The 144,179-nt window shown below is 38.4% G+C and overlaps 2 protein-coding genes across 2 annotated transcripts; one reads left to right on the top strand and one right to left on the bottom strand.

Annotated features, from left to right (window-relative positions):
- Nucleotides 1–10,708: 10,708 nt before the first annotated feature.
- Nucleotides 10,709–11,707, bottom strand: NEUROD4 (neuronal differentiation 4; the record flags this gene model as incomplete). The annotated part of the gene is made up of 1 exon (XM_081310335.1): nt 10,709–11,707. Exon 1 carries the CDS (start codon nt 11,702–11,704, stop codon nt 10,709–10,711), a length of 996 nt encoding a protein of 331 aa, XP_081166461.1. The 5' UTR covers nt 11,705–11,707.
- A 35,349-nt stretch (nt 11,708–47,056) lies between these two features.
- TESPA1 (thymocyte expressed, positive selection associated 1) lies at nt 47,057–87,364 on the top strand. The gene is made up of 12 exons (XM_081309375.1): nt 47,057–47,197; nt 49,416–49,471; nt 58,383–58,590; nt 59,403–59,445; nt 65,383–65,432; nt 66,001–66,054; nt 66,796–66,832; nt 67,095–67,193; nt 68,759–68,967; nt 69,467–70,272; nt 71,332–71,431; nt 86,664–87,364. The coding sequence occupies exons 3-12, from the start codon at nt 58,428–58,430 to the stop codon at nt 86,855–86,857; spliced, it is 1,755 nt and encodes a 584-aa protein (XP_081165501.1). The 5' UTR covers nt 47,057–47,197; nt 49,416–49,471; nt 58,383–58,427; the 3' UTR covers nt 86,858–87,364.
- The last annotated feature ends 56,815 nt before the right edge of the window (nt 87,365–144,179 follow it).

The raw sequence follows: 144,179 nt of genomic DNA, 5'->3' as shown, positions 1-144,179 counted from the left end.
TAAATTACTTGAATTATTGAATTATTACATTACTTGAATAAGATGGCTTCTGTGAGGGGGTCCCTTTCCCTCTGATGCCTGAACCTTGTAATTGTCTTAGAGGTTTCCATCTGGAATCCAGAGGGGGCATTGACAGCCTGGAGTGACTGACTGCCTCTGGACTGACAAATTCTGAGGAATGGCCGTGCTCAGCCGGCACAAGAGTCATGCTTGATAGTGATGTTTGCGTGGACAGGCAAAAGGAACTTGGTGCCATCGTCTCAAATTTCCATCCCTGAAAATAATCCTACAATTCCCAGGTGGAAAAAAAATTAACAGAAGTCCATAGAGGTAAGGAGATCCATCTTGGGGGAGGCAGTTAAAGCTGTTCTGTCCATTGTGTGGCTCCCAACTATATGAGGCTATCTGAATTTAAATTAATTATAATTAAATAAAATTAAATATTTGGTTCCTCCATTGCACTAGCCAAATTTCAAGCACTCAGTATGATAGAACATTTCTGCCATTGCAGAAAGTTCTATTGGACAACTCTATTTGAGAGTAATGGATAAAAATACAGGCTCAGCCTCACCCCAGTTAGAATGGTTATTATCAAAAAGACAAAAAACAATAACAAATGGAGAATGCAGAGAAAGGAGAATTCTCAGATATTGTTGATGGAAATGTAAATTAGTATAGCTATTATGGAAAATGGTATTGGAGGTTCCTCAAAAAACTGAAAATAGAACTACCATATGATTCAGCAATCCTACTACTGAGTATACATCCGGTATGTCAGAGACACAGGCACTCCCATGTTTATTGCAACACTATTCACAATAACCAAGATGCCATCAACCAAGGTGTCTACTGACAGATGAATGAAGATGTGGTGCATAGACACAATGGAATACTATTCAATCCTAATAATGAATAAAATTCTGTCATTTTGTAGCAACATGGATGAAACAGGAGGACATTATGTTAAATAAAATGAGTCAGGTACAGAAAGACAACTCAAATATGGAGGTTGTAAACTTGATCTCATAGAATAGTAGAAAATGATTACTGAAGACTGGAAAGGGTCGGGAAGAGTAGAAGGTAGACAGAGGACAGTTAATGGGCAGAGCAGCTGGACAGAAGGAATCACTTCTAATATTCTAATGCCACAATTGGCAACTGGTTGACAACAACTAACTGTATGTTTCAAAATAGCTAGTAGAGATGTTTTGGATGCTGCCCATCCACAGAAATGCATTGTATATATGTTGTGTTGAAACATTACACTGCACACCAGAAAAACATAAAATTATTATGAATCAATTAAAAATTTTTAAACATGTTACAAAAAAAATTGTAGGCTCCAGAGCCATAGTTCTAAGGTTAAATCTCAGCTCTGAGACTTGGTAACCTGGTGGGACTGCTTTACCTCCTGTGCCTCAAGATTCCCATGTATAAAATGTAGAGAATATTAATGCCGATCTTATAACATAGCAGTAAGAACTATATTGCTTCATTTATATAAAAGATTAAGAATATTCCCTGGTACCTTGTTAGCACTTGATTAGTATAAGCTGTTATGATAATTATCTGCTCACGTTTACACAGGAGTGTAAGGACATAAATGGCTAGAAAGGTCCCAATCCCCAGTCTTGCTCTTTCTATGGATCCATCAGCCCACTTTCCATACTGGGCATCATTTCACATTCACAACACCCTACTCATCTTGCTCAGTTCCCTCATTTCTGTGCAGTGGAATCTCCCATTCTGGGAACCCAGGCCCTTAGCCCGAGCTTGCCTCTCCCTCCTTTTTGCTCTGCCTGATGCCCACTTTCCCTGGGAATCCAGGCTTCTAAGAACAGCTGCAGCTGCTAGCCCTGCTTGCAGCTGCTGCTCAAAAACAGGGCAACATGGTTCAGCGGTGCTCCCTCTCAGGACTGATTTTTTTTTTCCATCTATCCTTGAAAATCTTGTTGGACTGTGCCAACTGTGGGCACAGTATCAGCTGCCCCCTGTCTGTCCCCAGTGCTTCTGCTTAGGGACCTTTTGTACTCAGGCTCCAGCTGAGTCACACACTCCAGAATGCAACCAAGTAATTCCTTCTGATGGTTTTAGTCACTATCCAGTACCGCATGTATCCCCATGGGTCACCTTTTCTCATTGCTCTGCCTCTGCCTTAGTCTCTCTTTCCACCAGCCCAACGTGATGTAGATCTCAGTTGCATAGGAGGAGATGCTGATGATGATGAAGGTGATGATGATGATGATGAAGGTGATAATGACTATCGATTATCAAAAATTAATATGGCAGGCCTACTTCTATGTGTATTATTTCAATTATGTTTACTATCACGAAAATCTTGCAAGATATTATTGTCATCATTTTGCAGATAAAATTGTCGAAGTTCTAGGAGATTATGAAACTTGTCTGGAGTTAGTGAGAGGATGTGGCAAACCTGGCATTTACAAAGCGCTTGTAAATGCCCTGAGATTTCAATGGCTGTGGGAGATAGATAAATTTATTAATCCACATGATCAGTAAATAATGTTCTGTTTGCTGTGCTGTCTCATTTAAAGATATATCCAGGACCAAATGGAAACCTTCATGTTGTAACACATCTCTTGGTGAATGGGATAGTTGAGAAGCCTCGAGTCTCTGTTGCTTTCCAAAAGGAGTCTCTTGTGATTTTCTGTTGTTCTCAAGACAGATAGCCAGGGACAGCTCTCCAGGAGCCTTGGTGCTGAGCATGGTGGTGCCCAGGGTTTGTATAGACGGCATCAAAGACACATGGCTCTTACCTGAGACATACAGCCAGCAACTGCCTGTCGCTTTTTTTTTTCCTTTGTACTAGGGATTGGACCCAGGTGCTTTACCACTGAGTTACATCCCCAGCACTTTTTATTTTAAGGCAGGGTCTCACTAAAGCTGCTGAGGGTCTCACTTTCTGGACCTCTAATTCTCTCTGTTTCTCAGTGTCTGACTGTGACTTTCTCTTCTTTGTGGAAACCCAGACACGGAGGGTCAGGGCCCTTTCTCAGCAGGGAAGCAGTTAGGGGTAGGTACAGGTTCTTTCTTCCAAGGATTCTATTCAGGTGAGAAAACAGTTTACCTTGCAGTTGGTTGGAGGAAAGATTTCAGGACCTCCTTTTAAGTCTGGCCTATTTCTTGCAGACTTGTCTCCTTTGCCCCTACAATAATGAACAGTTCTGAATCCCCATGGTCCTCCATCTGTCTGCATGTGTCCTAGATCTCCCTGGGCAGGGATTAGATAATTGTGCCATTCCCATCAGCATGCCCAGGGGTCTGGCAGGAGGGAAGCTGCCGGCTGGCAGCAGTGGGGTGGGCAGGAGCCAGGGGATAGTCTGCTCCAGGAGTCCCCGAGCAGCTTGCGGCTGTGCCTGGCCCTCAGTGGGCCAGCCACGTGCCTGCCTGCCCTGGATCTGCCTCAGCTCAGAGGCCAGAGAAGGAGAGAGCATAGGTTTAGACAAGGAAGGATGTCTACCATTATCAGGTGGCCCCCTCTGGCCCAGACCAATGGGAAAAATTAGAACCCTTTCCCACTTCCCACCTCCCTGCCTCCTCCTCTCCCAGCGCCTCAACTTCTAGTTTGGTTATTAACATTGAGTTGATAAAGGGAAAACCTCTGACTATAGACTTGCCAAAAGTTAGATGATCCAAAAAGCATTTCCATTTGACTTTAGAGTTCATTTAAACATGATTTGTATATGTTCAATATATACCAAAAATGTATGTGTTCAGATATACCTATCTTCAAATATATTCACGCACACAGAAACACGAATACACATATATACCTTCATATATATTTATTCAAATCTTCATAGACTAATGTATGTCTACACACAAAAATATAGAAACTTATCAACTGACATGGAGAAACAAGCTTCTTATGAAATAATTTTCACTGCTAATCATCAGCATAAATTATTCATTTGGATAACAGAGAACTTACTGTATTTGCAATCAAGTAAACAATGTAGTCAATATCTTCCTGTTCTTTCCCACGGAGGGAAGAAAAGGGGCAGCTGCACAATTGTTGGAATTGTTTAATTTTTTCATTGAGCTTCAATAAGTTTATTTTAGCAAAACGTATATCATAGATCTTCAATTTGCCAAATGTGTGGCAGTCTTTATCATCACAAAATATGCTCATTGCCTAGAAAATTACCTTCTAAACTGGTGACAAATTAAAAACAGCCCACTTACTTAGGAGAGCTGATCATCAATTGTAAAAACACACAGGCATCCAAATACCACCTTGATTTTAATGTTGCAAAGTCCATTTATGCATCGCCTACCAGCTTTTACTCATTCATTCTTTTTTTCCCCCAAAACATTTGTGATTGTTGTTCTGCCAGAGAGAAAATGGACATTAGCCACTCATAGAACCAAATATCAAGATAAGAGAAACGTCAGGTGTTTAATGGCACGAGCATCTTAGAAAACATCTTAGAAAGCATCTTAGGAAACATCCGAGAAAACAGAAGCTTGAAGGGTTTGCATAACTTTTCATGCTCCCATATTTGTTTGTCTACATAGGTTTCTACAATATCTGCATCCCACTTCAATAGCTTCTTATAAAGATGAACTCAATACGGAGAACCTAACTTAGTGACTTACACATGGTAAGGCACCCAATGGACAGCAATTTCCCCTTTCTTTATGTTTTTGTTTTTTGTTTTAGCTATTGTTTTCTAAAACTTTCTTCAGTTCACATTTAATAAGTTAATACATTTATTTATAGATGTATGAAATATTGAACAAATATCTATACTGTCATGTACATTATGACAACCCTAATAGGGTGATTTTATGATCAGCTCTCTGACTACTATGGTTACAGTTTTCTTTGTTCTATTTAACATTTGTAGTATTTTATTTTAGCAATTTTAGCAAAACAACTGATGCTCTGCAAGTTTAATTTTCCAGGATTATTTCATCTCAAAGTTATTAAAAAATGTCCTAATAATCCCAGCCTCATCCCAGAAAACGTGTTTTCCTTAACTACAAAATAAAGCAAGAATTTACTTATCACAAACAAAAAAATTAGAATCACATAATCTATGTCATAACTCCAAGCTAATTGCTTGACATGAAAATCATAAATGTCTCTATCAATTTCCTGCTCTGTCAAATAGTGTGTATGATACTTGGTTTACTTGCCTCACATCGCTGCCAATTTTGAATAATAAGTGTGTAAAAGTGCTTTGTTAGTTTATACTCTGACTATAAATCTGCAGTGCACATTCGTGTACTCATTTCTGTACTCCCAACACTTGGCATGGTGCCTGACATGGATGACATGCTCAATAACTTAATAAAATTGAATGAAAATCAAGTATTTGAAGTAAGAGTATTCTTTTTCTATATAATCTTAGGCCAGATGACAACAAAAAACTACCACAATGTTCCTCTTAGCTCTGTTCCAATTTCTAGAAAAGAAAGCAAAATTTAATGTTCCTATTTCCCAGATTCAGGAGGTTTGCGTTTGAGGATTTCTGTTTAAGAAGAGACAATGAGTTGGAAAATAGAATATACCAGGGTTTGGTCAAAAGGCTTGAATTTTGATGTTGGCCTTAGCCAATGATTTACTGCACAAATTCAAAGCATTTGCTCTCCTCTCATTCTCAATTACCTCATCTGTTCTCACCCTACCCCTAATGACAACAGCAACAGCAATAATAATCATAATTACAGTGAAATACCTCCCTTCTACCAGAACCTGATTGAAACACTTTGTTGGCATCATCATTTTTAATTCTCATATAACTCTGTGGCCTTGGTAGTATTGTATCCTTTTTATATGAAGGAAATTGAGACAAGGATGTTAAATGACCTGCCCAGAACTACAGAGCCAGTCAGCTTCAAATCCAAGTTCTGTCTGGCTCAACCTCTTTAACTAAAGAACTCTATGGACTTAGGCCAGGTAATCCCAGCAGCTCTGGAGGCTGAAGCAGGAGGGTCATGAGTTCAAAGTCAGCCTTAGCAACTTAGCAAGGCCTAAGCAACTCAGTGAGACCCTGTCTCTAAATAAAATACCAAAAAGGGGTGGGGATGTTGCTCAGTAGTTAAGCACCCCTGGGTTCAATCCCTGGTACCAGAAAAAAAGAACTCTATGGACACCCTAAGACTACAGCAGTTGCCATCAGCACTCCCCCAGCCATCTGTAGAAGGCAAAAAGAAAAGTTAAGGGAATAAAAGAATAATGAATAGCAACATGGATGACAATAACTATCACTTATTAAATATTTTCTTAGTGCTTCAGATGCATTATCTTAATTAATTCATCATCATAATCCTATGAAGAAGGCATTTCTATTGATGCTATTTTAAATTTGAGGAAACCGATGTTTTCTAGGGCTAATCAATTGAACAAAGATCATTCAACCAGCAAGTTGTAGTGAGAAAATGTTAGTTATTTGATTCTAAATCTGATGCTGTAAGTACTGTACCAAACTATTCTACAAAGTTATATAAATATCAAAATAGTAAACTTAATCCAAAAATAGGATGTTTTTGTGTGAATAAAATATTTTTTATTTTCAATCTGTAATTCCTATTAAAACATTTTTATTGAACTCTAAAGTTATGTAAAGTGAAAACATGAAATGTATTTAAGCCTCTGAAAGAAGAGCACTTTTAAGCTGTAAGGCACTGATCTGGGCTCTGCCTACATCTACATCATCTACATAGGCAAAAGCCAATAGGAAGTTGAGCTTGTCACAGGGAAATCTTCTCTCAGGTTCCACTGTAGGGCCTGGGAATGAATCAGACTGGATCAGAGATGCAGCAGGGTACCATATGTAGAGGATAAGTTTAGGGGTGCCAAACAGCCACTCCACTTTCACCAACTCTAACATTGGGCAAATATGACATTCTCTGTACCTACCAAGCAAACAAGCACTGGAAACACTTCAAATTTGGGGGGTAAACCAACTAGTTCAAATTCTGGCTTATTTACTAGCACAACAATTTGAAAAAGTCACTCTGCCTTAGCTTCCTATTCTGTAGAATGGGAATAATATAGTGACTACCTTCTAAGGATTGTAATTGTAATTGTACTTTGTGGCTGACTGAATTCATACAAGTACATCATTTAGAAAAGTGACATTATGAGGTAAGCATCCAGAAACTCAGAGATGGAATTGTATTTATCTGTCAGTTTATCCTTTGTTTCTTTGGAATATTTTTTGCAAAGTAAAGACTCTCTTGAGAGGCAAATGACATATGTACAAATCACTCATTCAGTATTGCAAAAGATTAAAAAAATCTAAATTATGCAATTTAACTTCATGAATTATACCATTTTAATGTGGAACATTGGCCAATTATAACAAAAAAATTACAAAAATTTTATTAAATATGAAAATACCCTAAGATGTGTGCTTGAAATTTTATAAAGCAATATGCAGAAAAATATTATTCTATTATTATTTGTAGAAAAAGTAACAGGATAATATACCTTATTATTTGTGTCTAATATAACTAATATTTGTTTGTATGTACATAAAAGATCTCTATTAACTAATAAATGTTTTTAAAGTAGTTTCTAATTGAGGAACAGGGTCTAGCAGGTGAAAGATGAGAGGGGAGAATTTATTTTCATTCTATATTTTTTGTTTCTAAGTATTTTAAGCAAATTTCCTTCTTTTGTTAACCAACTTTATTTATATTTTTATCATTATTATTATTTCTTTATAATCAGCATTATATACATGTAAGAATTGACCCTCAAACAGTTTAGCTAGAAAAAACTGAAAGAAAAAAAAATCAAGAGATATTAAAAGGCAATTGCCCAAAAAAAAAAAAAAACTACTTCATAATTTTTTGGAAAGTTGATGGGCTCACTTAGGTTGTAGATAATAGTCCATCTTCCCATGATCCACCTCTAGACTACCAATAGCTTAGACTACCAATAGCCCTAAAGATTTCTGTAAACTGTAAGCTTCTTCTTTTCTCAAATACAGACTGTATATTTTATTGTATGAGCAGCAGAGACTAGTGCTTCCAGACTTCTAGCCACTTAATTTAGAACTTTCAAATCTTTGGCAAGATAACTGAAATATGAAATAAAAATACCAAAGTATCCTGCATTCTGCTTGCTTCTTTCAAAACAGAGAGCCCAAGAAAATAAACAGAGGAGAATGAAGAAAGTTCTTAAGACAAACAACACAACACAATGTCTAATAAGACTCACAGCTTTATTTCTGCTAGAAGAAAGGGAAAAAACAGTCATTTTTTTAAAAAAACAAAAGATTTAAACAATTGCTTTGCTTTATCCAAAAAAGAATATCCAGAATAATGAGACAAGACTGAGTTAGAGAATAGGTTCTTTCCAAGCTTACTGCATTTCTAAACTTTAATCCCTCTGCACAGTCCCCAGGAGGCCTTGTTCATGAGGACTATACTCTCCAAAGGCATAAACAATAGGTTCCCAGAAAAGAACTCTGGCCCATCTTACACTGAAGGGGGAAAAAATCTAAAAACCATAACTTTCAAAGCCATTCAAATTATTGCTAGTTTTTAATAAAATAATTATGAACTAACTTCCTCCTTTCCCTTTACTCCAAAACTCAGAACTGTCTAGCAAATTGATGAGTTTCTGTCCAAATGAAGTCTCAGGGAGGGTTTGCAAGCACATCTATGGGGCCCAAAGAATTTGCATAAAAGGAAGGGAGAAATAAATTAAATAAATAATTTCTAATAAATAATTCAGACAACATTCATTATCTACAAACATAAATGCCAGAAAATGCTAACTTTAAGGATAGATCCTCTCACACCCCTTCACGAAGGTAAGTACCAGATATACTTGGAAAGCACATAGGGTTGCTTTAGAAATCACTTTACTTGCCTATTCCCACTAGGACAGATCATGATGAGGGGGGCCACTTTGGTGGCTGGTAGATCTCTCTACAAAGCTACTTTTCAAATGGATTTACAAACCAAGGGTGCAAAATAAAGCAGAGTAAGTGCTACAAGATAAATGGAAATGAAATAACTTAACCCACAGAGAATAAATAAGAAAGGTAAAAAGATAAGATATACATAAAGTTTGGCAGATGTTAGGGAGCGGTTGAGCTGTAGAAAATGACGCACTAATCTGTCATATCGATTTTATACATCAGCCCCTATCAGTGAACCCTGCATCACTAAACTTATCGTCTGTGGCAGGAGCAGGACTTGATCCAATATCAAATAAGCCATATATACTCTTGGTTTGTTAAATAATTGTCCTAGCAGATTCAACAGGATAGTAAAATTTCTCAGATCTCATTTCTCTGATAAGGTAAACTTGACAGAGTTAGTGTTAATATAAAGGAAAAAGAATTTACATAAATAGAAATCTACATCCTGCTGATTGGACTAACCCTGTGATGAAGCTGCGGACTGATAAAAGTATTCACTGACCTTAGATTTCGCTTCTGAATTCATATGTCTTGTCACTTGAAATGTTATGTGTAATACGTAATAGCATATTATATCTTAGAAATAAGGAAAGGGTAACAATTAGTGAGAGGGAGAGAAGCAATTGCATTTATATTGGAAAAAAATCAAACTTGGTCAATAAATTGAATAGTGTTTGTGCTTCTGAAAAATATATAAGTGTGGATAGAGGTCAGTGTTTTTAATCATATTTACTTTAACCAAATGAAATTCATCTTCCTAGGGAAAGATTTAGTGGTTTTCTTATGGGAAAGTATGAGCTACAGAGAGTCCCTGAACGATGGTAGTTGGTATAGCCAAGAGTTATTTTATTGCTCTATAACGTGTGTTGTGTGCTGATTCCAATAGCAGAACCTGAACATGGTCAGAATTTCGAGTTCCCTGGTCATGCAGGCCATGAAATTATCTAGGTGACTTCTCTATGTTCTCTTGGTCATAGAAGTCTGAGATTTCAAAGAATCTCTTGCTCTACCTCTAGTACTGAAAAAGTGCTTTTGAAATATTATCAAGAATGAAGTTAGCATGAGGCCTCTATTATGGTTCTCAAATCACTAAGGAAGATATGGTCAACTTTCAGTCCAATGAGAAATGGAGCTAACCTCTTCAAGAACATACTTTGTTATTCACAGTTACAACCAAGTTAGAATGTTAGCCTCTGGAAGCTATTTTTAGATAGATACAAAGTTGTGTCATCAAGTTCAGACGAACTGCATTCTGTGAGTCAACAGATATGCACCTTGGGGTCCCTTTGGCAACTCCATTTGATCATCCCATATATACTATCCATTTCCTATTATTGCTTTATTTTTCTTTTTTCAGTTTTACGAAATTTCTGAGAGTGATCACTGAAGTTATGTAATTCCAGAACTGTGAAAGTCATTAAAATCATCAGGACTTAGAATTGCTTCATATTATTAGTAAATAAACAAACCCCAGAAATGTTTGAAAATTAATTAGCATAGGTTATTCAATGAGTTCTTGGCACCGTGATCCTAGGGCCTAAGTCCTCACTCAGTTCAGCCTCTTACATGTTGTAAGTCACCAAAAAATTCACTTGAAGACCTTAAATAAAGGAATCAATAAAATGTGAAAAGCAGATGAGCAAAGAGGGGGACAGATGTAGGAGACCCTAAATGATCTAGCCCTATTGTGTTTGATGAATATCCATAGGGTTTCTTTAAAGTCTTTGAATCTTTAGCTCAACCACTTGAATTATGGGAAATATCTCCACATCATTCTCTGAAATGCTGGTCTTACTGCCCTAATCAGTGAATATTGTATTGAGTTGGGTCCCAATACTGTGGTGGGGGTAGGAATCATAGGACATGTCTATGGGAATGTCATAGCGAGAAGTACCAGCCTGAAAGGGAGTTGAATGCACATGCCCTGAGCTGAGGTTGGCAGAGGGGTAATGTGACATGAAGCTGTAGGATTTTTCCAGGTCAGGAGAGCCATCTTGCTTCAAGGAGAAGTTCCCACTGATGCTCAGGGGTGGAGTGAGTGGGCCCTCATAAGGAGGTGTACTACAGTCAGGTGGATGGCTCCCAAAGGATGATTCTCCCAAACTCTTAAATACTTGAGGCTTGAGATGAAGAAGATGTGTTTCCATATGGCCGTAAGGAGGACTGGGGAGCCCCGGAGACTGGTAGTTAAAATTATGGACAGAGATGGTAGAGTCACAAATAGGAGATTTCTCCTCATGCTTCTCCAGGAGGACCGACTGAGGGCCCAGTTGAAGGCATCCAGCCACGAGGTTGCTTGTGGGCTGAGAGAGTCCTTTACAGAGCATCTCCACAAAGCCCTTTCCTTCAGGTGTCTGGCCAGTCTCTAAGACTTCAGACAAAGCCCAAATATAGTTCCTGGCCAGTCTAAGAGTCTCTATCTTGGAAAGCTTTTGGGTTTTAGAGTAGCATGGCATGACTCTTCTGAGGTTATCCAGAGCATCATTCAGACCATGCATTCGGGTTCGTTCTCTAGCATTGGCCTTGACCCTTCGAGCCCTGAATCTCTCAAGGCGAGCTTTGGTCATCTTCTTTTTTTTGGGACCTCTTCTCTTAGATTTCTCCCCATCTTCTTCCTCCTCTTCTTCTTCTTCAATACTGTCATGCTCTTCAGTTAAGCTGCCAAGCACCCCATAAGTACCCGATCTTCTCTCCTCCTCCTTCATCTCATTTTGAGAGCACAGACCTTTGTCCATCCAGGATGGTGTGTTGACCAGCTCCCCCATCTCCTTGGACTTCACAAAAGTTTTTGCCATTTCCAGATTCTAGAAAATGGAGACAGAGAAAGTTAATTCCTGTGAATACCTGATTTGATTCTAAACTAAACGTTCTTATTATCTTTTGGGCATAGAGTCCGGAATTTGCTTTGGGATTCAATTCATAATTATCATGTCAAAGTTCCTCCACTTTAAATGAATAATAATCCACGCTCAAAGAAATGTGCAGAACACTTATCTAGTTATAATATATATATATATATATATATATATATATATATATATATATATCCAACTATATTTAAAGAAAATGAACCTTAACATGGAAATGTTCATGCCTATTTTCAGTTTCTTTATCTCATGGATATTTTAAACAAAAATAAATGGTATACAAGTTCAAACATACAGTTTTCTTTCTTCCCAAAATTCATAACACAAAGGGAAAAGGGCATACAAATCATCCAAACAGAGAAATTTCTGAAAATGAAATACAGGGCTAAAATAATTATAATTATATGCAATATATATAAAATTATTGTTGCAAAATAAAATGCATATTAAACAGTTAAATAAACTTTCATAAGGTAAACAAAAAAAACTGCAGCAAGATCTTCAGACTACTTTGCATGTATTTTAGAAAGGACTGTCAATCTCTGTTTAGAGGTGTTTCATGGACTTTGTGATATCCCATGGCACTGCCAACTGGTGGCTTTAGGCATCTCCTAGGAAATGGTCATGTCACAACTGGCTGATGTGCCACATGACCATCAAACATTTATCTCACCTCTACCAGAAGAGCATTCTGTTTCTTAATAAGCACCTTGTGTTCTGTCTAGTGTTAGAGGTGTTAGTGACATGATGTCTTGAAAGGATCATGGAAACAAAGGAGGGTTATCACTGTTCATCCATCAACTTTGCCCATATGTTGAAGTGAGAACTCTTTTCATTGCACTTAAAACTCACACCATCAGACAAGACCATGGCAACCTACAAGTACAATCTGGTGATCTACCAAACCCATATAAGAAATCTTAGTGCAACTATTATGAAAATACTTTATTAAAGTAAAAAAAAATTGAAAACAAATACTAAACGAAACATAATAGAGTGACGGAGAACATGAGAGGACTATTTCAGATAAACACAGAAAGAGCCTGACTACTTTAATTCACTTGCCTGATGGATACTGTTTAATCAGAATTTTCTATGCAAAATTTGCTATTTGAAAAACAGAACAGACTGGTGGTTAGTAAGTATTTTGCATTCAGTTCTGGAAGAGTTTGAATTGTTTTGAAATGTGTTAGCAATTGGTAGGCATATAGTTTACCAAATAAAAGGATCTGATAAGCTACATTGGGGCATCCCGGTTTACCAGCTAGTCTTTGAAACATTAAACCCTCCATCACCTTTGATTATGAGAAAGAAGAGAACACGATAAATGTTTTTTGATCCTTGAAGCTTGAGCCTCAAATCAATGAATGTGGGGATTAGTACATAGCTTTTAAAAATATAAATATATGATTTGATTTGTTTCTGGTAATTGGAGCTTGTTTTCCTTGTAACCTCATTTACCTCCTATAAATAATTAATGTTACTGCATTGCGAAAACAGCCTAGGTTTCATGTTAATCAGCACGGAAATCATGTCAGCTTGACTTACTCACTTAATAAGGCTTCCTGGGTAAGCAGCTTTATTGAAAACACACATTGGAACCTATTGGTCAACTGGCTGCCCAGGCCAAGTCAGAAAATCCCACTTTTAATATGGATGATGGAGCTTGTGTGCTGAGCTGCACTTCTAACTCGGGCAGATATCCAGAGGGAGGGTGAAGGACCTAATTAACTTTCTGTTAAAGTAACACAGATCTTCCAAGGGCAGGTGCACTCTGAGGCCAAAAAGGGTGAAGTGGGCTTGGGAAACCTAATGCTCCCCCTGCCATTTAACTATAATAATATTTGTACAACATTTTAAAGTTTACAGAGCACTTTTGCATCTATTAATTTGTATGTTTCTTAGAGCAAACTTTGGAGGGAGAGAGGGATCGTCAAGCTTACTTTATAGTCAGAGTCACTGTAGGTCAGGCCATCTTAGGGATGGCAATATAAGGACATAGAGACAGTGGAGCAAGACAGGAAATCAGTTCTGATTTCAAATCCTGTGCTCTATATTTTTTCTTTTTTCTTCTTCCCTTACAGCTACAGGAAGATATTCGCTTCAACTTTAGCAGTTGGAGAAGGATGGAACTAACTCAACAGGAGCAACCATGACCCAAAGGGAGGCTGCCTTAGGTGTTCTCCAAGACACAGTTTTAACTCTTATATCCCAGGATTCCTTCCTCTTCCAAATGTGTTCTTTGTTGCTTTCATCTACTTGTTCTCTCTTCTTCTCTTCCATTCCCTCCTCCTCCTCTTTCTCTCACCTGCATTATCATCATTATGGTCATACTTATTATGCATGGAGAAGAGAGAAGGAAGGTAAGAGACAGGAGAGTCTCCTTACTCGCCCCTGAATACCACTCTAGCTTGGGCATTTGCCATTCTTCACCATCCCCATCTCTGCACCTCTGGACTTTCTGAAATCTGTCAATAGTCACCCCCATCAGGAACTGGGATTAAGAGAATAGAATAGACCATCCTTAGCCTTTAACATGTTTAACAGTTTCTGTAAGAGTCAAGGAATTGCTTTAAAATTAGGTTGTTGGTAGTTATGTAGGAGAAGAAGCAAGTGGCTTTGTCTAAACCAATGAAAAGAGCAACAAATTTTCTACTGACTCTGGGAAGAACAGAGCTGGGTTCTAGTTTAAATTCCTTGGTACCCATCAGTACTGGTCCATTAGTTTGAGAGAATCCATTAAAGTATAGTGTGGTTTCAAAAGCATGGAAGCTGGAATAATAGAGATATAAACCCTAGTCTCAATTCTTCTAATTCCTCATGGTTGATCTCAGACACATTACATGAAGCTCTAAGTTCTTTCATTTTCTCTTTGAAAAAATAGTGATAAAATGTATTTTATATTATTCTTTTAAGAAAAATAAAAATAACCTTGCACAGTGGTACCTACCTATAATCCCCAAGACTTGGCAGGCTGAGAAAGGAAGATCATAAGTTCAAGGCCAGCCTCTCAGCAGTTTAGTGAGGTCCTAAGCAACTTAGTGACACTCTGTCTCAAAATATAAAATAAAAATGGCTGGGGTTATCTCACTGATACAGAGCCCTGGGTTCAATCCCCAGTACCAAAAAAAAAAAAAAAAAGAAAGAGAAAAAATATAAGAAAGTAGCTTGTCATTTTAAATGTTATGATTTATTATCATTATCAATATATTTATTTTGCATTTATTCTTGGGTTTTTAAAATCTTATACACTTCCATACATTTGCTTATTAAAAATAAAAATCATTTCCCACAAATGAGTAAAGAAAATAGACTACATTAACTAATGCATCTCATTACCTGAATATTACCTCATCTGATTGGCACAGAAGTTCATCTGACAGTTTCTCAATGGGACTAGACAGCACAAACTCTGAAGCCAGATTTTCTGGGTTCAAATTTCAGCTGTACAACTAACTAGATATGTGACCTTAGGCAAATTTTATGACTTTTATCTGCTTCAGTCTCATCTTCTTTAAAATAAGAATAATAATAGTTCTGACTCATGGCATAAAATGAGTTAATATATTTAAAGCACTTTAAATAGTGCTAAACAACATAAATCCCGTGTAAGTACTATTATTCCTTAACTTCACCATGATTTTCCTGGCCACTTGGACAAAAAAAATAGTTATAATATGTGCTTAATGTTGATTTCATGATAATAAAAGCTAATGGCTCCATTTCAACACTCATTAAAAAAAAAGTCCTGATATCCCCACTCTTCCCACCACCTAATGAAATTAAATATCATATTCTGAGTTTTCTGTGAAAACTCCAAACTCTTATCGGCCACCTCCAGGATCGACTAGACCTCCCCCATTGCATTCAGGAAGGCCAGCTTCCTTACTTTCATTTTGTTTTATAACAGAGATGAAAAATTTGGCTGGACAATTCCTCTTAGTCATGTAAACTTCTAGGTTCATGAAGCTTCTGGTTGACTACAGACAACCCTGGACACTTAGATACTGTTACCTTTGGTTATGAATATAGGGACTATGATTCTTCCACAAAAACCAAATAGCAGAGCTCTAGGGAGAAGATGAAGTTTCTCACAGATAGAAGTAACAGCTAAAACTTTTCAAAAGTAAAGAAAAACTTCCTCTATTGTCATATCGATATTTTGAAGGCATCAAAAGACTGGCAGGGGGAAAAAAGACTAACACCCAGTTCCAAATCTGAGTGTTGAAAATGTGGCAGAGTTCTGAGTTTTGATGAAAGGAACTATTCTCTTCAGAATAGTCACCTAAATATAATGTCATTTTTAGCTTATTAATGAACCACCTCCAGGATATACTGAGAAAAAAATCATGAACACTAAGACCCTCTCCTTTCACTCAATTATTAAACAGGCACAAGAAAAGTATTATAATTCTTTTACCCTGAAGGGAAAAATGTAAATAATATGTTTACCTTTCCTACCTGATTAAGAAGTTTTATTTTGTGAAGTTGTTTTGCAAATGTTCAAGCTGGCAATTGTTCTACAGAACCTGTAGAAAAGGAAAGTCTCTAGCACTATCTCAGATTGTATCATGATAAGTCACTTAAAGGCTTTCTCAATTCCTAGGCAAAAAAAAATAGCACTCAAAATATACAGGAAGCCGACTCCAATATGACAAAAACCAATGAATATTCATGCTGGGAGCAGAACCAGCAACTAGCCCCTTCACCCAACACATGCAAACATATTCCTTTTTTTTTTTTTTTTTTTTTGGTAGTGGTATAGGGAGTTGAACCCAGGACCTCACATGCTAGGCAAGGGCTCTACTGCTGAGTTACATCCCCAACCCCAGCGCTTTTTTATTTATTTTTGAGACAAAGTCTTGCTAAGTTGCCCAAGCTGTCCTCAAACTTAAAATCCTGCTTCAGCCTCACCAGTAGCTGGAATTATAGCCATTGCATTCTGATCTTATAAAGCCCATTTTAATCTTTGATCTTGGCATTTGGATTTCCTTATGTACCTATACAATATATACAAACTTTTCTCTTTCTTTGGGATCCTGCAATGAAGTTTCACATTTAATCTGTTCTCCCAATTTTTTTTTCATTTTTAACCCTTTCTAGCAAATTGTTTGCTCATAATCAAGGATTGTGACACCTAATATTTTCTACCTTGTGACCAAGGTCATTGTGCTTTACTACCATGCAGAGCAGCCATGGAATGCTTTCTACACTTGAACTAATTTTTGTTTTGGAGAAGCTTCAACTGGTGAATAAATGAATACAAGGTGATAACATGTGAGTTTGTGGTGGTTGGACAGTGTCTTTCACCTTAAAAGCTGACAGCAGTCTTTACCTCCTGGTCCTAGGACTCTAAATACAATAGGAAGGGGAATATCCAACCCAGTTACTACAAAATTTAAAGGTCTGGTAGACTAAATGTTTTGCCCATAGATGCAGAATCCAAAAGAAAAAGACAGAGTACAAACCAGGGTGCTCACAAGTAACACTGCTTGGAAATATTAGGCTCTTTTGGGCTTTTCTTTTCCACCCTTTTATACTCTCTACTTCCCCTTTGATTAATAACTGTGCAGATGTGCACACACATTTTATCCAGCAAAACCATGGCATACTTCAAAACTTATTAGTGAAATGTGTTAACAGAAGTTACTCATTCCTTGAATTTCCCCTCCATGTTCTTCAATATTTCATCTGTCAAAAAAATGAGGGGGTCATTTTACATTTATTAGTATTTTCTAAATACACTTTTGGGTGAGCAAATGGTGGATGTAAGACAGAAAGAGGGGGAAATATACTTGGACAACTTTCTTTTCTGATTTCCCTTCTGAAAGGGCAGGGGGGAAGAAATTTCCTCCACTACTTATCCAAGAATTTTTAGCACACCAACTGAGGAAGCGGTGAGAATCCACTCCCATAGCCGGCAAGATCTTTTCCCATTGCTTTATTTTCATTCCCTTCCTCCCACTTTATTCCCTGCACTCTAAAGTGCTGTGAGCACAAGAGGCGGATTGGGTCACTTCTTTTATCCTGCTTCCTATCCACCTTGGAAAAGCAGTCAAACTTTTGGATGTTTTTCAGAATTAGTAAAATCAAAGTGTAGGTTTGATAGCAATGGAGGGGAAATCTGAAATCTCTGCTTTATAGAAATGTTTCATGCCTGGTATGGGGGCACACACCTGTAATTCCAGGTAAGCAGCTTAAGAGACTGAGACAGTAGGATCACAAGTTCGAGACCAGACTCAGCAATTTATCAAGGCCCTAAGCCACTTAGTGAGACCCTGTCTCAAAAAAGAAAAAGGGCTGGGGGTGTGGCTCATGGTTAAGCCCTCCTGGGTTCCATCCCCTGTACCAAAAAAAAAAAAAAATTAAAAATAAAAAGATTTATAGTATCTATGAGTTTTATTCTGGGTGGCAGGTGCTATAAAATTCCATAGTATTGTTTAAAATGTTATATGTACCTCTAAATGTTTTGCTCCCTCTGCTTCTAAATTCAAGTTTCTTAAATCCTACTCCCTCCTCCCTTAGCCAGAAGAGACTTACCTCACTCCAGTAGCTCTTTCACATCTATGGGAACTTCCCACAGAAACTTTAGTAGCCCCCCTCCCCCACCATCTCCTGCCCTGGCTCACCTCAGTAGTGGCAGATCCTGGGGTGAACTCTGCAAAGCTGTGACCTGAAGGACAGTCAGAGAAGCCAAGTTCTCCTGACCATGCAGAGCGTGGGAGAAAGAGGTGCTTTCAGCGATCCATCTTAAACCCTGTGAGTATCTCTTAGAGATTCCTCCGGGTCTGGTTCCCTTTCCTTGGAGTTCTGATGCTTCTCCAGGACACCTTCAGGCTGATGCTTTTGTGAAGCTGGTTTAGTCAGTCTCTTCAGTACCTCTGTCCTTGGTTAGCTCCCGGAGAGGCGCTTTCAGGACCACAGCCTCTGGGCAGCTCCTGCGCTCTGGCCAAAGTGTTCGACTTGCAGCAGTTTTGATTGCTCTCCCAGCTGACCAGGGACAGGGACGCTGCCCACAGTCTAACTCCTCCCCCTCCCCAGCTGAAAGACACGCCCATTTCAAAGGGCTCCTCTAACCAGGAACAACTTTGCCACTGTTTGTTTAAATTGGAATAGGATTCTAGAAGGGGGACTTCGGAGGAAAGTTGCAAAAGTTGAGGGATAAATAAAAAACAGAATTGAAAACCTTTGTGTTAAAGAGCTAAGAAACCAGAGTGCAGCGGGATGAGCTGAATGGGGGAGGGGGGATTGAGAACAGAAGGAGCTAAAGGCTAATGAAACTGCTGGCCCACATCTGAAAAGAATTTTAAAAGAGAAAGATATATGTCGAGGACACCCTATCAGCGGTTGCCACTTTACGCACGCAGGTTGGCATCTTTTTTTTTTTAAGAGTTTTAAAAGTAGAAGGAAGAAATATATGCCTCTTCCTACCCTCCAACATGCTGAACTTATTTCCGTCTAAAACTCTTGTTTTACTTTGTGAATATAAATGAATCTAGAGCTGTATCCAGTATATTTTATACAGTTATCACTATATTTAGTGTACTTAGCTATATAATAGTAGTAATTGTACTATTTTTCAATTTTCTGTTCATTTGAAATTTATTTTTTTAAAAAAAAGCAAGTGAAATTGACTTAAAGGAAATTCCCCCACCTTTTTGATAACTACTTGTTCCACCAATATAACTAGCACATATGTCTAACAGGAATGAGAAAAATAAATGTGTTTTGTGCACAAGATTACAAAGGGTTAAAGCAAAAGATAATCTTTATTTGTTTGTTGGGTCCCTGGGAGTCAAACCCAGGGTCTTGTGCATGCTAGACACACAGTCTATCACTAAGCTACACCTCAAACCCCAAAAGCGTTTTTTTTAATAAAGTTAAGACTATCTTAGGCTTGAAATAGTCAATTTTTAAAAATTCTGATACAAGTGTCCTGTGACTCTTGTCCTTCACACACACACACACACACACACACACAAAAAAAAAAAAAAAACCCAGAGAATAAGATTAATGGTTTTTGTTGTTGTTGTTGTTGTTCAGTTTTCATAGATAGTTATTCATTTTCAGCACATCTTTAGGTTCTTACTAATCTTTTTGTGTCTCTACTCAGGAAATATCTGCTCAGCAAAATAAACATCATTTTCCAAACAATTAAGCAGCACATGATAGGAACAGGAGATTTCTAAAAACCAAATCAAAATTCACTCTTTGGTAAGCGAAAAGTTATCTATGGGGTAATTTGTATCTGGTATAGTGTAGTTATTCAATGAAGCTTAAAAAGCCATGTCCAGTGATATTAAAAAGTTGATGGCACTGGTTGTGTTGGTGTCCAGGGGGAGGGAAGGAATAACAGATTAGCAGAAAGGTGAACATATTGAGACAAAGATGAGGGTGGAGACAGAACATTCTGCAGGGGCTCCGCGCTTCCTCTGACAGATGTAAGGGACTGAACATAATAGGATTAGCCTCCAAAATACATTCAGAGTGTGTGTGTTTGTGTGTGTGTGTGTGTGTGTGTGTGTGTGCGCGCGCGCGCGCGCATACTCGTGCAGCATTGGAGGGAACTGAGGACACTGAATTTTCTTTAAGAGACCCTATTTCATCAGGGTCATTCAGGTCACAACTCCTTGACATTGCACTATTGGCTGTTGAACTCTGAGAAGGCAGGAAGGGACAGGAGGGGTGTGTGCTGTCAGCAAAGGAAAAGGGGTGGTGACTGCCTTAGGAAAAGAGAAAGAAGGCCATTTGCATTCATTCTCCTCCCCCACATGGTTCTTGGGCCAGAGGGCCAATCCCCAGCCCTTTCCTCTTTCTCTGCTGCTTTTTGTAAAGCTCTGAGCTAACCTGTTAGAACCATCTGCTAAGTGGGGAAAATGAGACCAGCACTCAGTTGCTGGCCCACAGGCCTGATGCTGGGAGCCATTGAAGCAGAGAGAAGGGAGGCAACAGGCAGATTTATGGGCAGCAATCTGTTCCCCCCCCAAGGCCCCTCTGCCAGGAGACAGCCTGATAATCCATCAACCCCAGTAATGAATTAATTAGTATTCCCAGTAATCCTGACCCCCAAAGGAGACCTGCCCGTGGGCCCCTAAAGGGGGAGAAGCTGCCTTCTTTGGCCAGACGCTGAAGACCTGGGACCAATGTCTGACATTAGGCCCCAGGGTGCTAAACTGCAAGCCACAAATCCTGTTGCTAATGGTCCCCAGATGTCCCTCCTTCTCACCTTCCCTTGGGAGACCACTCACTTTTGCTGAATTAAAACCAATGCTGCCAAACAAATGGGACCCGGAGATATAAATCAGGAACTATAGATGGTAGAAAAGTGAACTTCCAAGAAAGAAATGATTAGACTACTGTATTATTCATAATAAAACTTAAGCAGATCCTGAAACTGCTCTTCAAAGATTAGGCACTGCGAGTTGGGACAGGGCTGAGTGGAAAGGGTTGGGGGCAAAAATAAAGGAAACACAGTCCTTGCTTCAAGCAGTTCACTACTCCAGTAGCAAGATGATACAGGTTCAAAAGCAATTATTGTGAAACAGGTTAAAACAAAGTGATTTGTGACATGACTCTCCCAAATAAAGACTGGAGGGAAATACAGAGCTACCAGCTGAGTTTCTGAATAGTCTAGAGAATGATGGGGAGATACAGTAACCCTCTCTTACAACTGCAAAGTCCTTCATTCTTTTCAAAAACTTGTGATGCAGCAGTATAGTCAAAGAAAAAAAGAAAGAAAAGGCTTGGAAGTAAGGAAACCTGCATTTGTGATGAGTGGCCTAACTTCTCTAGGCTTCGTGTTCCCCATTAGTCAGGGATCAGGTTGGGCTTTGATCTCTCAGGTTCCTTCCAAATCTAACATTCAGTGATGGTGACACGGCTAAATGTCACAATTACCCTTTGAGAGTAAATAATACTGGTCTTTTCAAAGGTACAAAGACTGAGTCCCAGTTTTGAACAAGGCAATAAAATAAGTTAGTGACAAAAGCAAGTATAGAAACTGGTGATAAATGTGGGTGTCCTCTTTCCACCTAGATTACTGATCCTTGTTGGGGTGGACACTTGATTCAACCTTCTCTCATTCCATTCATTCAAGGTCTGTGCATTTGGGCATTCACAAAGTGTGTAGAGTGACTTACTCCAGCTACACAAAACTACCTGCATTTGTGTATCTGTTGGGAAATTCCTATACCTTTGAAAAGCTCTGTGGCATGTGTCCCATCATCCTTCTCTGCAGTTGCTATACCCAGTTCCTAAGAACAAAGCCACTTAGGAACCAATTAAAACCAAACATTTCCATTTACTAATGCATTATTTTCACAAATTTATTTACAAGTTATTTACCTCTCTGAGCCTCATTTTTATCATCTGTAAGTTGGAGGTAATAACACATAGCCAATAACCTTCTCTAAGGAGTGCATATCAGATAACATATGCAAAGTACTTAGGATAGTGTTTGAAAGTTACCAAATGATCCCTAAGTAGTAGTTATTGTTTACCTCAAATATCTAGATTTGATTTTTTCATTCTTTAGAAATCAAGAAAAAGCTAATATCATATTTCTTTATAGAGATATGGAGATACTATCTTAATCCAAGTATCCTTTTATTATAATAAAGGTCACACTATATTAATTTATCCAAAAATGTGTTGTATATATAAAACCCCAAGCACTATGCAATATTCCAAGAATATAGAGATAAAGAAGACTTCCTATTCTTAACCTTCTTATTCATTTCAATATAGTGGCAGAGGTAAAAAACTAAACATATAAATATAGCCCAAAAAACTTCACTTCTTGTGTCTTTCTAACATAATCCTATGTGTGCCCAAGGAGTCATTATGAAACAGAGGTGTTAAGCAGAGCATTGCTTTTTTTTTCTCCTCCTCCTCCTCCTCCTCCTTTTCTTCTTCTTTTATTTATTTATTTGTTTGTTTATTTATTTATTTAATACTAGGATTGAACTCAGGTGTACTTAACCACTGAACAACATCCCCAGGGCCTTTCTATATTTTATTTTGAGGTCTCACTAAGTCATTCAGAGCTTTGCCAAGTGGCTAAGGCTGGCTTTAAACTTGCAATCCTCCTGCCTCTACCTCCCAAACCACTGGGATGAAAGTTGTGCACCACCATGCCCAGTAGTATTGCTGTTAATAGTGAAAAAAATATTATCAATACCTTAAGTCACCAATGGTCCAGCCAAACAACGAAATACCATTTAATTTGCATGTGTTGTTCTATATATACTAATAAGAAATGTACTAAACATGCTAACATAATATGGGAGAAATGTAAGTCAATTTGTGGAACCATAAGTTCAATATAAGGTACTTAGTTTTTAAACTGTACACATTTATATTAAATAATACATACATTTTATATGTCCATGCACACATATGCAAACTGATAACAATGTGTCTTTATCTCAGGTTATCTCATTTCTGGCATAAAGTAGTTTCAGACTGGGTAATATTCAAAGAAGATTGTTTTCTTTTGTACACATATAATCTGTTCATATATAACTTGTGAGAGTGAAATTGATTTTATAACACAACAAAAGTATGCTATCTTCAACATCCCAACCTCCACTCGTACCCAAATTAGTTTTCAAAAAAAGGATCTCATAGCCACAGCCCACAACACCAAACACTGCAGTATATAAGCCATCTCTCCACCAAATCTTCCCTTCTCTGCTGGCCCCAGAAGCATTTGCCTAATCTTAGGCACAAATTTTAAGCTGAAGTTAAGAGGCTTCAATGCTGTGGTTCTTCAAACCAGAGGAATATCTGGTGTAGGACGGTGGAGATTTCCTGAGAATCCAGACTTCATTTAAAATACAAAAATATTAGGATAAAGATATGAATAAAATCAAGTCCTACACTCAGAGTGCATTCAGTCTTCTGGGAGACCCAAACAGAGCACTGGTAAGGGCACTCGGAGATCAAAATCAAAGCTCTATTGCAATGACTGAAAACTCTGGCATTCTGAGGACAATTGCTTTGAATCTCTGCTGGCTTTAAGTGGTCTGCTCCACCAGGATGCTCATGCTCTGGTCATGTTACTTCTCCTAGGCATTATCAGATGAGTGAGGCAAAAGCCAATGAGAAGAAACTAGTTACTATCTGTGATAATTCCAGCTAATTCTTATAGACCACCTACCAATGTCAAGCAGCATTTTAAATGTTTTGCATACCTTAATTTATTGTATCATGACAACCTTATGAGACAGTTGTTGTTGTTGTTGTTGTTGTTTTACAAGTGAAATAATGAACCACAGATAGGATAAATCATTTGCTACCATCCTGTGTGACAGCGATGGGATTTGGATACAAACAATCCATTGCTACTACACAGTGCTGCCATCCTGAAGCTGGTTGCTGATTGACTCCAAATCCAGAATCTGTTCTCTGGATGCTTGAGGAGGAACAGTGAAAGTAAAATGGTTAATTTTGTCTGTCTGGTGACTCAGTCTGAAGTAGCTAATAAGGCAGAATCCTCTTCTACTGATCCACTGTCCAGGATATGTTCAGAAGAAGCTAATTTTGCTCACAATGCTCACTTACCTGAGATTCAACTTCAGTAAGGTCTTTCTACCACTACAACTGATAAGACAATGTGGGGTGAATGCTAGTACTCTGGTCTCTATAAGTTCTTTCAATATGAAAGTACCCTCCCACCCGTCTGGCCTTCCCAAGACCCACCTTACCCTAAACCTGAAGTTTTAAGAGAGTGTTTTGTGACTATATATAGCATAAAGAATAACATCTCTTCTGAAAATAAAATATGAAGCATTTTAAAATTCCAGCCAAGTAGAGTGTTAAAAGGTCACCATTGTGGGAATAGGCTGCAGAAGCAGGCCAGCTTCTGTTCATCAGCCTGAGGCTCATTCTCCAAGGGGGTTTTCCCATTCTCCCACTAATTTTAAGGAAACAAAAATAGCAAAAGAATATAAGAGCCACCTACTTGCGCCACCTGCCACACTCTGGCATTCTGCATCTCCAATAAGTAACTCCTCAACCACAATTATCTAGTTGAACTTTTTGCCCCTCTCTCTATTCTCCCATTCTCTCAGTTAGAACTACTTTAATTTCTGATGCTGGCTAGGGATCAATGAGGTAAGGTAGGGAGTCAGACAACCAAAGGACACCATGCTGTGCTGCCCTTTGGGGGTGAAAAGGGAGTATTTTAAGGATTAAAATTATAGAAGGCTGAGACCGGAGGATCGCAAGTTCAAAGCCAGCCTCAGCAAAATCGAGGCACTAAGCAACTTAGTGAGACTCTGTCTCTAAATAAGATACAAAATAAGGCTGGGGATGTGGCTCAGTGGCCAAGTGCCCCTGAGTTCAATCCCTGGTACCCACTCCCCCCCCCAAAAAAAATTAGAGAGTAGGGGGAAGGGTAAAGATAAATGAGGACTAACATTTGCCAAATTGTTATTTCATCAGTAATCTGCATGGATCATCTCCTTAAGAAACACATATAGCCAGCATTTTCTGAATTTTTACATTAAGTTGAGAACTTTCCCTGCATTGCTGCAAAAGCTCTTTGGGATGGGTGCTATTAATACCACATTTTTTTTAATGTAGTGCTGGCAATCAAACTCGGGACTTTGCACATGCTAGGCAAGCACTCTGCCACTGAGCCACATCCCCAACCCCTGTCACTTGTTTAATGGATGAGGAAAATAAGGCCCATTAATTTATTCATTCAAGAAATATTTGAGTGCTTCCTATATGCAGTAGGAACTGGGGATATATATCTGTGAGCAAAACAGAAAGATGACTAACCTGTCCAAGATCAAATAGCCAGGGAGTGAATGCTGTGCTTTGAACACCTGCTTATTTTCATGCCCCTTTTGTTTATTTTGATTCTATTCTATTCTTTTTATCCCTGAGCCCTGGAGGATAGAGTCAAATGAAAATGGAGTAAGTAAATAGGCCATTCCAGAATCCCACCTCCTCCAAGAAGTAACTAGTTTGATAAAGGGAAGTAATGGACCTAGGTAGTTACCATAAAGAGGAATTCCCTGTGGCTAGGTTGAGTAGTTTCTGCATCCTACCTGCCCTCCTCCCTAAATAAACTCACACAGACAACACACCAATTTAGTCATGCCTAGGGTAACCTTAGTTTCTGGTTTGCCCCTACAACCACAGTTTGCACCTGTTACAGACCAATTAGTGCCAATTAATTATTTTAGAGCCTCTTTCACCTGGCGTGTTGCACATTGTGTGGTCATCACTGAGGTACCAAAGTTGCCCATTCCTGGACTTTGGGACATCGGCCTTCCCTGGTTCATCCTAGTTTACTCCATTGTTAAAGGAAAAAAGTCTATCTCACCCTCTATGGGCTGGAAAGGATTGTGTTGAAGGGGTTTGGAGGGATGCAGAGATACTGGGGGCTTGGGACCCTTATAAGTGAAAAGTGATTTAAATGAGAACAGAGAAAGACAAGGTGAGAGAGAGGAGGGGAAAAGGCAAAGACATAAACAAAATTTCCCTTGACCTCATCCAGGGACTCAGTGAAAACACATCCACAGAATCAGCCTCTGGCTCTCCATCCCCCATCCATCTCTCTACCTCCACCCAGATGCATCCAGAAGTTAGAGCCCAAATCCCATTTTAAGGGCAAGAGCTGTTCCCCACCACCAACCCCCCCCCCCAGGCTAGAAGGGATTTACCCTCTTTAAAGGCTAAATTAGGGCTCTGAATATTTTCTGTAGGTGCTTGCTGAGACCTGGCTTAAATCCCTGCACTCTCCTCTAGGAACTTCCTACAGGATTCTAGGGGAGATGTTGCCACCTCTTATTAAAGATGCTGGTGGAGTCTCTGCCTGTATTTTGCTCCTCTTCCCCACAGTTATATGTATGGAACACTGAGAATTTGGTCTTGCCCAGACTACTGGGGATGAATGAACACCAGCCAGTCTCCCTGAGGCCTTAGGACGCTGTGGATCTCGGCCCCTCCCTGTCCAACTCTGACCCCCCTCACTCCCCAACTGCTCCAGAAAAGAGTAGGCCTCCCAAGATGGCGCTTCCTTCTCCTCTCCCTAACTCTCTTCCTCTGGTTTTAAGGGGCTCACCACCTCCCTCTCAGCCCCCTCCCTACGGTGTGCCCTCTTCCCCCTCCTTTCTTTCCCCTCCTTTTAGTGCACATGTTCCTCAATTTGATTTACTTCTGTACATTGTGTGGCTTTGCAACAGCCGGTCCTCAGAGAGCCCTCAAAGGGAGCCCTCCATCTGTCAGCCCTTCACCGGCCCCTCCCTGGCCCGCAGCCATTGCCCCTCCCCTTGCCCCTTCCCTGTGGACAGTTTCTAAGGCAGCTGTGGAAGACTTAGGTGAACTTCCCCACTTCACCTCATCTCATCCCTCACTGGAGGCATCTATTTCCCCTGCTCGCCCCCACCCTCACTCAACCTGACTACTGCTATCCTCTCAAGAAAAGTCTTTGAGACATCCAGTCCAGGGAAGTGGCTTTGTGTCCTCTCCCCTCCTGGGATGCCTGATGCTATACAACTAAGACTTACTGATCTGACAGCACCACGTGTCCTGGGTAAACTCAGGATTAGGTACACCGGCAGTAGGGAGCAGCAGTCCAGAAAATACCGATTGATTGGCAGATAATCAAAAATTATGTAATTATGTCCCGTTGAACAAAGATCTAGTTGTTCGAATTCTGTGAGGTGCAGAGGACACCAACATGAATCACATAGCTACACTGTTCCAGAGTTTGGGTGCAATGGAGACTAAAACATAAATGACTCTTAAGTGGGAAAAACCATCATGAGAGCAAAATATGCTCTAGGACTTTAAGAGAAAGTGTCTTGTGGTTCACGAGCCGATACAGCAGAAGGTGGAATTTGAACTGTGCTTTGAGACAGCTTCAGACTTTATTCCCATTAACTTTGCACCCAGTGTAAATTGAGCACTGATGTGCCTTTTTTTTTTTTTTTAAAGACAGGGTCTCACCAAATTGCTTAGGCCTTGCTAAATTGCTGAGGTTGACCTTGAACTCATGATCCTCCAGCTTCAGCCTCTGGAGCTGCTGGGATTACAGTCATGCACCACAGTGCCCAGCTGCATGCATTTTTCTCTGTAGTAACCCATGTTATATATTATGTGTAAGTGAAATTGCAGGGTATTATTTAAGATGAAATGCTTAGGGAGTTTGTTTTTGTTGGTTGGCTGCTTTCATTTTTGGTTTTTGGTGCAGGAAGTTGTGAGAGCTAGTGAAACCAGCAGATTTCCTTGTTCTGTCATATTTGACTGGTGTTGAAAATTCAGTCACTTATTTTCTAGGAAAAGTGTTGTGTAATAGTGCTAGCTTTGTGAACTCTAGCCATTTGGGGCCACAGAGAATAACAAAACCATGTTTACAAAGAGCTCTAAATATCTGCTGTATATGTATTTTTCCACCCTTGAGCAGAAAGTCTGAATTATTTTGTGGATGGAAAAAAAAAAAACGATAAAATACCCATAGTGACTTGAATAAGGTTACTCACTAAGATGGCCTTACTTATATGACTGGAGTCTATCTGAAAACAAACACAACCAAACAAAAAACAGTTATGGCCACTTTAAAGTTAAGATGTGCCTACAATCCTTTGATTTCATAACTTCACACGCTTTTGTCTGAAAGAAACAATCCATACTCATAAGCATCCTTGCGAGTTTATAAAGTGAAACTTTGCAGCTTTTAACCATAATGTTTATAGCAGATATGTGCAGCATAGAAAAATGGCATAAAATGAATAAAATAATATAATATGCAAAGTTTTTAAAACACTACGATCTCAAGTATCTACAACAAATAATAAGAATGGAGAGCTTTATAGACCCATTTAGCTTACCTACTATAGGAATATGGTTTCCCTATTCTAGAAGCTCCTACACAGGATATGTCTTAGATATTTTTATTTTAGGAATTACCAAAAAAGGAAAAAAAACATTAAATGAATATTAAATGACCGTTTATCATCCAAGACTCTTCAAAAGTCTTTACCTCATAACCTGGTTTTTTTTTCCTCTTGCCTATTGCAAATGATTATATTATTATCTTTATTCAATCTTATTTGTTCCTCACATGGAAAAGACTTTCTTAAACTAAAATTGCCAATCTTGAAAATATCTTGACTATCTTCTCTCTCAAAAGGGGGGGGCAGTTTTGAGAATGAAGAGTGCTTTCCTAGCATGCATAAGGGCCTGAGTTCAATTCCCAACTCCTCCCAACAGAGAGAAAGATGGGGAGGGGGAGTGGAGAGGGGGAGATCTCTAATAAGATAGTGATCTCTCTTGGCAGAGGAAGCAAGAAACTCAGCTTTGTCTTATCAACAAGCTATTTTGGTAGCATTTTGGGGAAATTCACATTGGGAAATATTCAAAGAAAAAGGCAAGAAATAAATATAAGATTTTTGACAATGGTTATCACTTAAGCCGTAGGCTCTGTGTGATTTTTGAATTTTCTTTATTTTATTTTCAAAAGTATCTTTTACTAGTTTCATGGTCAATGTATAATTCCAATGAACTCCCTACAGTTTTCTTAAAATACATTCCACACCATTAGGACACAGAGAACATTAAAATCATTTTAAAAGCATGCAGTACGGTGGTTCAAATCAAAGATTTTGAAATCCCAATAATATCTTACTTCTATAATTTACATTTCTAACTCCACACTAAATTTACCAGTAGCAATCTCCTGAGTCTGTCTCTAAATGATCACACTCTCAAGCCATCTGGGCAAAAAGTGATGATGCCCAAATACCTTTTCAGATAAGCCACATCCTAGAATCCAGACCCATAGCTCCAGCTGCTAACTTGGACGACCAAGCATGACTAAGGGGTGTCTCAAGCTTAGCACCCGCAAAGCCAAGCTCCTGGCCTTCCCCCAAATTTACTCCTCCTCCAAGCATCTACATCTCAGTTACTACCAGCAACTCCTCTGGCCAAGAACTTGACATCATTCCTGTGCTCTTTCTCTGACACTTGTAAACTATCAGCTGCTGTGTTGGCCTTACCTTCAAAATTTAAGAATCCCACCAGTTTTGCTACCCTCTTTGCCTAAGCCACCATAATTTTTTTCACCTGCAATATTGTCATCACCTCCTAATTGGTCTTCTTGGCTTATGCCCTTGATCCTTTCAATGGGCTCACAACACAGCAATGAGAATGATATTTATTATTGTGGATACATTTATCTTATTCTCCTAACACTATTCTTACTAGGTATCCTGAGGCTGTAGGACAATTAATACTCAAAGGAATAAAAGCAGCAAAGGGAGTGTTTGGGATTTCTCCCAATAAAATTATTACTCCATATACTATGGATCAAATTGATGAGTTAGCTAATGAGTTAAATACTTGGGCAATAATCATGTGTAAATCTAGTGTTTCATTTGATAATCACTTACCATCTAATCCTTTGTTGTCTTTTTGGTCTAAGCATCCTGTAGTTTTTCCAAAAATGACAAGAAAAACCCCTATCATGAATGCTCTAAATATATTCACTGATGGGTCAAATAATGGTACAGCAGCAGTAGTTACCCCTGATCAAACTTTTACATTTTTAGTACCCAAACAATCAGCTCAAAAGGTAGAGCTTAATGCAGTATTACAAGCTTTCATGATGTTTAAAGATTCTGTATTTAATTTATTTTCTGATATTCAGTATGTAGTTAATGCTATAGTATCCCTTGAAGATGCTGGTAGGATTTCCCCTTCTTCTACTGTTTTCTCTTTGTTTTCCACTATACAAAGTCTAATCTGGGACAGAAAAGATCCATTCTTTATAGGACATATCAGGGCACATACAGGATTGCCTGGAGCCCTTAGTTTGGGCAATGAATTAGCAGATAAATCTACACATGACATACATATTTTCTCCACAATAGAAGAAGCTATAAATTTTCATAGAAGGTTCGGCGTACCGGGCATTGGCGGCAGTTTCAAAAAATAAAGTTTGTTCCTGCTTTAGTGGCTCGTGATTTTGTGCCCAGCCAGACTGCGGCAATTTATGACTTATTTTTGCTCAGAAACTTCTTAATGGCTTCACATTTTACTCAAAGTAAAAGCCAGAATGCTTCCAGTGACTCGTAAGCCCCTCCCCTCCCATCTCTCTGCTGTGATCTTAGACCCCTTTGGCTTATGCACTCCACTCCAGGACCACTGATTTCCTGGCCATTCTTCAGGAGCCCTGATTCTGTCTCTGGGCTCTGGCATTTGCTTTCTCAGTCAGCAGTGCTCTTACCCTAGATATTCACATGCTCCCTCTCTCATCTCTTATAACTCTTATACATATGCAAATTATATTCTGATTAAATTATTCTGCATATTTAAATAATTTTCCCTGTTTACTAAAATACTATCCCTGTGTTTCATTCATGCCACTTCCCCAATGATTTTTCTTCCTGGACTGAATCAGTCTTCTGTCCTTCCAAAAAAATAAAAGAAGCGTTCACTTCACTTTTTTCTCTGATAGCACTTGTTGCAGGCTCCATGATCACAACACCATGGGTTCATCTCTCCTGTGGAATGCATGCACTTCTCATACTGAAAACTCGTCTTATTTCTCAGGGAAGTCTCTGCAACTCAAAACACAGTATGCTGCTTACATGCAGGGAGCAGCACGGTTATCTCAACAAGACCCACACTGTTTATGTAATATCTAAGTACCCATGCTGGCCAGAGTCTGTTCCAAGCACACAGGATCTAGTGGAAATTGGGTTGACAAGCTCCTTGGGAATTAGAAAACTAAATTTCACAGCTGTTCTTTAAACATGGAGGGAGGGGGTAAAACCTAACACATAAAGCCAGGTGGTTCTACCTTGGTTTCACCCAGTCATAGACTCATCCTATTATGAGAGACATATGATTTCTCCTTTCTAGTGAAGGGTCTTTTCTTATCCCTTATGCTAGCAGGTCTTTCTTCACCTTCGTGCCTTTTCCTATGTTATTCCCTCTATAAAAACATCTCCCCTATATCACCCTTTTAGATAATTCTTATTTGGTTTTCTGGATTAAAATTTAATCACTCCTGCTGGGCATGGTGGCGCATGCTTGTAATCCCAGTGGCTGGGGAGGCTGAGGCAGAAGGATCACAAGTTCAAAGCCAGCCTCAACAACTTAGCAATATCCTGTCTCAAAATAAAAAAATTTTAAAAGGATAAGAAGATGGCTTAGTGGTTAAGTGCCCCTGGATTCAAGACCTAATACCAAAAAAAAAAAAAAAAAAAAAAAAACCTTAATCACTCCTACCTCTAACAACCATCCTGATGCACCTAGAAAGAGTTACCTGCTGTGAGTTGAATCATGAACCTCACTACTCCCCCCCCCAAAAAAAAGATAACTGAGGTCCTAACCCTTAGTATCTCAGTATCTCAGAATATGTCCTTATTAGGAAATAGCGTTGTTATAGTTATAGTTAAGATGAGGTGGTATTGATTAGAGGGGGATCATTCTAATTCAATATGAATGATGTTCTCATAAGAAAACCACCATATGAAGACGGAGACACACTGGGAGAATGATTTGTAAGGACAGAGGATTAGAGAGGTGCATCCACCAGCCAAGGAATGCCAAAGATTGAAGACAACTACAAGAAGCTAGGAAGAGACATTTCTCCACAAGCTTCAGAGGAAGTGTGTCCAGCAGAGGTCTCGTTTTGTACTCCTAGCCTGCAACACACTAACCACGCAGTTGTCAGCGCTTTGTTAGGCCAGCCCTACCTGTCCCTGCTCTGTGGTCAAATAGCACCCAACTTTTAATTATCTATGTATATTAGTCTCTTCTAGTCTAGACGGAGTTCCTCAGGAGTAAGGATTCACCAGTTCCTCTAGACTGAGTCATCTCTAGAGCAGGGTTTGATACAGTGCTGAATGAACAGATCAGTGGAAAATTGCCAATTACATAGGACAACGCAAAGATCAGGCAGAGATTTGGTTTCTTTTTTAGAAACTCTACTGCTAGAACTTTTCCCTTCAAGTTTTGAAGTTCTTAGCTTCCTCTTAAAATGCACCTCCAGGGGCTGGGGATGTGGCTCAAGCGGTAGCGTGCTTGCCTGGCATGCGCGGGGTGCTGGGGTCAATCCTCAGCACCACATAAAAATAAAATAAAGATGTTGTTTTCACTGAAAACTAAAAAATAAATATTAAAAAATTCTCTCTCTTTCTCTCTCTCTCTCTCTCTCTCTCTCTCTCTCTCTAAATAAAATAAAATAAAATAAAATGCACCTCCAAAAGAAATAGTCACACCAGACAATTATTTATGGGAGGAGTTATTACAGGGAAGGAAAATTGGCATCAAATTAAAAGTCACTACCCGGGGTAGACTGGGTTTTTTACAAGCTGATCTGATCTCCCTGGGCTAGGAAAACATGGTTCTAGGGCTTAGAGAGCTCCAGAAATGAAATATTCTTCTGCTTCCTGAGACTTTTCTCTGGCCATTCCCCTGTCTTATCCCTTGTGCTTGCAGATCATAAAGTTGCTATGCCTTTCTTGCCTCTATAGCTTTAGTCTCTCTGCCCAGAATTCATGTCCTCACAGTTTCTCAAGATTTTATCAAGGATCACCTCTTCAATAAAAAAATAATGGCTAAGTCCTATCCCAAGTGTCTTGTACCTATGCTGTACCCTCACGGATTTCCTGATTTCTGCCCATATTTAAATCCATCACAAGGCCCTGATCTTCTGGAAAGCAAAATTGTGCCTTCACATTCTCTAATTGTTAGTGCACCAGAAATTTTTGTGGAATTAAGAAATGAAGAATGCTCAGTCTCTCTAGGCAAACTGAAACTTACTATGTTCCAGCCATGAATAAGGAAAGATAAACAGGGAGATAGACCAGACACAGTGCTACAGGCCTGTACTCCAGCTACTCAAGAGACTGAAGTGGAGAGATCTCAAAATCAAGGCCAATCTGGGCAATTTAGCGAGACCAATCTCAAAATAAAAAGGCTGAGGAGATAGCTCAGAAGCACAGTGCCTACCTAGTAGCATATGTGAGGCCCTGGGTTCAATCCCTAGTAATGCAAAAGACAGAAGAACAAGAAGGAGGCAGGAAGGGTGGGAAGGAAGAGGAAGAGGAGTAAGAGGAAAAGGAGAAGGAGAAAACAGCTGAGACACTGACTCTGAAACAATGTCCCATAAAGAAAGTAGCATTGTTTTCCGTGTGAGTCAGAAGTTAAAGAATTCAGCAATAATCACTGCAGGACAAGTAGCCATGAATATTTGGAGGAAAGACTGTGGGGTTGGGAAGAAAGAAAGAACCCACCAAAATGGCAGTTGAATCTCATTCTTGAGAAAGAGTCCCCTGTCTTTCCCTCTTCTGTGGTCTGACAGTGGTGGTCAGGCCCAGCTGAACTGACCGAAAGGAAAATGGATAGGACTGAGAATGTCCTTTGAGTAAAACTCTCTTCTCTCATTCTGGTCTAATCTAATTCAAGGGGCCCAGATTGGTCAGGGAGGACAAAACCATCCAGGCAAGAAGAGTCAAATATCCTCAGCAAATATTGGCAGTGCTCATTTATTCTTTATTGGCCCAGTACCCCAAAGGTGGGGGAAGACAATTCTAACCCAGAAAATATAATTAGTCAGCCTGCTGGTTGGAGCTCTAATTTAATCTGGGCAGCTGTGCCAGGAGCTTGTATTAGCATGACACTGGGAGGCGGAGAATATAATTATGAAGCAATAGAGAAGGGGAGGAGAAATGGGACAGTGACCAGTGTGTGCTTGTGTCAGAGGATGGAGTGGGGGAGGAGGGTGGTGTCAATGGAGGGAGATGATTCCCTTGGGAGAAGCAAAGAGTAGAGGGACTTCTGATGGTGGGTGGACAGTGACTTTAATTTGGCTTTTGAGAAATTGTGTGCAGTTGTGTGTGTGTGTGTGTGTGTGTGTGTGTGTGTGTGTGTGTTAGGGAAGGGAATTTGCAGCCAGGGGCTAGTCCACTCTGCATGACAAAGATGAGTTTGAGAGTTGATGGATGGGCTGGTGGATTACCCTGGAGGGAGGGAAAAACTAAGGGCTGTTGGAGCAGGTTTGGGCTGAATTTGGGGAAAGTATTCTCAGATACTCTTTTGCCAGATCAGTCTAAATGGGGAAAACAGATTAAGGGTTTGAACTTTGCATACCCATTATCTCCTTTTTGTTTAAGGTAGAATTGTGATTAACAGAACACTCCTGAGGTGGTTCCATTCACACAGAAAAGCCACCAGCTGCTAATTGACTTCCGACACTTACTTTTTCCAGCTCTGGTTAAGCAGCTTACCCTTACTATCTTAAATAGTCTTTACAAATCTAAACAAAGTGTTAAGTATTGTTAAGTCCCCATTTGTTTAACAACTGTGGAAACTGAGATTCAGAGGCATTTTATTAAATGCCTATGCAGTCCTATAGTTAGTAAAGTTCAAGGTATAATTCAAATCCAGGCCAGTCTGATTCTAAACGCCATGCTATTAAGCAGCCTATTATTCCATAATGCCTCTTCATCAGTAATAGATATTACCTTTTCCGCTTATGTGTAGGGAAACTAAGACTCAGAGTGGTAAATTTACCTTCACTCAAAGTATAAGTTAGTATCAGAACTGGAAATAGACTTGAATCTCACAGAATTCTCCTCTTATGGAGGAGAAGGAGAGGATACCATTTGTAATCCTCAGCCTCCCTAGGAGCTGGGATTACAGGTGTGCACCACCATGCCTGGCGCCTTCAAGGCTTTTGCCAGGGAAAGTTGGGTATCTAGAAAGAAACAAAGGGAAGCCAGATCTCCCCGCTCTCATCCCAAGGCTCTCGGCACTATGTGTAAGTGACAAGTATGAATTCTTGGCACATATGCCATAGACCAGGTGGATATGCTAAGTAACTTTACACATCCCCTAGTTTCACTCATACATCACTTTGAGATGGACATTGTCATTGTCCCATGTTATATGGGAAGACTAAGGCTTCATGACTACGCAGCTTGCCCAGACTCAAAAAGCTGCTTAATTTGGGTCCAGCATATGGAGCCAAATCTACCACCCATTCTCTCACCACAACTCCCTGGAAGGCACTCTGCTCCTTTAGGCATCGTCGCAGGCTTCCCATGACATCCAAATGGACCTGCAAGTTCATCTATCCCATGAAATGACAGAAAATCTTGAAGGCGCCAGGCATGGGGGTGCACACCTGTAATCCCAGCTCCTAGAGAGGCTGAGGATTACAAATTTGAGGCCAGCCTAAGCAACTCAGCAAGAGTCTGACTCAAAAAAGTTCACTAAAGTAAAATGGGCTGGGGATGTGGCTCAGTGGTAGAACACCACTGGGCTCAACTCCCGGTAAACAACAACAACAACAAAAAACTCTCTTTATGTTGAGTCTAAACCAATCCCACCCAAATGTCTGCCTATTATTTTGAAGAGTGGGAAAACATGTAGAGATATGTTGGGAGTCATTTTCTTTACCCTTTGCATTCAGAGATAACTTTGCCTGAGACTTTCAACCTTTCCCTCCTCTGAAATGTCCTGCAAAATCATTATCTGCCCTGCCTTAGCTGCCTCTTGGTTTATGAGAAAAAAATAAAATAAATAAAACAGAGAAAGCTGGTCACAGAGGCCTATGCCTGCAATCCCAGGTATTGGGAGGCTGAGACAGGAGGATCAAGAGTTTGAGGCCAGCTTCTGACTTAGCAAGACCCTGTCTCAAAATAAAATTAAATTTAAAAAAGAAAAAGGAAAAAATAGAGAAGTCCAGTTTCTCCTTTTCTTTTGTATTTTGAGGTTCTGTTACTCCTTCAGCTTTTTCCCAGGAGATTTCCTCTGAGGCCTTGAGAGCCATAGGACTCAGAGGGAAGGCCAACCAGCTTTGCTCCCCACAGTGGAGAGAGAGGGAGGAGGTTATACTCTCAGAGTCTCTGAAAATGGAGGGAGTCTGAGGAGCCAACCCCCTCCCCCGCTGCCTGTCCTGCTTGCTCAGCTGCTGGGCATCTGCCTTGCACCCAGGATTGGGTCTTCTCTAGGGTCTCTGCCAATCTCCTGGGCTCTGGCAAGAAGAACCAAAAAGGGCGCAGATGTGTCCCGTATCCTGAAGCCTGTGGACACCGTTGGACAGCTCCACAGCCTACGTCCAAACAGCCAGAAGAGGCATCTTGATTTCACAGGTCCCAACCCTGACGTCCAGCATCTCTGCTCCCTCTCTCCCCGCAGTCTTCTCCCCTCTCCTCAAAAGAGGACACACACTAAACTCAGAGCCTTTGACTGAAAGACAAAAGGCTTGGTTTTCCCACTTGCTCTGTGTGTGGGCACTTACCTTCAAATGGCATCTGCTCTGTATTTCCCTCAGGTTGCTATGAGGATACGAGGAAACTGTATATTAAAAAGCTGGCTATGTTAGTTATGAGATGACGGCAGGGTTGTCCTTAGTATCGTCAATGCCATCGATGGGGTTGTACCACAGCAGAAAAGATACAGGCTTCAGAATCCTGACCTTCCACTCTCACCGTTGGACCTCAGTTTCTTCATCTATACAACTGAAATCCTAATGTCTGCCCTAAAGGATTGCTGCTGAGATTTAAATGAAAGGGCTTACTGCGAAACAGCTAGAAGAGAGGTAGGGAGACCATTATGGTTTATGTATTAGGTGTTTCCCAAAAGCTCATATGTGAGACAATGCAAGAAAGTTCAGAGGCAAAGTGATTGGGCTAATGAGACCCTTAACCTAATCAGTGCATTAATCCACTGATAGGGACTTACTGGGCAGTAACTATAGGCAAGTAGGGTATGGCTGGAGGAGGAAGGTCCCTAGGGGGGTGCCTTTGGGGTATGTATTTTGTCCTCCTTTTTGCCATGTCCTGAACTGCTTTCCTCTGCCACATTCTTCTATCCTGATGGTCTGTCTCACATCAGGCCCAGAGCAATGGAGTTGGCCATCTATGGACCAAGACCTCTGAAACAGTGAGCCCTAAATAAACTTTTATCTTCTACATTGCTCTTGTCAAATCTTTTGGTCACAAAAGCAAAAAAGGTGACTAAAACAGAGGCAGTCGAGCTCAGTAAATGTTCTCTCTCAGATTCTAAAGTTCCCCAAATTCAACTGAGAGGGGCTGTGTTCAGGCCTATGGTTGGGCTGGTTGGACCTGGCACAAGGTACCTGACCAAGGGAGAAATCCAACCAAAAGGTCTGACTGGAGATTGGACTGCATCAGCCTGGGAAAAGACCATCTTTTCCCCCTATAATCTACCAAGATTGTTATGTGTTAAACTCAAGATTAAAAGAAATCCTGCATCAAGTTAGTACTCCAGTACCAGCCTCTGGGGCAGAGGAAGAGTGACATAGGAGTTAGAGATGGTAAAATCACACACACAGAGCCTCTGGAGTGTTTTTTTGGTTTTGTTTTTGTTTATTGGTACTGGAGATTGAACCTAGGGACACTTTACCACTGAGCCACATCCCCATCCCTTTTTATTTTTTATTTTGAGACACAGTCTAAATTGCTTAGGATCTTGCTAACTTACTGAGGCTGACCTCAAACCTGTGATCCTCCTGTCTCAGCTTCCCAAGTTACTGGGATTACAGGTGTGTACCCCGGCACCTAGCCAGAGTGCTTTTTCTAAACATGCTCTGATTTTATTCTGCTCAGTTCAACTTTGTGTTTTGTTTTTGTTTTTTGGTTTGTTTTTGTTTTTGTTTTTGTTTTTTTTGTTTTGTTTTGTTTTGGTACCAGAGATTGAACTCAGGACACTTGGCCATTGAGCCACATTCCCAGTCCCATTGTTGTAATTTATTTAGAGACAGTGTCTCACTGAGTTGCTTAGTGCCTCACTTTTGCTAAGGCTGGCTTTGAACTCGCAATCCTCCTGCCTCAGCCTCCTGAGCCACTGGGATTATAGGAGTGTACCACCACACCCACCCATTTGACATATTTTTGATGACGCCACATTGTTAAGAAAATAAAATATCCCAACTAGGAGGTGCAGGTTTAAGGTTTGATAAGGAATAAGGCATTTACATAGTTTTAAAATGTTTTAAAATACTTAATAATTTTAAAAGGGAAACTATAACTTTACAGTAAAAAGAAACAACACCATGTTATATTTCAGTAGCCATGTGCTTCCTGGTGTGATGCACGGACCATGATACAGCCTCACCTATAGCAATCCCAACACAGTCACCCATCCAGATTTGGTCACCCAAACTGCAGACAAAGTACACTAAGGGCCACTACAGAATAGAATCACTATACTCTTCAAAAATGTCAGTGTCATGAAAGAAAGAAACACTGCGAAATCATTCCAGATGGAAGGAGAGAAAAGAGAAATGAAAACTATGGGAAATGTGTGAAACACTACATGACTCAGAAAATAATAAAATGTAAGTGAAATTGGATAATAGTGTTGTATAAATGTTAAGTTTAACTTGATTTTGAAAATTATAGTGTAGTTATGAAAATCACTCTCCTTGTTTTTAGGTAAATGGTAAAGAGACATAATATCTACAATATATTCTCAAAAGGTACAGGAAAAAAGAATATGATAAAGCAAAATATTAATAATTATCAATTGGAGCAGCAAGTGTGCAGAAATTTTATTTACTTATCTTACAACTTTTCATTAAGTTTAGAATTATTTCAAAATAAATACTTAAAAATTCAACTGAAGTTCAAATCCTGAAATATGGCATTCAAGTATTTCTTAGATCTAAACTTAACTTGCATTAATAATCTTAGGTTCCTCTCCTTTCCTGCCATTATTCATACAACTCGCATTACAGTCACACTGTCTTACTCTATTTAAAAAAAAAAAAAACTCATACTTTCCCATCTTCAATCTCTTAGAAGACAGTCTTCTTTTTGCTCCTTACTCTTTTGAAATCCTACACTGGAAATCTTTAAATTAAAAATGAGTCATTCAAGGAAAAAAAATTATCAATTGTCCATTTAGCCTCTAAATTCATTCAATCTCCTGTGATCTCAATTAGGTAAAGAGGAGTTGTTCATATGCTCCATAACTGGTGAATTCTCAGTTTGGATTAGATCAACTTTCTGATTTACGGAGCAGTCAGATTTTCCACCTGCAAACTGAATTCAAAAGTGGGTACAGGCTGCCACCTGGTGGCGTCCAGGTGCACATCAATCTGGAGTTTTTGAACACAGTTTGCAGGGTGAGAAAAGTCAGAAACTGAGGCCCAAAGGCTCATTTAATTCATCTGTCGACCACAATTCATCTGTATACCCAATTCACAGATTACTTTATGAATTCGAGATAACATGCTAATTATTTTTTCACACAGTACTCATTCTATAAATGATAGATGGTATTACTGAAAACAAAATATACTGAAAAAACCCTGAAGACCATTTATTTTCATATCATCATTTTACAATTGAGGAATCTGAAATCCAGAAGAGAAAGACCTGAAGGGCAGCTGTTTTATGCCTCACCCCTTTACCATAGATACATCAGGAAAAAAAAATTCAATACGAATACAGAAGAACCAGAGTACATAGTTGTAGGATGCTTTAAGAAGCTTAAGTCCCTTTCACACCCACCCTCTCTTCTAAGGGGGGCAGGGCAAGCTCTGCCAGGAGGCAGTTGGTTGGGGCAGGGACAGGTGCCTGAGGAAGATGAGACATCTCTGGGTGACAGAGGAGCTTGACTTTTGCTGTTTGGGTGGGTGTTGCATTTCACTTTCACTTTTTCCTATTTGAGAATCACTTTCTTTCAGATGGGTTCTGTGTGCTCCTCCCAGAGGTGGTCTCTCTCCTCTCCTCCTCCGCCTCTTCCTCCTCCTCTTGCTCAAAGCTTGACAAGAACCCTCCCTGGAGCCCACTCCTGCAGTTCTCCCTCTGATCGGGTCGCAGCTGTCCCCCTTCCTGTGATTAACCGACATCACTCAGGAAGCGCTCCCTGGCTTTGCAGAAGCCCCAGTGTCTTCTTTTCCCTCCCTCACTGGGTTCTGCCCAAGCTCTCTTCTGCCCCTAGCTATGACCCTTTGCCCACCAGAGTCTCCATTCCCCTGTGGTAGGGAGAAGCTAGTCCAGCTCTGGTGCAAGAATCCCAGGGTTTCTGTTTTTGTTATCTTTTTTTTTTAAGTAAAAAATGAGAAGAACCTTGACTTAGAAAAAAGCTGAGGCTTCCTGCAACCTGTGATCTCCTCCCGCTCTCCGTCTCCCAAGTGCTCAGGCTCTGCCCCTCAACTCAACCCTATACTGGCTCTCCTTTTTCTCTGATACCATATCTACAACAGCCCCTAGGTTCTGCATGTTGTTCTGCCTTTTAATGCCTATCATTTTCAAAATTTCAAAGTGCTGGGCCTAAAGATCCCAGTCTTAAAAGTTCCTCAAATCCATGAGGTCACTAAGCCTCCCACTCTAGCTCTGTGGTTTCTCCAAGGCAGCTGCTGTCTGAATGTTTAGGCCTCCAGCCCCATTTACATGTTGAAATCCTAACCCCCAAGGTGATGGGAGTAGGAGGTAGGGACCTTGGGAGACAGGTCATGAGCACAGAGCCCTTGTGATGGAGTTAGCACTCCCGGGAAAGACACCCCAGAAAGTTAGCCCTCACCAGACACTGAATCCACTAGCACCTTGATCTTGGACTCCCAGCTTTCCGAACTCAGAGGAAATATTTTTTCTGCTGTTTATAAACCACCCCATTTATTGTATTTTTGTTATAGCAGCCCAAGTAGACAAAGGTTCAACCAACTTTAAATGCTCTTTCACCCCAAAATTCAGACTACTTTTCAGTCCTCTCTTTTCCTGTCAGCAACTCTATCACTGCTGTGAGTATTTACACCAGGTTCTGGGTTTAGACAGGAACCCTCCTGGAAGCCCCCTTTTCTTCTAGGTAAAAAGATGGAGCTGAGAACCAGTCCACATTTCTTATTCCTCAGGTGCATGGGGTGGACCTAGATAGATCTCTTCCTAGCCCCTGAGGGCCCCTGACTCCCATCCTACTAAGTCCCCAGCTTTGTACTGGCACCCCAGGCTCTGCCTCCCTCGTGGGCTCATGAAACACTGGGTACCCACCATATGAGCACTCGAGACCTCCACAAGTCCTCTGCCTCTGATTTAAACCATCTTGATCAGAAGAAAGATGGAGCTTGTTGCGTGTTCACAACCATCTGTGTATGGTGAAAGACAGGAATATCATTATTTAATCTAGAAAAGACAGAACTGAAGTGGTTATAGAGGAGGACAATTTCCCCAAAAGTTACTTTTTCAGAATGAACCTCAAAAAAAAATCATTTACAGAATATAACACTCCTTCATTCTAGAACGGTCACAATTCATATCAGCTTATGAAAATCCCCCAGAAGTGGTGCTGTAAAAAACCAAGTTTGTCTTTTGTTAATCCTACATTTCCCAAACTTATCTACTTATACTAAAGGGAAATCTGTCTAAGCAATAGTATTTTCTATTGTCTCTCTTTACATCTACCACCATACCACATACACACAAACACACACACACACACACACACACACACACACACACACACACCAGGTACTTAGAGCATACCTCGTAGAACACAGTTTGAGTGGCGTTATGGTTTAGATATGTGGTGTCCCCCAAAAGTTCATGTGTGAGACAGTGAAAGAAGGTTTAGAGGTGAAATGATTGGGTTAGGAGAGTCTTAACCCTATAAGTGTGTTCATCCCTGATAAGATTACCTGGGTTGTACTGCAGGCAGGTAGGGTGTGGCTGGAGGAGGTAGGTCCCAGAGGTGCCCTTGGGTATGTATTTTGTCCTTGTGAGAGGAGCTCTTTCTCTGCTTCCTGAGGTGATGTTCTGGGCGGCTTTTCTCCACCCCACTCTTCCACAGTGATGTTCTGTCTCACCTCGAGCCCCCAGGAATGGAGCGACTTTCTATGGACTGAGACTTCTGAAACCGTGAGCCCCCAAATAAACTTTTTCTCCTTTAAAATTGTTCTTGTTGGGTCTCCTAGTCGGGGCAGTGACAAAGCAGACTAAAACAAGTGAATCATAATCCAGATCTCTGAAAGAACGCCTTCGTGGGGCCTGCAGCAGCTTGCTCCCGAGTTCTGCTGGACTTACCAATGGGGAAAATACAGCCAGAGAGAAGGGGGAACTTCCAGCATTGAGAAGTTGATTAGAGAGAAGAGTGTGTAGGAACTTGAGAGAATCCCCATTCTTAGGGTCCTTCATACGCAGAACCTAGACATAGAGCAAAGGACAAGTTGCCCTCAGGGGACCCTTCTCTGCCTGGAGAACGTCCAGGAAACCTTTCATGAGTTGAACTATTGCTTTCTCCCCTAGGACTCTCACCACTCCCCACTTTTAAGCCTTTGGTACAGGGAGGAAACAGATTCACTAAAAAACCCACATCAGCAGTTTGGAGGAACAGAGTCCTTTATTTAAAATGGGCATTTTCAAACCCCAGAATCCGCAAGCTGAATGGGAGCAGATGACCTGCATCTGGGCCTGCTCACAGGGGCCCAGCTGCTCAGCAGAGCAGAGGCTCCGTGCCGCAGCCTCTCTATCCTGGGACAGCCTTTGTGGGCAGCTGTCCTGGCTCTGCCCCAGGTCTGGGCAACCTGCCAGCTGAGCTCTCAGTTCTGCCGCTTCAAAACAGCACCCAACCCCATCCATCTGTTTGATGGGCACATCAGTGTTCAGAAACTGTTCAGACTTATCAGAGTTCTCAGGTTACATGTCTGAAGGATAATATCATTCAAAAGCGATTTTTACTTGGATTTGCAATGGGCAAGAGTCTGTTAATATAATTTCTATTATTTTCACAATGATTTCTTTTATGGTTTGCATTTGAGGTGTCCCCAGAAAAGCTCATGTGTTAGGCAATGCAGGAATGTTCAGAAATGAAAATGCTTATAAGAGCTGTAACCTTGTCATTCATTGGATTAATTTATTTATTTGATGGATTTATAATTTGAATAGTACTAGGTGGTAACTGTAGGCAGTTGGGGCATGGCTAGAGGCAGTAAGTCACTGGGGGCATGCCCTTGAGAATTTTATCTTGTCCCTGGCTCCTCCAAGGCCTGAACATACTCAATCACTCTTTCTCTGCTTCCTGGATGCCATAAGCTGAGCTTCTCTCTGCTACCCCCTTCCGCCATGGTGTTCTACCTCACCTCAGGCTCAAAGCAAGGGACCTCTGTGAACTGCTGAATCACATAGATAATAGAGAGGTAATTTGTTATCTCAGTTGGTATAGGAGTTTTCATTTTCTAACAAAGGGGAAGAAATAAGCAAAATCAAAAATCTTGTGAAAAAATCTTGTGAAATCCTGAAGTACACCTGATACAAAAAGCACAAGTAGTGGGCTGGGCTGGAGCTCAGCAGTAGAGCGCTCGCCTCCTTTGTGTGAGGCCCTGGGTTCGATCCTCAGCACCACATAAATGAAATAAAGGTATTGTGTCCACCTACAACTAAAAAAATATTTTTTAAAAAAAGGACGAGTGGTTATGTTTTCATGAAGCACGTGGACACTATGATCATAGAAGTTTGTGGTGTGAAAGATACAGAGGAGCTTAATGTTTTCAAAGGATGGAGGAAAAGGAAATGAGAAAGAGAGAGCTTACACAATGGAAGAAGGAAAACAAAACAGAGGAATACCCTAGGCCTTCGTCTCTACCTCAGAACAATATTCTCCATCCTTGTGTTATAGCAACTACTTACAGAAGAAGATGCTTCTTTTAAAAAAAAAATCATAAATAACAATTTTATTTATTTAATTTTTTTTAGTTGTAGATGGACACAATATCTTTATTTATTTACTTTTATGTGGTGCTGAGGATCGAACCCAATACCTCTCAGGTGTGAGGCAAGCACTCTATCACTGAGCTACATCCCCAGCCCTACAATTTTATTTTTTATTAACAAAATATCTCAACATTGCTTGTAAAATATAATATAATATACACAGCATGCTGGAAAAATTGAAAAACATATTTCAGCTGGGATTAATCAATCCCAGCTAGTCAGAGCTGGGGCTGAGGTGGGAGGATAGCAACTTTGAGGCCAGCCTGGGCAATTTGGTAAGACTCTGTCTCAAAATTAAATATATATATATATATATATATATATATATATATATATATATATATGTGTGTGTGTGTGTGTGTGTGTGTGTGTGTGTGTGTGTGTGTGTGTATAATTTATTTATATTCCAGGAGTCTTAAAAAATAGCTGTGATTTGTTGAACATTTTCTTTGAAACAGGACTGAACTAAGAAGTGTATATTCCTTTATTCCTATAGCCTTGCAACTACTCATTTAGGTTAACCTTCCCCATTTCGCAGCCAGGAACACTGAGACTTGGAGATATTATGCTTGGAGATATTATGTGTCCAGGATTAAAGAACCACTCAGAGCCAGTCTGACTCCAAAGCCTGTTCTCCTAACCATAAAATTATCAGTGTTGACAAAATGTTGACATTTTGGTCAGGACAACTATTCCTTGTGCTATATGATCCCATGCTTTAAAAGACAGCATCTTTTGTCTCCAGGCATTAAATACCAGTATCAGCTTTCCATCACTATGAAAATGAAAATTCCTTCACATAGTTCCATCCTCCCACCCATGGAGGTGGTACTCTCCATGTCCAAAACCTATCAAAACAACCATTAAAAGAAAATAACATTGAGCCAGGCACAGTGGCTCATGCCTGTAATCCCAGCAGCTCAAGAGGCTGAAGCAGGAGGAAGGCAAGTTCAAAGCCAGCCGCAGCATATTAGCAAGACCCTAAGCAACTCAACAAGTCCCTGTCTCTAAATAAAATGTAAATAAAAAAGGCCTAGGGTCGGCCCCATGGCACATGCCTATAATCCCAACTGCTCAGGTGGCTGAGACAGGATGGTTGAGTTCAAAGACAACCTCAGCTAAGCACTCAGGGAGACCCTGTTTCTAAATAAAATACAAATTAGGGCTTGAAATGTGGCTCAGTGGTAGAGTGCCCCTGAGTTCAATCCCTGGTACCCTCCCCCACCAAAAAGGGCTGGGATGTGGCTCGGTGGTTCAACCCCAGGTACAAAATACAACAACAATAATATTGAATTCCAGAAACTTACGGTTAAAAAGAATTTTGAAAGTTCCATTAGTCTAGTTTTTAACAGTTAATTTTTACAGAAAAAAAAATAGTAAAAAGAGAACCAGAGAATGTCAGGTTTCTATTTATTTAACATCTACTATATACTAGAAAAGTTTTTAGACATTTTCATCCCTATGTATAAAGGAATGTGGTCAGAGGATAGGTGAGAGTTTGAGAGAGAAAAAAGAAACAGAATATAATTTTCATTTTCCTACATTATACTTCAGAAAATAATAGCTATAATACTTAATCTGCTGAGCAGAAATTTTATTTAGACTTCTTTCCACCATATTATAGCTATTCTGTGGATATTCAACAATGTTGTCCTATTGGTGATTAGAAATGGGATTTGGGGACAAGGTAAAAAGAGATCCAACTATGAAAAAGAAAGATAAGAATGAAAAGAGAAAAGCAGCCCCATTTAGCATATTAAAGGAGTGCCTTGTCTAATACATTTTGTGATAAATATTTGTATACAAATAATGCAAAGAAAGTAATGGAATAAAGGTAGGAAAGAGATAAGAGCTATCAAACCAACAAAGAGGAAAAAGAGGAAGGCACATCCGGAATCACTGGAGAGGTGGAGGAGCCCTGGATGACAACACTGAGCCACCCAAGGGTGAAAGTAAGGATGAGAGAAACCTTTTGGAGATGAATTAGGCTTCCTGGAACTGAAAGTTAAGAACTGAAGACATCTCTAGGGTGCAATTTTCAAAATTCAGCTTCCAACATTCCTTAGGAAAGTAGTCATTTACTTAAAAAAAAAAAAAGCAAAACTTCCAAGTAGTTTAAACATGAAAACAAAGTGTTAACAAATTAGCACAGAAAAAGTATCTTTTAATGGTACACAGAATTCGAAAACAAGCTTCTGGGGAATTTTTTAAAGAGTGGCAAAAACAGATAGGCTTTGGCCCAGCTACAGCAGTAAGCATCCTGTCCCAGACAATTTTTGAGAAAGTTCTCCTTTTAGACACCTCTCCTGATAGGGACAGCCAGGGGTTCAAGCTCACAACTCTCCATGGACTGTGCCTTTTTTTCAACAGGAAAAGACTTTGCATTGCCTTGGGGAGAGCCAGGCAGCTCTCCGAGAGGAAGGGCTCCCTATGAGCCCAAGGACTACAGATGTTTTGCTCTTCAGTCTCTTGAGCCAAAGCAAAGGATGTGGCTGGGGTAGGAGGCGGGGACTGTGCGATGCTATGTAGTTGTGCTCTCTCATTTCCGCTTCCCCTTTTGAGCGGGCAGCAGCAGTTGAATGAGAATAGAGAGAAAGCACAGTCTACAACATGAGACTCTTTAGCGGACCTCACCTATGTCCCCACACCTGGGGAGGGCTCAGCCCAGCTGTGAGAACTGCTTTGCCTCCAAATCAACTCTCTACTAGCAGAGGGGGTAAGTACAGCATTAACCTCAATTTTAAGGTGCACTAATCTAGGATGATAGCAGGAGATTGAAACAGGTCAGAGAAAAATCAAGCTGCCAAGAAAAGGGAAAATCAGGGAGAAAATCTCCCACCTCCCTGGCTTTAAACCTGCAAACTTTATCATCATGCTCTAGGATCAAGGAGATCCTGTCACTTTTATCCCCCTCTTCCCTGTTACCAGAGAGGTTAATCATCTAGGGTCACAACACATGGGTTTCTTTGATGGCCTGAGTTAGTATTTGAGAATTTTTCATCTTTCTCACCTGAGTTCCTCTCTGCATCTTGCTGAATTTACTTTTGTGGTTATTTCAGTCTAATTCCAAATTTGAAAAGTTCCCCAGGAGACATCTCCCAGTCTCACTGAAGGTCCTGTTCTGGTGTCCATAACTCCAGCTATTGGGCACACCCGGCCTGACTGAACTCGACCTTCCACGGGCAAGACCTCTTCAGAAGCTGCAGAAGAAAGGTGCTGCGGGGTAAACTTCAGCAAGATACACCAGCAGGACTTACACAGGTGGACGACGCCAGGCCAAATGAACTGGGCGCTCAAGATAGTTAATGTCCTGTTTGGATTTGTTGACAGACTCCACATCTCAGAAATGGATATGTTGGTCTCTCAATGACCTCCATAATGCTGGGGTGGGGGGTGGGGGTGACCTTCAATACCACCTGTCTCAGTGGAAGCCAGGCTGAGGGCGTCACCACCTACATGACATTTGGGTAGGGTGGAGAAGTGGAAAGATCCTCTACACTGGGGTTTTCCCACACCCTACAGTGCCACCCAGCTCACCAGTGGGTGAAAAAGAAGAGGTGGGTCTCAGGGCAGAGCATGGTCAAGATAAAAGAGTCTCATAGAAGCAGTTTGATAGGATGATGAGGGTTTAGAAGAGATGTCCTGAAAAGCACTCGAGATTGTCTACCACAAATATCCCAGGTAGAGGGGCAACAATTCCTAAACAATTCAGTCCAGGGCCTAGGATTGGCCGCCACAGGTTGGTGGCTTATGAAGTGTGTCCAAGCTTCAGGGTCACCAGTTGTTCAGCCTGGGTGGTTAGAGCCACAGATCTGGTTTCTCCCATAACATGAAGCATTCGTGGGAAGGAGAAAACCGGGCTTATTGTCTGTCTCTACTGAGAACCTTAAGAGAGATCACAAACTGAAGATATAACCAAAGGGAAAGAATGGGGTCTAACACGTGATTTCTTATTCACAGGCACCCCAGGCAGTATAGAGACTATTTATAACCATAATAATAACACATTCTCATGACTCCTTTGATCCTCTGGCAGTTAAGATAGAATCCTGAGATTAGGCATAATCTGTGGCCACAGAGACCCAACAGTCATTTTCAGTTCAAGGTTAATGATTCAGATTCTAATAAACTACGCAGAAGAGGTTTGGTCTCTGCCTATGTCACAACCACAAGCTTCACTCTAGGCTACAGTAAAGGGGAAAAGATCAAATACGCATTTCCACTTGAAAACTGACAGCTGTTCTGTTTTCCACCTGAGACAAGGCCAAAGCAGCTAACCCAGTTCCACAGCGCTCTGCCCCACCCTGCATGGGCCTAATGCAGAATGGCTGGAACACAGATTTGGGTTGAGAATAAAGTTCAAGCAAACAAGCCAAGGGCTGAAAAGAAGAGCATGTATCCTATGAAGGCAGGGAAAGAAATGGGGAAGAATAAAACTGAATACATGAGAGAAAGAGCTTCATCACCAAGAAGATGGGGCCAGATTAATGATATAAATTCACAGAGCTAATTCAACCATCAAGAAATCTGCTTATTCTTCTTCCTATCTTCTCTCCACCAAACCCTCTGAAAACCAGGCCAGATGAACCACTGGGTCTTCTTCTGGGAGTCTTTTTTAGCCCATCCAGATGGAAAAAAAAAAAAAAAAAAAGAATGGTGTCTCTCTCAATGAAAGTACAGGATTACTTTTCACAAATACAGAGCTTTAATATTTCCTGTAGTAGTTTGTAACCCTTCCATAAAACTCACCCACATTCTGAAAGTGGAAATAAGGAAGAACAGGAAGGAGAGAAAAAGAGGTCTTTGATGGTCTTTCTTCGGTATTTATTCAGCTAAAATAATTTGTGGGAAGGAGGGAAATTAGTTGCATTGCTTAGTTGGCATTGTTCTGGTTGCTCTTTACCAAATAACATCCTTCTTTTTCCCTGAATTAGACTAAAGCGCTCCTTTAGACCCCAGAAGTCTCGGAACACTCAAGTGCTCTACTCAGGTAAGTTTTGTTCTGATGATCTTTCAAATTAAAGTGACACGGAAGAGGGTTAGAAGCCAAGAAGATGTTTCTCATCTAGGAAAGGGTGTGAGAGCCTGTTGCAGATTGGGGGCATGGAGACTGGGGACAGCCAACCTGGCTGGAGGCGGAGATCATCCTGACCACAGATGGAACTGTCAGCCGTTCTGGAATTCCCCACAGCCCTTTACAGTAGGGAAGTGCGTCTCTGCTGTGGATGCGGAAGGTCTCTGGCCATTATGGAAACTTCACTTCCTTTTTCTCTCTTCCTACGTGTGTTCTCGCTCTCAGGGCCAATTCGTGGGCTCTGCTTGGGGCATTGGTAGAATGCAGGCAGAGGAGGAGGGAGGCCTACACCATCCAGGTCCCTGGGCAGAGGCCCAAAGCACTGGAGGCCCAGCTAGGCCTGGGCCTTTAGGACCAAGAATGGCACAAGGAAGGTTGTCAAGGGAAAGTGCACACATCTGGGCCACAGAAACTATGAGTTTGAATCCTACTTATAACCATTTACCTTTGTGACTCCAGATAAGTCTTCTGTCTGTCTCTGTCTCTGTCTCTCTCCAGTTTCCTGTACCAGAAAACAAGCAAGCAAAGTTAGATGATCCCTCCCATCCCTTTGGCATTAGATAAGAACAAGGGGTTTTCCCCTGTTCATTGTTCCTCTCTGCCTGCCAGCAACACCCCTCTTTAACCTTCTGGATTAGATACACTTAACTGCTCATCTCTCCCGCTTCCTTCTTTCCTTATCGCTAAAAATGTCCCAACTTTAGTGACTGTCTTAGATGAAGACAGATTAAAAATAATCATAGCTATCATTATTATACATTGCCTGATTTTACCCTCCATTAACCAAAAAGAAAAAAAAAGAAAGAAATTGGCACATTATCGGTTTAATGTATGAAAATCTTAGGTATAGAGGGAACTAATAATTTTATCAAGGAAAATTTGTGTAAGTAGACAGAACTTTTTTTTTTTTTTTTTTTTTTGGCTGCTTACAGGGTTTGTTTTACTTCTATGCAAACACGTCTCCCCATTGCACATTCCCATCAGGGTTTCCCTGCTGGCTTCCTAATCTTCTTCCAGTTTCTGGTAGCTCCAGGGACCGTGGCTTGTGGCAGCCTACAGCGATCTCAGTCACCATCATTTCAAGCCATCTTCCCTCTGTGCCGAGTCTCTTCTTTCTTTATAAGGACAAACTCTACTCCAGCATAACCTCACCCAATGGCTATGACCCTATTTCAGATGCCAGGATTTAAGACTTAAAAATATCATTGCGGGAGCGGGGGAGACAGTTCAATCCATAACCATTGTTACATGGTTAAATCAGCACATTTTAGAATAGATATTTTATTTGTGGGGTAAAAGGTGATCACTATCTTTTTACTGTAGCCCTGGACAGAGCTGCCTCAGAGCTGACCTGTACTCACTTCAACAGAAGCTGATTTAGATGCCTGCTTGCAGAAGTTTCAGGTCTGTTTAGGAGAAAGGGCTGCAGCACAGGGTCTCTGGTGGAGCCCAGGCATTCTGTCTGGATCTGTGATAGTCAGGCGTCGTGAAGGGCATCAGAAGTTTCCAGAAATGGCTGCTTTTCCTATTCTCCCACTCATCATTCAAGCATCATGTTACTTTCACCAGGCTTTTGAAATCCTTCAGTTGCCTTTGGGCCTGTGGTGGGGGAGTATATGATGGCAGGGAACACATGAAGAAGGAAAACTGCTCACCTCATGGCAGTTTAAAACCAAATGTTTTCAAACATCTGACTTCCACTCTAGCCAAAGATGGAGTAGCCTGGACAGGATTAACCACCACGTCTTAAAAGAAAAGCAGAATTAGCTCTAGAATAAATGCAGTTCTAGTCCTTCCCAGAAAACCGTAAGATCCAAAGCCCAAAGAATCGAACCATTTCTAGAGAACTTAATTGTGTATCAGAATAAACCTCATGAATGTTATGGTTTGGATAAGATTTAAGTGTGCACCCCTAAAGTTTATATGTTGGTCCCCCAATAGACAGAACTTTAATCCCTACTTTACTTCGATTCCAAGATCCAAGTTCTTTCTACAGTTTTTCTTCTTATGAGTTTCTAAATAAAACTCTGAACTTTAAAGAAAAAGTAGCATTGACTATTCTTACTGCGCCCCCACAAAAGCCCCATTTTGAAGCACCCATCAGCAGAGCTGATATTTGGCAGATGCAAATAGGTAGGTCCATGCATATTGAAATATTAAATGTGTCCATAGCAAATTATGATAAATACCCATTGCTCCAAGACTTCTGAGTGCTCATCAACTCAGTTATCCCCTTTCTTCTCAAAACATTTCCCAGCCTAGTTCCCAAAATTCAGTGCCACATCAGCCAGTCACTTACTTGGCCCACCTACAGGACTGTGACAGTTATCAACTCTGATTGTTCAGTGCCACCACATGACCATTGTTAAATGATCTGACTGCCACAACAACCAGAAAGCAGCTGGGTACATACCTGCAATCCCAGCAACATGGGAGGCTGAGACAGGAGGATCACAAGTTCAAAAACTTAATGAGGCCCTAAGCGACTCAGCAAAACCCTTTCTCAAATAAAAAATAAAAAGGACTAGGGATATTGCTCAGGAAAAAAAAACTGAAAGCAATAGAGAATTCTAGAATTTCTCCTTGCAAGTGGAACCTAACTAGGTCCTTGCAAAAATAAAAAAAAAACTGCTTTATAAGCCTCAGAAAGGATAAAAACTGCTTCATAATCTCTAGTAGGAGTCAAGAGGGAAAATTATACAAATAACACAAACAAAGCAAGTAATACTTACTTCACTAAAGATTACCACAAAGTCAAGTACAAATTACATTGGGTTTATGTTGCCTCTTCCATACGAGACTATAAGATGGAGAGTTTACACAGCCATGTAAAATACAGAATTTACTAAAACAGTTTCTCCTTTCCTTTATCCCTGATTACATCCACCACTGACACTTGGATGGTGACATTAGGCTATTTTCTTATTCTATAATTAGTGGAAAGACTGTGTACAGCACGGAATCAGGTCAACTTGAGTCTAAACGTCAGCTCTATAAGCTCCTCCTAAATATGTGACCTTGGACAAGATAGGTCTCCTTCTGAGCTGCAGGTAATGATGATTAGCCCTAAAGTGTTTGTCAAGATCAAGTGAAGTAGTTTACAGGACAGATAAATATTAGACATTTCAGCTATTGTTGAGTCCCCATTGCCTTGACTGTTGCATGTCAGTGAATAGAAACTGAAAGTCAGATGGTGTCCTCAGTTCAGCAATAGTGACATACTGCTAAAGGTCTGCTTCTGCTGCTGCTGCGGTTTCTGCTTCTGATGATGATCCTTTGTTGGAAGTTCACAGCTCTTACACAGTTCCCAAATCTCAAACCACTAGAGGCGATTTCTCTTGTCTTGCCTCCATTCTGAGTGCTACAATTTCCACTTTCACTATAGCATGCCCAGAACAGGGACAATTCTCTCTTCCCCTAGTTGGTTGTAGTCAGATTGCAGAACTCTATAAACAGATTGTGGAAAAGTTTTCAGGGAACAAATCTCTAGAGAAATCGAGGGAAGTGTAGAGGACAAATGCAGAACATGATAGCAGAGGGAAAGGATAAGGCTTAGAGTAATTCATGCAAGAGGTAATGAACCCCAGGGTGAGGCTTCTTGGGTTAGTGGGAAAGTGGGAGAAAAGATACCTGCGGGCTTCAGATTTCTACCTTCATGGAGGAGGTTAAATACAAAAATATAATATAATCCAGAACCAAGAAGGTGATAGATTTCACCTTCAAAGGAATTTTTTACTATTCTTAGAATAATCAAAATAAATGGAAACTCGTTTTTGAAGATAGAATAATTTGTTAGCTTAAACTTTATAAATTTCATTAGACTTGAGGGATCTTTATGTTGTACCAACCAAGGACTGGGAAGACCATGCCCAAGCCTCTCTCTTCTTCACTATGAGGGAGGCAGCAGGTATACATAGGATCTGAGACCAGGAGGAAAATCAGGAGCACCTGTCCTATGATACACACCAGCTGAGGGTCATTTTCTAACACCAACCTGATTCTTGCTTCTCTGCCCCTATAGCAATGACTGAGCCACGCCCACTGAAAAGCACTCCTATGTCAAGAGGTAGGGATTGGGGAAAGATGAGAAAGAGTGGGACATAATGACAAGAAAGGTAGCCCCATGCTGTCATGTCGAGTATGACACAGTATGGCATGCATTCCAGTTGCTAGAGGTTGATCAGAGAAAGATGCTTTAAGTTGGCCTTTAAGAGGGAAATAGAAGGTGAATGGCACTGTGTAAGCTGAAACAATGAAGCAGAAAATCCAAGAAGTGCTGGGCGTTGGTGAGCAACCCCTGACTGAAACTCATTCCTGTGGAGTCCAGCTGGGCCTCCCTTGTCGGGCCCATCACTTCCCTGGGTCAGTGAAATCTGCAAGTCTGGGATCCCCACAACTCAGTGTTCATTTAAAAGGAGATTTGTAAAGTGGGAAGTAACTCCAGAGACCACTGGATCATTTTCTATGTTTTAATGGGAAAAGTATATAAATGCATTTTTATAGATACTATTCCCTTAAATACTTCAAACTCAACTGGGATGTGTGAAAATAAATTCATCAATGCTGGCAGCCAGTGCTCTTTTCACTTTACATTGTGTTATAGGAATGTGCTTTTGGTTAGCTTATTTAGAGGAAGTGTGTCTGTGCCCTTCTCCATATTGCAAGGGGCCCCAAGGACTTCAAAACTCCTATTTTGACATCTAAGTGTATCTGTCTTTCAATTCTCTACAACAATAGTGATGTGCTTTTCTGATGACCATTGGTCACTTCCTCCAGATTTCCACAAAGAATGTCCAGTTTCGTATCTCCCAGCAGTATAGCTTCCTCCTGTTACCATAAACAAGACAGTTCTGCTTTCCCCTGCCTCCTAACACTGCTGCTCTTATAGTATTTGTAGTTGTCTACAACCCAAGGGTGCCAAAGATTGGGGGAAATTAATTTAGTTCCCCACACCAAGTCCAGTGCATCACAGTTGTGAAGACCCTGCATCTTTTCTCTCATACCCAAGACCACTGTTTCCCTTTCAAGTGAACAAATTATTACCTTCTCACCAGAATTGCCTGGAATTTGGTGGTCCTTCTCAGTGGGCCATAGAGCATGCAACCTCTCTTGGTCTGTTTGTTGCCATTTATTCCTAAGTCTTTGTCTGGAACTCCCCTTGAGCATTAAGGATTCTGTTTCCATAATCATTTTATCTTAGGTCTTTACATAAATAAAAATACTATATATAGGCCATAAAGACAGATAGCAAATAGGAATAGGCATGCAAATAGGAATAGGCATGCAAATACAACTTCTGTCCTCAATTATAGGAACTCCTAGGGCAAAAACAAGTTATAAAAGAGCCTTTCCTTTTCTCTTCAATTTTCAGCCCCCAATTTTTTTTAATATTCTTGGTAAGCACATAGTGAAATCTTATTATCACAGTTTTGAAGCTGCATGTGTCTGGGATGTCTCTAGAAAGCATTGAGTTCCCATGGAGAATGCTCAACTACTAAACACTCATTTAGTATTTATTAAACAACTACTATCTATAAGATTCTGTGTAGGCATTAGAACACAGCAGTGAGCAATCTAAACAAATATCTCTGTCCTCTTGGAGCTCATATTCTAATCTGAAGGGTAAACAATCAATCAATAAATATATAAAGTATATTAGTGGTGATAACTAAGAAGAAAAGGCTAAGAAGGAAAGGGCCTTGGTGACAGGGTAGGTTGGGGAAAGCCCAGCTTGGCTTCCTGGGGGAAGTCAGTTAAGAGCTGGGATTTGCAGAGAGAGTGTGGCCAAGACTGAGGGAGAGGAAGAAGGAAGGGGACAAGAAAATTGGGGACTTAAAGGAATTGGAGAAGAAATTCACCTGTATGACTGTGAGGCAGTTTCAGACATCTTAGAGGAATATAAAATAGATTCATATCGCAGAGGATGCTGAAACCTTCTATCTATCATCCCAATTAGCGAGATGCCAGCACCACACTAGGCATTATGGGGATTTTGCTCTAACATGAGACATCCAGAAGTTTATAGTAGTAGAAACAGCAAATCTTTTTTTTTGTTCATGTTTTATTAAGTAATTAATGAGAGTGATAAAAACAATTGTAAGAAAGTGTTATGAATGTTGATAACAAAATATAAAATCTGTTCTCATAACATAATTGGTGGAAATATACTTTTAGCTATCAAAGAAATATTTTGTTATAGCTTGAATTCTGAAAAAAAGAGAAAAGTAAAAGCAAAAAAAAAAATTGCTGTTTTTTTTCACCACCGTATTGCTCACCATTTACCTGGCATGTCTTCCTATGGATTATTTCACTCAGCTAACAGTGGCACAGCTGTTAATATCACATTTGGGCTTGATGTGTATGGAAGGTATAAATGGTAATACCAGAATATTTTTTTTATTGATTGTTCAAAACATTACAGAGCTCATGATATATCATCTTTCATATATTAGACTCAATTGGGTTTTGAACTCCCATTTTTACCCCAAATTCAGATTGCAGAATCACATCTGTTACATACTCACATTATTGCATAATGGCATATTCGTGACTGTTGTATTCTGCTACCTTTCCTATCCCCTACTATCCCCCCTCCCCTCCCCTCCCCTCCCATCTTCCCTCTCTACCTCCTCTGCTGTTGTTCAATTCTCTCCCCTTTTTCCCCCTCCCCCTTGCCCCTCATAATCTCTTATAATTTTGTGTATCATTGAAGGTCTCCTACAATTTCCATATGCTTTCCCTTCTCTCTCCCTTTCTCTCCCCCCATTCGTCTTTGTTTACTGTTAGTCTTTTCCTCATGCTCTTCCTTCCTGTTCTGTTCTTAGTTGCTCTCTTTATATCAAAGAAGACATTTGGCATTTGTTTTTTAGGGCTTGGCTAGCTTCACTTAGCATAATCTGCTCTAATGCCATCCATTTCCCTGCAAATTCTATGATTTTGTCATTTCTTAGTGCGAGACAGCAAATCTTAAAGCCATAATATCCTCACTGATAAACTGAGACCAGAGAAAAGGATTGAATTTTCCAAGGTTTTACCATTAGTGATTGGCAGAGTGTGGAAGTCAGCTACCCTGCCCTCCCTCTCTTCCTCTCCTTCTTTCCCTTTTTTCCTTCCTGTCCTCCAGCCTTCCTTTTAAGTTCTTCTAAGCACCAAAAATGTTCTTCTCATGCACTGAAGTGTCCCTATGATCACGTGACATCCACTTCTTGCAGGGACTAAGGACAATAGGCAAGTCAGTCTTTGATATTTTCTTCTCTGGGCTGGCTGGAGCCAACCTATTAAATATTTTGGAGGTCAGGACTAGGAAAATGCATCGTGATCAAGGTTTTTCAGACTCTCTTGTTAAGTTCTTTCTGTTGGCAGCTTCATCCTTTCTTTATCGCCCAAGGACAGCAAGTCCTGTCTGCTACCCACCATGTGGCTTCCCTCTAACACAAGCTTAATTCAATGATTTAATTTTCCCTAAAAGGAACAAAGGACCAGTTGCCCAGAGTAAACACAAAGCCTCATGGTGCTAACTGCTGTCTCCCCTGGGGGAAAAAATGCCTTGGACTGGACCTGACACAAAAGAATCTGGATCAGACAGCCGTCAGTCTGTATTATTTTTCTCTGGATATATTTTGTCTGCAGCAAGCAGAGGCATCTAAAACAATTTTATTGCCCCAGGAATACATTTTATGTTCAGGATGTTCTCTTCAAAAATAGCTATTTTAGTTCCTAAATCATTGACTGTCTCACTAATGATTTTGTTTTTAAGTCTTGAAAGAACAGAAGTCTCTGGAAACTGTCACTCTTATTTCTTTTTTTCTTTTTCTTTTTCCTGACTCCAACAATTAAAAGTGTAGCTCTGAAGATAAAATAGTTCATGGCAGCTCAAGGAAATGGAGCAAGACAGAGAGCCCTGGTCCCACATCTACTTCCTGGCTGAGGAGGGACACTAGTGGGGCTGGCCTGGAAGAGACAGAGGACAGAGCAGCCTCTCTCAGCCTATCTGGACAATTGAATGATTCTGCCTGTCTTTCTTCTTCTTTGAATCTGTGGCTAGAGCCATCATTATGTATTTTTTAGAAGAATACAGAGGTGTTGATTAGGTAATGTTAAATGAAATAAATGCATTTGAATCAATTATTGCACTGATAAACTGAGTAAGTAACCCACAGTTATGCAGAAACACAAGTTGACAAATCAGAAAGTAATTATCTCAAAGGTGTGATCTGCTAATTGCTTTAAAGCAGAATCTCCTTGTTTCTATCACAGCTTTGATTTTCCTGAGAAAAATCCTATGTGGACCCCTAATGTATCAAAAGGAAGCAAAACAGATCAAGAGAAACCAACAAAAAAAATCCATAATTACTGTAGGTGGGGTGACATCCGGGCTGTTGGGACCTTAGAAAAGCTGTTTGACTTCTGAAAACCGAATTTTTTTTATATATCTGGATGAGGATAGAACTAAGAGAATTTCATGAATTGTAAATGTAAAGATATTTTGGTGTCAATGGAAGATTCTGGGAGACAAAATCCTTGAGGATTAAAGAAGACTGTTCTTTAATATCCATTTCAGTTACCATAAAAATACAAATTCTTGAAGTCAGAAGAGCCTTCTCAATGTCCCTTAAATCCTGTGATGTTTGGAGCTTTTGGACTTACTGATTTCAAAGGCTTGCTCTGGTGTTTAGATGTGACAGAGAATTTCTTTTTTGCATGGGGTAGAAGATGAGCAAGGCATCTCCTCCCTCCCCCTTCATGGGCAGAGATCAAGCTCCTCCCTGTGGAGATGGGAAGGAGTGGTTTCTGGACAGATGAGAAACACCGCTATTTCTACCCTCAGGAAAGCAATACCGTGCTGAGAGGCCCTGAAGTGTGAGCCTGGGCCATGGAGGCCTCTGTCCTGAGCCCCACATCCTGGGAGAAACGGCGGGCCTGGCTCCGTCAGAGCCGAAACTGGCAGACCCAGGTCCTGGAAGAGGAAGCAGCAGCTGCCCTGCAGGATGTCCCAGATCCTGAGCCTTCCAGCCTGGATGATGTTTTCCAGGAAGGTAAGAGGCAGTTAGACATCACACAGACTCCCACACAGTCTGGTGGTAGGGAGAAGGTGACACAGGTCCACAGACAGGAGGCATGGCCCCTTTGTTTAGACTAGGACCTCAGAGAGGCTCCTTTGAACAGATCTAAATGAGTTTAAGGGAAAGGGCATAAAGAAATACAAGATATAAATTATGCAAGAAAGAGGCAGTCATAATATTAGAAAGGGGCACATTCTGCATCATCCTGAGAAGCTTCTGTGGGAAGCAGAGGTTAGGGGTAGTCTGTGAATGAAGGCTTTGGGAGGTTTTGACTTTGTCTATGTAACAGACTATGCTCAAGCTGTGCGTGGAATCTTGACTGCAACTCTGTCACTAACAAGCTATGTGACCTTTGAGTCACTTACCTGAGATGTGCTGGTCCAGTTGAAACAGTAGTTTCTTTCCTACATGCCTCTCAGAGCTTCTTGGAGGTTCAGATGAGACCACACAGAGGAAACAAAACTTCTGACATAAATAAACCTATTCTTGCTTATTCGGTAGGAAATAAAAAGCACATCTTTTGAAAAAGAAGCCATCCCTGTTCCCTGACCTCTTGGGCATTTCCCAGGTCCCAGGGGTGAAGGGATAACAGAACCAGAGAGAGAAGACATAATCACTACCTTCCTATAAGGGTATCCTCTCATATCATAAAGGAAAGTTTTATGGGGAAAAAATGAATCGTGATATGGCTTAAATGAGGATAAACCTGTGGAATGGGTTGAGTTGCAGGGAAGAGGTCTGGTTCCCTTCAGGCCTCACAATGATGTGATGTGTGACTTTTCTAGGGAATCCAATCCATAAGATTGAAGACTGGCTGCAGGACTGCGGGTGAGTGCTAGACAAACCGTGGCCGGGGATGTGGTTGGGGGTCAGCTATGTTAATGGGCATGCTCCTTGGGAACTCGGAGAGGCCAAAGGGTTTGAACCAGACCTGAGGTGATGAGGTTGACAGTGATTGACAGGGTGTTGGAAGGATTTGGCATCAGCTGCTAATCCAGGATGGGAAGCAAATGCAACCCTGGAGTGAGGCTGAAGGCTTGGGAATTCAGGTGGATGTGAACTAAAGAATAGGCAGAAATGGGTATCTATGGGACATGGTGGAGCTGAGTTCCAGACTCCCACTCCACTGCTTCCCCTTTCAGACTGGAGTCCCACACTGTGTGACAAAACAGGAGTTAGAAAGAGGATCAGTGCACCATTGTTCTGTCTCAGCTATAGATCAGGAGGAGGGCTCAGGGTAACCACTGTCGTTCAAAGCAGTGAAGAGCTCAGGCCTTTCAAAGCAAAGTATGCCATCTCTTTGCTCAGAAATATTCGAATAGGCAACCCACACTCCTTCAGCCTCTACCGTCTTAGGTTCAATCTACCCAGACACAAAGCCGAAGCTAGTGACCTACTTAAGCCTGATCACTTTTGTGAGAAAGAATTCTCAGAATGTATTAGCTCCTGCACATCCTTATTCTCCCTCCAGGAAGGCAGGAATGTCTCAAGCTTTATATAGACTTTAATCTAAATTCATCTATTAATGACATCAATAACCCACTCTTTATTCAGTAGGAAACAAATAGCTCCAAATAATCCAAGGTTGACTAAAAATAGCCACATGCTTCTTCTCACAATCCGATTCCACACACAACTATTTGTTTATGAATTGGACCTACAGGAAGAACAGTACCTTGACTCCTCTAATTCACAGTTGAAAAGATACTAAGGGACCTTTCAACACAAGAATGAGAAGAGGGGAGCAGCTATGGGTCTAGTCCCTAGTGATTGAGAACTCTGCCCTAGAAGGCAATGTAAGGAGGATTTATTTTGTGCTTGTTTTTATAGTTTATAAAATGTGTTGTCCTTGTTATCCTAATTTTACTCACAGTTCATTGACTTCAAAGCCAACTAGTCATCCTCAACATAATGGAAGATAAAGGATGATGATAATAGGAATGTTTTGCAGGTTACTGGGTTTTAAAGTGCTGTACAGGTGTGAACAGGAGAAATCCTTGGCTCAGCTAATGTCTTTATCTCATTAACTACTCTTGAGTCTTATCAATTTATGTGTGTATTTGGTAAATGTCCAATTGTCTGACAAGGTGCCACATATTTTCAAATATGCTCCTTAATTTCAAATATACTACATTCTAGTTGAAATGAAAAAATTCACAGAAATACAAAATTGTAAGCTCAAGAAATAATATTTACCCATCTATGTTCTACAAAGATAAACTCTCATCCAAAACTTAAAAAAAGATGATCTGGTGAGTGAAAAGCCTCCAAGAGTCGAACCCAATTCTTGTGCTACTACCTGTGTAGCAAAGAGTAAGCAAATAAGTGAAATTCCATGGTAGATTCTTTCCCTATAAAGTATAACACTTGAATAATGAAGTGTCAAATAATAAAGTGTGAGGTTTAAATGAGATGATATATAGGTACATGCTTTGTACTCTAGAATGGTGTACAAATGGTCTGATTTAAAAGGATCTTTACACTTACTTGTAATTTCACAAAATCTGTCTGTTGGCCTACTGATCTATCTATCTTTCTATCTACCTCTATGTATTAGGAAAAAGTATGACCAGAAATGATATACACCAACTATTGGAAAGTGGTTACCACTAGGAAGGGAAAGAGTAGATACAATGATAATCAATGAGACTTTAGTTAAACCTTTAATATTTATTTTATTTATTTAAGATTCTGTTATTGATTACTTAACATTATATTTCTTCCTGAAGCTAATATATGGCATATGGTTCAAATGTGAAAGCCAGGTGGTAGGCACAGGGGTACCTGTCATAGTTCTTTTCTATGTTTTGAAAAACTTTCAATATTTAAACTCAAAAAGGCCATAAATCTATTGATGACATGCTCACATTTGTCTCTGGAAGGGGATTTGTTAGATTTAGAAAACATTTCCAATTTTCTTATTTTCTAATTCTCTTTAGTACATGTGTAATAGAGTCATGCACCTCTTATTGACACTTTAGTCAGTGACAAACTGCATGTACAACAGTAGTCCCCTAAGATTCTATCACCAAGTGACATCATAGCTGATCTGGGTTGTGTAAGTACACTGTATGATGTTTGCACACTGATGATATCATCTAATGGCTTATTTCTCAGAACATATTCTTGTTCTGAGAAATAGGAAATGCATGATTGCACTTTTTAGTTGTAATGGGGAAATTAAAGAAATTGAAGGATAATAATGATGAGAATGATTGATGATGGTGAGAGAACACTTGGCCTTTGGTAAGCAGATAGGAAGAAGACAGGAAAAGCACACTCTAAGCATGACATTCTGAGGTGCCACGGTCTTCAATTCTTAGGCAGCCAGGGCCACAGATGCACCAGGTACCTACATTCACTGTTTATCTGTCCACTAGGTTGCCCGTGAGGCACTTTGCAAATTTGATTCCAAGACCAAAAGTTTCCATTTTCTTTCCATTTTCAATACCAAATATCCTCTGGTAGCAAGAAGGCTTTCTTTTCTCCAAGTTCTCTAAGAAAATCCACCACCTTCTTGGACAATTTAGTGTCAGTCTCTCAGTGCAACTCCTTTGTGCTACAGGATTAGAACATGCACATCTTTACAAATTATGGCTCTCCTGTTTTCTTTCTCCCCTTACACTGTTAAAGAATTTTCTGGGACACAAAAATCTTGCTCATGAATCATCAGGGGTAAGAGTTCAGAGCCCAGAAATCATCATGAGGGCTTTGACTTAAATCTCTGCAGGCAGACATCTATGTAAACTGCTGGAAGGAGCTCAAAATAGCCACATGCTTCTTCTCACAATCGGATTCCACACACAACTATTTGTTTATGAACTGGACCTACAGGAAGAACAGTACCTTGGCTCCTCTAATTCACAGTTGAAATGATGCTAAGGGACCTTTCAACACAAGAATGAGAAGAGGAGAGCAGCTATGGATCTAGTCCCCAGTCATTGATTTTCTCGTCTATACAATGACTTATGAATGTGTGGGACCTGGGTGTAGACATGAAGTTTCAAATCATCATGCTCAGTAAGAAGGCATCAATAGATCCAGCTCATGTTCATACTCTGTGGTAGATTCTCCCTACCACACACACAGGAAAGCCCACTGCCCCAAGCCTGGTCTTGGGCTGGTCCCCAAAAAGAGAATACAAAATGACTGCAACAAGAGAAGGGCACAACTAGAGAAGAGAACTGTAGGATGAGCACCCAATAAAGACTGTGCCTACTGAATAGCAAATTTTATTGAAGTGTACATATCATCAGTTTTTGTTTATTTATGTTTTGTTTTGCTTTGCTTTTGGGCCTACTGAGGATTGAACTCAGGAGTGCTTTACTACTGAGCTACATCCCCAGTCCTGTTTTTTTTTTTTTTTTTAAGACCAAGTCTTGCAATCCTCCTGCCTCCATCTCCAAAGTCACTGGGATTACTGCTGTGCACCACTGCACCCAGCACATGTTTGATTTCAATACAAATTATATTGAAGTATAATATACTTTATGGAAAATCAGTGAGCATTAAGTATAGAGCTCAGTGAATTTTCACAAAAGGAACGCAACCCAGAAACCTGAAGAAGACCATTATCAGCACTCCAAAAACCCCTTTCTGTCTCCCTCTATTTACTACCCCGCCTACCAGGGTAATCAATATCTTGATTTATAATATTATAGACAAGTTTTAGAATTTTTAAACTTTATGTAATAGAACCATGCAGTATATACTATTTTATCTGTTTATTTTGTTTAGCATTATATTTGTGATGTTTATCCATGCATTTACGTGTAGCAGTAGATCATTCTTTTTTATCCTTCAGTAGTATTAAATTACATAATTATCATTATAAGTTTTTCCATTTTACACTAAGTAGAGATTCTGGGGTTTCCTTTTTGGATTATTAATGACTAGAATGCGTGTGTGTGTGTGTGTGTGTGTGTGTGAGAGAGAGAGAGAGAGAGAGAGAGAGAGAGAAAGTGAGAGAGAGAGAATATGCACTGTCATTTCCATTGGGTACATCTTAGAAGTGGGATAGTAGTCTGTTTTAATTGTAGCTCTGATAATAGTATGCCTTAGGAATTTCATCTCTAATCCTAAAATCCAAAATGCTTCAAAATCTGAAATGTTTTGAGGGCTGACATGAAACCATTAGTGGAAAATTCCACATCTGACCTTATGGGATAGGTCACAGTCAAAATGCAGTACACTAAAAATATCAAATAAAATTCCCTTCAGGCTATGTGTGCAGAGTGTATATAAAACATAAATGAGTTTCATGCTTAGAATTAGGCCCCATCCCCCAAGATATCTCATTATGTATATGCAAATATTCTAAAATTTTAAAAACCCAAATTCTGATCTAAAGCATTTTGGATAAAAGATTCTCAACCTATAGCGTATAGCAATAACACAAGCATAAAATGCAATATGAATCTAATATTCTAGTATTAGATGACTATATTAGTTATCATAGCATCTTAGCACTCATAGTAAATATTAATGTTTATGAATTTTTTAAATATTTTAATATATACACACGTTTGTAGTATTACACTACAACACATTTTTGTGTAATTATGTGAAAGGACAAAAGTATATATTTGTACTTCTAGTTGTATTATTAGAGTTACTTGTTCTTAATTAGCTTAAGCTTCAATACCTTTCAGTATTGAAGGTACAAGCAAAAGTTGTCTAGATATGTAATGATTTATCTTGTAAAATGTAAGTGCCACTTGATCTACAGATTTGATTAATTAATCCCATTCCTGTTGTTAAACATCCTGTCAAGTAATACTCCAAAAGCCTGAGAGGTATCTGAATTGCTGGAGATGGATAAAAGGGGAGGTTTGTTTAGGGCCAGCTCCAGTCTTTTTCCCTGCTAACTCATCATTCGAACCTTTTTCCTCTCTAGCCGCCACTTGAGATTACATTCAAAGCATCGTGCACAACTGCCATTTTAAAAACTTTCAGGAAAGCAAACTCTAAAAATCTCACTACATATCAGTGCCTGAAGTGGACTTAGCTCATGATAAAATCTAGAGATCCGAGGCCCTTACACAGTATTTGAGAACACACTAGCAACAAGAGGCCAAGTCTGGAACCAGATGTGCTAGTCCCAGTTTAAAGCTTTTTCACAGATTACTTCAATCACCTGTTTTGAAAGAGAGCAAATTCCTTCCTTGTTTATAAAACTGAGTTGTTTCTTACCACCACTTATGCTGATTTCCGTTTGTTCTTCTGGTAGAGATGGTAAATGTTTGATAAGACCATATCTCAAAATCTTAAAAATAAGCAAGGTGCAGTTCTGCTGTTTCCTGAAAGACATGATACTCAGCAAGATAGTGGTTCCAAGAAAAAGGAGGTGTGGGTAGATAAGGTGATTTCCTAAAATCTTTAAGAAAAAAAAATGTTTGTATTTGTGATTTGGAAAATATGGCACCAAAACCCCTCTTCTATAAATGCATGTAGTTTTTCTTCTTTATTCCCTATTTTATATTTTATCTAAAGACTGAAGAATCATTCCAAACCTGGCCTTAAACAATGTCACCAGGACAATGGCAGTACCATCAAAATATAGTGCATTCCAATCTCAGATCCTTATTGATACCTCTATAAATTTGTCCATCAAGTAACCACCGTCTTAGCTTTCTCCAAAAGAAAAGCAAATTAAGTACTGCTGACTCCCGTTGGAAAATAATATGAATATGTGGGAGATAATTCAGGAAAAGTCCAATAAAAACTGTAGTGATTTCAACGTGTAAGATGATTTTTGGATTTTAGAGACTCTGAAGAGGGGCTTTGTGAAGAAGCAGGACAATCCATCTACAATGGTAAGTAAGGACTCTGTTCTGCTCTTCTACCTGAAGAGCAATACAGCTGTTGGGGGGGGGGGGAGGTGGTATACACACATAACAATGCTTGCATATCTCTAAAGTGTCTGCAAAACACCTTTTAGTTGTTACAAGGGAGTCCAGAAGGCCCAAAAGAAAGTGCCAGCTCAGAGCCCACAAGCTCACCAATACTCAAAAATTATCTTCTGTTAGTGGTGCTCAGCCAAGGACCACTGCTATGGGAAAAGCGCTTTAAAAAACGTGTGCATTTATATATGTGTGTGTCTGTGTGTGAGGGTGTACAGCCTCATGTGTTTTCCGTTTGGCAAGGGACTGTGTGATATAAAACACGGGTTAGTATATGTGAGTGTATGTGTGATTCTGAATCAAAACATGAGTGAGATTCCCCAGGGTAGCTCTGGAAACATGTGGATGCCTAATGTCATATGTGGTTGTGCAAATCTAAGGATTTGTGTAGATGTCCAAATATACAATTGTGTCTTTGTGTGTGTGCACGTGTGTGTGTTCCAGACTAATTTTACGTGACCCTCACCTGATTATTTGACAGAGTGCTACAGCCATGGGGCCAGCTTTGAGGATGACTTGACCCTTGGAGCAGAGGGTAAGTGACACAGCTCTCTGAGGTTGAGACAAGGGAAGAAGCTACACATTGGATGAATTAAGGAAAGTATGGAAGGGGAAAACTTCAGAAAGAAGCAGGCTCTCCCTGGGGTCTTTCTGTAGAGAAAGAATGGTCTCATTATGCTCTCATGCAAAAACACAAAGTGTGAATGCTCAGAAACACTTCCTCGCCAGCCTATCATGACTCCTAAAGGTCCATCCCTGGAGCTTGCCTTTGGCTTCTGGGAAGATAACATAAAAATCAATGGAATATTTGTTGCCCACACATCTTTAAGACTATTTTTCTCTGTAGAAAGCCCAGAGAAGACTGAGTCCTGGGTTTAAGAGAGATTGATCTGCAGGAAGAAGGGACTTGAGTACAGCAGGGATGCCCAACCACCTACCATTTCTCCTGGACCTATAGAGACTCTTGTGGTGGGTCAGGAACAGGAGCCTTGAGAGCAGAATGACTGTCTACCTCAGGATGGGGGTTGGGGAGTTCTTACCTAGACATCAGTCATGGGTTAAAAGTTCAGAGGTCAGGTGTCTTCTGCCTTATCTGTCCCCCTTCTAAACTATGCTAAATAATCTTAAGACCCACTAAGAGCAGAGTTCTTGTGGTCCAGCTAGCCTGTAGCAGTGGTGTAGGGGAATAGAAGGGCAGTTTTAAGTTCAGAGGAGCAACTACAGTGATCTTCATTTTCCCTTTTAACATGTTCTTTGTCTTTCTGTTCCTGTCCAGCCACACTGCTGGCCGCCAATGGAAAGCTCTTCCCCAGGTAAGCGTTAGGGTCAGCCAGGGTGAATGATGTCTCCTTTAGGAGACGGAAAACTAGAGTAAGACCAGAATCAAAGAAATTAAAAACCGATTCATAATAGAGACTGAAATTTTCTAAGCAGCAATGAGGACATAGACTGAGTTTCTTCCACAAATAGTTCAAAGGCATCCAGCAGAGGGTGGATATACCCAGTGGGGGATGCTTGGTGCCAGGGTGCAGGCTGGCAATGAGGTTTATATGACATCAGCTTTGATCTCTGCAGGAGTTTTCTCCACACACCCAGGCCTGGACAGCTACTTGATCTTGGCTGTAGTTTGGCATCCAGCAGCATGACTGGGGGGACCAACAAGACTAGTTCAAGGTAAGTACTAAGTTCAGTAGGACTGGGAGGGTGAGGAAGATAAGAGGCAGAGGAGAATGGACCTAAGAGCTATTTCCCTTTTTTCTGGGATGTCTCACTGGAGCTTTTATGCACTCTTGAAAAATATGACCATTTTTTGCTTTTAGAACAGTGGGGGATGCAGGGAACTAGATCCTATATATAAAATACGGGTATCTTCTCCCACCGAACATTCTACTCCAGGAGGTATAGTAATGTTACTGTCACAGTGACGAGACTCACAGTAAGTACTCAATAAACAGTGTATTGATCCATCAACTAATTTGTTGATTGAATGAAGCAATAAAATATCAGTTAATGCTGGTCATTCAATCACTATAGAATTTAAAAAGCCGAAGCAGACAGACTGACTCTGAGGGGCTCAACTAGAGGGTGGACAAAACATATGTACAAACCTTAAACAAGAGAAAAGTGATGAAATATTGAAAATTGGAGTCAAATTTTTAATTCGAGACCTGGTTCTGAGACTAAACTTTGTCACATGACTGTGTTTAGAGATTCATCCTCCCTGAGCTGTATAGCTTGAGCTATACCTAGTTCAACTCAATGAGAATGTCAGGAAAGAGGATTCAGGTATCTGAATTGTTTTTTTTTAAAGGCCCATATGCAGCCATGTCTGTGAATCACTCTCCAGTCATATGTCTGCAATTCACAGATAGGGACACTCAGGACCATGGAGATAAAATGAGCACTTAGCTAGCGAGCACAAGAGTAGATTCAGGATTCTAACTCTTCAGCTATGAATTAAGCAAGACCGTCCCTATTTGGATCAAAAAACCCAGCATCATTTCTGAAAAGAGTGATGATGTTTATCTAAAAACCTCAAATAATCCATAACTACACTGTCCCCATTGTCTGAAATGCATTTATTGACCACTGGTGTTACCAGTAGGACTCAGATTTGAATGTAGGTAGAGACTGGTGCCAGAGAGAAAGAAAGAGAGAGTGAGCACTTGATCTTCTGTGACCCAGGGCTTCTCTCCTGAAAATAGTGCTAGTAAGAGGTATATTTTCCATAATCAGGATTTGAATGCACCTACTGATTTGTTTTTGCCTTCAGAGTGAGAATAAAAGCAGGCCTATGTTTCTTAAGCACTCATCATTTAACTCTTCCACATACAACTACTAGGGCAAGTTGAGTGGCACGTTGCAAAGCAAAAGCCAGATATATCACAATATTATCTAATTAATAATGCATAAGTAGTTCATAATGCAACCACATAATTTCTTTGCATCTACACTGCTTTTCATTTTTCAAAATGTTTTCTTATTTATTTAAATTTTTTCAACTGTAATAAGTTGCTCACAGTACTGTGCTGAGATTTTATTCAGTTTTAGAACCAGATTGCAATTCCCATGTTTCAGACAGAGAATTTAGGTTCTAAGAAGTGAAAGCTTTTCTCAAAGTCACAGAGGAAGGTGGAGAAATCGCCAGAAAGAAATGTCTCCTGATACTTTTATTAGAAATCCTAGATTTTCCTAGGTCTCAAAGTTGTTTCCTGTTTATCCAAACTCCCTCATTTCAGCATCTCAGAGATTCTGGACCAGGTGCAAGAAGATGCAGAAGATGTCCTCTTTAGTCTGGGCTTTGGCCAAGAAGACCACAAAGACACTTCTCGGATCCCTGCAAGATTTTTCACCAACCCCTCTCAGGCCAAGGGCATCGATTTCCAGCTCTTCCTGAAGGCTCAGGTGCGGAGGATTGAAATGGAGGATCCCTGCCTCATGTTAGCCAGTGAGTGTTACCATGGATGCGTGTTCCACTTCTCTGCCAGCCTCGGTTGTTCACAAAGGGGCCTAATGGCCCCAAATCCTATACTCTTTTGGTTAGATTCACTTGACCCTTTGTCTCTTCCATTTCCTCTTATGTTGCTTAGGGAAGATGGATAACTTTGATGTTTGCTTCTTTCTCTTGAAGAAATAGTCTTCAAGAGATCTCAGACCACTATTGCTTCCTTTAGACCTTGTCTCGTTCAGCTGAATTAAATCAGTACAATGTCTGTAAATCTTAACCCATTTTCTATTTCCTATTTGGGATATCCTCTGAGTATGGAGACTCAAGAAAGTCCAGAAAAAGTACCCTGAGTATACAAAACCTAAAGGGGGAAAACACTAATGGGTAAATTGGTAGCTTTCTTTGAAGTTTGAGCTTTAGAAAGCCTTTTGAAGGGAGATATTTCAGAGTGAATTTGCTGATTGTGCTCCTGAATCACCATCTTTAACCCTTTACCCAGGCAGGTTCAGGCAGGTGCAAACGCTGGCCGTCACTGCTGATGCCTTCTTCTGTCTCTACTCCTACGTGTCTAAGACACCTGTCCAAAAATTCACACCATCCCATATGTTCTGGAATTGCAACCCAACGGATGTGCCATCCATCAGGATTCTGGCCCCAGAGTCTGAGCCCCACTCACCCAGAGAACGCCTCCGGAAAGCTATCTCCAAAATGTGCCTGTACACAGGTTCCCGGGATCGGTTGTCTCCACCCCGCAACACCCCCAAAAGAAACAGTTTGGACCAAGTGGTGTGGGAAGTAATGGACAGAGTGAGAGAAGAGAAGCTGGTTCTCCAGAAAGGCCCTGGGTTTGAGGAAGGTCCACAGGAAGAGACTGCCAGCCCTACAAGGGATTCACAGCTCCCTGCTTCCTCTCCATGTGTCTTCTACCCTAATGAGGAAACACAGCAACGGATGTCCACAGTTCTGGCACCATCACAAGATCTGGATTCTAACCCCGAGACACCCTGTTGCAATCATTATCAAACCAGAGCGAATCCACAATGGAGCACAAACTCTGCACAGGTAAGGAGAGAGCTGTGGGGTCTACAGGCTACCAATAAGGAAGCTCCTTCAGCCACGAATGAGATATTCTGGAAAAGAAAGAGCAAAGCAAGAAAGAGCCTATTTCAAAAGAGTTCCTTGGAAAAGAAGGTTAAGTCATTGGACTTGTCAATCATCCAGCAAAAATGGAGGCAGAACCAAAACAGACCAGAACTGCACCGATCTCTAACCCAGCAGCCTCAACACACTTTGGGCTCAAAGAAGGTAAGTGGGTTGGAGGTGAAAGAGAGAATGGCAGAGAAAATCTGTGGATTCTTACCCAGAAGGTGAGGGAGTCCTTCTGGGTAAGAAGGATAGCAGATCCAGGGTTTCTATCCTCCCTAGATGTGTCACTTCTTGAATTAAATTCAGAAACTTTTGAGAATGGATTAATATACAGGGAGAAAGAGAAACAGGCCTTGTTTCTTAAGAGCATTCAGATTTCAAAGCTGCTTTTGTTATTCTTATCTGATCTGATCCCTGTTGAAGGTTCTCATGAAACACACCTGCCCTTATCGTTTGCTGGGATCCTCATGAAAGTGCAAAAGGAAGTTAGGCATGTGCAAAGCTAGAAACTATTAACTAAAATATGTTCTCTCCTACCATAAGAAATGTGTAACCATTAAGACCTAAAAGTCCAGTTTCTAAATCTAGAAGTTTTATACTAAGGACTTCTGTGCTAGGAGAGGATAGTATGGGCAGAATGTCCCCTAGCCTCTGATCTGTCCCCTTCCCTGCCTATATCTGGATATGTCCTACTGTATAAGAAGCTTTGCACACCCATGTGCATGTATATCCAAATGCCACAATCCCTTAACCACTCAGACCTGGGGTTGCACACACTAGCAAATAAGTCTCCTCTGAGAGAATAGACATCAGGCAAAACCAGGGCAGGTCCCTGGGCCAGCTCAGGGCCACATGACTAGCAGGTGGGGACATCATCTAAGTCTACCAACACTTCACCCTGTGGACCCTCTAAAACTGAGCACTCCTCTTACCTGGGTATACAGGTATTACTGCCATTGATTGTTTGTATTCTTTAGAAAAAATCTCTCAAATCCTTGCCACAGAGAGAGGCTGTGTTTATTTGCAATATCATTTGCATATTTGTTGCCTCTCATCGAATGTAGAGCTGTACTCCTCTCCTATCTCCTATCCAAGATTCCTATCCAAATCTCCCAAACACTCAACCTCTTTCCCCCACAGGTAGGTGCCACCCTGCACCTTTTCTTGCCTCTGTGTCCCATTGGCTCTGACCATATTCTGCTGGGATCTTGGTTACAGGTTCAGAGCAACAGTGAGGAAGAGGAGGAGGAGAGCGACTGGCCCAGCAGACCCAGACACTCTGACCTCTACCAGACTTTCCCTGGCAAAAACTCAAGAAGTAAGTGAGCTTGTCTTTCCAGCAATGGTTCTCAAATTTGGCTACACATTGTAATCACCTGGGGAGATTTTTTTTAATATCCATGATGGAAGGGCCCCACGTGCTACAGTTCTCATTTCATTGGTATGGCATGGAAACCATGGCTGACTTGTTTTTAAGCTCCCCAGAGGAGGCTGGAAAATACTTTTCTAGATCAGTAGCGCTCAGACTTTATCAGACATCAGAGTCACCTGGAGGGCTTGTTAAAATTAAAATACAAATGGCTGGTCCCCAACTCGCTGAGTTTCTGATTGAGTAGGATCCAACAGGGCCCAAGAATTCGCCTTTCTAACAAGTTTTCAGGTGATGCTGCTGCTTGTCTGGTGGTCAGTAATGGAGAACAACTATTCCAGAGGAAATTCTGCATAATCTTAACATTTAAAATGCAGTCCATAACCAACAGCATCAGCATCGTCAGAAACACAGAATCTCAGTCTCCATCCCAAACTTACTGAGTCACAATTTTTTGCATTTAAAATGTTTTTATTATAGAAAAGTTCAAACATATGTATAAGTAGAAAAATTAATATAATAATGAATCCCCATATACTCCTTACCCACTCCCAGCTGATATCAATTCATGTTTCTCCTATTACTTCCTTTTCTGATATTATTTTGAAGGAAATTCTGGACTTCACATGATTTCTGCACACATGTCTAAAATATTTGGACTCTTTTTCTTATTTAAAACAAAACTGGGAAGCAACCAAGAAGTTTTTCAGTAAATGAATGGATAAATGACTGTGGTTACGTTCAGACAATGAAATAATTATTCAGCACTAAAAGGAAGTGAACTATAAAGCTGTGAAAAAACATTGAGGAAACTATAAACATGGAGTGAAAAAGCCAATCTGAAAAGGCTTTATACTCTATTATTCCAACTATATGACATTCTTTTTTTTTTTTGCAACGTTCTCATATTTTATTCCATCCTGACTTTTTGTCTACTGTCAGCTTTTTAAAAATTTTGTTTTAATTAGTCATACATGACAGTAGAATGCACTTTGATATATCATATATAATGGAGTATAATTTCTCATTCTTCTGGTTATACATGATGTAGAATCCCACCAGCCAGAGTTATGTTATACAATTATATACATTATCACTACACACACACACACACACACACACACACACACACACACGGTGATAATGTCTGATTCAATCTACTATCAAGATCCTTAGGTTAGGTAATTCATTTATTCACTGAAGTTTAAGAACTATTGCTGTAGAAGTTGTCTAACAGGTAGAGACATCCTTGATGATCTGTATGACACATGCTTGTGGCCATGTTCTAAACCAGCCCACCTCATAGGACTCAGGGCAGATTCCACAATGTATCTCACAGCTGTGTTCATTTAGAGTCTGAGGGCATTTCTGCAGCTAGAGTCTGATAATCACAACTCTCCACCCCCTTCCTAGAGCAGGATAATGAACTTAACACACCTAGTTATTGCAGTTGAAATTTCTTTCCTCCAGAGATGAGTTTTTTTTTTTCCACACTAACTCTTTCAGAGGTATTCCTTTTGCCTTTGAACAGGTTTATTACCATACCCTAGGCAGAGACTGAATGCCCCCTCGCCCACAGAATAAATTAGCAAATGATGTTAAAAGGAAAAAATGAATTTAATCACAGTTTAGCCAGAGATGGGAAGGTAGAGAACCTTCCCCTGCTCATCATATAGGAACATTAGAGTTTACAGGAATAAAAGCCAGGAAATATGTAGATTCAGCCAGGCTGCACTAACCAAAAATATGTTACAATTCCAGTTTTTCAATCCTTCCTGGCACCTGCCTAGACTTTGGGGTCAGTTCTTCAGTTTCCACTCTCAGCATGAGCAAACTCAGTTGCAGAAAAAATGATTTGGGGGAGATTGGGGCTTTTAATTTTAAAGGGACTCTGCTGTAGTCTGAGTAGAAATTTATTATGTGAACTAAGAAAAAATTAATCTCTGATAGTTTTAACCTCCTCTGTACTACAGCCACAAAAAAAAAAAAAAAAATGGCATGAGGGATCATGGAGTTTTTTTCCCTAGGATAGTAGGAATTGAAATTTTTCTTGGATTAAGTAAATGAATTTTGGTCAGAGATCCCTCTATTTTGGACATCTTGGTACTATCTACTGCACTTTCTGTCCCAATAGTTTTTGTTGCTGTTATTGTTAATACTCTAAACTCTCAATGATATATGCCCAAACACACAAAGATCTTTGATTCTCTTTTGATGGTAATTCCCTGTGGGTTTAGGATCTGAATGAATCACTCTCCTTTCTCTTTTACCTATCATCTACAGCTCTGGGTATGTAAGTGGTATGTATACACTTAGTGGCAAAAGAGGCAAATATTAGAAGGCAACAATGTGTTACATGTAGTATAAAAAGTTTAAGAAGGGGGCTGGGGTTGTGGCTCAGTGGTAGAGCACTTGCCTTGCATATGTGAGGCACTGGGTTCGATCCTCAGTACCACATAAAAATAAATAAAGGTATTGTGTCCATCTACAACTAACTTAAAAAAAAAAAAGTTTAAGAGGCTTTCAGGTTCCTGTCTGGAATGTAAGAAGTTAGAAGTTACCCCTACATTCAAACAAGTAAAAAGCCCAACGGACAGAAAAACCTAATCATTCTTCTTAGATTCATGAGAAAAGTGGTGTCAGAGGGCAAATCATTTCCTCTGCTGCTGGAGAGATTGACGGGCTACTGCAGAGATTCACGATTTGCCAGACTAGAAAACTCCCAAGCAGAAACCCCTCCAGGAACCAGTGGCACTTGCTGGAGGTTCGGCATGGACAGGGATGAGAGGTGAAAACTCCAGGGGCACCCCACACTTGGTGAGTTTTGCCTCTAGGAACTCAACCAGGTTCTTACAGTAAATAACAAAGAAAAATCCCCTATGACTTCTGGCAGAAGAAGGAAGAAGGTTTGCCCTCAAGAAAAACTAATTAACCAAAGTATAAACTGCTGGGGTTTTATTAAAAACTAGCTGACCCTGAGGGAAGGAAAGCACCTAACTCCTGTTCCCTGGAGACATCCTGTCCCACCAAAGTGGGGAGAAGAGGCAGAGAAGCATATGTGGAATTCCTAGTCCAGAGGTACAACTAAGACTGTAGGAGACTTCCCCTCCCCCTCATAGCTCACCACTACATTACTAAAGACCTAATTTTAGCACCGAGCCCATGTCTGGTTGTCAAGAAGAAATTATAGGATGTACTCAAAGGCAAAAAGAAAAAAAAAAAGGCACAGATTGAATAGATAATACAAACATCAGAACCAAAGTCAGACATGATTATCAGACTGGAAGTTTCCAACAACTATGATTTTAATGCTAAGGACTCTAAAGATAAAGTAGACAGCAAGGAAGAATAGATGAGCAATGTAAATAGAAGACGAAAATCCTGAAAAAGAATTTTAAAAATAAATGTTAGCGAACAGAAGCACTGTAACAAAAATAAAGAATGCCTTTGAGGGGCTTCTTAATGGACTGCACATGGCTGAAAGAAGAATCCTGAGCTTGAGGGTATAGCAATAGCAACTATTAAAACTAAAAGCAAAGAGAAAAAAAGACTGGGGAAAATAAAACAGAACAGAATATCTAAGAAATGCAGAACAACTACAAAAGACATTACATGTGGCTTAATGAAAATTCTAGAAGAAGAGATAAAAGAACAGAAAAAAATATTTGAAACAATAATGAATATTTCTCCCAAATGAATGTCAGACACCAAATCACAGACCCAGGAGGCTCAGAGAACATTAAGCAGGATAAATGCAAAACAAAAATAAAAACAACTATCCATATTATTTTTTGAAGTACAAAATGTCAAAACTAAAAAAAATAAATACTTCAAGAAGCTAGGGGAGGACCATAGACAATACACCTTACTTATAGAGATTCAAAGATAAGAACCACATCCAACTTCTCAGAAACCATGCAAGCAAGAAGAGTGTGGTGTGAAATATTTAAAATGTTGAGAGAAAAATAAATAAAAACAACAACATAGAATCCCATTCCCTGCAAAATTGTTCTCCAAAAGGGAAAAGGAAATAAAAACATCTCAGACAAATATAAATTTGGTGCTAATAGACCTTCCCTGTAAGAAATGCTAAAGAAATTCTTTAGAGAGAAGGAAAAAGATAAAGGTCAGAAATTCAAATCTACATAGGGGAAGATCATCAGAGAAAGAATAAGTGGAGGTAAAATAAAAAGCTTTCATTTTTTTGTATTCTTGATTCATCTAACAGATAATGGTTTATTCAAAGTAATAATCTAATAGTGTGTATTATATATATTACATGTAAGTGAAATGAATGACAGAAATTGTACAAGGGGCAGCAGAGAAGAATTAGGATTATTTTATTATAATGAGGTACTTACACTACCCTTTAAGTAATAGAGTGTTTCTTGAATGGAGTTGGATTCATTACAAATGTATATCATAAAATCTAGGGAAACTGCTATAAAGTGAAAAAATGAGATATAACTCACGCCAAAAAGAAAAAAAGATGGAATGATATAAAATGCTAAATTAGAAACAAAGGAAGCTGGGAATGGTGGCACACACCCAACATGCACAAAGCCCTAGGTTCAATCCCCCTAGGTTCAATCACCACAAAAGAAGAAGGGGGAGGGGGGAAGGGAGGAGAAGAAAGAAAAGAAGGAGGCAAAGAAGGAGAAGAAGATCAACAACCTTAACAGACACCTCATCAAAGATAAATAGAAAATAAGGATATGACAAAATGCTCCACATCATATGTCACCAGGGAAATGCAAATCAACACAGTGAGATGCCCCATACATTTGTTATAATGACCAAAATCTGGAGCGCTTACCACACTTAATGAGGTGAGGACATGGAACAGTAATAACTCTTCATTTGTTGCTGGTGGAAACAAAAAATGGTATAGCCACCCTGGAAGACAGCTTGGCAGTTTCTTAAAAATCTAAACAGACTTTTACCTGTTCCCCCCAAGAATGAAGACTTAATGTACACACAAAAACCTGCACATGGATGTTGATAGCATCTTCATTCATAATTACCAAAACTTGAAAGCAACCAAGAAGTCCTTCAGTAGATGAATGGATTAAGAAACTGGTACATCAGACAGCTGAATCTTATTTAGTATTAAGGAGAAATAAGTTATTAAGGAGGAGACTTAAGTATATATTACTAAATGAAAGAAGTCATTCTGAAAAGGCCACATGCTGTATGATTCCATTTTTATGACATTCTGGAAAATAAATTATTATGAGACAGTAAAAAGGGGACAGAGGGGAGGGAGTGATGAACAGGCAGAGCACAGAGGATATCTATGGCTGTGAAATTACTCTGAGCTGTACTACAGTGGTGGATACATATCATCATACATTTGTCCACACCCACAGAGGTCAGCTCCCAGAGTGGACCCTAATATAAACTCTGGACTCTGGGGGATGATGTTGATACCTCTGGTTATTGGTGACGAGTTCTGCTCCCTCACATGTTGAAGTATAACATTAGAGAAGCACGCCAAGGCAAGCATATAAAGCAGGGTTTATTTAAAAAGGGGTAACGTAGATTTCTCCCAGGAGAGAGAAGGGGGCCATAGCTGGTATCCTGGTATCTCGAGAAGTGAGGTGTTCTGCCCTTTTATATGTCCTAGGCTTCCTTTGTTCTCCTGCTCTCTTCCCCTTATCTCTCTCCTTCATCCATAGGCCCAAGAATGCTAGGTGGGACAGCCAAAAGGTGGGAAACAGGTGAGCTGAAGGGGGTAGGGGAGGACGGAGCAGCCCAGCACACATTAACGAACAACCTTATAGTTCCCTGTAGGGAGGGGCAATTCCTGGGACAGGTTACCTTGGCAACAGGTTGGAACAGGGGCAGATTTTTGATAAAAGTGGAGGAAGGGCTCTGAAGGAATTAACATTTCAGTCCCTCAGAGAGAAGTCTCTAACATCTAGGACTCACTCAAATTAGCCTCCTGGATCAGACCTGATTCGATTTACCTATCCATACTGACTGCCTGTCTAATTCTGACTTCAATGTGACCATGCAGGTTCATCAGTCAAAAAAATGTACAGCTCCTGTGGGAGTTGTTGACAACGGGGAGAACTGCACCTTTGTGGAGGCAGAGTATACACAGGACATCTCAGTCCCTCTGCTCAACTTTGCAGTGAACGTAAAACTTCTCTAAAAAATAAATGTACTTTATAAAAAGAGTTTATGATGTGCAGTCAAGTTACCTACTCTGTACTAATTCAGTGATCTTGGGAAAATCACTTCAGTTTTGTCCTATGTAATAGGAGAATAATGACAGTTTCTATGTATGCACAAGTACCTGTATATGGACTATACGTTCACTGCACTTTAAACCCCTATAAGGAGTATGTGAAGGAAATGTAACATATTGGAATAAATATAATGATGTTGCTGATTGTACTGAATTTTATAAAAGTAATCATGGGCATAAAATACTTTGGTCAGTAGTTCTCAGTCCTGATGAGCTTTTTAAAAAAAATAAATAAATAACTCTTCCATGAGGTTGACCCAGTAGAATTAAATACAAATCTGTTAGGTCAAGATCTGGGCCTTGCTGTTGGTTCTTTTGAAGCTTTGCTCATGTGCTTCTTACCTATTGTTACTTAACAGCCCCCAGAACTGTAGTGTGTTAAAGGAAACATTGTTTTCTGGATTGACTAATAGGTTGGTTTCTTTCTTCCTTTCTTTCTTTTTCTTTTTTTTCTTCCTCTCACTTGGATTCATTTACACAGTTGCAGCATTTGGCCAGTGTCTGGATTGGAAGGTCAAGTGGGCTCACCCATATGTGTGGGATCCTAAATGTCAGTTAGATGCTCTCTCCATGGGATGTGTTGTCTTTCAGTATCTAGCCTGTGTTTCTTTTTTTATTTTATTTTATTATTTATTTATTTATTCATTCATTCATTCTAATTAGGTATAAATGACAGCAGAATGCATTTTGATTTATTGTACACAAATGCAGCACAACTTGAAATTTACATATAAGAAACACAGATTTTCTAGCCTGTGTTTCTTACATGCAAATTTTACCCCCAAAAAATGAAGCTGCAATGATTCTTTTGAAAGTTGTACTAAATTCCTTATTCTACAAAGTATTAGTCAAGGCAAATAACAAACCCAATCTAGATTCAAAGGGATGGAAAATACGTATGCTACTTGGTTTTTGTTTTATTTTCTTCCTTGGTACTGGAAATCCATCCCAGGGTCTTGCACATGCTAGGCAAGTGCTCTACCATTGAGTTATATCCCCAGGACTTTTCATTTTATTTTGAGACAGAGCCTCCTTAAGTTGCCCAGGCTGGCCTCGAACTCGCTATCCTCCTGCTTCAGCCTCCTGAGTATATGGGATTATAGATTTTTTTTCAACATTTTCATTACCTAACGTCTTTCTAGTATCTTATTTTTTCTTTTTCTTTTCTGCAGTGCTGAGGAGCTTTGCACATGAGACAGGCACTCTATCACTGAGCCACATTTCCAGCCCCAGACACTACTTTTTAATGGAATAACAAAGTCATATTGTACAAGGGCATATGGAATGGATGGGCTGTTGTGACCATCTTGATAAGCAGTCTAGCAATGACAATAAGAACTATCAGTTTAATTAAAGGGCTTTATTCTTCACATATTAAAGACTCTCGGAGAGTAAGCTCTCATTTTAAAGCTCATTCAAACTTAGACATGGCATACAAATTTTGAAAAGGAAATTAACTCCCAGACCCATCAAATTCAAATAAAAATGTGTACTACCTACCCCATGGCTAGGTTACCAAACCATACCAAGAACTGAATTTATTTGCAAATGCAGAGCTTTGCATAAGTGTTGTTTGTCCAGCAGATGTCAGCATCACACAAAAAAATGCCAAGATGGTCATCAAAGCAGGCCCTGAGCAGGACATGTGTGAGTACCTCCCGAGCAATCCATGCAACACCCAGAGCACCAGTTCCCCTCATAAACCTGTCCCCACTCCGACTAAATTTCTAAGAATATTAAAATTGACTTATGAGAGAATTATACATTTCAAGTAAAATACTAGATTTAATTTTCTGCCAAGGTAATGAGATTTCATCTCTGCAGAGATTATTGTTAAAGTTCACTTATTCTCAGGCACACAGTTTTCCACATTTTAACATGCTTGGAATCAGAATTTGTCTTACAATTGATAGTGTCAGACAATTGAGTTATCTTTTTTCCTCCTTACATGGAATATAAAATAAGTATGAGCCTTACAAAAGGCAGTTCACCAGATTCAACGAAATATAGTAACTTTAGAAGTGAAATTCACTGAGTATCTCAAGTAAATGAGCAAACGATTTGGTAGCTTTCCTTCCTAATATTACCTAGGAGAATGAGAAATCTATTTTAACATAGTCTTTGGCTGAGTCTTTGAATCCCAATGGTTCCCAGGCCTCTGCAGTGTTCTGTGTGTGTGTGTCTGCCATCTTCCCACAAAGATGAAAACTGTCTTGCTCAACCCAGTTCCTCTATCATCCCACAATAGGGTGGGATAGTTATGAAAACATCTCAGCAGCTGCCCTAATTAGCACCTCTGTGTTAAATGTACAAGAGGGAAATTCATTCACCAACTCCAAAGGCAGAGCTGCAGAGGCAGAGCTCAATGGGACGGTTTCTCAGATATGGTCACAACATCCCATCCATTCCATATGCCCTTGTACAATATGACTTTGACACTCCATTAAAAAGTAGCATCTGGGGCTGGGAAGAAGCAGCCCTGCATCTGCCTCTTCAGGAGTCTGCAATTATCTGCTAAAAATTAATGATTTCCTGTGATAGTGCCAGTCCCAGTAATTGATGTATGACTTGCAATCAGCTGTAGGAGGGTATGAGCTTGGGTAGGAAATGGTAGCAGCCTTAAACTGGCCACTGTGTTCAATCGGACAAAAGATACCCAGTGACTGCCCAAAGATACCCAGGTTGGGAGGAGAATGGGGGTTAGAATCCAGACCTACTGAGCTTGCCATACAAGAAATCAAGGGACTACATCTTCTAAGAAGGAATTCCTTTTTTCTTATTCATCTACATAAAGTAAATGCCTTTTTTATAATCAGCACAGGGATTGCTTTTCTGTTAAAAGAGGACCTGATCCCCAGCCAGCCTCTCCACCTTCTCATTTAGTCCTTGCCAAGGAAGAGGTCTTAATCTTCCTCCAAGTTCCTGAGACTCCTCATGATTCTCATCATTCCTCCTTTTCTCCACCCTGCCCAATAATTTCACATTCCAGCCCTTTCTATTGATGCCCTATGGCTAAAATGTAAACTATCTGTTCTTTACCACATAAATAAGAAACAGGGCCAAGGAACATGTTATTGTTATTCTGTTTCTTTTACCAGATCTGAGGTATATATATATATATATATATATATATATATATATATATATATATATATATATTTATTTCAGGCCAATATATATATGTACATTCTATTCATGAAGAAGCCATATCTAGAGGTGGGAGGTTTCATTTTACTATAAACTCTGCTAGTAATAGTGGGAAGAGACAAGAGGGATTAGCTGGGAAGGCTGGTGCAGAGCACAGGATAAAGAAGGAAACTAGTCTTTGATAGCCACAAATAGCAGATAACTCAAGCACTATTTTTAGCTAGGCATGGTGGTACACACCTGTATTACCAGCTATTTGGGAGTGAGGCAGGAGGATCACAAGTTCAAGGCCAACCTGAACAATTTAGCAACACCATCTCAAATTAAAAATTTTAAAAATCTTCTGTCCCAGAAAATCTCTCCACAAAGGTATAAGAGAAATAAAGTAGTTTTGTTTTTGAGTAAGCATTAAATTAGAATATGATGTACACCACAGAAAATCTACTGAAGAAATTGGGGGAAGAAAGGAATCTCTTCCTTTTATATAACCAAGTAGATACAACTCATTACATACATATTGTCTAAATAAACAATAGCAGATCCTTGAGTAAGAAGATTTCACAGTATCATTTGTAACACATGATTCACCCCAGATTCACCCGGTCATTGGGGTGGCCATCTGTGTTAGCTAAATGGCTTATTCCAAAATAAATAAATAAATAAATAAACCTCTCTTATCTAAGACAGGAGATGGTTTTGGAAGTAGGAGGAACTTGCATAAGTTAGGCTCCTACGCTCCCACAGAGGCTAAGAGACAGAGCTGCTGTCTTCCCATTTCAAAGAGAGACTTCCGAGACATTTGCCCATTTTAAATCAGGCAATTTGAGACATTTGCCCATTTTAAAATCAGGTAATTTGTTTGTTTGAGGTTTTTAGCTATGAAGTTGAAGAAGTTTTTTATTTATTTTTGAATAGTTGTTTCTCTAAGGTAGACATACAAATGGCCGGCAGGCACACCAAAAAGGGCTCAACTTCACTAATCAACAGGGAAATGCAAATCAAAATCACAATAAAATAGGATGGCTAATATTATTTCTTAAAAAGAGGAGTGTTGACAAGGTTGTGGAGCAATTGGAACTCCTGTATATTGTTGAAGGGAAAATAAAAGGGTGCCATTGCTACAAGAAATAGTATGAAGATCCCTCAAAAATTAAAAGTAAAACTGCTAAAGAATCCAACCATCCCTTTTCTGGGCATTTATCCAAAAAAATTAAAGTCAAGATCTTAAACAGATATTAATACTTGTATGTTCATTTCAGATTGGTCACCATGATCAACTGTGAAAACAAGCTACATATCAATAGAAAGATGAACGAACTTAAAAAGTGTGGCATATATAAAATGAAATATTATTCATTAAAAAGGAGGGGAATATTAAAAAGGAGGGGAATCCCGTGATATGTGATGACATGGATGAACCCTATGGACATCAAGCTGAGTGAAATAAGTCACAGAAAGACAAATACTGTTTGATACCACCTGTATGAGCTGTATAAAATACTCAAATACATAGAAACAGAGTAGCATGGTGCTCCCGAGCAGCTGGGGAGTAGTGATGGTCAGGAGTCGCTATTCAACTGACATTAAATTTCAATTACACAGGATGATGACAGTCTGGTCATTACTATTACTCAACATTGTCTGCAATTAACAACAATATATTATATAGTTAAAATTTCATTAAGATGGTAGATATCATGTTAAGTGTTTTTACCACAGTAAAAACAGAGTTTGATATTCCTGGGTTGTAAAAAAGAGGCACAAGACTGTTTAGCCTTTGAAAAGATTTGCATACATTTCAAAGACACAGAGAAAGAATTTATGAGTATTCAGAAGAAGCTGTTCCAAGAAAATGAGGGGTAGGTATCTTTCCCTTTTTGCATCAGGAAAAAAAATTTTACATTTTTATTTTATTTCTTATTTTTTATTTTTACACCTCTGTGTATTCTCTTATTTCTTCCTCAGCTTTACCTGTATCTCCTGGCTTATTTTTCGGTAGGTCGCAGAAGGCAGAAGGGTAATCTCTATGTGCTTTGCATGATGCCCATTTTTCTGAGCTGTAGTTTGAATGGAACACCAACACGATGCCCAAGGCTGTCAAGCCACACAACTTCAGGTGTCAACATGCAATGCATGCATTGCTCCTGGAGATGTACAGAGCAAGTACCCTGGCTCCATCCTTCCCTCCTTACACAGCCTTTCTGGTAAAAAGAGCCTCTAGTTCTTTCAGAGATACTATCTTTCAGATAGCACTTTCAGAGATATTATCCTGTGTAAATCTTATCATCATACAGAGAGTTACAAGTATTTGTATTTGAAAAGATTCAGAAAAGGAAAATGACTTGGCAAGATCGTGCAACCAGTTAGTAGTCAAGTCAGAACTGAACTCAAAGCTCCTGACTCCCATGTGAGTGCTCTTTCCATCCAAGCACAGGGCCTTGATTGTGCGGGCTACTCCTGGGATCAGAGCAAGCCTCTCTACCTGTACTTGGATCTGAATTTTATTAACTGTGTGCCCTGGCTGTGCCCTAAGAGCTGAGAGCAATGTCCTCACTACCTTTATCACCACTGGATCTTGACTTGTAAATGTCAAGAAGAGTGTCACACAGGTTGAGCAGAAATAGCCACAGGATACTTTGAACTTATAGTGTTGGGAATAATATGACAGGAAAATCAACAGTTACTTTTTTATTAAATCCCATGGGACACAGAGTTCACTTCCAGGAAGATGGCTTTTTTCTAGGCGAGTCTGGGCACCTGAGTAAAGCCTGAGCTGGGGAGAAGTAGAAAAGGAAACAGAAAATTGATGTTTCAGGCAGAGAGGAAGAGAATATCTAAGGCAGAAAGGAAGAGAATTTCTCAGGCTCTTCAGAAGCTATACCCCTTGTGCCTGCTGAGGAAAAATTCAAATTCAAGAATAAGAAAGATAATTAGAAATCAGATTTTTGGAACAAAATCTTGTATTTTAATTGTTTTTATTTAGTCTGAGAAGATATGAAGTCACTGGAAATTTTACAAAGGAAGTCAATGATTAGATTTGTCTTGGAAATATCATTCTGGCAGAGATAGGGGGGTTGAACTGAGTAGGGAGCCATGAAGTAAGGAAAACAACTTCAGAACCTACCACAGATCCTTGAGGAGAATGTGATGATCAGAAGTAAGGTAGGAGAACTGAGGCAGGAGGAAGGAAGAGGGGACTCTGAGATATTTGAAACAGAAAATAGCTGTCTTAATCTGTGCTGCTGTAACAAATGCTTGAGACCAAGTTGTTCATTCATCCATTCATTCATTCTGGTTCTGGGAATTGAACCCAGGACCTCACAAATACTAGGCAAAGACTCTACTCCCAGGCTACATCCCCAGCCCCAAAACTGGATAATTTATAAAAAACTTATAAATAATTTCTCCTGGTTCTAGAAGCTGGGATATCCAAGATCAAGGCACCAGCAGGCTGGGTGTCTGTAAAAATCTCTTGCATAGCTCCTCACAGAGCAGAAGGGACAGAAGAACAAAAGGGTCCTAAACTTGTTTCCTCCAGGCCTGTATAAGACTAATTCATTGATGGGGGTAGAAGCCTCAAGACTTAATCACTTCCCAAAGGGTCCCATCTCTCAATACCATCACAATAGGAGACCAACTTTCAACATGAATTTTGGAAGGGACACATGCACACCATAGCAATGGCCAAACCTAAGGTCAAATAAACTTGTGTTTAGGTAGGAAGAAAGGATGAGGGAAAGAAAAAACAAAACAGGTTGACTTCATCTCAGATGACTAAGTGGATATTAATGTCCTTTTATCAGGAACACAATACAGCAGAAATAACAAGTTGGGAGGCAAATATTTTAAGTATAATTTCCAAAAAGGTATTCAGAGATTTTATTCAATTCATTCATTAATAAGGGTACCAATAAAGTATTTGAGCTGATTCAAAGTGTATTTGATAAGCTACTTTGTATATAAAGACAACCTAATAAAATGCCAGGTTAGATATATAACTGTTTAATATTCAATAACATTGTAAATTACAATCTCTAGCATATTGATGGCTCTGGACAAAAATTATTTGTATTTCTACCCAACATAAATCTGTAATATAAGCTCCAACCCTACAGAGTTGTAAAATAACCCCATAAATAGAAAGTCAAGACTAACACTGTCCTGATACACTTTTTTTTTTTTTGCTTTGGCAAGTTTTAAACAACTTGATACACTCGGATTTAGACACAGTAAACCTTAGACCTGAAGTACTTCTAAAATAATACAACAGAGAAGTCCACTTGGCAACTAGATAAATGCATTTAAGGATAGAGATTTCTTTAATTCAAGGCTTAATTATAATAAGTGATGACCTAAGAAAAAATAGTTCATACAGGAAAAATATGAGAGTCAGACACTGAAGCCAAAAAGAAACCTTAGAATATTTATGGATCAATCAAGAAAAAACAAAAGGAGCATCCAAATTGATCAGAAACATAAAGTTGCAAGTAGAAGTCAAGTGAAATTCGGTCCAAGAAGGAGGGTATAGTCTTCAGTAATGTGTCATAAGACATCCAGTAAGGAAGATAACAATACATTTACAACTTGATAGTGACTTGCAACCTTGATGAAAGTATTTTTATTTGTGTGGCAGGACTTTAAAATATTGATGTGAAAAGCAAATAGGAAATGATGAAAAGAAAGTAGATACAGGGCTCAAGAGATTCCAGGGAATGTTTGCTGCTGCTGTTCTGAGAGAGGAAATGTTTATCTCATACATTTGCTGAAGGGAAAGAATCAATAGAATGGTCTTGACCAAGGATTAGGACGGAAGGGGAGAATGAAGGTGGAGGTCACTGGGAACTGGGATGAGTTGAGATCTGAAGCACTCTTAGGGTTTAATTATGAAATGGTAGTACAGATCTTTGAAATTAGAGAAAAAGAAAAATGATTGGTGTGAGCACCATTATATTGGTCATCCAGAGAGGAAGTCAAAGAACTTTCTACCTATTGGTTTCTCTCTTTTCCCCACGGAAGCATGACTGAAGAGTGTGAGGCAGGAGATTGGAGAAGGGTAGTAAATATTTGAGAATGTCACATGGAGAAATAGCAAGAGAAATATTTATAACAAGGCATGATGGTGCATACCAGCTATGCAGGAGGATGAGCCAGAGGATTGCAAGTTCAAGGCCAGCCTGGGCAACTTAGCAAGACCACATCTCAAAATAAAATACATTTTAAAAAGGCTGAGATCGTAGCACAGTGATAGAGTGCTTGCCAAGCACGTGCAAGGCCTTAAGTTCAATCCCCAGCAAAAGAAAGAAAGAAAGGAGAGAGGGAGGGAGGGAGGGAGGGAAGATGTATAAGTGAATAATGTTAGGTTCAGCTCATGATATAAAATGTAAATTGAAGATAGTTTTGTGATTTTGTCCATCAGTGCTCAGCAATCCAAAATAGATGATAAAATATAAGAATAAAAGTATAAACATACACTTAAATATAATCATTTAAATGCAGCATAAAACAAAAGAATAAACATATGCTTTTATAAGCATAAAATAATATAATTTCAAGTATTACAGAATAAGGGGTTGATTCTTCGAGAAATGTCATTTCATGTGAGAAGAGCAGAAACCCTAAGTCTCATAATCTTTTGCTGCTGCTACTGCTTCTAATAACCTTAAATATTACTTATGATGTTGAGAAATATTTCCCCAGGTGTGGCATGAAAATACTTACCAGCCTCAGTACACTCAGTCGTCTCACAGATGCACCATGTGTTTCTTTTAAATCTCACTGCAGGCTTTCTCCACCACTACAGCAACACATGCTCTGACAGCAATGGCTTCTCAGAAGAACCTAACTCCTACCTCTTCTTGCCCTCTACATCCAGCCACTGCTCCCTGGCACTCCAAACCCCTGAATTCAGCAGGGGAAAGACAAGTTGGAGCACCAGAAAGGAGACCACACTGAGAGATCGGGACTCTGCATCCTGATGCTGTGGCAAACTTCATGCTCAGAGAAGAACCCCAGGCACATAACTTCATTGCTCTGCACGTTGGTTTTTCTACTTGATAGGTTTTAGCTACATGACATGGTCAGTGATAAACTGGACAAAGACATAATTTTCTCCCAAACTCTGACATTGCTGAAGGCAGAAGATTTAAGGATGACTAAGTTCGGGGCATAAGGTTTGCTAGTGGAATGTTCTCAAAGGGTTCAAGCTAAGAGAAGAAGGAGAAATCCCACCTTCTGGTTTTAAAACCTTGGTACAAAGCACAGTGGAATTCCCTGTGGACTTCACTTATCCCTATGTCCTAATTAACTTCCATAAAATTTTCCACAACCCCAGAGTCCTATTTTTCTTCATGAGGACTTATCAGATGAGATCTATTTGGCGCCTCCCCCTTGAATCCAGCTCCTCCCTTTATCTAAAATTTTGTATCTTCCTAGGAAAAAAGAGGAGTTGGATTCTGGGTTCTTACTCTTGGCCATTGCAAAAAAAAAAATGCAAATTTTCTGCTGGCAGAAAACAATCCGAATAAAAATATTTCTTAATTGTGTTTTTTAAAGGTAGACTGTCGTGAGTTGCTTTGGAGGGAATAATATGTTTCAGCCACAAAAAGACTTGAGCACAGACAGGGTTGTGCCAGGTCGTGTGTGGTATAGAGCACTTTGAACACATTCTTCTTCCAAGAATATTCTAGTAGAATGGAGTGGCAAGACACATGTTTTCAGTAACATTTTACTTCATTGCTCAATAAGTTGCAAGAAAGCAAAGTGCAGAAAAGAATTTGAGGGAATTTGAAGGAAATCATAACCATGAGAACTAAAGTTAAAAAAATCACAGACATGAATGGGCAGAAGATTTTTATTATTCTAATACCACTGCCATCAATAGTGGGGACAGCACAGACTAAGTCTGAATACCTGGTGATGAGAGAAAAATTCTGAGATGTCCTAAATTTAATTATAAGGGGGAGGATGGAAGAGGGAAGGGGAAAGGGAGCTAATTAGTTAACCTTGGTCCAAACAACAACAACAACAAACAGTCCACATTTCAAAGGATGTTAAAATCTTTACTCAGAACCCCAGGTAACCATCCCCTTGGCAAAATAGCATCCTGCTTTCAGCCATTCTCAACCAATCAATCCAGAAGCAACAACTAATGGACTATCCCCCTACCCCAAAACTCGACCTGTTTCATGTTATCAGGCCTCTTTTCTTTATAGCCAATGAAGGTTCAATGTAAACAACCCATACTTTTCTTCCCCAATTTTTCCTTAAAAAAAAATCCTCTTAAGTAGCCTGTTGCTGATTACAGAACTCATTCTTTTCTGGTCCTTTTCTGGCTAGCATCTGTCACAGTTCAATCAACACTTGTAGTTTAGAGATTCCCTAAATTTTGGTTTAATTCTATGTAGCCAGACACAGCACTTAAAGGGCTGGAGAATTTTTCAGTGCTGAACTAAGGGTAATTTTAGACCATATGTGTTTACTAATTGACCTTACTTATTCAAAGGAAAATAAACTTTCTTCTAGCTTCATGAGAGAAGATAGTTCTACAGCTCAGAGGGATACTTCATCAAGCTCCCACTCAAGGCTCCTACCGAATCTGGGAGATTGGGGCACTATCTTCCTTGATGCTTACCTTTCAAACAGAAGGTTCTAGGGTCCTAGAAAAAGACATTTGGTGTTGTCAAGCTGAAAAGAGGCTAGGATATTTGCAACTCAAAAGGACAGAGAAAGGACTTAGCAATACATTTTCCAAAGTAAATACTCAAAGAGAGGTCAGGAGCCTAGAATCCAGAAAGAAATCTCTTTCCTCAAGTGGCAAGACTAAGTGAAAACTCTAAGGTTAAAAAAATAAAAAAATTTTAAAAATTTTTTTTAAAAACTCTAAGGTTGTCTTGGTCACAAACAAGAATAGAAGGACCTGAGATTATTTCATATAAAGAAGACAGGAGAATAAAGCCTATGTGATCCCATCTTGTTGAACAAAAGGTTTGGGGCAGTGGAGTGAGGTGATCCCTACTTCCAGTTTCCATCCAGAATCTACCCACTAGATACAGGAGTGGATAGCTGAAGGCACCTAGGGAGATGTCTTTCTGGCTATGGGAGGGCCTTCTGGAGGCAAAGTATTGTTACCAGGCTGACTGCCACTCAAAATGACCAAAATTCAAGAAACAGGAATTGTTGGAAATTTTGGCTGACCCTGAAGGAGACAGAGGGGCTCACTTCAAAGCTTTACCCTAGGGAGTCTCAGGGGCATGACAGGATTTTATAGGGAAGAGAAATAAGACAGGCTGCAGGCTGGGCCAGTCCTTCATCAGTTAGGGTGGGTGTCTTCTCCAGAACATTTCAACTTCCTGGGCCCACCAGCTCTAGCATTTTCTTTTCAAACAGACATATTACTGCTCTGCAACTCAATTCATATGGTTGTGTAAATTGATGACACAGTAAATGTTGCTTGCATAGAACCATCCAAGTGAGACTTCTCTTCGGCTAAAGAACAACTTCAAGGGAGCCTCTGGTTATAATATGGCCAGGATAATTTACTCTGTTCCCTAGAAGTTTCCTTAGTCCCCAGGCTACACAACCCATGAGATGTAAATGATGAATCCTTACAGGCAATACAAGGGAGGGGAAAAAAAAACCAATGTGTCTTGCCCACCCCCCCACCCTTCCTACTACCAAGCAGATTCTGGAGAATTGAGGTGATCAGAATCCTTGGCAGAAGGCTCTGTTGTTAGACTGAGAAACAAAGACTTCCCTGCTTCTCTGTTGCCACATCTCTCTGGGATCCTCCTTGCCCCTTTGGTGACCAAGGATGACCAGGCTTCCCTGTCAGCCTCCTCAGCCCTCAGGTAATGGGACATAGGAGTCACAGCGCATGGGGGCTCATGGTCCCCATGCCAATTGCAGTTCCCACCTTTCTCCAATGTCAGAGCTCATGAAAAGAGCTGTGTGGCAAAAAGGAGCTGAGTTGATGGAAGAGCGACTAGATTGGTCAGGTAGGATGGGTTAGTCTCCTGGAGAGTCATCAGCTATGTAGTGGAGTAAAGCCTTGGCAGGCTCCATAATGCCTCCAGTTCCAAACTGTGTGTTTATAAACAAGCCCTCTGCTCCTTCAGTGCAACCATGTTGCCACACTCTTATGAAACTCATAGGGCATGTAACAAGGACTTAGAGGCTACTTTTGCTAAACATATTGACTTTTCTCTTGGGCCTGCAAATGTAAAAAACCTAGTAACTCTGTCTCCATTTTGCATTTGACTCCTTTACTCTGAGTCACCTCAGATGGCAGGAACAACAGGTCTCATTGATAAACACTTTGGGATGAATCAAAACTACCCCCAGGCAACTTTCTTATCACTTCAGATGACCAATCCTGAGACAATGATCAACCAGACACAATTTGACCAAAACTGGTTACTACACATATTTCTGGTTCCCCCCTCTCCCAACCCTTGTCTATACTGTCTGAAAGTTCTTGTCAGTAACCCCAAAGAAAGACTAGAAATGCTGGTCCCCTTTGTCTTCCCAGGATGGCCATACCTATTAAAGTTACTTTTCTGCTTTCCACATTACATTTTTTTTAAAACTGAGTCTCAAGATAAATACCCATAAGTCATTGGAATGAAGAACATATTACTTGTGAGCAACCCAGCCTGTGTCCTTGTGCCCATGTCCCTGCCAGTAGCTTGCCAGTAGCTAGCTGATAGAAAAGCAACAAAACCACAAAATTACAACAAGAAATCCTGAGGAACCACTCCTTTAAAGAACATGCACATTGAAGCCTTTGGAGACCTAGAAATGACCCCAGCCTCATTATAAATAGTAAGACCCACATTCTTGGGTAGAAATTTAAGATGCTAATGAGACATGAAATGTAGAAAGTAGCATGATTAGAATATGCCAGGGCAATGTGCAAGGAAAACTGGCATGAAATTGCATAACCCCACCCTGACTCCATCTGCAAGCTACTCTCCCTCTGTAAATGTTAAAACCACAGGCCAAGATGAGGCGACTCACTCTCTGAGGATATAGATGAATTTATATGTGAATATATAAATAAAAGGTTAATATATATTAATTATACATATATATGTTTTTTTATAAAAATGTTTTTATGGTTAGTGATCCTGTTAAAGACTAATTTTTAGGATAAGAGTTAAGGTATGAACATATATATATACATACATAAGATTTTATATATATATACATATATATATATGAAAATATATATGAAAACCTATTCATATATATTAATTTATATATTCATACCCTAGCTCTAAACCTAACTGTAACCATACACTTAGCACTTAACCTATCTGTGTATAAAACCATATATATTTATATATGTATCTGTTTATATGTATATTCACATGAATATTCATATATATTTTGACACATGTATTTATGTATTCACATATAAATTCATGTATATATTCATATAAATTTATTTACATAATTCATACCCCATCTTTAAACCAAACTGTAATCACATAACTACCACTAAAACTAACCATATATAAAACTGTATTTATTTATATAAGATTCCATATATATTTTCACAGATTTATTCATTTATATATTCATACCCTATTTCTCAACTAAACTGTAACCATACACCTAATATATAACATGTATATGTAAAATCATATATATTTATATAGGTTTCATGTACATTTCCACATACATATTTGTTTAAATATTCTTATATATGAATATAAATGTTCATATCCTAACCCTAATCCTAAACCTACACTAAATTTAGTTCTAACCCTGACACTACTCCTAATTATAAAACTATTTTTATTTAAAAATACATATGCAAAATATATTTATACAAATATAAAAATATCTTATATATACATATGCTTATATGAATATTGAAATGTATTTATATATATTCACATTAAAATTCACATATATTCGTATATATTCATTTATATATCCATACCCTATCTTTAAAACAAACTGTAATCATATAACTAAACTGAAACCTATCTTTATATAAAATCATACATATGTATACAGGTTTTCATATATATTTAAACATATATTCCTATATATATTCTTATGTACAGACATATATGTTCATTCTCTAATCCTAACCCTAACCCTAACCCTACCCCTCAAACCTAGTCCCAACCTAACACTACCAACAATAAAAGTATTTCTATATAAAACCATATATATTCATATGAATATTCATATTTTATATATTCATATATTTAGTACATATTCATATAAATATGTTTATATATATTTATTATATACTCAAACCCTGTCTCTGAACTAAATGGTAAACATACACCTAACATTTAACTTATCTGTATATAAAACCAAATATATTTATATAAGTTTTCATATATATTTTTACATATATTCTTATATATATTCATACATATGTATGTATATGTTCATACCCTAATCCTAACCCTAACACTAGTACTAACATTACCCAACCCTAAAAATATTTTTATATAAAACCATATATATTTATGTGAAAATTTCTATAAAACTTGACATACATATTTATATATTTAAATATAGACTCATATATATTCATTTATATATTCATATCCTATATCTTAACCACACCATAAGCATACATTTAACATATAAACTATCTCTACTTAAAATCATATATATTTATCTAGGTTTTCATATATATATTTTATATATATATGCACACACACACACACATATATTTGTATATATATTATTCTGCATGGATTACATATGTTCATAATTTAACCCTAATCCTATCTGTAAACTTAGTCCTAACCCTGACACAATCTCTAGTCATAAAGCTAATTTTATATAAATCCTTATATGCTTATATAAATATACATATTCATTTTGATGTATACATTTATATATTCACATATAAATCAATGAATATATTTATATACTCATTTATATAAATTTACTTCATTTTAAACCAAACTGTATCATATAACTAAATTTAAACCTATCCATATATATAACCATGTATATCTATATAGGTTTTAATATATTTTTACATATATATTCTTATATAAAATCTTATGTATGAACAGGTATGTTCATACCCTAATCCTAACTGTAACTCTAATTCTTTCCCTAAACTTATTTCTAACCCTGACACTACCCCTAATCATAAAACAATTTTATACAAACCCATTTATATTTATTAGTATTCATATACATTTTGATGTATATATTTTTGTATTCACATGTAAATTCACACATATATTTATATATATTCTTTTATATATCCATACCCTATATTTTAACCAAACCATAATCATATAACTAAACTTAAATTTATCCATACATAAACCCTATATATGTACTAGGTTTTCATATATATTTTCACATATATATTCCTATATATATTCTTTTTTAACTGAAATTATCAGATGATTTTATTTAGCATGCCAATACAATTTATCCTGATAATAAATTAATATGTACAGTTATAAAAAAAAATGTTTGGTGTTATCCAAGAAAAATGCTTGTTAATGTGTAAAATATATGCAGAATCCTTTTAACAGCCAACTTAATTTTCAAACTCAGAAGTGTGGTTACATCAAGGTATTGATAAAAACTGGAGTTTCTATTCCCTGTAATTCATGATTTGGCCAGTTTTGAGTTTATCAAGGTTTCAATCACCCTTTTAATGCCAGCAAGTTCTCACACCTGAAATGAGAACTGACAGCTGAAAACCTCCTGATCCCATATTTAACTGTACAGGTGAGGAATCCACTGTCCTGGCCTCAGATGCCAGAGCTAATCAGACAGAGACTGGGTTAAATCAGTTCTCAGAATGCTTCACAAATGTCATATATATATTCATACATATGGATCTATATGTTGATACCCTAACCCTAACCTTAGTCCTAACCCTAATACAAACCCTATAAAACACCATAAAACTATTTTTATACAAATTATATATATATATATATATTTATAGGAATATTCCTATATATCTTACATATTCAAATATATATTTATATATTCACAAATATCCATTTATATATTCATATTCTATCTCTAAACGAAACTGTAACCATCACCTAGCACTTAAACTATCCATATATAAAACCACATAACCTATCTGTATATTAAACCATATATTTTTATATAGATTATATATACACACTTATATATTCTTTTTTAATATTTTTTAGTTGCAGAAGGACACAATACCTTTTTATTCATTTTTATGTGGCACTGAGGATCTAATCCAGTGCCTCCCATGTGTGAGGTAAGCACTCTACCACTGAGCTACAATCCCAGCCCTTCACTTGCATATTCTACATATATTCTTATACATGGATGTATATGTTCATACCCTAACTCTAACCCTAAACTTAGTCCTAATCCTGACACTACCTCTAACCACAAAATTATTTTTACATAAATCCTTATATATTTATAAGAATATTCATATATATTTTGATTTTTATATTTATATATTCTCATATAAATTCACATATATATTCATTTCCATATTTATACTCTATCTTTAAATCAAACAGTAATCATATAACTAACCTTGAACATCTCCATATATTAAATTATACATAGGTATATTAGTTTTCATATATATTTTCACATATATATGCCTATATGTATTTTTTAATGAATATATATGCTCATACACTGACCCTACCCCTAAACATAGTCCTATCCTAATATTGCCCCAATCATGTAAGTATTTATATGTAAACCATATATAGTCCTAAATCTAACATTACTTTTAACCATAAAACTATATATAAAACCACATATGTTTTATAAATATGTATATATATTTTGCTGTTTATATTATATATTCACATATGTTTACTTATAAATCATATAAATTCATATATATTCATTTATATATTAATACCCTATCTTTAAACCTAATGGTAACCATACCCCTAACCCTAAAACTATTCTAAGGTAAAAAATTATATATATTTATAGGTTTTCATATAAATTTTTACATACATATCCATGTATATGTTCATATACATATGGATATATATGTTGATAACCTCACCTTAACCCTAACACTACCATAAACTTAGCCTAACCCTGTAACTAGCCTTTACCTGTACAACTACTTGTAGGTTAAATCATACATATTTATATGAATATTTATAAATATTTGACATAGATTTATATATTCAAATATATTTATATATATTTACCTATATATTCATATATAACAATATAGATAAAAATATATGTGTGAAAATATGTGAGAAAACCTATATAAACAACATTACCCCTATATATATGTGGTTTTATACACAGATAAGTTAATTGTTAGGCTATGGTTAGAGATGGTTGTGTGATAGGGTATGATATATATAATATGTCTATTAATATATATTTGAATATACAACTATATATGTGAGAATATATGTGAATATTTATTTAATATAAACTTATATTTAATATACATGGTTTTATACAAAAATAATTTTGTAATTAAGGGTAACATTAGAGTTTGAATTAAATTTAGGGGTAAGTTTATAACTTGGGTTAGGATATGAACATGCATATCTATTTACAAGAATATGTATTGGCATATATATTTTAAAAATATACATGAAAACCTAAATAAATATGTTTTCATATATGGATAGGTTTATGGTTAGGTGTATCATTAGGGTTCAGTTTAGAGATAAACTATGAATATATATGAATACATATCCATATGTATTTGAATATATATGTCAAATACATATGACTATTCATACAAATATGTATGGTATTATAAAAAATGCTCTTATGGTTGTAGTGTTAGGATTATACTAAATTTAAGAGTATGTTTAGGATTAGGATTAGGGTTGAATATATATATTCATACATAAGAATATGTATGTAAAATATATATAAAAACCTATATAAATATAAATGATTTTATATATGATTACAGTTGGGTGTGAAGTTATGAATATATAAAAATATATATGAAAATGTGGATGAATTTATATATGAATATATAAATATATATGTCAAAATATGTGTGAATATTCATAAAAATATATATAGATTTATATATAAATATGGATAGGGAAAGTGTCAGGGTTAGAACTAAGTTTATGAGTAATGTTAGGATTTGGGTTAGCGTATGAACATATATATAAATATATAAGAATATACATGTGCAAATATATATGAAAAATTATTTAAGTATATAAGGTTTTATATGTAGATAGATTTAGGGTTGGGGTATGGTTAAAGTTTTGTTTAATGATAAGGGATAAATATATGTAAACTTATATTTGAATATTTAAATCTATAGATTAAATATATATGGATATTCACATAAATATGTTTTATATGAAATAGTTTTATGGTTAACAATAGGGTTTGGAGTAAATCTAGGGGTAATGTTGGTTGAGGATTAGGGTATAAGTATATATATCCATATATAAGAATATACATAAACATATATATGAAAAACAAAATAAATATTTATGGTTTATATATAGATAGATTTAGGGTTAGGTATATGAGTACAGGCTGGATTGTAGGTAGAATATGAACATATAGGAATTATGTATAAATTTATATGTGAATAAATATATACATGTGAAAATAAACTTGAATATTTATATAAATATCTATGGCTTCCAAAGTCTGGAAGATTCATACCTCAAAGAGGCAGTATATCAATTAGCAAGTTTCCTAAAGCCAACGCTCAAAGAAAAAGGAGGTTCAGGACCAAAATCAGGAAAAAGTCTAAAGTTTAGTCAAGTTGGAGGAGGATGTTAAGGTTATCTTGTTCAATAATAATAATATTTACTTCATAATATTTCTGAGCACTAAATGTGTTATTCTGTGTAAAGAGCAAAAAGGAGTTTTTTATATGTATATTAAGCAACGGGGAAGAGCTTTCAATTATTGTCATAAATGATTTCTCAGATTTCTTCTGTTACTGAAAGTCATTGACTAGATAAAAGCATAAGAGTGTCTTATAAACTATAATATATATATAATATATATGTATATATACATATATATGCAATTATATTTCTTTTTACAAGTTTAAGTCATTGATATTCTCTTTTCATATCCTAGCACTCTCCAAATTTACCTGTAAAATCAATTTTTATACTACAATCAAAATCTTTTTTTTATTGGTTGCTCAAAACATTACAATGTTCTTGTCATCATATTTCATACATTTGATTCAAGTGGGTTATGAACTCCCATTTTTACCACGTGTACAGATTGCAGGATCACACTGGTTACACATCCACTTTATACATACTGCCATAATAGTGTCTGTTGTATTCGAAATCTTACCAATGGTTTGTTGGTTCCCTCTTAAAAGGGGGAGACCCCTTGAGCAGAATCTTTTTTCATTTAGCATTGCAAAGTCAAGAAGAAAAGAAGAAGAAAGAAGAAAGAAGAAGAAAGAAGAAGAAGAGAAGAAGAAGAAGGAGGAGGAGGAGGAGGAGGAGGAGGAGGAGGAGGAAGGAAGGAAGAAGAAGGAAGAAGAAGAAGAGAGAAGAAGAAGAAGGGAAAAGAAACCAAAGCTGAACACCAAAAGCACAAGTTTATTCAGTGGCCAAAGAATGGAGAAGCAGGAGTCGAGCTTACAAATCAGCTTCTCACCTTGTTGGAGAGCGGGGAGACATGGATACAGAGTAAAAACAATGAAGGGGAGAAAGAGGCTTATAAAGGGAAGGCACATTCATTCTTTTTTTAGAATAGGCAGAGATTTTTTGAGAACTTGGTGTCTCCTCTTTTTGCTTCTTTTATCACATTGTTTCTGATCCTCGTTGTGGCAATTTCTACCTGTCATGGCACTGGGGGTGGTGTCATCTAGCATGCAGAAGGATTAAAATGGAGTTGGGTTCTACTAGAAGTAGTTTAGATGACCATCTTAGATTCAGTTGGTTCCAAGTGGTCTGGTTGCAGAAGACTCTTCAGCTCCTAAATTTCCTGTCCTTAGAGAAAGACAGTTAGGAGTCAAGCAAGAGCTCAACCAGGCTATGTAGTTTTTATACTGGGTAACAAACGTATCAATATTTTAAGAAAAAAAAAATATGTGTTGTTCAGCTTTTTCCCCTGTTTCCTTTCATCAGGTTGATTGAGGATGCAGTGAGTGTCATAAAGCTGCCTTCTGATCTTGGCACCTGCAGGAGGATTAGAGGAAGGCACGAGGATGGAGAGCCAAGAAACTTTGCTTCTTGTCTTGCCATGGCTCTAACCTGCTCCCTGACCTGGACAAGTCTCTTTCCAGCTCTCAGTCTATGCTTTCACTCACTTCCAACTTCACCGGCAGCAGCCCTACCCTCTTTTCCTGTGCCTCTTTTTTCTCCGTAGAACTTTTCTCGATTCAACATTCTGTGTTACCTATTTGTTTACTGTTTATTTCTCCTTTACAGAATGAAAGCACCACGAGGGAAAGTACTTTTGTCTGTTTTGCCCACTACTGTCTCCTCAGGGTCTAGAAGAGTGGCAGATGCATGAGTCACTCTGTGACTAAATAAATGAAGGAAAGGAATGACAATATCAAATTGGCCAGATTTAATGGTTTGACTCTTGATTTAGTCATGAGGTATTTTATCATTTGATTTCATTCTACCTTGTATTATCCTTCCTCAAATGAATTGTAATAAAATTCTGTCACCATCCCATGAATTCAACAATAGCAACAAGGATTCAGGGTGGATCCAAAGGCTTTTGCATTAACAAAAATAAACTCTGTTAACTCCTGGTAGAAATCATTCTTGATTGGCTCTATTTAAATGAAGATTATTTTCTAATGTATATTAAAATTACTAGAAGGTAAGCACTGGGGCCTTTCATTTTATCTATAAGGTATAAGATTAAAAAATTGGAAGTAGGGTCTCAGTGGTGGCCTGAAGGACCAATATTAGGAAACTCTGAGATGCACTCCCTCTCCTGGAGGATCCTTCAGAAAGAAGAAAGAACATTGTCCTTCCAGGCAGGAAGTGATTCTGCCCAGTTGCAAAAAAAGATGTGTGAGATGATTTTTCCCCCCTAAGTTTTTGTATTGTCAAAAGTGCCTTTAAAATAGATTGGACTGTTTCAATCCAGTGGGAACAGGAATGACTCAGCTGTAGAAAGAGCAGACTGAGTAGGAATTGGTTATGTGTCTAAACCACATTGCTACCTGCTGAGAATGGGGAAGAGCTGTGCTCCCCAGCCAAAGAATGAGAGGAGAGAAATGAGCAAAGAGTTCAGCATATTGATGATCAGACTGGATCCAAGGGGATCAGTATATCATCAGTATTATTACTGTCAGTAATAATCATAGAGCATCATGACAATGACTACTGAGAAAAATGCTAAAATGTTCTTCTTTGAAACTCGTGCAAAAAAAAAACAAATAAAAATTCTACATAGAATTCAAAGGGCTGTGAGCTCAGAAAAACTTCAAAAACTCATGGCAACTGAGAAACGTGACGAAAGATCAAATATGTTTGTAGGAAGGGAGACATATTGAGGGTGAAAATGGTTGATTAATCCCAGATTATCAAGTTTCCAGCTCCTATCCAAGACTCTTAGGACTTTCTTTTTACAAGAAAAAAATTGATTGAAACCCCCTCTCCCTCAATGTAACTGTTCCCCTTTAGGGTGCCTGTAAAGGAGCTGAAATATGAAAGAGAATTCTAACTGGTGAAAGTGAGAACCATGGTGTTATAACTTAGATATGAGGTGTCCCCCAAAAGCTCATGTGTGAAACAAAGCAAGAGAGTTTAGAAGTGAAATGGTTGGGTTACGAGAGTCTTTCAACTAATCAGTGCATTAATTCCCTGATAGGGATTAACTGGGTGGTAACTATAGGAAGGTAGGGTATAGCTGAGGGAGGGAGGTCCCTGGGGGCATGCCTTGGGGTGTATATTTTGTCCCAAGTAAGTGGAACTCTCTCTCTCTGCATCCTGGTACCATGTTCCCCGCTGCTTTCCTCTGCCACACACTTCTGCCAAGACGTCCTGCCTCACCTCAGGTCCCTAGGAACGGAGACAGCTGTTAATGGACTGAGACCTCTGAAACCATGAGCCCCTCTAATTGTTCTTGTCAGGTCTTTTGTTCACAGCAGGAAAAAAATGACTAAAACACACAGGTTGTCTACATTACACAGGGGCAAGATCAAGAGTCAGGGTCTTCTGCTGAGGCAAACTATACCTTAGTAAGTGTTGGTACTTCTGGAAAGGGAAAACTCAACTATGTCCTATCTAAACTCACATTGGGGCTCCTCAATCTACCTGTATTCATCCAGAACCTAGACAGAAATGATCATTATACTTAATGCTAATTTTTACTGTTGTTACATATAATAATTTATTATTACTAATGCAAAAAGAAAATTTAAGACAAATCACCTATCATGTCCTATTCTATATGCTACATAATAATTTTTTATTGCCTTGTGTTAGTACAAGATTGTACTAGTAGGAATTCTTTTAACTTTATATTAAGGAAAAAAGCTGTCTAAAATGATAATAGAAATTTAAATTAATTTCTTTAAATAAATAGAAATTTTTTGTACCTAGAAAGATGAGAGGTAAGAGCCTTAGAGACAATGCTATTTCTATCAAAATTTGCATGTTTCAAGTTATTATAATTTTTCCTCATTTACAATTATTTTTACAAAGTCAAGAATAAAAGTAATAGCTTTTACTTTTTAAGTAAATATTTTGTTATGAGAGAGAGAGACCCAGACTAGGCAGAGAGGCACAACTATCTTCAGGTGAGGCTTGAACTGACAGCTTAAAGGATGGGAACAAATCAACTTTTTCTTGCCTGTTTTTTGCTCCTGCTTCTTTGACAATGTTCTATTTTCAGCAGTTTTCCCTTGTCTGCCACTCAGTCCTGGGCTAAAGCCTTCCTTAATTACATATGACCCCACAAGTCAATTTTCCCTCTTTTTTGTTTGGTACAAAGCCTTGGGCTTCAGTTAAATTAATTCAACCTGGTTGGTGGCCACACCCACTCATTCTTCCCTCCATCCCTGAACAATGGCTGTGACTGGGGATTTGAGATTCACTGATTATATTTCAGCTGCATATTTCTGCCTGAAGCCCTGGGTAGGTTCAGTTTACCCTGAATTGCAAGGAGCTACTTGAGGAAAAGACGGACATTGAAATATAAATCAGAGTGGTCCTAAAAAGAAAAAGGGGACTCCATGCCTAACAGCTGAACTAGCAAATATTTACGAGATATTTCATGGGCTTCAGAGTGTTTTCCTAACACATAATGAGATCTTCCCCAAAACACTACAGGTAGGTCTTCTCAACTTCATTTTTTTCCCTATAAAACAAAAATGAAATATGTGATATGTCTAAAACTCACAAGAAAGATCAGAAAATCCCACATTCAACTAAACATATTTATGAGTGGATCATCCAAAATGACCTTCCCTTAGCAGAAATATCTGATGCCATTTTGTTAGGTGAAGGTAATGGATAAGAAAATCATGTGAATTTTCTTGGAAAGAAAAGAGTAACTTTAGGATTGCTAAATTTTTTAATGGAGCACAATACAATGTTTCTTTTTGTCTGTAATTTAAACTTTTCTTTGCCCATTTTTTTTGTAGTGCTAAGGATTGAATCCAGAGCCTATGCATGCTAGGTAAGCACTGTACACTGAGTTTATACCTCCAGCCTTCAATATTGCTTCTTGCTTTCACAAACTTATGCCTCCAACAATATCATAGCTGATCAGGAGAAGGTTAATATAACTGTGCCGTGTAGTTAGGTTAGTGTTTGCACAGATAAGTTAGTTCACCCAGAGATATTCAGATGCTGAATCTCATTATGAAGTGAGAGGGGTTTGTGGGTGTGTGTGTGTGTGCACACGTGTGCCCGTGTGTATGTGTGTGTGTGTATACATGCACACACACAGGCATGCATTTTAGTGATGATGAAATTTACATAGTTATGAAAAATATTTTAGTTTAATATAGAAGAGATTTTAAATGGTGAAGGAAATAGAAGTCTCAACGTACAAATAATAGGAATTTACAGTTTTTCATCTACTTCAAGGATAAACAATATGACTAAGACCCCATGTATAACAAAGAAGCATTTATGGTAAACATGTCAAGTCATCTTGTAACTACAAAGGAGAACCTTAATTATCATATAATCATATCATAATTGGATATAGCTTTAATGATGAAGAAATAGATCTCATTTATTCAATTTTCAACTATGCCCAAAATATAAGTAGCATAAAGACGAATAAGACAATCTTTAACTTCAAGGAGGCCCAAACTAACAGGAAAAAAACAAAATTTAATAGCATGATAGATATTCAGAGAACTAGATGATGTAGTCTAGATGAGGACTAGGATTGGGATTAGGCAAAGTTTGCATGAGGGCATAATGAAGAATTGACATTTGAGCTTGCTTAAGCAAAGTAACCAGTTATACACTAGATTGGGAGACAAAAATATAAGTCAAAGGAAGAACAAGGACAGACAGAACAGTGAAAACCACAGTGTTGCCAGGGAATTGAAATTAAGTTGTCTAAAGTACAATGCTATCTGGTTAATAAGGATATTAACTACTTGTACCATGTAACAGTCAGTAAAATAGAAGGGAGACCCATAGGGTAGAGGAAGGAGACCAGGGACAGGGTGGAGAAAAAGGAAAAGAAGAGGTACTGGAGAATGAAATTGACCTAATTGTGTTATATGCATGTGTGTTACAATAAATCCCACTATTATAACACATCAATTAAAAAGATTTTAGAAAACAGTCATAGTGCTTGCACTTTGTATGCAAAATTCTATTTTTCTATCACAAACTTCAAGAAACGTTGTCATTTTAATAGTTATTTACTTAAAATTTAAATATTTATATCTGTATGCATTTGTTTTTAACACTTTTTGTGAGCTATGAGACACAGACCCAAGATCATAAAACACAAGTGTGTACTTCAACACGTTACAAAGTGAACACCAGCATCAAGTAGTAAAACATTCCCAGCATCATGGAGGTGCTCTTGGTTGGGCTCCTCCACAGTCACAACGCCCACTCTCCCATCTAAATGCGACCAACTGTCCTGACTTTTATGGTAACTCTTTTCTTTGTTGTGTGGCTATCCAAGAAGTCATCACTAAACTATAAAGTTTAGCTTTGTTTGGTTTTGAATCTTATGCAATTGGAAACTTCCAGCACATACTTTTTTTTTCTATCTTCTTTCATTGAACTGTAATATCCATGTTGTTGTATGAAATGCAGTTTTTCACTGCTGTTTGCTATTTCATCTTATGAGACACCATAATTTACTTATTCACTCTACTACTGCTGATGTTTGGGTTGTTTTTAATGCTCTACAAGTATAAGCCATGCTGTTATGAGCCTTCTGATGCATATTTCATTAGATTAGCTGTTTTGGAATGGGAATTACTGGGTCATAATTTATATATATTTTCAGTTTTAGTAGATGATGATAGCAGAACAGGACACCACCTGCACATCATTACATCCTTGCCAATAGTGTGATGGTCATCTATTTAGCCACTTTAACAGGTTGCAGTAGTACTTATGTAAGTCTGAATTTGCATTTCTCTGATTACTAGTGAGATGAGGCATTTTCTTTTTTTTTTTTGCACACATAATCATTTTTTTATTTCTCATTTTATCACTAATAGTAAAGTGAATTGGTGACAGGCGGGAGTTATGGAATCAAAGAGAATTGGGTCCTGGATTTGCAACCTGCTGTATGGCTTTGAGCAAACCAGTTAAGTTCTCTACATTTGCTTGCAAAATAAGAATCATAATCATAGCACTAATTAAGAGTTAACTAGGGTAACAAAGTTAATAGTGTCCGGTGTTTAGTACTATTTCTTTAGTATGTTTAGCCAAGTGTTTGAATACTATTTCTTTGAGAAAAACCTAAGCCCTTTGCCTATATGATATCCATGGCTGGGATCAAAGGTACTTTTTTAGGCAGAACATCTTGTCACATTCCTCTTGCACTAGATCTGCCCTCAAGAAGAGATGAGGCATTTTCTCATACTTACTAGTCATTTGACTCTCCTCTTTGTAACTGCATGGTCAAAACTTGCCCATTTTTAAAAACTGAATTGGTTTTGATTTTGATTTTAATTTATTTGTTTTCTTAATCAATGAAAGGAAAAGTTTTAACATTTCAGGTTGAAGAGTGATGTTTATTATAGCTCTTCTTTTTTCATATTTTTATTGGTGCATTACAGTTGTACATACCAATAGAGTTTGTTGTTAAATATTTGTACATGCACAGAATACACAATATAAAAAGATAATTTAGCCAATACTACTCCCCCGCATATTATAACTACTCTTTATAGAAATTCTTTATCTGATTAAGAACTTTTTATTCCACTTCCAGTTTGTTAAGAGTGGTTATCATGAATGAATGTTGACATTTACCAAATGCTTTCTCTGCATTCATTGAGATGTCCATGTCCTTTTGTCAGTGAATATCAACTACATTGATCACTTTGCAAATTCCATAATTATTTTTTAGAATAAATCCAACTTGATCATAGGTATATTATTTCTTTTTTCAAATTAATTAATTTTAATTAGGTATATATGACAGCAGAATGCATTTTAATCATTGTACACAATTGCAGCACAATTTTTCATTTCTCTAGTTTTACACGATATAGCACCACACCATATGTGCAGTCATACATGTACCTAGGCTAATAATGTCTATCTCATTCCACCACCTTTCCCACCCCCATGCCCACTCCTTTCCCTGCCCTCCCTTGCCTTTGACCAAAGTTCCTCCGTTCTTCCCATGCCCCACCCCACATTATGGATCAGCATCCACTTATCAGAGAGAAAATTTGGCCTTTGATTTTTTAGGATTGGCTTACTCACTTAGCATGATATTCTACAATCCCATTGACACACCTGCAAATGCCATAATTTTATTCTCTTTTAATGCTGAGTAATATTCCATTGTGTATATATACCCACAGTTTCTTTATTCATTTATCTATTGAAGGGCATCTAGGTTGGTTCCACGGTTTAGCTATTGTGAATTGAGCTGCTATGAACATTGATGTGGCTGCATTACTATGGTATGCTGATTTTAAGTCCTTTGGGTATAGACCGAGGAATGGGATACCTGGGTCAAATGGTGGTTCCATTCCAAGTTTTCTAATCTTCATACTGCTTTCCAGATTGGTTGCACCAATTTGCAGTCCCACCAGCAATGTATGAGTGTGCCTTTTTCCCAAAGTCCTTGCCAACACTTATTGTTGCTATTATCTCTTATTTTTACATATTTATTTTAAGGGAAGGTGACTTACATAGAGGAAAATGTACAAATCATTAGTTTACCTGTCAATAATTTTAATTAAGGTAATACTTGCATGTAACCACCAAGAAGATCAGAAAATAGAATATGACCATCTCCTCACAAATGCTCCAGTCACCCCCTCCTCTCCTCCAGCTCAAAAGTAATCACTGTTGTGATTTAAAAGTCCTCTATGGACTTTTAAAATATTTAAATATAATTAAAGCATGCAGTGTGTATTATTGTATTTGTTTATTGTACTCCATATGTTTTATTGGATTCAGCCACATTAATTTTTAAAGACGCAGTTTGTGCATTTACACTGCTACCTAGATGAATAGGCCAAATTTTATTTACCCAATAATTTGTAATTTTCTAATTTGAGTCTATCACAAATAATGTTGCAATGGACATTGACGTACCTATTCCTTGGTGAAGATATACACACATTTAGGTTGAGTAAATAACCTGTATTGGAATCGCTGCATCATGCAGTCTGAGCGTGTTGGACTGTAGTAGGTATTTCACAACCGTTTCCTGTTTCGGGAGTGTGGTGCCAATTAACAGCTGCATGAGCAGCGTACAAATTTCTGTTGCTTTACATTCTTGTCACCCCCTTTGTTTTCAGTTGTTTTCAATTCTAGTCACTTTGGTTAATATGTAGTGGTATGAAATTGTGGTTATAATTTGCATTTTCAGTGATTCAGAAAAGCTAAGAAAATTTTTATATGTTTATATATTTTACTAGTTTGAGTTGAGACAGCTGTATTTTTCACATTGATTTGGAGGACCAATACACACAAACACACACACACAGGCAAACTGTATACGAGTTCTTTGTCAATTATATATTGCAAATATTTGCTTTCTTCCATAGTTACCTTTCACCCTCTTTATCCTGTCTAGTAAATTTAAGTTCATTCATGTTAATGCATTCTAAATTGCTGATCTTTTCCTTTATAGTTTGATGTCCTTGAAAAATCTTTTTCTACTCCAAGGTTAGGAGTATTTTCTTCTTTTAAGCTTTATTATTTACCAGAACATTACTGTTCTAACTTTCCCAGTTATGTCTACATTCCACCAGAAATTGTCAGTAATGGTATGGGATAGGAAGCAAGATTCTTTTTTCTTTATTGTCAGTATGGATACTTACTAATTCATTATCATTTATTGAAAAGACCATCCTCTTACTATAGCTTTGCATTGCCACCTTTGTCATAAATCAATGGCTTCTAAACGTGGAATACTCAGAGATTTTCTATTATGTTCAAGGTCCATCTGTCTTTCCTTCATTTAACACATTGTTATTTTAATTAAATATAGACAATGGGTAGAGTAGGTCTTCCCACATTTTTCTTCTTATTCACTAATAAGTTTTTCATGTCACACACACACACACACACACACACACACACACACACTGATATTTAAGATATCACACAAATGTTATGTCAACATTTTTCCATATTTTTATTAGTATATTATAATTTTACATAATCGTGGGTTCATTGTTAATATTTGTATGTGGGCATGTTTAATAATACAAACTTTTCCAATTCCTGAACTTGCTGTAATTTTTGTGAACTTTAATTTATATAATCAGTAAAACTTATGTTTGTGTATTAATTCTAATAGTTTAAAAATTCTTTTGAATTGTCTATGTATACAATGCCATGACCTGAAAATAAGTAACAATTTTATTTCTTTTTTTCCATTTAATATAGTTTATTTTTCTTACTTTATTATAAGGTACTTCTAGTATGATGTAGTATTAAATATAGTATTATATTAATAAATGAAGTGATAGTAGGAATCTTTATCTTGTTTGATGTTTGTTTCATAATTTTAGATTTATTGTATCAGATTTTGGATATGCCCTTGTATTTATAGTATGTAGTTTTATTTATCATAAACTTCTGCAACCTGTGCAGCATCAACATTGAGTAGAGGCAACAGGAGATGGAGAAAAACACAGAGACAAAGAAAAGGAGACATTTTGAAGCAAAGTTGGGGCCAAATGGGACACGGCCTTCTAATGAGGAATAGTGACCCAGGACTAGCTCTTGTGTTTATTGTACAGGGTCTTATAATCAGGAAGTTTAATGAAAGAAGCATTGTAAATTGTTCAAGGCTTATGAGTTATTAAGAAGCTACTTTGTCCACTAAAACATAAACAGAGCTAGAAACATTTTTTGCTGCTATCCTACTGCTACAGTGCTAGGAACATCCTGCTATTATCCTGCTGCATCCAGGAAGCCCATCGTACTAGAACATCTGATAACTATTAGCATCAGAGCAGAGTGTTCCTTGCCTTTTGGCAAGGAATGTTTCCCAGGCTTGGCTTTTCTGATACCACAGCATCAGCCAATGACCCCAGGCTCATCCACTCTCCACAATAAACCAGTTATTTCATATGCTTTTTCTGCATGTCTATAGATTGTCATATGATTTTTCAGCTGGTAATATAAACAGAACTACAATTAATTTTTGAATATTAAATCCTGAATAGTTAAATTTTGCTTGATATATATGTCTCACCCTTTTTAAAATTGTATTGTATCTTGCTAGGAGCCACAAGCAAATAATATGATGCATGGCACCTTTGGTTGTAAAGTGACGCCAGCTAGCCACTGAGATGATATGATTATGTTAAGATTTACATTCATATGGAAATTGGACTCCTGCTGTTCACCTTGGCCTGCTACGGGACTCATGTTACGGGACTCCTGGAGAGTTCCCATTGGTTGGGGAAGGATAGTAGGAGGGAATTCCGGGGGAGGTTCCGGGGGCCCCGCCCCCCCCCCCCGCCGCGGGGTCCGGTAAACGCGCGCGTGGGTGGACCGATTCTGCGTTGCCGGCGCCTATGGAGTATTGGCGGCTTTTTCAAAAATAAAGTTTTGTTCCTGCTTGAGTGGTTCGTGATTCTGTGCCCAGCCAAGACTGCGGCAGTATCTCTAATATTTTGTAATGTATGTGTGATATTTAATTCACTTTTTAGCAAAATTTTATTTTTTCTTCATTATAATGTCATGCTAGATTATTATAACAAACTTATACTGATCTTAAAATTGAATTGAGAAACATTTCCCTTTTTCTTGTCTGAAAGAATTTGTGTGATACAGTTGATATTTCTTAAATTTTGGATTAATTTAGAGGTGAAGTCATCTGATCCTGTATTTGTGGGAAAATTTCAAACAATGGATTAATTTTCATTAATATTTTAAAGATGCTTAGTGTATTAGCCCATTTTCATTTGCTATAATAGGATACCTGAGGCTGGATAACATTATGGAAAAAAAAGTATAATTTGGCTCACAGTTTTGAATGTTCAAGTGTGTGGCACTGGTGCAGGCCCAGCTCTGGTGAAGAGCTTCTGGCCACACCAGGGCATGAGGATGGCAACCCTGCAGGAACATGTGAGAGAGGGACTGAGTTCAGGCAAGATGGGAAGCTTGGAGGATACCAACTTGTTCTTTTGTAACAAGCCTCACAGGAGAACTAACCAGAGGTCCCTCAAGAACTACCTTAATCTCTTCCAAGGACAGCACCCATAACGACCTCAGTGTCCCTCTTAAGTGTTTCAGTCTGCCTCTCCACACTGCCACACTGGGAGCCAAACTTCTAACACAAATGAACCTGTGGAAAACACACTTAAACCATATCCAAAACATGGCACTTAGCTTTCCAATTTCTTCTTGTGTTAGTTTTAGTAAATTATGTTTTTCTGAAATCTGTCCATTTCTTCTAATTGTCAAATATGTAGGTAAAAATTATTTATAATAGCTTCTTATTGTCTTTTTAATAATTGGGGGGGAACCTCTAGTGGTATACCCCTTTTCATCCCTGATATTAATTATTTATCTCAGTTTTAAAATCAGTTGGTGGTTAAAAAACTATAACAAGGTGAAATTCAGTAATATATTAAAAAGATAATATATTCTGACCAAGTGAATTTCATCCCAAAGATATAAGGCTGGTTCAACATTCAAAAAGTCAGTTAATCAATGTAATGCACTATATTAAACTAAAGGAAAAACAATCTCATTTCAACAGATACAGAAAAGCATTTCTAAAACTTCTGTATGCATGCAGGATAAAAGCTCTCAGAAATTCAGTCTTGAAGGGACATTTTCATTTTAATAAAGGACAGTTTAAAAGCCTATACCTAACATCATATTTAATGGTAAGAGACTGAGTACTTTCATCTAAGATGAGAAACAAGAAAAAATGTTCTTTTACCTGTTGAGAGCCACAGCCAAAGGGGCCCCAGCAAACTTCCAGCTGCCGGCTGATGATTGGCTCACAGCAGCCCCAGCAACATCTAGCTGATTGGCTCCTCTGCGGTGATGTTCATTGGGCTGTTTCCCCGCCCTTCAGACTGCCAGCTGATGATTGGCTCACAGCAGCCCCAGCAACATCTAGCTGATTGGCTCCTCCACGGAGCTGCTCATTGGGGGACTTCTTTGGCTCCGCCCACATGACCCAGCCAATCGGCCTCAAGAACAGGAGGATTGTGGGAGGTGGTGAGGGTTGTGTGGGGGTGAGAGGCTTGTGGGAAGCCGGTGGTGGCAGTTGGGCTCTGAGGGGTTTTCCCTGAGGAGCTGTTTTGTTTGGCGTTTGTAGTTCTAAAAATAAAGTTAGTTTCTTTTGACAAGTGGCTCCTGAATTGTGCTCAGCCAGATTGCGGCATTTGGTGGCTCGCACGGGGAGCGACTGAGGGTAAGTAAACTGCTCGCCCCTGAGGGCAGGGCGAGAGGATGGATAGCCATTCTAAGTTTCCTTTTTTGTTTTGCTTCATTTTTGTTTTAACTTGCCTGTCCCTGGAGATGAGTGAGACGAAAGAAAAACCGCTCACATCTGAGGAAAAGCTATTTGCGTCTGAGGAACAGATAGGGAGAAAGGACGGATGCACATGTCAGGAAGATAGAAAGGCTGATATAATAATTTTGTGTGGTTCCATTTTTATTGCATTCTGTCTCGGTTTTGTTTGGCATCATCTTGTTGGGTTGTATTATAGTAGAAATACGGGATCAGAAATTAGTAAAAAACAAACCAAAAGACTGTTAAGTTAATTGTTAGAGGAAGGAGGCATCTCAGTAAAATCAAGAACAGTCAGGGCATATGTTGATACAATACAACAATGTAGCCCATGGCTTTTTAAGGAGGAGTTGTTAGATATATCACAATGGAACCATCATGGTGAAGATTTAAAAAGAATAGAAAAGAACAATCCAGGGACTCTGCCAGTTGGCACATTGACATTGTGGGCGTTGGTATCTGGTTTGCTTAGTCCAAAGCCTTCAATTCAGACAAAGGTAGAGGAAGGAGAAGACATATTGATTCAAGTAAAAGAGAAGGTCTCTCAAATTAGTCAGAAAGAGGAAAAGATTCAAGTAAAAGAGAAGGTCTTTCAAGCTAGTGAGACAGAGGAAGGAAGTTTAGAGCAGAAAAAGCCATCAGGGGAAAAGTTACAACAGGAGACTGCTAATAACACCTTTCTATCAGAGAGTGTAAGTGTCCAACCATCAGCACCACCTCTACAGGAGACTGCTACTAACAGCATTCTATCACCAGAGGACATAAGTGTCCAATCAACAGAACCACCTCCATATGCTAGGAGACTCCCACCCCCGCAGTTGATAGTTGGGATCCTGAGACAGGATCTCAAGTATGCCCTGTATTTGAGGTAGGAGGGCAGCGAATTTACCAAGGTTTAAATTTCAAAACAGTGAAGGAGCTAAAAGAGGCTGTAACAACCTATGGTCCTCAAGCACCCTTCACTGTAAGCTTGGTCGAATCCATTACCAACTTAAACATGACGCCAGCAGATTGGGCTAATATTTGTAAAGCTGTGCTAAATGGAGGACAATACCTGTTATGGAAGGTTGCCAATGAGGAATTTTGCAAGGAGACGGCTAGGCGAAATGCAGCAGCTGGTTATTCTCAGAGAAATCTAGATATGTTGTTAGGAAAGGGACCTTATGAGGATCGGCAGCAACAAATTGCATATGATCCTGGCGTATACTCACAAATTGCTGTAGATGCAGTTAAGGCATGGAAGACTTTACAAGGACATGGAGGTTTACAAGGTCAATTATCTAAGATAATACAAGGAGCTAATGAACCTTACGCTGAATTTGTAGATAGGCTTATTCAAACAGCTACCAGAGTTTTTGGGAATACAGAATAAGCAATGCCATTAATAAAACAACTGGCTTATGACCAAGCGAATCGTTGGTGCAGAGATATCATTAGACCATGGAAACAAGAAGATTTAAACACATATATTAAATTATGTAGAGACATTAATGAACAAGAGCAAGTCATGGCAGCTGCAGTAAAACAGGCTTTAGATGCCAGAGACATTAATGAACAAGGGCAAATTGTGGCAGCTGCAGTAAAACAGGCTTTATATACCAGGCCAAGAACATGCTACAATTGTCAACAAACAGGACATTTTAAAAGGAATTGCCCCATAGGAGGAGGGTTTAACAAAACTAGGTATCAAAGGAGTAGAATACCGGGTATTTGCCCACGATGCCGTAGAGGGAGACATTGGGCTAATGAATGCCGTTCTCAAACCACCATAGAGGGTACTCCATTACATTGGGCTAATGAATACCATTCTCAAACCACCATAGAGGGTACTCCATTAAAAAACGAACAAGGACAAGGTGTTTATCGACAATATCGTGGACAAAGGCATCGGGCTCCGTTGCCAAAAAATGGACAGGGGGCCCCAATACTCTGGGACCCCAAACCACAAATATACGGAGCACTGGAGGAACCCAGCAACCCCATCAGGGTAGTGACCAGGACACATTGTCCATCAGATCCCTCATCAGAGAAACCAGAGGGAGCGCAGGGTTGGACATCTGCGCCTCCACCAGATCAGTACTAACTCCAGAGATGGGAGTTCAAATCATTCCCACAGGGGTAAAAGGACCTCTTCCCAAAGGAACAGTAGGCTTATTATTGGGACGCAGCTCTTCTACTCTAAAAGGACTTTTGATAAGTCCTGGGGTAATTGATCCCGATTATGAAGGTGAAATAAAAATTATAGCCAGTTCTCCAAAGGGTATATCAATAATTTCACCAGGAGATAGAATAGCACAGTTACTAATAATACCAAGCCTACATGACAAATTTTCCAGTCATGCTGTAGAAAGAGGTTCCAAGGGATTAGGCTCCACAGGTGTAGATTGGGCTATGCTTTCTTTAAATTTAGATTCTTGCCCCATGCTAAAACTAAATATTCAAGGACATGAATTTAATGGGCTACTGGATACAGGTGCAGACCTTAGCATCATCTCTCGTCAAGAATGGCCAAAACATTGGCCATTACAACAAGCCACTCAAACGCTTCGAGGCCTAGGAGTGGCGACTAATCCTGATAGAAGCGCAATGGTATTAGATTGGAAGGATCCTGAAGGATGTGAAGGAACTATACAGCCATATGTATTGGATCATCTTCCCGTAAATTTATGGGGACGAGATGTCTTAGATCAATTAGGTTTGACATTAACAAATAACACCAATCAAAATGCATCCACTATTATGGCTAGACAAGGTTTTAGGAAAGGAAAAAGATTAGAAAAACAAGAACAAGGTATAGCAGCACCAATACAAATAGATCAAGGAACAGACAGACATGGGTTGGATTTTCACAAAGGGCCACTGAGACAATAAAAATTACATGGAAATCAGAAAGACCAGTATGGGTTCCTCAGTGGCCCTTGACTAAAGAAAAGATACAAGTAGCCCATGATCTGGTCAAACAACAATTAGCGGAAGGACATATACAACCTTCTGTATCTCCCCATAATACTCCCATTTTTGTCATCAAAAAGAAATCTGGTAAATGGAGATTATTGCAAGATTTAAGAGCCATTAATAATGAAATGGTCATTATGGGACCTGCTCAATTGGGGATTCCTCAATTGTCTGCTTTGCCGAAAACTTGGTATGTTTTAGTTATAGATATTAAAGATTTTTTTTTTCAATTCCAATTCATCCTGAGGATAGTCCACGTTTTGCATTTACTATCCCTGCACTAAATCATGAAGGTCCTGATCAGAGATATGAATGGAAAGTACTCCCTCAAGGGATGGCTAACAGCCCAACTATGTGTCAAATTTATGTTAACAAAGTAATCCAGCCACTTAGAAATCAAAATCCTGAACTACAAATATTTCACTATACGGATGATGTATTATTAGCACACAAAGCTAAAAACACATTGCTAGAATGTTATGCCACACTTACAAATTTATTAAAAAATTATAATCTAGAGATAGCAATAGATAAAGTACAATTAAATTTTCCAATTAATTATTTAGGAGTTCTATTATCCTCAACCATGGTCCGTCCACCAAAAATTCAAATACGAGTAGATCAACTCAAATCACTTAATGACTTTCAAAAGTTATTAGGAGACATAAATTGGATAAGGCCTTATCTAGGTATTCCAACAGGAGAATTGGGACCTTTATTTGATATCCTAAAAGGTCCATCAGATCCAAATTCACCCCGAATGTTAACGCCTGAAGCAAGAAAGGCATTAAAAATCATTGAAACATATATGGAAAATATGCATTTGGATAGAATTGATATAAGTTTGCCTTTATTATTTATTGTACTACCAACAAAAAATATTCCTACAGGAGTATTTTGGCAAGAAGGCCCATTATTATGGATACATTTATCTTATTCTCCTAACACTATTCTTACTAGGTATCCTGAGGCTGTAGGACAATTAATACTCAAAGGAATAAAAACAGCAAAGGGAGTATTTGGAATTTCTCCCAATAAAATTATTACTCCATATACTATGAATCAAATTGATGAATTAGCTAATGAGTTAAATACTTGGGCAATAATCATGTGCAAATCTAATGTTTCATTTGATAACCACTTACCATCGAATCCTTTATTGTCTTTTTTGTCATTGCATCCTGTAATTTTTCCAAAAATGACAAGAAAAACACCTATCATGAATGCTCCAAATATATTCACTGATGGGTCAAATAATGGTACAGCAGCAATAGTTACACCTGATCAAACTTTTACATTTTTAGTACCCAAACAATCAGCTCAAAAGGTAGAGCTTAATGCAGTATTACAAGCTTTCATGATGTTTAAAGATTCTGTATTTAATTTATTTTCTGATATTCAGTATGTAGTTAATGCTATAGTATCCTTTGAAGATGCTGGTAGGATTTCCCCTTCTTCTACTGTTTTCTCTTTGTTTTCCACTATACAAAGTTTAATCTGGGACAGAAAAGATCCATTCTTTATAGGACATATCAGGGCACATACAGGATTGCCTGGAGCCCTTAGTTTGGGCAATGATTTAGCAGATAAAACTACACTTGACATACATATTTTCTCTACACTAGAAGAAGCTATAAATTTTCATAAAAGGTTCCATGTCAATGCTAATATTTTACAAAAGCGTTTTAAAATAACTAAGGAACAAGCTAGACAAATAATAAAACAATGTCAAAATTGTGTGACCTTTTTACCACAAGTTAATCTTGGAGTCAATCCTAGAGGATTGATACCTAATCATATTTGGCAGATGGACGTCACACACTTGCCAGAATTTGGAAAATTAAAATATTTGCATGTTACAGTTGATACTTCTTCTGGATTTTTGATGGGCTCCCTTCATGCCGGAAAAAAACTAAAGATGTTATAGCTCATTGCTTACAAAATTTTGCCACTGTGGGCATTCCAAAACAGTTAAAAACAGATAATGCCCCTGGTTATACTTCTACCTCTTTTAAACAATTTTGCTCATCATTTGGCATTACTCATATAACAGGAATCCCATACAATCCACAGGGACAAGGCATAGTTGAAAGAGCTCATCAAACTATTAAAATGTACTTATTAAAGCAAAAAGACGGAATTGGGAAGGGGTATATATTCCCCAAAGATAAACTTAAAATAACCCTTTTTACTCTAAACTTTTTAAATTTGGATTCATCAGGACTTAGTGCTGCAGAAAGGCATATGTGTCCAAAAAATGTACATAAGCCCAAGGTACTTTGGAAAGATATTCTAACAGGACAATGGAAAGGTCCTGACCCAGTAATTGTCTGGAGTCGGGGGTCTGTTTGTGTGTTTCCACAGGAAGAACAGCAGCCGATTTGGGTTCCGGAAAGATTAACTAAAATCCTGACCCAGTGATTGTCTGGAGTCAGGGGCCTGTTTGTGTGTTTCCACAGGGAGAACAGCAGCCGATTTAGATTCCAGAGAGATTAACTAAAGTGATTTCTACAGACCAAAAAGAAGATGATTTGGCTCAAATCCATAACAGCTGATATCCAAAACACCAATTTGGCTATCCTTACATCTGCGACAGAACCAGGATGCTTTTTTCAATATCTATTTTATTATTACCCTTTCCCATATCATGAAGTTCTATTTTGGTTTTTGAGCTCATACAGACCTAAGTTAATGTTTTGCTGATCAGTTCTATTTTTTTTTTTTTTTTGACTATAGAGTTTTTAAACATCGCAATGGAGATTTCACCTGTAAAAAGTTATAAGGCCTTTACTATTATGTTATGTGTTGTATGTATTATATTATGTGTGCACACTTGTGTTTTGTGTTATATGTTTGAATGTACGTATGTCCATATATCATATATGATGAGCGCTCATGAAAAAATGGATCCAAATATTTTTTTTTATTCACGTGATTTAAATGGTTTAATTTAAATTAGGTAAATAACTATTAAGAATTGTTTTAATATGTAAACAAAAAAGAAGGTTAACAGATCTGTTTGTTTACTTTCACCTTTCCTTTTCATTATATTTAATAATTCTCTTCAAGATAATGTAAATTGTTAAGAAAATTGTTTTCTTTTCTCTTGAAGATAATGTAAATTGTTAAGAAAATTGTTTTCTTTTAGTGCCTTCTGGAATGTTACATAATTTTTTCTTTAGCCATTATTGCTAGAATTCCTATCTTCATCCCAGTGCCAGTGAAGACAAAGATAAAACTAATCTACAGTTTCTGCAATAGCCATCACTGAACTGCTTGCAGAACTTGACTAAACTATGTGTCACTTGTATGCATTGTGAACTCACTTGTATGCATTGTGAACTATCTGTTGGTGCAGCGACTTGTGGTAGTGTTGGGGTATTTTTGCTGATGATGTCATCGGTGGTACAATTTTTCCAACAAGAGCCATCAATTGGCTTGGTGTATCTTCCTCCCTTCTGCTTGTCATGACAAAGACCTCTCCACAGGTGTGGCTGTATACTGGACCGGTAGTCAATGACGGGTAAGATCCAATTACAATGGTACCAACCTAAGACAGGAGGCTGACGCCCTGAGGTCAGCTCATCCGAAGACGGGTAAGGACCATATGTAGTATTGGACAACCTAAGGCAGGCACGGTCCCCAAGCCACATGCTTGTTGTTTAAACAGAGATGGGGAGATGTTGAGAGCCACAGCCAAAGGGGCCCCAGCAAACTTCCAGCTGCCGGCTGATGATTGGCTCACAGCAGCCCCAGCAACATCTAGCTGATTGGCTCCTCTGCGGTGATGTTCATTGGGCTGTTTCCCTGCCCTTCAGACTGCCAGCTGATGATTGGCTCACAGCGGCCCCAGCAACATCTAGCTGATTGGCTCCTCCACGGAGCTGCTCATTGGGGGACTTCTTTGGCTCCGCCCACACGACCCAGCCAATCGGCCTCAAGAACAGGAGGATTGTGGGAGGTGGTGAGGGTTGTGTGGGGGTGAGAGGCTTGTGGGAAGCCGGTGGTGGCAGTTGGGCTCTGAGGGGTTTTCCCTGAGGAGCTGTTTTGTTTGGCGTTTGTAGTTCTAAAAATAAAGTTAGTTTCTTTTGACAAGTGGCTCCTGAATTGTGCCCAGCCAGACTGCGGCATTTACCACTTCTTTTCAACATCTTACTGGAAGTTTAAAACAATGCAATAAAATTTTTTAAAAGTTATGAAATGCAAATTGTTTGGAAAGTAAGAATAAAATTGTCCATATTTACAGACAGCATGCCTATCTAGACAGAACATTCCAAAGAATCTATTTTTAAAATTCTTGAATAATAAATGAATTTAGCAAGAAAATAGGATGTGAGGCCAATATACAAAAGTCAACCATATTTTTATTAGCCAACAAGGAAAAATTATAATTTAAAATTTTAAAACATCTATACGAAGGAATTCTTGTTAATAATATACATGCTCCTATGTTTAGAGGTAAATAAACACTTCTCTTGAAATTTATCATGTAAATAAAATGGATTGATCCTCAGGTGAAGGGATGGGTAATTATGTGATAAATCAAATAAAATGATAATCATAGTGTTTAAGTGATAAATTTTCACTTACAAAATATTTTCAGGTTTTCTGTATATTTATAATTTTCATGGATAAACTATAAAAATACTACTTTAGCAATGACATGAGTTTTTATATCATACCAAGATTTTAAAAATTCTCTTTTTGATGTGAGATCATACTTCAGCTATAAACCATATATATTTGATAGAGGTAAAACAAAATAACATAAATTTCACTTTTTTCCTGTGAAACCAATTGACCAGAAACAATGTTTTTTTATATATCAAGAGAATATAGAACAAAATTAAATAAATGTGTATTTTTAACTTAGGCATTATGGGCAGAGATGGTCAATACAAATCAGGAATAAGTATTCTTCTGAGAAATAACTGCTGCCCTATCTGTAATGCAGGATGGGATCCATAATTTTTTGTCACCTGTGAGATGTTACTCTTTTGAAAGAAAAAAAAAAGATGTGATCTTGGGAGCTGAGTTATGTTCCCTTCATTTATAAATATGCATTCAAGTGGAATTGCTACACCTGGGTTGGTCTTTTTATTGAGAGTAAATTTGTCTTGTTAGCCAGTCTTGTTAATTATGTATATGTTCTTTCCTTCACACAAGATATTGTTGATGAGCTTAGTGAAGAATAACCAAAATGGTTAGAGAAAGACAGTCATAGGCCAAGAGGATCATTCTACATACAAGTGATAAACCATCTTCTTTTGATTTTCCCTGTGGAATCTTATATGAAATGTGATCCCAAATATCCATGTTCTGGAGCCATTCTGAGTTTTTATTTACATACTTATTTTTAAACCTCATTGTCATCTTACCTCCAATTTTACTCTGCTTAAATTCTTTATTCCCCAGCAAGAGTATGTTCCTTGCTCGGAAATTGATATTGAAATATGTTCTGAAGGTATTTTAACTTTTACAGGAAAGGGGTAGTAGGAAAAATGTGTTTTCCCTCTTGAGCAGTCTCTGAAAGGAACCATAATAGTCAATCAGTTCACCTTGAGATGGATGCTGCACATTCCTCAGAGCATCTATTTGCCAGACTCAAATCTTTTCTTTCTCTGTCCACATAAATCTTTTATCTCATTCCACGAGACTCCAAGCTAAGCCATGAGTCATTAATCATGTGATAGCCAGAAGCAGGAACTCTGCTCTGTGTGTCTGCTGGAGTCAGAGCAACCTGAACACATGATTTTTTTAGTTCGTATAGGTATACATGATATTGGGATTCATTATGGCATAATTATGAGCATGAAATACAATTTGCTCCAATTCAGTTCCTAGTAATTCCTTTTTCCCTCCCCTTCTTTCCTTTCCTCTGCTCTTTTGATCTTACTTCTATTTATTTATAGTGGTTTAATTAGTGCATTATGAATATGAACATAAAGGTGAAATTCATTGCAGTATATTCATATATGTATATAGGAAAGTTTATTCAGATCCATTCCATCATTCTTCCCTTTTCCCATCCCTTCTGCCTCCTCATCAATCCCCTCCCTTTACTCCACTGATCTCTCTTCTATTTTCATGATATTTATTTACACACACACACACACACACACACACACACACACACACACATTCTTTTCTTTTTTTTTTTTCCTTCTTTTGATCTAGTTTCCACATAGGAGAGAAAATATTCAACCCTTGTACAACTACATTGAAAAGTCATATGGGGATTCCTCAAAAAGTCCAGGAATAAAACCACCATATGATTCAGCTATCCCACTCATTGCTACATATCCAAAAGATCTAAAATCAGTAGCAAATGGGAAAGACAATAGAATGAATCAGACTGAAATTTCCTATGTTCTTATATGAAAACATGACCAGTTAACTCCACATCATCATGTATAACCACAAAAATGGGAAGTTATACTCCACATATTTATGATATGTCAAAATCCATTCTACTCTCATGTATAACTAAAAAGAAAAAATCGAAAAATCAAAACAATAAAATCGGTAGCTTACTATGGAGATGCAGCCGTATCAATGTTTATAGCAGCACAATTCACAATAGCCACGCTATGGAACCAACCTAGGTGCCCATTGAGAGATGAATGGAAAGAAACTGTGGTGTATATACACAATGAAATATTACTAAACCATAAAGATGAATTAAATGATGGCATTTGCTGGTAAATGAATGGAACTCGAGAACATCATACTAAGTGAAATAAGACACGTAACTTAGGCCTTAGCAATCTGTACCTGTGTATGATACACGATACTTCCAACAGATGGAGTAGTCCAACATTATAGTCAGGTGAATCACATGACAATGATTTCTCTTGGCTTGTTTTTGGTTTGGGGATCTTTTGTTTTGTTTTGTTGTTTTTTTGCAGTGCTGGGGATTGAACCCAGGGCCTTCCTCATGCTTGGCAAGTACTCCACACTGAGCAACATCTCCAGTCCTTTTTTAATTTTGAGACAGGGTCTTCTCACTTAGTTGGCCATGCTGATCTTGAACTTGTGATCTTTTTTTCCTCAGGCTCTGGAGTAACTGGGACTTCAGGTGGGCACCATTGCATCCAGCTAGGTGACAACAATTTCTGATGTCCCCAAATCAGAAACACATTTTCCCAAAATTGTTTACTTAAATTACTGTTAACTGATTCATAAGAAAATCCAGAGCCTACCAAGGATTGTATTCACACTAACAATTACTATTTTTGAGCATGTTTCTTTCATTTTAGAAGATATTTTGTGACATAGCCCTGGTCAAGAACTCAAACAGCTTCACTGAAGTCAAAAACTATGTTATTCTTGCCAGAAATGACTTTTGTATTCTTTCTCAAAGAGATTTGGTTGAAGTGTATGCTCTTTACTTCATTTAATGTCATAGCAGTTTGATGTCCATAGACTAGAGGGCACATGAGGCATACCACAGAAAATGGGATAGAGATCAGGATCTTTTGTACTACAGCTGGAGATTTACTTTTTTTTTTTAATGGTGGTGCTGAAGATTGAACCCAGGGCCCTATGCATGAGCTACCAATTGAGCTATGTCCCCAGGCCTGGAGATTTACTTTTAACAATAATTTGGCATTACCTAGTATAAATATTTCACAAGTCTGAATGTTGAAAGTTCTCATAAGACTCCACATTGTACCTATGTAAGTAATCAGTAAGCCGTACTCAAAGAAGGCTTTTATTTAAAGGCAAAAGAATATATCACAGCAAAAGAAAGAAAACTAGGCAAGCATTGGGGTCCAAATGATATCATGGGCAAACTCCCCAGTCTCCCTAGTTATGCTTTATCTCCTAAATGAACCACCCTGCTGTGGAAGAAGTTCCTGGGGGGAGGTAGAAAGCAGGAGTCCTCTGTGCCCCTATGTCATTTGGTCAAACTAGGCTGGCTAATCAATTGTTCCAGGTTAAATAAATAAATAAATAATCTTATTCTTGACGCTTCCAGGGGAGTTTGGATTTTGTACATTTCATTTTGAATCCTTCTGTCCCTTATCTCAGCCAAGAGTCCAAGCTAGACATCTACCTAGACAACCAGGGATAGAGACAGATATTTCTCAAAGAATCTGTAAATTAACTCTAGCCTGCACAACTAGTAATGTTATGGATGTGCCTATCCTATGAGCAAAATCACCTGGTTTTTTTGTATAAGAAGGTTCTCAGCATTATTATTAATGTCAGAAAACCTTATTAAGCTGGGCAAGGCCTTGAATTCCAGCAACGCAGGAGGCTGATATAGGAATATTGCAAATTTGAGGCCAGGCCAGCAATTTAGCAAGACTCTATCGCAAAATTAAAAATTTTAAAAGGTGTCAATGGTAGAGTACTCCTGGGTTCAATCCCCAGTATTGCAAAAAGAAAGAAAGAGAAGAAGGAAAACCTTATTAATTCCCACCAGTAACAGAAGAGACAAATAAATTACGAGGTTTTGACATAGGGAATACAAGAACATGAACATAAATGAACTATAGCTTCTTTCATTAGGATGGACAAATCATAAATTATAACATCAAGTTTAAAATGGAAGTAACAGAGTTTACAGAGTACTTCCTGATAGAAGTCACATTAGATAAACAGGGGAAGGATTTTACCTAGATTTTGTTGCTATTGATAGGTTCTAAGCACGTGAGGCAATCACTGCTTGATTGACTTGATTTACACATAGTTGTAAATAGATTTTCAAGTGGATAATTATTGGCTAAGACTGATGAAAACATATTGTGGACAAAAGAAAAATATACAATTCAAAAGTAAATTTTTAGTGTTAAAAAAGTTAGCTGGTAATTCTATGAACTTCATGAATGGAGAAAGTAGAGAATAGAACTTCAAACACATCAGGTAAGAACAAGAAAACTGATTTAATTAATCACAGAAAATCAAAGAAAGGGTACATGTGGAGGGAATAGTTTTGATTTGAATAATGGAAATATTTTCTGAGACTACACAGAATAAATGGGTGTCAGTGTAGGATACATGTTTCGTATTTGTAAAAGATCAATAATATTTGATACTGAATTGAATGATCTAATTTTTATTATTTAAAAATAAAAAACATTAGAAAGTTTAAAAATTACCTCACTGCTATAATGCATCCAAGGCTTCACCTGTATGTATATTTGAGGACATTTTCCCTTTAACATGCACAAGTCGGTCAGACCCTTTCTCAAGAACCAAGAAATAGAACAGCATCATCACAAAAGTAGCATAAATAATGCTAAATAAAATTAATTATATTGACTAAAGATGAACCATCTGCCAAAGACATTGAACAGTTTGGGAAGTGATCCGAATGGAATAATACAGCTAGAAACCCTTGGCATGCATTACTCAGAACCAGATTTATTACCTTTCTAAATGTCCTGATGCCAAAGTCTCTGGAAAAATTTTTTAGTTGTTGACCCTCTACTGTTTCTTTTGGACACCAGTTGTTATTTGTTCCCACTCAGCTTTTGAATAGACAGGCCCTGATGTGGGTTATTAATCATAGATGTCTGTTTGAATTGGAGCCTGTGAGCTAGCCATGCATTCCAAGCTTGTTCTTTGGAGCTGTGTGGGATGAGACTCATCTGCTTTTTCAAATCTACCTGCCTCACAACTTTTCCAATTGATTTTAATTAAGCTTTCACCAGTTCATTTTTATAGCCAATCCCTTATGATGCTAAGTCGAATCTTTTCTTAGCAGGAATTTGTGGCCATTTAATGGGTTCCCTGGGCAATCCTGGGCATGCTTCTTTACCAGAAATCATTTCCATTGATACTAGGTTAATTTCAACTCCACCAACAATTTCAACTAATATAACCCAGACTCTAATATCTCCAAGACCTCCAGAGAGTGGAGAGGTAAAAATCACATCAAATAACGTAGTCATTTTACTTAAGAGGGTAGGAAAGTGGAAAATAGTGAGGTATCTTCTGGCCCATGGGAAAGACATCGTTCCTCCCATCTGAAGCAGCATAAGAAAGTAACTAGGAAAATTCATTGTGAGTCAAGTATCAGTCCCCACACATTTTGCTGATAGTATATCTGATTGATTATTTCTGAAAAAAAATTAACTTTTCTAATATTAACAAATAATAATTTTCAAAAATAACAAACAACTACAAAGCTATAATGTGACGCAAACTTAAATTCATCTCATTTTAAATAAATCATAAAATTTTACATTGGAGAACAATTGAATGAAATCCTCATTTGCTAATAGAGGAAACAGCACTAATAAGTTTATTCTGAGCAGGCCACTGTTATGCTTTTGAACTGATGCTGCTATTAGATTTCCCACTGAACTCCATGGCCAATACTTTAGAATATATTTGGCAGATTCCTTTTTGCTGCACCTAATCTTAAAAACATGGGTGCTCTCTAGTAGGATTTAGCTTTCAATTCTTTCTCAGGGTACGACTAAACAGATCTTAAGAAAAAAAAGAAAGAAAATATTTCAGGAGCTACTCATGTGTTGCTGGTTTCCAAAATTATTCTCTCTAGTCCAGAGTGACATCTGACTGCAGTCATATTCATTTTCTAGCCAGCCTCTCCCAGAAGCCTTGCTTTTTCTTATAATTATTTCTTAGATAACGGTATCATCGACCCTCCAGTAATTTTCTGATGTTCTTCTCACACTCAAAATTTTCTCTCATTCTGCATTTGTTATCAGAATCAGAAAAAATTTAGTCATGTTTTCTCTACTTTTTTCCTAAGGTGATTTTCAATCTATATAACTGAAGAGGAAAAGAAAAAAAAATATATATATATATATACATGAATATACCAACTTCACAGAAACAATCTTCTGATAGGATTATGTCTTTTTAATTATAGAATGATTAGAGCAAGGTAAATTTGCTTTAAGTCCTCTTATTACCAATATCATTTGTACATTTTTAGGTAAGGCCACACAAATTCCTTTTCAGTATTTATGAAAACTGAAGGGTTAAAATGAACCTTTCTAATAAAAATGCTTTCTGATGACATGTTGTGTCACTCAGTGGTTCTCAAACTTCAGTGTGTATCAGAATCACCCATAGACAAATGTAGGACCAAGAGGCCTGTACTCCTTAAAATAAAATAGGTTGTGGCCATTTTTATTTTTTACTGGGTTCTTCAAATTCTCATAATACTGACCATAGTCACTGTATATTGTTTTGTCCTCACAGATAGTAAGATCCCCAGCTTTGGAAATGTGAATGAGGAACCTATAGGACCATCTGTCAAGGAAGGCACAGAAGGCTTTTATCCTTTAGAGGCTCCAGAATATACAAGAAACCCAATTATGACTTGTGTTTAATCCACGTAATTAATCCTGTGGCTTGACCGTGCATCTGTTTGAATAGATTCCATCACCAATCAGTAATGCAAGGGGAGAGTGCACGAATTACTTTCAGTAGAACTAGTTCTGACTTGTGGAAATTAGCAAACACATATGAGTAGAAAGTCAAGAAGTGTTCTAAGAGAATAAAGAAATTTTCAAGTGAACCAGGCAAAGGTTAAAAAAACAGGGAAGAAGTCAGCCTTACACATCTGTAAATACATGGTCAGGATCTGAGACACAAAGCAGAAACAGTTAGAAGATCTGAGATCAAGGCTGAAAAAAATAGGTTAGCAGTCTGTATGAATAGTTGGCAACAAATGATAAGTAGGTAGATAGAGATAAAGTGATGATGATGATGATAGATAGATAGATAGATGAGATTTTTAAGGCCCTCTGATAACTGAGGTGAGTAAATCAAATAGACAAGTCACAATGATTAAAAAAGGCCAGAGCTGGGATTCAGCCAGGGGTTAGGGTGGGAGACCACTGGCATGGGTTTGGCTATAGCTCCCTAAGGAGCCTAACATGTTTATTTTATGTCCCCCAAGGAAAGAAAAGAAAGTCCCTTGTGTTTTATTTAAATTTACTTAGTGAAAAAGAAAGGCAAGTGAGGGTTAAAATAGCTCAGAGGGATTCTATGGGAAGGGGCCTTTTGGTATGTTGTATTTTTTGAGGTTCTCAAGAATTGGTGTCCAGAACTATCTGGAAGAAAAACAACACCATGACAACAATATGGTCAGCGTGTAGCAAGCAACACTTCTGTATGGGAAAACAGCCGTGGAGATTTTCAAGACAAGGATATTTAAACAAAGATTTCATGTTAATTCTTAAGACCCTTCAAGCCCAGGTCCACACAGCCAAGAATAGTGATGACTTACTGATTCAAAAGGAATTTTTTTTTTTAAGAGAGAGTGAGAGAGGAGAGAGAGTGAGAATTTTTTTTTAATATTTATTTTTTAGTTCTCGGTGGACACAACATCTTTGTTGGTATGTGGTGCTGAGGATCGAACCCGGGCCGCACGCATGCCAGGCGAGCGCGCTACCGCTTGAGCCACATCCCCAGCCCCTCAAAAGGAATTTATCTGAATATTTACTTTAGCTGAGATCCGCCCCTACTTATTTTTGTGTTTTGCAGTACTGGGGCTGCTCTACCCCTAAGCTGCATACCCAGTCGTTTTATTTTTTTTATTTTTTTTTTAGACAGGATCTCACTCAGTTGCCAAGGCTGGCCTGGATTTGCGATCCTCCTGCCTCAGCCTCTTGTGAAGCTGGGATTACAAACATGAGCAACCACACCCAGCTCAGATCCACTTTTACATACAAATATAAGGTCACAATGATTAGGGATCTCCAACAAAGTACTTTCTGTTGGTGTTTCTTAAAATTCACCATCCTTTCAGGTATACCCAAGGTGAACTCTTACATTAGTCTCAACAAAATAAACTGTTGTGTTTCCTGGACTTTCTTGAAGAATGGCAATGACATATTGAAATTTTTTTTAATCCCCACTGTTTATGAAGATGAAAGTGTCACAAGCTTAAAATTTTTTGTCCGGGAACTAGGTGACTAGAAATGTGTTCTACATACCTTCCACATTTATTTGTCTAATTTCTACCTCAAGAAGATTCATTTGTACTTTTCCAGGTATTACTACATCATCTGGTCATTCTTGAAGATGATATTAAATACACTTCAGTTTTAGGAAACAGTGGAGTGCAGGGAAAAATAGAGCTGTCACTCAGTTTCACTTTATATGGATCTAATTCTGTGTCTTGTGGCTAAATTATATAAGAACAATAATCAAGCATATTATAAGAAAGATCAGAAACCAGGTTCAGTGGTGCAGATCTATAATCCCAGTGACTCAGGAAGTAGGAAGCTAAAGCTTTATAAAGCAATTTAGAAAGACCCTGTCTCAAAAAAAATTAAAAAGGATTGTGGATGTAGCTCAGGGTAGAACATCACTAGGTCAATACCCAATACCCAATCTCTAATATCTAAAATGATTAGAGATTGTATGCTTATGTTTCAGCATGATTGAAAGAGATGGTGCTTGAATCTGTTTGCTTTGATTTGGGGATTAGTTAAGATTCATATTTTAGAATGTTCATAGTATATTATAGGAGATGGCCAGGAAATGCAGGATCTTCTGAATCAGGCAATCTGAAAAGGTTATACAGAAAGAAGAAAAAGATCTCAATTCAGCCATGACAGGTTCTTGACATATGCCACAGAAAGGAATTTCAATATACATCAAAAGAGGCACAAGCAGAGATTTATTTAGGGAAGCAAGAATAGAGGTGGATACACACTCCAAGAGAAAGAGAGTTCACGTGTTCAAGAATGAGATGTGCTTTTGGAGACTCAATATTCTTTCAATCTATTTTTCCCCTGCTACGAGGGATTTAACGCAGGAGTGCTTAACCACTGAGTGTCATTCAGGCCCTTTTTTTTTTTTAATTGGCTCTTTTTAGTTATACACGACAGTAAGATACATTTTGAAGCATGGAATATATCTTATTCTAATCAGAACTCCATTCTTGTGGATGTACACAATGGTAAAATTCATTGTGGCATATTTATATATGTTCATAGGAAAATTATGTCAGATTTATTACACAGTCTTTCCTTTTCTACACCTCCCCTTCCCTTCATTCCCCTTTGTCTAATCTAGTGAATTTCTATTCTTCCCCTCCCCCACTTATTGTGGGTTAGCTTCCACATTATCAATGAAAACATTCAACTTTTATCTTTTGAGGACCGGTGTATTTCACTTAGCATGGTAGTCTCCAGATCCATCCACTTCCTGGCAAGTGTCATAAAATCATTCTTTTTAATGGCTAAGTAATACTACATTGAGTGTGTGTGTGTGTGTGTGTGTGTGTGTGTGTGTGTGAGAGAGAGAGAGAGAGAGAGAGAGAGAGATCTTCTTTAACTATTTATCTTTTGAAAGACACCTAGGTTGGCTCCATAGCTTAGCTATTATGAAGTAGGACAGGGTCTCACTAAATTGCTGAGACTGGCCTCAAATTTATAACCCTCCTGCCTCAGCCTCCCAAATCACTGGGATTATAAGCATGTGCAATCAAACCTGGATCAATCTTTTTTTAAAGAAAACTTTGTAAATGTTGAACATGAGAGGAATGTGTGGGCATCAACTTGATAGACTCAATTCTTTTGATCACAGAGCACAGGACAAGTCATATGATCTGGTTCTTCTCCAGATCTTTAGATTGACTTTATTTAGTTAATAGATGATGTTTGGAATATGCCCATTTCATAGATTCCTAACAATACAATTCCCTGGTTTTATTTAATTGGTCTAAAAATAGATTGTGTAAGCAAGCAATGTATGTAGGCACTTATTAATTTAACTCACAAACCTCTAGATTTAGGGATTTTTCAAGAACTTGGGCCTGAAGGAAAACCAAGCTGGGAAATAAAGGTAAGATGTTCTTAGAGCTTTTATATTTAAACTTACAGTTCATTTTCCCCCATTTGTCTCCTTTCTACCTATTCTTATTTCTTCTTTCCTATCTCAGTATCAGCCTCCTTCACATCCATTTTCCCTTCCAAAATATCTATCCTGTGGACTCCAAGCTTTAATCTGCCTTTTTAGTCAGTCTCTGTAACAAATACATACATTATGTTTCTCTGCTCAAATCTTAACTAATAGACATCTAAAATATCTCTATTTCATGGATTTGGGCTCTGATCTTAACTATTTCCTTCTTTCTACTGGTTTTAGAATGGTTTTTTTCTTATTTTTCAAGGACATTGAGATGCATCATTAGGTTGTTTACTTAGGCTCCTTCTGATTTTCTTATGTAGGCACTGATAGCTATAAACTTTCCTCTTAGAACTTCCTTCTGATGTCTCAGATATTCTGGAATGTTGTATCACCATTCTCATTCAATTCTAAGAATTTTTTAAATTATCTCTCCTGATTTTTTCTATTACCCATTTGTTATTAAAAAATGATTTGTTCAATCTTATGTGTTTATAGTTTCTGTAGTGTTTTTTGGTGTTGATTTCTAATTTCATTCCATTACGATCAGATAAAACTTAAGGAATTATATCTTTTTTTAATTTTCTGAGAGTTGCTTTGTGGCCTAAAATATGGTCTACTTTGGAGAAACTTCCATGAGCAGCTAAGAGAAAAGTGTATTCATCTATTTTTGAATGAAATATTCTACAGTTCTCTGTTAAGTCCATTTGATTTATAATATACTTTGGAAACAAAGAGTCTTTATTGAGTTTATGTCTGGATGACTTAATTATTGGTGACAGAGGTATGTTGAAATCACCAAGTGTCATTATATGGGAGTCTACCTGAGTCTTTAATTTGACTAGCATCCGTTTTGTGTAATCAGATGCATCAAGGTTTGGGGCATAAATATTTACTATTGTTATGTCCTCTTGTTGGATTATTCCCTTTTCCAGTATGAAGTGGCCTTCTTTGTCTCTTCTGATTAATTTTGGATTGAAATTTGCTTTACTGGATATCTAGGGAACTTGGCTATTAGACATGATATATCAATTTCCATCCTTGCACTTTCAGTCTGTGGCTGTCTTTGTAAGTCTCTTGAAAACAACATGTAGTTTTTTTTTTTTTAAGAGAGAGAGAGAGAGAGAAGAAAGAGAATTTTTTAATATTTATTTTTTAGTTATCGGCGGACACAACATCTTTGTATGTGGTACTGAGGATCGATCCCGGGCCGTACGCATGCCAGGCAAGCGCACTACTGCTTGAGCCACATCCCCAGCCCACAACATGTAGTTTTTAATGCATTCTGTCAGCCCATGCCTTTTAATTGGAGATTTGAGGCCATTTCTATTCAATATTATTATAGAGAGATGTTTATTAATTCCTGTCATTTAGATTTATTTCTAATATTAATTAGGTTCTGTTTCTCTTTTGCTTAGCTACTCTTCAAATCAGATTTGTTCATTTGTGAGCTCTGGGTTTTATTTTTGCTATCTTTCTGTGTATTATTTCTTTGAGTATTTTCTGTAGTATCAGCTTACTAGACAAGAATTCTTTTAGTTTCTGCTTATCTTGTAAAGTTTTTATTTCTTATTCAATTTTGAAGGATAGCTTTGCTGGATATAGCTATCTTAGTTGACAGTTATTTTCTTTCAGGACTTAGAACACATCATTCATTCCAAGCCCACCTGGCTTTTAGAGCTTGTGCTGAGAAATCAGAAGTAATTCCGATTTCCTTGCCAATACATGTGACCTGATATTTTTCTCTTGAAGCTTTTAAAATTCTTTGCTTGCAATGTGTTATGGAGAGCTTCTTTTTTTTATGTTGCCTAGTTTAGGGCTCTGAATGTATCATGTATCTGGATGTTCATTTTATTCTTAAGGTTTGAAAAATTTTATGTTATTATTTCAATGAAGAGGTTATCCATTCCATTATTCTGCTCTCACATATCTCTTCAATTCCAGTGATTCTTAAGTTAGTGTCTAAAGTTGTCCCAGAGTTCTTGTATATTCTGAACATGGTTAATATTGTCTGAGTATTCAAGGCTGGCTGGTTTGTCCTCCAGCTTTGAGATTATAGCTTCAGCATGGCCTACTTTGTTAGAGAAACTTTAAACTGAACATTTTATTTGATTTATTTTGTCTTTCATTTCCAAGATTTCAGTTTGGTTCTTTTTTAATATCTCTATCTCCTTACTGAATTTATCATTCATACCATGCACTGACTTCCTTAATTCATTAAGGAATTATTTTTTGTAGTACAAGAAATACTTTCTGTGTTCTCTAGGAATTCATTGCTCATTTTTATAGTCATTTTTTTGAATTCTTTATTTGATGTTTCATCCACTTCAATATATTTGGGGTTGGTTGCTGGTGAATTATTAATTTTAGGATGAGTTGTGTTGCCTTGCTTTTTTTGTGTGAGTGTATGTGTTGCCTTGCTTTTTAATATTTCTTGTATCCTGGGTTGGGTTTTATGTGTCTGTTGGAATATATTTCTCTTCCACTCTGAAGTGTGGGCCTTTTTAGGGCTTGGCCTTGTCTTGCCAAAACGTCCTAGAATCATAGAGATTGAAAAGCACATGTAGATGTGAAATCCACAGACTTTGGGTTACCTCCATTTTTCCTATATGAGTGGATGTCTGGGAGTGGGGCCTAGGACACCCCAGCCATTCCTACTTGAGGCCTGGTCTTTAGTTGAGATTTTTTTCTTCTCTATTCTTTGTATTGAAGTATCATTGAAGTTCAAGTGTTCTTCATTTTTTATGGAGCAGGATTCACTTTCTCTTGACTGGGTTTAGCTCAGCAGGAGAATCTCTACCCTGTGAATGTCTAATATCCCTGAAGATTCCCAGCAATCTCACAGAAAAGGAAGAAATGAACAACAGCAACAACTAAAAGTAATGCCCAAAAGCAAAAACAATAAATAGCCATGATCTAGATCTGGAATTAAAGTGAACAGCAGGTATCAATTATGCCCCCCACAGAATTAATGACTGCAGCCACATAAGTGGTGGGTACAGGAGTTATATGAATTAAATGGTTCTGAAAAATGATAAAAATACAGTTCATTAAGAGAAAATAAAATGTCATAGGAAAGTAAAGGAAAGTTTAGACTATTCAAAATGTGAATAGGGAGAAAGCAGAAGAGATGTAGCAAGTGATAGCTATAAAGAAGGAGGAAATAAATTTTAAAGAAACAAAGGGAGAGAGAAAAATAGAATAAGAGAAGTTCACTATTAGAAAGAGAAGAAAATAAGGAAAAATAAACAAAACCAAAACATTATCTAAGATAAACAATTAAAAAACCCTAACCCTCAAAACATTAAATAGGAAAAATAACAATTGTTTGAAAAAAATGCCAAAAATAAGAAAAAAGAGGAAAAAAAAAATATATATATATATATATCCACAAACAAATCAGAACACCAAAAAAAAAAAAGAGAGAGAGAGTGAGAGAGAAAATATTCTTAATGAAACAAAAAATGAAAGAATTTTCCTCATTGAGATGATCAAAACCGTCAGCAAGGATGGATGGTCACTGCCTTTGCCCCCTGTGCTTTTTTCCATCTGTTCTTAGGCTACGCACCAAGGGGGAGAGAGGAAGGGTTCAGGGTTGTTAAACCTTTCCTCTTTTTGTGTTGCTCAGCCAAGTGTCAGCTGGATTGGCCTAAAATTGAAGCTGGTTGAAATGGTATTCAACTTTCATTTTCACTAGTGTAAAGTAGAATGGAATGAGAAGTACTGTTGTTTTGAGTTTTGTCCAGATATACCAGATTGATGCATGGCCAGGGTGGGGCTGCTACAGAGTTCTAAGAGGGGAATTCCAATGTCAGGTATTTAGCTTTAATCAGGCCTTAGGGACTCTTTTGAGAAGTATCTGCTCTGGAGAGATTAGGTAAACACACCCCCTAGGGTCAGGCAGATGCTAATTTCTGCTGGGAGTCTGGATCTCAGAAGCCTCCCAAGAATTTTACTCATGGATCAGCAGAGCCAGCACTCCAAAGGTATCCACTGCCTAGGAACATGGCCTTTCTAGGCTTAGTCCCTGAGCATATTTGCACCCAACTGTTCAGTTTCCTTACCCTCTTCAGCAGTCACATGAAAAAGGAAAAATGAATTGCACTCCTGCCATATTTCCTACTTGAATTCCCCTAGGTACAATCTTCTCTGTGCCAGTTTCCATAACAATGTAATTAATACCTGTTAATAGAGACCACACGACCCAGAGAAGGGCCCCAGTGGCCCACCTGCGCGATAGTCAGACCACCCCAACTGGAGGAGGGGCCCAGGTGCCCACCCGTGCGGTCACCTGACCAAGCTCTGCACAAACATAAGGTTTCCCCAACACCCCCCACCTCATCAAACACCTTATGAGAAAAACTGATGGAACTCATTTTGGAAAATCCCACTAACCCTTAAAACCCACCAACCAGTGGGCGTTGCTACCAACTTGGTTCTGCAGTGGATCAGGCACCTGGTTTACATCTCAGAGAATAAGAGTAGAGAGACCATAGGTGGAAGCTCAAGTCCTCTCACACTGACTACCACCAACATCTTGCACCCAGAGACTCAAGCTAGGAATAGACAATGCCACCAACTGGAAGAAAAGAAAACAGAGTTCTGAGAGACATTTTTTGTCTTTCTTTTTTTCTCTTCTCTCTTTTCATCCATTCATCCAGTCTCTTCTACCCTTCCCCCTCTGGTCCTCGCAACCTCAACATATGTGAAACCAAGAATTGTGCATCAAAAACGTCTTTAACAACTGAATCACCAGAATAATATAATATAGAGGAATTGCATATGCCCCACCTCCCTCCCCCCCTTTTTATTTCTTTTCTTTTTTCTCTTATTTTCTTTTTCCCGCTCTCTTTTTTCTCTTTCTTTCCTTGTCATTTGTTTTTCTCCTTCTTACTCCCTCTATCCCACTTGAAACCCCCTAAATTTTACTATTTATATGTAGGGTAATCTTATAAATACAGATAGGAATAGGAATTTGAATCTATACATTCTTCCATAAATTACCCATCTATTGCTTAGAGCTATCCAAAGTTACTAAGTAAGATTAACCCCATACACTCACTCCTTTCTGTCTTCTTTGATATAAGGAGAACAACTAAGAACAGAGCAGGGAGGAAGAGCATGAGAAGAAGATTAACATTAAACAGGGATGAGAGGTGGGAGGGAAAGGGAGAGAGAAGGGAAACTGCATGGAAATGGAAGGAGACCCTCATGGTTATACAAAATTACATACAAGAAGATGTGAGGGGAAAGGGAAAAAAATACAAGGGGGAGAAATGAATTACAGTAGAGGGGGTAGAGAGAGAAGAGGGGAGGGGAGGGGAGGGGAGGGGGGATAGTAGAGGATAGGAAAGGCAGCAGAATACAACAGACACTAGTATGGCAATATGTAAATCAATGGATGTGTAACCGATGTGATTCTGCAATCTGTATACGGGGTAAAAATGGGAGTTCATAACCCACTTGAATCAAATGTATGAAATAGGATATGTCAAGAACTATGTAATGTTTTGAACAACTAATAATAAAAATTTTAAAAATTTTTTAAAAATAAAATTTACAAAAAAATATGTTTAATAAAAATACATCTAAAACAAGTTCATTTTCTGTTAATGTGAAGTATCCCTGAATTGAAGCAAACTTGATCATTGTGAACCATATTTTTCCATGTGCTGTTAAACTCAATTTGGTAATATTTTGTTGAGAATTTTTCATCTATATACATCAGGGATACTCTTCTATAATTTTTGTAGTTGTTGTTTCTGTTGTGTCCTTGTCTAATTTTCTTGAAAAGGTAATGCTGGCCTCATTATGAGTTTGGAAGGCTCCTTCTGTTTAAATTGCCTAGAGTAGTTTTAGAAGGATTAACATTAATTCTTCTTTAAAAATATTGCAACATTCAGCAATGAAGTCATCCAGTCCTGGGCTTTGTTTCTTTGGGAGACTTTCTATTACAGATTTAATCTGTTTTTTTTTAATTCAATCTGTTAAGTTTGGATGTGAGTTGTCTCCCAAAAGCTCATGTGTGAAACAATTCAAGTGGTTCAGAGGAGAAATGATTGGGTTGTAAGAGTCTTCACCCAATCAGTGATTTAATCCCCTGATAGGGATTAACTGAGTGGTAACTGAAATGGTAGGGTGTGGCTGAAGGGGGAGGGAACTGGGTCATGGCTTTGGGTATATATTTGGTTTTGGTTTGGGGGTTTTGGGGGCGTTTGGAAGGGGGTACCAGGAATTGAACAAAGGGAGGCTTAAATACTGAGCTCCATCCCCAACACTTTTTTTATATTTTATTTAGAGACAGGGACTCACTGAGTTGCTGAGGGTACCTTTGAACTTGCAATCCTCCTGCCTCAGCCTCCAGAGCTGCTGGCATTACAGGTGTGCACCACTACACCCAGCTGGGTATATATTTGTATCTAGAAAGTCAACTCTCTCTCTCTCTGCTTCCCTCTGCTACACTCTTCTGCCATGATGTTCAGCCTCACCTTGAGCCCAGACCAATGGACTTAGCTTTCTATAGACTAAAACCTCTGCAACTGTGAGCCCTCAAATAAACATTTTCTCCTCTACAGTTGTTCTGCTTGGGTCTTTAAGTCATAGCAACAAAATAGCTGGCTGAAACACAATCTTATTACCTAGTATTGATCTAGTCAAGAGAAGATATAGATTTCTAATTCAGCTTTCGTTTCTCTGGGACTCTAACCCAGCTTCTATAGTACATTCACAATCTTATAATGAAATCAAAATATGTCCCAAATGAGCTTCAGCAAATTGTAAACCAGAGCAATGAATGATTCAGCAGTCTGACTAACCAATGGATTTCTGATCTATAAGACAGAAATGAAGACAAAGCCTTCAAAGGTACACAATTTGGGTCCTGAATCAAAGGTCCATGGATCCAATGATGAATATGATTCTAATAAAAACAGTAAAAAGGGCAATAAATAATGCCATATATATAATGTCTATTCCTATTTGGCATTTGGTATCAAAACTCTCCACTCAAATACTTCACGATTCCTATCTGTAATTGAAAAACTTGGGTTTCTTCTTCTTGCACTCAGGGACAACATATACCCTAAGGAACTATGGAGTACTAAAGCAGCTTAATAAAAGCTGTTGTAACAGACCTCAATATAGGATTTGTACTTGAGTCAGAAGATTCTGGAAATAGGAAAGTACGGCTCTTCTTTGAATTCAGTGTTTTCAGGGAGCATAAATGATGCAAAGACTGGGAATTTTTTTTAGAAGACAGAGAGAGAATGTTTTAATATTTATTTTTCAGTTTTCAGTGGACACAACATCTTTATTTTATTTGTATCTGGTTCTGAGGGTCAAGCCCAGCGCCCTGCGCACACCAGGCAAGTGCGTTACCACTTGAGCAACATCCTCAGCCCCAAGACTGAGAATTTTAATAAATCATCTAGGAAAAAACACAGAGTGAAGTTAAATAAATAATTAGTGATGAAGCAGCAGTCACATATTAACAGGAAGATTTGAAATTTGGCGATTTTGGGATTTGCATACTGATCTTGTTTTGTACTTAAACAAAATCGGGAGTGATCTTGTTTGTTGTTGTTTGTTCTGTTTTGCTTTTTCTCATGTCCTCACAGTCACTGAGTGACCTTGTCTGATGCTGGTGTTTTGTGAGATGTTTTACTGTTCAACACAGGAATTTGTTGGCTAGCTGTGAGCACCAGGTCAGCCCTACAACTCCAAAGCCTGAATGGCTATGTCAGGCCAGTTCCCAGATTTCAGAAATTGCTTTTCTTACTTTCTCTCTCCCCTCTTTCTCTCACTCCCTCCTTCTCTCTCTCTCTCTCTCCCTCCCTCCTTACACCCCCCTTAGTGATTGCAGATAAGACAAACAATTATGGGTCAGTTGGCAGTTGATAGAAGAGTTTGGTGGCACTAAATTGAACATTTGAATCTGAAGTAGGATAGAAGAAATAAGAAATTCAAAGGACACATAAAGGAAGGACAAGAAAATAAGATTTAATTCAGAAATTCTGCATACATTTCCAGGCATGTCACTTCCTAAGCCTGTCTCCCTTCCAGACCTGCTACTCTCAAATTCCCGGGATACCTGTAAACCTACCTGTTCAGTATTAATTAATCTCCTAATACATAAATTAATCAAATAGATATACAATAGCTTGAGGAACCTATAATATAGGAGACTTTCTAGTACTATATATTGATTAGATACTGAAGACTACATCAGCCTAAGGATCCAGAAATTGACCAGACCACCAGAAACTCTCTAGATCACTGGACTGACGTCATTCCTATATGCCTTTGTATACCCACTCCTTACAAAATTTCCTTTAGAAGAAGAGCCGAGAATCCCACAACCATGTCTCTTACTCTCTTAAGACAGCCTGCATTCTCCCTTGAATGTATATTCCTTGCTCTACCCCAAAAGTCATCTCTCTATGGCTATAGCACTCATTCTCCCTTGAATATATGTCTACATTCGTAGGTAAACCTTTGGTGCATGCTGAAATTCTTTTCTGTCATTTATGCCAAGAACCCCATTGTCTCTGAGTTGAGTTCCCCCTTCTCTCTGGGAACTTGGATCCTCATTTGGAGACACCTCCTCTCCTTTGGTAAATTTAGTAAGTGTTGATGAGTGTGTTCATGTTAGAGAAAACTCTGATATCTAGTATCATGCCAAAGGTTGGTTTCTTCTTTAAAGTAAATAAAATATTTCAGGTAAGCATGTAGAAAGTCTACCTGTTAACAAGAACAGAAAGAAGTGCTAGGTAAAATTCAATGTCTTTCCATGAATTTGAAATGTCTAAACTATGAAAAATCACCACCAATTCATAAAGAAAAAAACACATTGATGTTGCTCACACTATTATTTATTTGGGGAAAAAGATAATCAAATTAGAAAGAGAGAAATATAGCAGTATGTACTTGGATGAAATAAAATGAAGGCATGCTCTGGTCTAACCAGAAAAGGACCAATCACAGAGAACTCAAATTCCTTCCATCTCAGCCAAGGTAACTATCATGCAAGTCACTGTAAAGCTGTGTCAGTAAATCTGTAAGACAAAAACAAATAAATAATAATGACAAGGGGTTTCCACAAAAGGAAGAAGAATGTGGCTTTATTTTTTGGAATCTAAATGAAGATTGACAAGAGCCAAATGCCACTAAATTCAGTGGACTCAAAAGGATCATATATTCATCCCTAGAAGATAAACCACCTTTTCCATCCAGAAGATTTGGATATGCAGTCTGGGATGGAGCCAAGGTAGGTTGGAGGTTTACAGTGATCAGGAAGGAGGCCAATATAAATTAAAGTAGCCTACAATATGTCCACGCAGCCTTCTCTGAATAAGGGAAATACAGCCATTTTTTTTACTCACAGTCTGCCCACCACAGATCATCTAGCGAGATGGCAAGCATTGACCCAGACATGAAAGAATATAAAGCAATACTTGAAACAGATTCCTCTTACTCAATTGGGTACAATTTCAATAACTTTCTTACTGACTGTGTACTCAAAGAAAGTTTCTTGATATAACTTTTCAATTTTATTACCGTTAAAATGTTCTTTTCATAGAGTGACTGAGTGTTTGAAATTACATTTCACGTGTGAATTTTATGCCATGGTGCCTGGAATATATTTTAAATCTATAGATTTTATAATCAATGTTGCCTGAAAATTGAAAGGTAAGAAAAAATTAACTTAAAATAGGAAGAAACAGACTATGATCCTGAATGAATTTTGACATTTCCAAAAATATTTTGAATAACACTCAAAACAATCTGTCTCAGGAAACCTTTTTTTTTAAATTGTATCACAACTACATAAGGAAAGTCCATCTGAAGGCCATTTGCTATTTTTTATTTTGAAATATTCTCCAAAGAAACAGAATTTTCAAAAAAAATATGCATTAACAGTTCCCATGCTACATGGAAACCACTTTTTTCTTTCCATTTGGTTTCTACTAAAAATCACTGTTTTTGAATAAATGCCAACATTTCAAGAGATACGGTTAAAATTGATAATGTACAAATCGCAACATCCTGGCTTCTCTGATATTTGGGAAAACACACGGAATTTGCAATGTAAAGAAAACACGACTATATTCATTGGTTCTCTCCCTCTGCCACCCAAAGTACAGTCTGCCATGGCTACAGGGAGCCCAGGGCATCCAGAAGCTCCATACTGGACACACATGGATAAAATGATCTTATCTGATATACCAGTTGTGGCATTTTCAGCTAAGTTGGCAGCATCAGTGGCCTCAGCATCAACGAGGGCAGCAGCAGCAGTAGTGGAGCTCTCTTCTGCAGGACCTGCATCGAGAGGAAAGTTCCAGCTGAGACATTGCCTCTTTGTCAGCGAATGAATTCTTTCCCACCCAGGACTGTAAGTGTATTCCTTATTCTGAATTAATCTTTGCAAATCTGTCATCAATTTTGTCATGACTTTAATCTACCTACACACTTTCTCCTTGCCTCGTCCTTGCTACAACATCAAGAGTTTGGGTTTTCCCTGGGAGGACAATGACAGTAGAGACGTGCAAGAACTCTGTCCCAGACATGAGCCCAAAAGGTCAAATCCACATGTGGACATGACTGCCCCCAAGCAATAAAGGAAGCTCCAGGAGCCTGAAATTCTGATGCCCTCCCATAGAATTACCTGGAAATGAACACTTTGCATCACAGCATGAACAGGGGCAAGTAGAAGGATAAAATTTAGAGGAGAGGAAAAAGAATAAGATTCTCTCAGATTAAGGTCATGCCGACTCTTGTTCTAAACACAGTGAAATTTCTCCCATTGGGTTCTAGCCTGAAAATAAGTCATATTTGTTTCATATTTCTGATCATGTGGACCCCTCTATGAGAGAAGAAGTTACAAGACTGACTTTGGATATAATGAAGAAATATGGCAATAATAATAAAGAGTACTTGATGTTAAAGGGCAACTTGTCAACAGTTATGAGAATTTTCTATCTCTAAACTAGAATGACTGAAGAACAACACAAGATTCCACATCTGTGCATTAAATCTACCTCAGCAGCTGAATAGCACTATCTCCTACCTACACTCTAACATAGCTGTCTCAGTTCTCATTCAGGAAGGACAATATTCTTACACTTAGTCCCATTAGACAGTTGGATATGTGACTCCATGTGTGGGATCTAACTCAGTCAACAGCCTTATGACCAAAGCACACAATCCATAAGTTCTAGAGGCTCAAGACAGGTCCTCGTAACTTCCATATGAGCACAACACACACACACACACACACACACACACACACACACACACACATGTACACACAGCATGAACATAAAGACACATAAAAGAAGCCAAAAAATGACCCAGGACTTCTGTCTGAAACCTTGGTTTTCAATTCAGAGGAGAAAAATAAACACCAGCCAGAGAATAACATACACACCAATACAAGAGCAAAGTTCTTCTCCCTGACACCTGTATTTCTGTTGCACCCTATCCTGCCATGTGGTCCTAATGCCCTCATTCCAACGCCCTTTCATATAGTCTCTTCCTTCAGCCCACCAACAACTGGCCTCTTTTTTATGCAAGAGTCATATATTCATCCCCGAACAATGAAAGGAGTTACATGCATTCACACAAAAAAAAAAAAATACTCTAACAACAATATCAGACTTCATAGTCTTGTGCCTTCTGTGCAGGAACATGAATAATAAATATAACAGATTTTTCTAAGTCCATGCCAGAGACTTCACTTTCTATAAAACATACAAAAATCAGATTATCTACATTCTAAATGAACTTTAGAATCATAAATATAGCTTTCCCAGGCTTTTGCTTAGGATTCCATATAACTTAGAATATTCATATAGAAGATGCCCAGCATGAGACTGGGAATAGAAAACGGTCATGGGAGGAAAGAGATGGGGGCAGGTACAGGCTCACCAACAGCAAGTTCAACTGTAACATCAGCTGTAATCTCTGAAAAAGAAGAAAAAATGTACCATGAACAACAGCTTTGAGAGGGAAGAGAGAACACATAAACGATATTGCAGATGTTCATCATTGGAAAGCCTTAATCCTGAGTGGGCACATTGAGGTCAAGCAGATGCATATATAATAGAAAACACTTGAAAAACCTAATATGTGGTCATTCCTCCTTTCCTGAAATAATCTCTGATTACTTTCTCAAACATATTGCACACACACCCATGCTAGCAATGCAGTTGAGTACCAAGTTTAGAGTAAAGTCTGACTGAACCAGGAAATTTAAGCACAGAGTCAACTTTACTTTTTATGGTCAGTCAAAATGGCAATGGAACCAAGTAGTGGACTAGAGGACAGGAGGTCCCAGCAGGTAGGGCAACCTTAAACACAATCCCCACAGAATACATATCTTCATATACTAGACCCCAAACATATGTTCTGGTAACAATCTTTACTTACGGCCAGAGACCAGGATAGTACAAACTCCCAGCAACACAAAGAGAGTCAAAGACTTCATGGTGGTGAATTAAAGATCAGGAAGCACAGACAACAAATACCAGGAACAGGCAAGGTGCTAACTCCAAGATTCCAGGACACTATATACTCACAGCACACCAATCAGAAGCTGCCAGGACAGAATCTGGATAGTCAATACCTGGAAAGGTTAGGGTACAGAACAAACAGGAGAATCAATGGCACAGCCAAAGGCCATTGGAAAAGTTCATGACATCAAATCCTTGATTCTGATGACAGAGGTTTCAAATCAAGCACTGCCCATATTAAACATTTTCTAGGCAACTTGTTCTATTTCCAGCTTCCTCTTCTTTGTAGGGAACAGTGTCTCCATAGTTATCAATTCTGACAAGTTGGAGAGGCCCATAACCAATCTCCCTGATATCAGAAGTGCTCCTTCAAAAGGCATTGTAAGTTATCAACTTAGAGCATATGAAGCTCTACATCCCCTCCAAAGTAATAATCAGGGTAGAATAGCCAAATCCAAGGACTGTCCTGTGTTTTCAATTCTGAGGACAGAATTCTTCAAACTATGAGCATTCTTCAAACCATGACCATCTTCCTATACAGGTAGTAAGGGTGTTCTGACCGTGTACAGAGTGAGTCCAGTACTGATCTAAAGAACCATATCTGGACTCCGCTGGATTTAAGCAATTCTTGTAAACAAATCAAAATCTCAGAGTAAGAGAACATACAACTGAACTAGCATTTCTTAATTAGCACACACACTGAATCAGTGAATCCATCAGCAAGTATTAATGGAGCATTATTATGTCCAGGCAAATAATAGATATTTTTAAAAAATAGCAGTGAACAAAGCACAGGAAATCCCATGCTACTACCTATCTAGAACAGTTAGTATATTAAAAAGTAAAAAGAAGAAAGAGGAAGGGAAAAAGAAAGGAAACATACAAAGTGTCATTTGTGAATTCAAAAAGTCCCATAAATAATATAGGAAGAAAGAAAGGGAGCAGAGTTGGAGATGGACAGTGGGATGGTAATTTAAGATAAGGTGAATAAAATAGGTATTACCAAAAGGGAGCAGTAGAACAAGACTAGAGGGAGCCGAGAAGTCACCCAGGTAGTATGCTGAAGAGTGCATTCCAAGGAGAGGAAACAGTGAGTTCGTGTGCACTGTGGTCTTTTAGGTGTCTCCACAGCTAGGTCAGACTCAGTGCTGTACCAACATATCACACAGACTTATCCCTTGGTGTTATGAACTCAAGCTACAAGTTTAATGCAACAAGGGGAAAATCCATATTCTGATCATATCCCTGTGTTGGACACAACCAGGGTCCCAAGGAGAGTGCTGAACATTTGGAACCCAGACTGGTGGGGAATTCTCTACATTCTAAAGGCTTCTCTGTAGTTCTCTGTCACTAAATACTTAAAAGCTCTTCTTGTTTGTACAAACTATGCCTCTGGTCTCATACCTTCATTGGAAGGATCTCTCTCTCCTCCACAGCACTAAACATCTATTCCTCTTTTTACAGAAAGTCTGTTGGGCAACACCAGCCGTTCTATTTGCCAGGACATGCTAGCGGGTCCCCACTGGTGACTGGAGAAGAGCAGTAGGGAAATTATGAAAGGGTGGTCCTCATGCTCTGAAAGGAAATTGGGTATACTTGTCATAGGAAACCTCGGTTCTGCCATGATGCAGACTATCAAAGACCTTATAGTTAGCAAAAATCTGGACATACACAGAATTACCACAAAAGAGCATGAAATTCCAAGTGAAGGCCGGAATACTACATGCACAAGGGAAGTCTATACTCAACTGTCCCTAAAATACCTTGTAAATAATTCCTGTAGTGAAAATTGAGAGATCTTCTTTCCAAAGCTTCAGTGTCCCAGTTCATTATTTGACAGGAAAGTTTTCTTCTAAACACAAAATCACTCTACTGTGGGATCTTAGGAGTTGAGGGAGATAACTTCATAATTCTCATTCTTTTCTCAGTCCATGCACAGTCCATCACACTGACAATTTTGTATCCATTTTCTATAATTATCACCTCTTACTCCCACTAATTTTGAAATACTGCTCCAAACAAGAAAATCCAGGAAAAAACACAAATGCTCTCAAAAAGCTAAACGTTCAGAAGAGAAAGATTTTCCTGTGTTATCACTTTTCTTTATTCCTCTCTTTCTGGGAATATCTCACTGGATACCCCTTCTTTATTATTCTTGAGCTCATTTCCCTTTTCAGAATTTGAAGTTCTCTCTGTGTATTTCACTGTCCTCTAGAAGGTCTTTGTTCTACTCTGTTGATCTCTACCTCCCATCAGCCTTTATCCCATCCTAAACATTGCTAACACATTACCTTCGTTTTATTTAGGTAAATTTCACCAACTGCATGACATTCCACGCTTCCAAATTCCCCTCTTAGAATCTGAAAACAATTATATTCTGAGGGTCTCTTCTCTAACCCACTGAGGAAGAGTCCTTCTGAATAGTGTCAGACTCACCCTGGAATACATAAAGGAAACAAACCCCTTCCTCTTCACCTTCTTTTACCCTTACATGAACCTCACCAGTCTCTGATTATCACCTGACCCTGTGGAACATCTGACAAGACTTAGTTACAAAAGTCTTCTTGATGTGTTGGAGCAATATCATTCTGAATTCAATACCAGGCTGACCTTGGAATACTGAAAGGAGCCAACTGGTTCCTGTTCACCTCCCTTTACCCTAACACTTGCCTCATTAGTCCTTGCTCATCACATTTGCGGATGTTTGCTTTGCACGATGGGAAATATTTATTCAGAAACCTGTTCAACTCTTTTGGACATTCTGGTGTTTTATCCCTGGCATTCTTGTTGATATTCAGCACTCTTGTCAATCGTTAATAAAAACAGTGAATTTAATATTTCACTTCTAATAAAAACAATGGGTGGGCTGGGGATGTGGCTCAAGCGGTAGGGCGCTCGCCTGGCATGCGTGCTGCCGGGGTTCGATCCTCAGCACCACATACCAACAAAGATGTTGTGTCCACCGAGAACTAAAAAATAAATATTAAAAAAAATTCTCTCTCTCTCTCTCCTCTCTCACTCTCTCTTTAAAAAAAAAAATGGGTTCTGTAATGGTGAGAATTCATTCCATATCTCAAGAACAGATGTTTCCACAAAAAAGTCTTCACTGAATCAAGTCAAGCATCTGAGAATAATTTCACTGTGAGTTGAGGGAACTTATCAGAAATCTACATGAATTGGTTTCATAAAAGCTTAACATCAGCTCTGCACAGGGCACAGTAACTCTTGTGTAATACTCTGGTTGGAAACACAGAACTTAAATATAATTATGAGGAATCTTCAACTAAACCACAAATAAGGAATATTTTATATTTTTAGAAATGGGAATAAGATGTATTCTTTAATTAGAAAATGTCTTTTTTTTAAATGCAAAAAATAACAAATAAAGGTGATGATACAAAGAAATAAGGACCCTAATACACAGATGGGAAGAATATAAATTAGTACAACCACAATGGAAAACAATCTTAAAATTTCTCAAAAGACCAAATATATAAATGCTGCATGATCCAACTCTGTGCATCTATCCAAAGGAAATGAAATTGGTGTATCACAGAGATACCTGCACTCTCTTGTTAATTGTAGCACTAATAGGCAAGATATGAAATCAGCCTAGATGCTGGTCAGAAGACAAAAGGATAAAGAAAATGTGGTGTGTGTGTGTGTGTGTGTGTGTGTGAGAGAGAGAGAGAGAGAATGTGTGTGTTTGGGTGGGGTGCATGCAATGGAATATTATTCTGCCATAAAAACAAATGAAACTATTATTGCACAAATGTAGATGGAACTGGAGGACAGTATGTTAAGTGAGAGAAGCCAAGGAGAGACAAATACTGCATGATTTCACTCATGTGGAAAACTAAAAATGTTGATCTCATGGAAGTAGAAAATATGACAGAGGTCAACAGAGGCT

The sequence above is a fragment of the Spermophilus citellus genome, assembly GCF_964194105.1.
Source record: "Spermophilus citellus genome assembly, chromosome: 10".
NCBI lineage: Eukaryota > Metazoa > Chordata > Mammalia > Rodentia > Sciuridae > Spermophilus > Spermophilus citellus.
This window is presented reverse-complemented; position numbering and strand designations above follow the sequence as displayed.

Excerpts from the sequence above, each read along its gene's own strand:
- TESPA1 (XM_081309375.1), top strand. The coding sequence starts at position 58,428 with ATGGAGGCCTCTGTCCTGAGCCCCACATCCTGGGAGAAACGGCGGGCC. Across the intron at positions 66,833-67,094 it reads AATGGAAAGCTCTTCCCCAG|GAGTTTTCTCCACACACCCA; the intron begins GTAAGCGTTAGG and ends TGATCTCTGCAG. Across the intron at positions 67,194-68,758 it reads ACCAACAAGACTAGTTCAAG|CATCTCAGAGATTCTGGACC; the intron begins GTAAGTACTAAG and ends CCCTCATTTCAG.